This window comes from Phyllopteryx taeniolatus, chromosome 10, assembly GCF_024500385.1.
Source record: "Phyllopteryx taeniolatus isolate TA_2022b chromosome 10, UOR_Ptae_1.2, whole genome shotgun sequence".
Lineage (NCBI taxonomy): Eukaryota > Metazoa > Chordata > Actinopteri > Syngnathiformes > Syngnathidae > Phyllopteryx > Phyllopteryx taeniolatus.
Window position 1 is genome coordinate 28,966,484 of NC_084511.1, and position 142,887 is coordinate 29,109,370.

The 142,887-nt window shown below is 43.6% G+C and overlaps 7 protein-coding genes across 23 annotated transcripts in view; 4 read left to right on the forward strand and 3 right to left on the reverse strand.

The window, feature by feature from the left end:
• The window catches only part of klb (klotho beta), a 9,263-nt gene extending 7,201 nt beyond the window's left edge, over positions 1–2,062 (forward strand). For both annotated transcript variants that reach the window (XM_061788373.1, XM_061788374.1), the window contains exon 6: positions 248–2,062. In XM_061788373.1, the coding sequence (XP_061644357.1) occupies positions 248–693 (446 nt within the window). In that variant the 3' untranslated portion in view covers positions 694–2,062. The remainder of the gene's footprint in view (positions 1–247) is intronic.
• A 1,951-nt stretch (positions 2,063–4,013) lies between these two features.
• Positions 4,014–10,771, forward strand: ube2ka (ubiquitin-conjugating enzyme E2Ka (UBC1 homolog, yeast)). 3 transcript variants are annotated; one of them, XM_061787980.1, is made up of 7 exons: positions 4,014–4,363; positions 4,969–5,062; positions 7,176–7,234; positions 7,375–7,457; positions 8,979–9,078; positions 9,513–9,641; positions 9,706–10,771. In XM_061787980.1, the coding sequence occupies exons 1-7, from the start codon at positions 4,301–4,303 to the stop codon at positions 9,778–9,780; spliced, it is 603 nt and encodes a 200-aa protein (XP_061643964.1). In that variant the 5' UTR covers positions 4,014–4,300; the 3' UTR covers positions 9,781–10,771. The 3 variants fall into 3 exon arrangements, with proteins under 3 accessions (XP_061643964.1, XP_061643966.1, XP_061643965.1); XM_061787982.1 differs by lacking the exon at positions 4,969–5,062 and having other exon boundaries at positions 4,206–4,363; XM_061787981.1 differs by lacking the exons at positions 4,014–4,363; positions 4,969–5,062 and adding an exon at positions 5,086–6,901.
• A 1,128-nt stretch (positions 10,772–11,899) lies between these two features.
• LOC133485145 (neuronal acetylcholine receptor subunit alpha-9-II) lies at positions 11,900–17,240 on the forward strand. Of its 2 annotated transcripts, XM_061788531.1 has the most exons (6): positions 11,900–12,560; positions 13,034–13,179; positions 13,684–13,838; positions 14,732–14,912; positions 15,019–15,370; positions 16,117–17,240. In XM_061788531.1, exons 1-6 carry the CDS (start codon positions 12,521–12,523, stop codon positions 16,863–16,865), a joined length of 1,623 nt encoding a protein of 540 aa, XP_061644515.1. In that variant the 5' UTR covers positions 11,900–12,520; the 3' UTR covers positions 16,866–17,240. The 2 variants fall into 2 exon arrangements, with proteins under 2 accessions (XP_061644515.1, XP_061644514.1); XM_061788530.1 differs by having other exon boundaries at positions 11,900–13,179.
• A 14,647-nt stretch (positions 17,241–31,887) lies between these two features.
• LOC133484581 (amyloid beta precursor protein binding family B member 2-like) lies at positions 31,888–73,711 on the reverse strand. 8 transcript variants are annotated; one of them, XR_009790437.1, is made up of 15 exons: positions 73,472–73,711; positions 69,563–70,830; positions 68,202–68,377; positions 67,526–67,654; positions 67,201–67,286; positions 66,673–66,733; positions 65,855–66,001; positions 65,502–65,629; positions 46,439–46,553; positions 44,721–44,796; positions 41,646–41,726; positions 41,443–41,558; positions 39,889–40,074; positions 38,657–38,911; positions 31,888–32,075 (listed from the first exon to the last, which is right to left on the reverse strand). XR_009790437.1 is itself a non-coding variant. In XM_061787396.1 (14 exons), the coding sequence occupies exons 2-14, from the start codon at positions 70,797–70,799 to the stop codon at positions 38,723–38,725; spliced, it is 2,727 nt and encodes a 908-aa protein (XP_061643380.1). In that variant the 5' UTR covers positions 70,800–70,830; positions 73,472–73,711; the 3' UTR covers positions 34,756–38,722. The 8 variants fall into 8 exon arrangements, 7 of the variants coding, with proteins under 7 accessions (XP_061643380.1, XP_061643381.1, XP_061643384.1 ...); XM_061787396.1 differs by lacking the exon at positions 31,888–32,075 and having other exon boundaries at positions 34,756–38,911; XM_061787397.1 differs by lacking the exons at positions 31,888–32,075; positions 67,526–67,654 and having other exon boundaries at positions 34,756–38,911.
• Positions 73,712–75,305: 1,594 nt separating this feature from the next.
• dele1 (DAP3 binding cell death enhancer 1) lies at positions 75,306–81,512 on the reverse strand. Of its 3 annotated transcripts, none has more exons than XM_061788058.1 (12): positions 81,353–81,512; positions 80,500–80,617; positions 80,032–80,134; positions 79,602–79,746; positions 79,316–79,510; positions 78,767–78,849; positions 78,597–78,690; positions 78,295–78,437; positions 77,822–77,980; positions 77,640–77,732; positions 76,713–76,866; positions 75,306–76,638 (listed from the first exon to the last, which is right to left on the reverse strand). In XM_061788058.1, the coding sequence occupies exons 1-12, from the start codon at positions 81,381–81,383 to the stop codon at positions 76,406–76,408; spliced, it is 1,551 nt and encodes a 516-aa protein (XP_061644042.1). In that variant the 5' UTR covers positions 81,384–81,512; the 3' UTR covers positions 75,306–76,405. The 3 variants fall into 3 exon arrangements, with proteins under 3 accessions (XP_061644042.1, XP_061644040.1, XP_061644043.1); XM_061788056.1 differs by having other exon boundaries at positions 77,822–78,019; XM_061788059.1 differs by lacking the exons at positions 80,032–80,134; positions 81,353–81,512 and having other exon boundaries at positions 77,822–78,019.
• A 1,423-nt stretch (positions 81,513–82,935) lies between these two features.
• Positions 82,936–96,340, forward strand: bicc2 (bicaudal C homolog 2). 2 transcript variants are annotated; one of them, XM_061787964.1, is made up of 19 exons: positions 82,936–83,461; positions 85,670–85,716; positions 86,502–86,571; positions 86,725–86,804; positions 86,904–87,065; positions 87,152–87,205; positions 88,092–88,307; positions 88,384–88,635; positions 90,560–90,691; positions 90,852–91,041; positions 91,593–91,726; positions 91,801–92,009; positions 92,439–92,544; positions 92,941–92,980; positions 93,701–93,858; positions 94,443–94,638; positions 94,712–94,875; positions 95,639–95,738; positions 95,812–96,340. In XM_061787964.1, the coding sequence occupies exons 1-19, from the start codon at positions 83,200–83,202 to the stop codon at positions 95,940–95,942; spliced, it is 2,703 nt and encodes a 900-aa protein (XP_061643948.1). In that variant the 5' UTR covers positions 82,936–83,199; the 3' UTR covers positions 95,943–96,340. The 2 variants fall into 2 exon arrangements, 1 of the variants encoding a protein (XP_061643948.1); XR_009790510.1 differs by lacking the exon at positions 94,712–94,875 and having other exon boundaries at positions 95,812–95,850.
• Positions 96,341–100,326: 3,986 nt separating this feature from the next.
• The window catches only part of spock1 (SPARC (osteonectin), cwcv and kazal like domains proteoglycan 1), a 58,620-nt gene continuing 16,059 nt past the window's right edge, over positions 100,327–142,887 (reverse strand). For 2 of the 3 annotated variants that reach the window (XM_061787966.1, XM_061787965.1), the window contains exons 3-12: positions 130,825–130,870; positions 123,689–123,769; positions 117,916–118,030; positions 116,270–116,402; positions 112,405–112,525; positions 106,225–106,344; positions 105,679–105,900; positions 104,867–104,929; positions 103,079–103,216; positions 100,327–101,580 (exon numbers count right to left, since the gene is read on the reverse strand). In XM_061787966.1, the coding sequence (XP_061643950.1) occupies positions 101,393–101,580; positions 103,079–103,216; positions 104,867–104,929; positions 105,679–105,900; positions 106,225–106,344; positions 112,405–112,525; positions 116,270–116,402; positions 117,916–118,030; positions 123,689–123,769; positions 130,825–130,870 (1,227 nt within the window). In that variant the 3' untranslated portion in view covers positions 100,327–101,392. The remainder of the gene's footprint in view (positions 101,581–103,078; positions 103,217–104,866; positions 104,930–105,678; positions 105,901–106,224; positions 106,345–112,404; positions 112,526–116,269; positions 116,403–117,915; positions 118,031–123,688; positions 123,770–130,824; positions 130,871–142,887) is intronic. The other variant, XM_061787967.1, reaches the window with a different exon arrangement.

Below are 142,887 nucleotides of genomic sequence, written 5' to 3' on the forward strand. Positions count from 1 at the left end.
TGGCTTTATTGCTGCGTCCTCTGAAGTCCCGAGGAACCATAAAGACGATAAGAAGTGGGAGGGCAGAAAAAAAAATAAAAAATGGAGAGATGAATTAAATTAGCTTTTATACTTTGCCCTTCGTGGCCGATTGCTCGCCCATATTGCGCCATCAAACAATAGGAGAATTTCATCCAAAATGACAAACCAGATGCAGGAGTAAATTGACGATCAATAAATATTTCTGCTTCTCTTCATGTATCCCCAGCACGGCAGTTGGATGGAGTCAACCTGCGGGGTTTTTATGTGTGGAAGTTGCAGGATGATCATGCACCTCAGTATGGTCTCTTTAGCTCAACCAACCACCAATCCAAAGCAAAGGCCTCCATTGACGTCTACAGACAAATCATCACTCGGAACGGTTTCCCCAAAAACGCTACCTCGAACGAGTGTCGCTCCGCTGAGGTCCGGCCAGCGTGTTCCTTATGCGTGTGGGTGTCCAAGAACAAGGTCCTGACTTTCTTTGGCTTCTGCCTCATGCTCACATCTATCGTCTTCACCGTGCTGGTCTTCTCCACCGTCGTCACCAGGAGAAAGTACACCAAGGGGCGGAGGAGCAGAGTGAGCATCACGAGCAGGAGAAGGAGAGGAAGGGGTGCAGAAGTGCACTTGTGTCGGCCTGCTGTCAAGCTGACTCGTTGTGCCATACATTAGCGGAGGGGTTCTAAAACTGACCCCTGGGGTCCACCAGCTGTAGCTTACGGGTTGGCAAAATAATTGACGAATCGGTTAGGAACACTGTATAGTCGTCATTTTTGCGGAGAAAGGATTAAGGCGTCTTTCTAGAATAAAAGTCTTAATATTTTGTGAATATAATTGTATTTTTAAAATACACTTGGTAAATTGTTTTTCTTCCCTCATGACACACAATACGAAATATGTCTTTGTTCTTGTAATGTCTATTCTTGTCATGATTTTTTTCTCCCAAAAATATAGTTGTTGTCATAAAATTTTGACTCTTTCTTGAAAATAAGCATAAAAAAAAAATCCTATGGTATTTAGGGGTGCGTACACACAGGGGCGTCGAACAGGGACAACTGTTCCAGGGCGCTGAGCATTTGGGGGTCCCCGGCTGTGCCCTTCGACAAGTAAAAAAACAAAACAAAAACAAAAACAAAAAAAAACCTCTTTCTAGTTTTATCGGTGTGTTCAGGACAGCTGACTAGGATGAGTTTGGAGAGTGTGGGATTGAGATTATAGACCCCTTGGTACATTATGGATGCAATTGGATGGACATTGAACTGCTCAAGCCTCAGGAGATTGAGACTATAAAAGAGAGAACATATTTTGTACACTTTCTAATTTCTTCAGGCGAGTGAGGAAAGTGTTGCGCCCTATAATGTTAGAGTAATTAATATGGGACTCACACAAGGATTTGTAGACGATAAGGAAGCAGATAAGGGAAGATAAAAAATCGAAGTTTGATAAATAATCCAACATATTTAGACTGTTCATTTAACAGATAATCAATGTGACATTTGTAATTGAGTGATTTGTCTTTGAATTTTGTAGACTTTACTCTTCAACTCCTTTCCATCTATGTTGAGACATTTTTTGTTTGTTTGTTTGTTTGTTTGTTTGTTTGTTTTTTGGAGTGGAATATAATTAAATCTGTCTTGTTTATGTTTAAGGATAATTCATTACATTTCAATCAAGTAAATCTTGAAGCTCGTCTAAATTGCTGTGGGACAGAAATAAATTGGTATTGTCAGCAAATGTGACTAATTGAGACGATGTCACAAAGACATTCATACAAAGGACGAAGAGCAAAGGTCCCAAAGTTGAACCTTGGGGCACCCCATATTTGACATCGATTTTTGAGATTGGAAATGACGAATGTTGGCATATTGTTGCCTAAAATGTACTGGAAATGACTGTTGAACCATTTGAGAGCCAATCAGCTCCTGTTTATGTACATATGTATGTATACACTATATATGTATATAGAAATGTTGTTTTTTTTTGTTTTAGGGTTAGAGAGGAAAGGGTCCTGAATACTTTAACATGTTTTTATTTGTAAACTAATAAAAAAAAAAATAATAATAATAATAATGTTATTCAGTCATTATTATTTTTTTAAATAAAAACATGATTTTCCTTCAGCTTGACCATTATATGTTGCTTTGTGATGGTCTACGATATCAAATCCCTCAAAAAAAAAAAAAAAAAAAAAAATCCAATGAAGTCTGGGTGGAACGTGACAAAATGGAAAAAGTTTAAGGGGTAGGAATGCTTTTTGCAAGCCACCGTCCGGTACCTTGACATCCGAGAGCGCTTCACACACTCTGCCACAAGATGGCGTGAGCGAACTTCCCAACATCCAACCAGCATCAGCTCACGTGGTCCCCTCGCAGTGAGTAGCTGTTGTATTCAGATGCAGATGCAGAGCTGGCAGAAGTTGATGATGGCTGTTTAAGTCAGGATAGGCTTGAGAAAATGTGATTTTCACAGAAATATTTTGTAATATTTTCCCTCTATGATTACATGTCTGCTTTAAAGTTTATCCAAACTTACCTCCATAGTGCATGAAAGAGGTGATTCTTATGGGCCAGCAGGAACTGTATTTGAATAATTTATATTTGAATTTGAATTTCTACACTTAATAATTGCATTAGAAAAACGTAATTTGAATTCGAATTGCTCGATTTGAAACATTGCATTTAAAAACTGCATTTAAAATTCGAAATTGAATTTATTAGTCTGGAACTGAAGTCCAATAAACTTGAAAGTGAATGTAAGAATTATTTTATTTTTTTTTATCTGCAATGAAAATTGAAATGATATATTTTCACTTTCGGTTTGATCGTTTCAGATTCAGTTCGACAAATTCAATTTCCAAAAATTTGCTGTGACAGACATCCGGGGACTGTAAGGAATAGCAATCGATCGGCGATACACAGATCTCCTCTTCGGCCAATCAGCGCCTTTGTTTTTTTTGGTTTTTTAATCACGTGATACAGGGACTCTACGGAAAGTCAAATCTTCTAACCAGCTACAGCAGGGGTGTCAAAGTCATTTTTGCTGCGAGCCACATCGTAGTTATGGTTTCAGTAAATGTACAATTGCCTCGTGTTATTACATATACACAACAAAAATCGACGAATAACTATATTTGAAACCAGAAGCCAGTAAAAAGTTGTTAATTCAGTTTATTTTGAAACGGGGATTGGGAAGATTTTTTTTTGCAATCGACGTTATATAAAAGGGAAGACGATTTGCAATGTTGTTATTTTAGCAAGAAACATGAAGTCGACGCACCTGATTTGCTTTCGCGGGCCACATAAATTGATGTGGCGGGCCGAATGTGGCCCTCGGGCCTTGAGTTTGACACAGTATTTTAACCTTTATACCACCTCGTGGAATTCATCAGACGGCCTGAAAGAGATAAAAAGATGCTTCCTTTTCGAGCATACCAAAGACAAATTTGTTAAAGTCAAAGGTTAGAGGGCTGAATTTTGGCCACACAGTTTTGAACAAGTTCAACTTGAAATTAAACGATATGATTCAGCAACAACAACATTTCAGGAAGTAGGCAAAAATGTTTAGCGCGTTTGCAAACTTTGATTCAACACGAGATAATCAGTCTGCTTTCATGGAGGACTGCAGAAACACAGGAATATTTACTGTTGTTGAGAAGCTGAAATCAGACAATTTAGACAATTTTAGTGGAAACAATAACGTCAAAACGATGAATCGATGATCAAAATAGTCAGTAATAGTCGAGGAATTGTTGCACCTCTATAATGAGTATTTTTCTAGGATATGCATACTAGATTAGCTACAACCTTTTGTCTTTACACTGAAATGTTGATTGGCAGATGCAAATGAATTATTATGATTTTACAAATTCTTCTTATTATTATTATTAGGAGGAGAAGGAGTTGTAGTGACAGTGTGAGTATTAGTGTGATTTTCCTGAACCGACATGTACACGTCACGCAGCCGCTAGCCAATGAGAGCAGGCATTGAGGATGCCGTGCGGGTCACATGGTTCCTCTCAGCCAGACTTCATGCAGCTTGCCATTAAAATGTTTTCATTGCCTCCAACCTCGCTAGGCTTCCCCGTTTGATAATAGCACACATATAAAGACGGCCGTTTGACGAATTAAAACGCCACACGTCTCGACGGGCAGCCCGGGGCGCTCCAGGAGCACAACGTAGCGGCGGGGCGTTATTTTGGAGGCTGTGCGTTCCTGTGGCCACGACAAGCTAGCTAACGTTCGCAGGCCCCAAACCGCACTGGGAAACCGGGTGGACGACCATGGCGAACATCGCAGTTCAGAGGATAAAACGGGAATTCAAGGAGGTGCTCAAAAGCGAAGAGGTCAGTCGTCGTGTTCCCCGCAGCCCCGTTTGAATACATACATTGTTTTTTTCTTTGTATCGGCTGGTGACAATAAGAAGAAGAACGAGGCAACCGACTTGTCGCTGGCTCAGCTGTCAGCTAACCCCCCCCCCCCAGATAGCTAGCTTGAGCTAACTTAGCTTCACCAAAGTAGCAGTAGTCGTGCTTTGGAGCTCATGTGGGCAACTCGGCGACTCACGAGCTCTTCCAAGACCCCACTAAGGCCACTTCAAGTGGCTCATTGAGCCCCGGTTGTTTTTTTTTTTTTTTTTTAAATGTTGCGTGCCCGAGCTAGCGTGCAATCAACCCTATGGTGACTGCGAGCTCTGTTAGCCATCAAAGATACTTCCATAAACTACGGTGTCATTGACTCAATCGCAGTTTATTGACGTGATCAAGTCCAAATGTGATCAGGGCTCTCAGCAAGTTGGGGGTTCGCAGTTTAAATAGCTGTCGCTAGTGGTGTGGGGCGTCATTTTTGTGCTGCCTAGGCAGATTTGTGTTTTGACAGCGAGCTCAATTAACACTTTCCAGCCTGTCTGTCCCGTCTTGCTCACTGCTTCTTTGCTCCTTCATCGTTTCAGACGAGCAAAAACCAGATTAAGGTGGATCTGGTGGACGAGAACTTCACAGAACTTAAAGGGGAGATAGCAGGGCCACCAGACACACCGTATGAAGGTGAGAGGCCTCTGGAGACTTCATGGAGAACGCTTCCATTGCAGCCATTAACTTCATTCTTCAGGAGGCCTCGCTAAATATCACTTAACTTCAAAGTGGCCCTGTATAAGCAACAAAGCTGTCTGATTTTTTTTAATTTTTTTTTTTTTTATTTGACGTTTTTTTTTTACACTTCCCAGAAAGGGTCAACAACAAAGCCTTCAGCTGAGCACTTAACCGTAAAAGCCTTTTTCAACAATTTTAAGTTTGATTGATTAGTGAGCGGCTCAAAACAGTCACACTGAATTTGCACTTGTACTTTCATTTGATATTTCATTTGGGTAAATGAGACAAAGTCCGTAGGCACAGTCATATAGGCACAGTGTTTTAAGGTTCCACAGGTGTTAGTTTTCTTGTGGAAATACTTGGATTCCGTTATGTTTTCACGGTCTGAAAAAATGGTTACATTTTGACGACATGCTACCTGACAGCATATGAAGGCGACGCTGCTAACATCAGTCCTGCTTCCATTACAGCCATTAACGTCATTCTTCACGAGGCCTCGCAAATTAACACTTAACTTCATAGGGGCCCTGTATTTTTAATAAAGCCGTCTTGAGTTCTGCAATACTAAATTCATGCTAAATGACATTTCCTGGCCCTGCATACATGCAGAACCTTTTGATGTTGCGGATCCACCTTTTGATTTTTATGTCCAGCCCAACATAGTTTGACATTTAATAGCCAATCATGTGTTTCAGAATTATCAACACGGGCGCCTCACTGAAATCCACAGGTGGTTGGTCGACGCAGCAAACTAGCAGCCTTGACTCAAGCGTGAGGAAATAGATGACTAAAAATACGAGCGCGGTAGCTTGGTCTCTTGCAAAATGTGCAACTCTATTCTGAAATCTAACAAAAGAGCTGTTAATGCCCACCTGAAAAAAGCAAACGCAAGCTGACGAACAGCCTAAATCCTCACGTCAGTCAGCAAATTCACCAAACGCCCGCTTGCAACAGTGAAAAGACACCCAATCTACTTGCGCTTCTGCTTGGATGACAGAACAAAGACAAGTGTTGGTCAACCAACGCTAGTTGTTATTCGCCAACAACTAGCGTTTCGTTGAAGCCTTCATCCCACGGACCAGTGCTTCTTAACCTGGGGTTCGATGGAGTCCCTGTTTCGGCGGAGGTCGGTACACACACGTTGCGCTAGTGCGGGCGGGCGTGCGGTCTTTTAACGCTGCACTTAGCAGGACGCTGTCGACGAGCCCGTTCGCGTTGCGACGCCCGTGGCGGACGTTCGTCGTCGTGCTCGAGTTGAAATCGGAAACGGCGTGGCTGCGACGTCAAGACGGCGCATCCAATAGGAGAATGGTTGGCGGAGTTCAGAGCGCTAACGGCAACGGGCCAACATGCGGACGCCGCTAAGCAACAGCTTCCAAATATGGTCGAGCTTGCACCGGCGCGCCGTTGACCCTACCAAAGCCGAAAAACGAATTGTGGACACACTCTTTGAACTCACCGCTCTGCTACGTTGGAACAAGCCGAGTCGCAATGTAGCATAAGGGGCGTGGCCTAGTGTGTGACGTCAGTAACTTGACTAGTTAGTCTACATGAGCGTTTGGGCATAAGTGCTGGCCTACTGCAGCTCCTTGCGAGTGTTGTCATTTCGTATTTGTGTGTTTGTTTGTCCTGTTCAATAAACGGCTGAAAGTGCATTAGCGACTGTGACCTTCCATTTGTTTTTGTTTTTTGTTTTGTTCCCCTCCCTCCTCCCCCACTTGAGCGGTGGTGTATCTGAAGCTGGCTTGTTTCTCAAACTTGGCACTCAACACAAAGCAAAAAAAACTTAAACTTGTAAGTTGGGGCACTCGTAAGACAAGGTACCATTTTTATTTGCCCTTCTATAAATGATAAGAGATTCACTGAAAGTCCCAGTATTATTTGGAATGAAAATGTAATGTTAGGAACCTTCTTGGTGGAATACCTCAGCGTCATTATAAATTTGGATTGATATATCAACAGTGACGGGATAAACCCGCACCCAAAATAACTTAGCGATGCTAATAAGCACCTGACCTGCTTGTTGATGTGTTAACATGTCCTTATCTGTTATGTTTGTTTCTTTCAGGGGGTAGATATCAACTAGAAATTAAAATTCCGGAGACATATCCTTTCAATCCACCCAAGGTAGACTTTCATCGATCTTAATTCTATATCATGTAATGGTTGCCATCTTAATAGGTGTTAAATTAAAAAAAAAAAAAAAAAAAAAAAAAAAATAATAATAATAATCTGTAAGTGCAGTTTTTTTCCTTTCTCCCACTCAGGTGCGGTTTATCACAAAGATCTGGCATCCCAACATCAGTTCAGTCACAGGTGCAATATGTTTGGACATTCTCAAAGATCAGTGGTGAGTCTGTTGTCTCAATAGCGTGGCACAGTGTCGACACCAAACGCGCAAGTCTGACCAGTCGGCCGTAATCCGGACTGCAGGATGCTTTTACCGCCACTCTGCATGTTCAATCTAAAAGTAACATTCACTATGGCCGGCAATGAACTTTGTACTTGTCTACATTGCTTTTAGCGTGTTAAATAAATTAACAGCAAAAAATGTCAAAGTGGCTGCTGCTTTCTTTGATTTTTCTGCATGCGGCGGTGGAAAAGTTTGGACACCCGTTGTCTGAACAAACAAAGCCTTTGGCTGAGCGCTGTGCAATAATTGTACGAGCCTTTTTCAATAATGTAAGCACAACCACAGTAAATTTGACCTTGTACCTTTGTTTTTTTTTCCTGCCTTCCAAGTTTCATTCTGAAGCGCAAAAATAGGAAATGTAGCAGCCTTCCATTGTGTCTGATTAGCATGTCCACATAGGTCCCTCTACGACGGTGGACTGGAAGTGCAAACCAATTTAACAAATTGTGAAATGTTTTTACAAAAGCAGAAACCCTTTCACATGTCAGAAAACATTTACAAAAGCCGGAGAGTACGGTGGCCTGGTAGTGCAAAACAATATAACAAATTGTGAAACACTTTTTACATTTCAGAAAACAAATTAACAAAAACTGTCCCACATCCCAAAAACATGCACGGTAGGTTGATTGAAGACTCTAAATTGCCCGTAGGTATGAATGTGAGTGCGAATGGGTGTTTGTTTATGTGCCCTGCGATTGGTTGGCGACCAGTCCAGGGTGTACCCCGCCTTCCACCCGATGATAGCTGGGATAGGCACCAGCGCGACCCGCGTGAGGATGAAGTGGTACAGAAAATGGATGGATGGATGAAACACTTTTACATTTCAGAAAACACATTACCAAAAGCAGAAACACTTTTGCAAAAGACAAAACAAATTACAATTGGGCCAAACTTGAAAGGGAACGTCCCATATTACAGATTGACGTGTAAGATTCTAACATGCATTCTTGGAAATCCCACGGCCTTTCTCGGCAAGACACGCCCCGCTTCAACATCATTGGCTCCTGCATCGCGGGAAGGGTAGGCTACGCAGATGTAACGAGATGTCCATCGCAAATATGTATCACATTTGTAAAAATACAAAAAAAGTTTATTATGGTTAGATGTAGGACTAGGGTTGGGGTTAAGGCAGTTTAGGATGAGTTAAGGTAAGGATTATGGTTACCGTAATTCCTTGTGTATAATGTGCACCCCCAAAGTTGACCTCAAAATTCTGGAAAACCCTTCTACCTATGTAAAATGCATTTTTGCAGTCCATGATTTTGCTTCTACCCATATGATCAAAACGAAGTATTATCTGTATTTTGTTAGTTTTTTTTCAAAGAATTATTCTGAAGTTAAGCACTTTATTTGAACACGGAATACGATAAGATAGTCTTTTCATTGGGCATGGACGGTTAGTAAATGTGAGCGTCACACGTTAAGAGTGCTGTGCGTGTTTGTCTTCCTTTCTTTCAGGGCGGCGGCCATGACGCTTAGGACAGTCCTCTTGTCACTACAAGCTTTACTGGCAGCTGCAGAACCAGACGATCCACAGGATGCAGTGGTAGCCAATCAGGTTGGCCAGTATGCATGTTACCACAATATGTTGGTGCCTGTATGAATATGAAATATGTTTTTTTTCTGGGGAGGATGAAATGGAGCAAAATATTGGATTGGGCAGAATTTGGTTACAATCGTCCCATTATTTAGCATACATTTTTCCTCCGTCCTGTGGATGTTTATTTTCAATAAAAATAGAAAGCATAATTGTGTGGTATTAGTTTCAGCAGACTTTGTTTTATCGTGTGATTTAGATGATCATCCCACATTTTTGATGCAGAAATGTAAAAAATTCCCATCCTTTTTCCTCCCATTTTTTAAATTTATTATTTTTTTTTTTTTTTTTACATTAAAAAAAAAAAAAAAAAAAAACTTTGAGCACCACTTGTCTGTACGCGATAGAATATTTATATTTCACCGGTGTCATTGAAATGCTTGTTCGTTCCACAGTACAAGCAGAACCCCGAGATGTTCAAACAGACAGCGAGGCTCTGGTCTCACGTCTACGCTGGCGCTCCCGTCTCCAGTCCGGATTACACGCGCAAAATAGACGAACTCTGTGCCATGGGCTTCGAAAAAGTACGTGTCACTCGGTCGCATTTTTAACGTCGTCTGATTTTTCACTTGTGCGTTTCTCCTCCAGAATGCAGTAATAGTGGCCTTGTCGTCAAAATCCTGGGACGTGGAAACGGCGACGGAGCTATTAATCAGTAACTGAATCTCGACAACAGCTTTTACATCTTCTTCATCTCCCCCCCCCCCCCCCCACCGCCTCACACGTCTTCGTATTCTCAGCGTCTCTGCCCGCGTCGCCCCTTCTGTTTCGCAGTGGACTCTGCCCCCCCTCCCCCCCCGCCCCGCACTTCCCCCGCCCCTCTGTTGTGCCACACACTCCATTCAGTTGCCCGGCAAACACGCATCGCTGGCCCCCGTGAAGGTCATTCAACATTCCGGTCAGTGCTGCAATCACAAGTCCGACCACTTATTAAGCCCCCGCCCGCCCCGTGACCCGCCAGTCACGTCTCTGACCGCGTACAACAAACATTCATCATCTATGTAGGCATTCACTTTTAGTTTTGGAAAACCTTTTTGTAAGAAAGAGTCAAGCATTCAGACAGACTCTTTGGACAAATATAATTTTAAACTGGAGACAACTCATATACATTATCGTGTGCCACTAATGGCATTAGTGAGGGTAGCTTACAATGTGAAATAAATTCCAATTTCATTGTTTAAGCAAAGAAGGCATGACTTCTGGAAAGAATTCCTGCACAGACATGACCGGGACATATTCCTTCGTTTAGAGACCACACCAGTTCACGGCACCGTCGATGTCGTCCCGTTCATGTGACTCGGACTCAATACAAGTTTGGAACCAGGTTTAAGTAATCCCACCAAAATATATTTGCAGTGTAATTACTCTCTAAAAGCGCTCTGACATCCCTCCCCCACTGGTTCATTACTTGAATAAACCACCCGTCTTCTCACCACATAAAAAAAGACAAAGGAAAAAAAGAAAAGCATTTTATTTGGTTTTGGCCTTCTACAGGAATATATTTGGATTCTTGTTTTTAAAAACCTAGAAGAAACACAAATGCAACCTCCAAAGTAAAAGAAAATGCTCAAGTATTGCGCCACCTTGACAATGCCAACAGATATGTGTAAAGATTCATCTGTAAATAAAGATAAAGTCTGTGTAAATTAACAAATTGCCTTTTGTGTATCTTCTCTTAATTCATTTTCTTGTGCGGAATTTCCTGGCATGATTGCATCCAGTTACCATAACAACAAAGTTTACAATATAACTTCTGTAGCGCCCAATATGTGCTTTATTATGCTGATATTCGAATTAAAAAAAAAAGTAGGCCGAGGCCCTAAATCATCTGCAGAATGGAAATGTCCAATGACAAGTGACATTAACTAAAATGAAAAATGCATAAGGAGTGCTGAATGGATTAGGATTATTAGTGTGCCTCATCCAGTGAGACTGTTTGTACACTTGTCTTCCACTGCCATTGTTTTCAGGACCTTGGGTGCAAACATATTTTTAGCACATGTAGAGCAGGGTTATAATCATCTATCGCAAAATACAGATCACTTTACATACACCGAGGCTGGTAATGAACAGGGTAACAGATGGTACGCCTGCTAGCATGTTGTGCCTCGTAGATGATCGCCAACAAACCCCGGCAGTGGGCTTTATTTCAAGACACGGGGGCAGGGTGCCAAGGGTGCCGACCCGCTTATGTGCTACAAAGCAGCCCAAACGACGACCACAAGGCGAATTTGCACTTGCGAAGGTGACCCAGCTTGCAACTCTTCCCAGGAGACCAAAGCTGCTTCTCCGCCAGACACAAAGGTGCACCCGCATAATTTAAGAGTACCAATACAGGACATGAAACATTGTAATTTCCAATACGTTTTTTAAAAAGACGTACAACACTAGAGATGATCAGAATGCTCCTGATTAGTTTAATGCGAACCCATAATGGAAAATGTCATAAAGTTAATGGAAAACAGTAGGGTCAGTGTAATACCATTTGAGCAACGGGCATTCGAACACACACAAAGACAATATCACGATACTCGTTGGCATCTATTCGTTAGCCTCTCTTCTTTGTTTGTTTGACCCGACTGTATTATACTGTCCCCTGGTGGGCACACCAGAAGGAGCAGCACAATGAATTGAATTGACGCATTAAATCATGATGCACAAACTGAATTATAATTAGTTATTTTATAACACTGGTTTTATATTGTACAATAATATTGAATGCTATTCATTGAAAAACAGATTTGAGGAGATTTTTTTTTTTTTTTTTTTTCAGGAAGCCGGAACAGATTAATGGGGAAAGAACTGCAATCACAATCCGAAATGTCATGTTATCTCAACATAGGTCAGTTAGAATTTAATTTTTTTTCAGAACTAGTTATTATATCCTCTCATGTAGCTGATTAGGTTACCAACCTCATAATAAGGTAACAGGTTCTTGACCTTTGACCACTAAACCGCAATTGGCCAATCTGTGGCTGGTTTCATTGTCCTCATCGTTGCCTTACATGAATCTGCCTAGTTCCAAAAAAAAAAAAAAAAAAAGACAAACGTAACAATGACTGTACAACTTGAGCTGTACTAGGTGGTCCTAAGGTCCCCATCTTTTCAACACCGTGGTGTTGAAGATGCCCGCCAGGTGAATCAGTCACATGCGGCGAGGCGGTTCCCGGTGGGCATCTTGTTTCTCTCGGTCTACTGCTGCTGCTGAGTTACGCGATAGCCCCGGTGTCATTGTCAGCGTCGGCTGTGCGTCGTCCCCCTGCGGAGCGCCGGGCCAGCGCCGGTCCCACTCGAGGTCCTGGGGCGGACCGACCAGTGTTGGGACGTCTTCGTGTGAGGAGTCATGTAGTCCGCGGGTTCCTTTTTGTTTACATATTTTTCTTCTCCATCCCGCCTGGTCAAGATGATCCAAATAGTCTGCCTGGGCATGCTCCTACCTTCCGGTGAGTCCTATTGAAAGACATTTATCAAAAAGACCTCCCATAGCTTTGATAATGTGAAATGAGCCACTAAAAATATACATCATCTGGAAAATACACATTTACATTTCTTTTTTTATGTGGGGAGTAAAAGTAGTATTATTTAGCCATCCGCTAAATAATACTCAAGTAAGATACAGATAATTCTACTTTTGTTACTTGCTGCTGGGAAAAACTACTAATCACACTTGACAAGAATGTTCTCAATGTTCTGCCATTACAAAGATGATAATGCTCCATTTTGACTGACTTTGTTAATTTAATTGCTATCTGAATATTAATATCCCCTCCAAATGATAGATTATAGATTACCCGCCAGCAGGACGCAATGCACTGCAACCTACAGCAACTCGTAGCACAATCGAAGCGAGAGTTGTGGTTTGGCTGTTCTGCCCACAACTCGAACGTGAAATACGATGATGTCTTTGTGCCCGCAGTGGTCCACTCGGCCCAGGGTCACTATGCCCACAAGCTCCTCAACGATTTGATGGAGAACTATACCAGCGCCCTGCGGCCCGTGGAGGACACAGACCGAGCGCTTAACCTCACTTTACAGATCACGCTCTCGCAGATCAAAGACATGGTGAGTCCCCCGCCTCAGCAACCCCAAAAACAGAAGAAAATGGTGCTCGACGGTATTCAATGATAAAATACAACGAGCGGAAGCTCACTTGTGTTAATGTGATATTCATGTTGCGATGATTGAAGTGTAAGAAACGTAACCCTCAGGTCGAGTTCGATTTTACCGGCCTTGTCGAGTCAAGACTGAAACTCATTGTACCCAATTTGTTTGATTAAATCCAGCGAATAACGAGTCATTAAAAAAAAAAAAAAGAGTTTTCGAGGTTTTCAATTGGCCAATAGTAGACCCAGCTACTTCGCTGGATCGGGTTCGCGTTCAGGTCCGCCGCTGTGTCAGTCTGCACTGAACAAGAGTTTGTTTGTTGTCGTTTTGTGCGTGTGAGCGCCCTCGGATTGAAAACAGTAAAGTGGTACTATAAATATAAATATAAATATAAATACACACACGTCAAGAAAGACTGACAGCAGAAGTGCTTAAAAGCTTTTGCGTTGGGCGTGGTGGCAGGACGAGAGGAACCAGGTGTTGATCGCCTACCTGTGGATAAGGCAGAGGTGGCACGACGCTTACCTGAAGTGGAATAAAGAGGACTACGACGGACTGGAGGTCATCCACATCCCCAGCAACCTTGTGTGGAGACCCGACCTCGTCCTCTATAACAAGTATGTTCCGTCCTTCCTGTCGTATACCTATTTTATCGGGATTTTCAGTATAAGTATGTACGAATACTCACTAACATATACACATTCTTCGGCATTCACGGATGCACCTATTTGTTGTTGTGTTTTTTTTTACCCATCCAACATTATTCGCAGAAACCCCCACCTAACCACGGGATTGTTTCCCCGATCCCCCGCTGCGTCGGATTTTTTAAATTGAATTAATGTATTTTTTTAACCTGATCCCTCGCTTAGTCGCACTTTTTTCATAGCAATTATAATGGCCGTCAATTATTGGCAGATGTTTTTTCTAATCGCAGTCGCTCCTGGTCTCTATCCCCCACGAATAGGGGGTTCCACGCTACATTGTATTCTGTCGATTAGTCGACTATACTCGACTAGTTGATGGGTAGATTTTACTTCTCCGTATCAATGTTTTAACGCTTGAAGTCGACTAATCGCTAACCACGTTTTTTTTGTTTTTTTTTAATGTATTCTGATTTTGCTTTAAGGTATCAAAATTTGGGGAAAAAAATAAAATCATGAAATATGATATATGAATATATATACATCAGGTTCACTTTTTTTTTTTTTTTTTTAAATTAAACTACTGAAATAAATGAAGTATTCCATGATATTCTCATTTATTGAGATGGACCTAAAACAACAATAAAATGAATCTCAATGTCAACTAAATGGGGAAAAAAAAAAGAATGATGTCATGAAATTTACCGCCAGTTGCGCTTCAAGCATTCATGTCTGGAACCAAATGAAATGGAAACAGTAAGTTTTCCAGAATTTCCCAGAAGAAGCAGAAGAAGAAGAGGAGGCGAGGATGGGGGGGGGGGGACTCGATGTTCTCCAGCTGTTGCGCTGCTCTTTCTTTGCCGCCGCAGGGCCGACGACGCCTTGTCGGGGCCCATGGACACCAACGTGAAGCTGCGCTACAACGGAGAGATCACCTGGGACGCTCCCGCCATCACCAAGAGCTCCTGCGTGGTGGACGTCTCTTACTTCCCCTTCGACAGCCAGGAATGTAACCTGACCTTCGGATCCTGGACCTACAATGGAAACCAGGTGTGGGGCATTCTGAGGGGCGCCAGGGCTCGTTCATTGTTTTTGTTGCGGCGTTTAATACGCTGACAAAACGACGAAAACGTCGGCCGGTCGCGTGTCATTGCAGGTGGACATCTTCATGGGCATGGACAGCGGCGACCTGTCCGACTTTGTCGAAAACGTGGAGTGGGAGTGCCACGGCATGCCGGCCACCAAGAACGTCATCATGTACGGCTGTTGCTCCGACCCGTACCCCGACATCACCTACACCGTGCTGCTGCAGCGCCGCTCGTCCTTCTACATCTTCAACCTCCTCCTCCCGTGCTTCCTCATCTCCTTCTTGGCTCCTCTCGGGTTCTACCTGCCCGCAGACTCCGGGGAGAAGGTCTCCCTGGGGGTGACGGTGCTGCTGGCTCTCACCGTGTTCCAGCTCATGGTGGCTGAGAGTATGCCCCCCTCGGAGAGCGTGCCTCTTATAGGTGGGACGTGTCTCACGCCGGATTTTGCTTTTGCACGCTTTCGGCCGTCATCTTAATATTAATCAATACATTCATTCATGCTGATTGGGTGAGAGAATTCATGATTCTACATCCTCAGCGAGAAGTATGCAGTGTCTAGATCGATAGATAGATAGATAGATAGATAGATGCTCTGATTTATATGGAGACACACTTTTGATCTCTTAAGGTATATTACATTAGCCAATAGAAAGCAGTGTCAAATGATTTCTTTTTATTTGAAATTGGTCACCAGTCAGTCACAGGGCGCACGTAGACACGGGCGACCGTTCGCTTTCACGTTCGCGCCGTCACCGAGTGGGAAGTGAACCCACGCTGCCCGCACCCAAGTCAGGCGAGTGGACCGCTACGCCATCAACCTACCCGGTTCCCAAAAAAATCTCGCTCTTTCCATCCCTCCAGCCATCCCTCGTTCAAATCTATGGATCGTTCTCGTCGACATCTCGAGACCAACAGACAGACAAGATGGCGAGCTAGCTTTCGGCACATACCGTATATCAATTAGCGAGATACTTTATCGCAATAGCTACATAGATAGATTGGGATGATAGAGACGTAGATTTGAGTGATAAATAGATAGATTGGAATTATAGATATATAGATCGGAATGATGGATTATCGCTACTGAGACAAAAATCTTTCACTTGAGGAATATCACCATGCCATGTAAAATCCTGTGTGTGTGTGTGTGTGTGTGTGTTACTCAGGCAAGTACTATATCGCCACCATGACCATGGTGACGGCGTCCACAGCTCTCACCATCTTCATCATGAATATCCACTTCTGCGGTCCCGAGGCCAAACCCGTTCCGCGCTGGGCAAAAGTGCTCATCATCGACTACATGTCCAAGATCTTCTGCGTGTACGAGGTGGGCGAGAACTGCGCCTCCTCCTCGTCCGCTAATTCGGCTCAGGACGATATCGGTCGCCGGTACTTCGCCTCCCAGATCGGAGCCAACGGCCAAGCGGGAGGTCACAGCGGTCCAGATAAGCGACGGGGGCAAAAGGCCGCAACGCCGCAACAACATCCCAGAGTGAAAACTCAGCAGCACATCACCAGGGCCGAGAGGAGCCTCTTCTCCAGCTTTCCGCTCGGGAAATACAAAGAATCGGACGGGAAAGTTCCGGCAGGGGACTGCTGGAAAGACGACCGCGAGGTTCCGTTTTGCCCCGGAGACAGAAATCCACCCTGCTGCCCCGAAGACAAAAAAACACCAGCCCGAAGCCCCGCGCTAACGTTAGGGCCCTGTGCGTTGTGTCGTCATGGCAACGGCGGGGACCCGAAGATGGCGCGCAACGTCGAGTACATCGCAAACTGTTTCCGAGAGCAGAGGGCCACGTGCGCCAAGGGGGCCGAGTGGAAGAAGATTGCCAAAGTGATGGACAGGTTCTTCATGTGGATCTTCTTCACCATGGTCTTCCTCATGAGCATCCTGGTCATCGGGAAGGCCCCGTGACCGTGCTTTTAGAGCGCTCCTGACGTCTTCCGGCGTCAAGAAGTACAGCACGGTCTTTCACCGATTGCGGATTTGCTTTCATATTCATATCACGCCTGACATGACGCTCCTCAACTTACTTCAACGGAGTTCTTTGGCACCAAGATGCTACAAAATGGCACTAAAGCAACAATTTTGTGTACTTTTGGGCCTGAGTACAGAAAGTATGGTTTAGTAAAGACTTTTTTTTTTTTTTTTTAACATGTAATGGAAAATAGGTTCCATCCCCGACCTCTCCCGCCCAAAAACACTGACCGGCGAATATGCCAGCGTTCGCCGTACTGTTACTATAACTTTGCTGAAACAATCTTCCTAATGTTGACATTTCCTCCCACTTTTGTCACCTGTTTAAAAATAAAGCACAACCTTTTGTTCTAATCTTAAGGGTGTATTTTAATTCTTTGATTGATCTTGAACTAAAAGCGCAACACGAAACCTTTCCTGAACGGCACTCAAACGTCCCCCGGCGATCGCCGCATGTCGAAAGCGCCGCCGCGCTCCTTCCCGATCGCAGCTCGCATTTACGGCCCTTGAATACGCATAAGACGATGTGCTGTCCACCTGCAGATGCCCAGTCCTCTCAAAATGTCTTTTCAAAATCACCTAGTGAATTGTTAATGAGCAAGCTTTGTTTGCCGCACAGGAGAATGTAAGGTAATACACAGCATCAATTATGGAACAGTCTGACGTCCCCCCCCCAACCCCCCTTCCAAAGTCGCGCGCGTGTTAAAACAATACAGCACAATGTTGGGTAGTTCACATTGGGGAGCCATGCTTGAACGTTGACCTGCAACAAATTCAACAAAGGAGACGAGTCCATATGCCGCCTTTCAAACTCGGCGGGCGACCGTGACCTCCGTGACCTCCGTGACTGAGAAATGACACGGGCATAAAGAAAAAAAAAAACAAGCAAGCAAAATATTCTACATTCATACTGTGACAGAGAGGTAAAAAGCACTTCTGCTAGGATAACGATATTTACACCTTTTTATTTTTGAAATGTATTTATTTATTTTAGCAATGTGTTGTGTGCTCAATATTTATGGAGGATTTCATTTGACATTACCAGCAGCCAGAATGATTACGGGTGAGGAAAACAATTGATTTCAACCGATTTCCAGATGAGCAGCTGGCTCCTCCCAAAAATGGCGTCCTAGCAGAGGATGGTTTCGATCCACCGACCTCTGGGTTATGGGCCCAGCACGCTTCCGCTGCGCCACTCTGCTGGCTGCTAGGCCTTTACATTTCTCACTCACATACTTACATTTCTGTAATCTTCGCTTACAATTACTATTACTATACAGTTTATAAGTACTATAAACTGTATGGTAATATTAATAACTATGAACGTGCCCAGCGCACTTCTTTAGGTCCTTTTTCTTTCTTTTTTTTTAACCAGGAGAGGGCGCTATAATGTCGTGTGCAGTGTCATACTGCTGGCGGTTCCTCTAAAGCTGTTCGAAGCTTCCTCTGGTAACAGTGACGCGTCAGAATGCGCCACACTCGCTCGACTTCTTCTTTCTTAGCCGAGCATGTTTTAAAAAAACAAAAAACACACACTAAAACCTTAAATCACAGAAATGCTCAAAGTGCTTACCATACTAGTAGCATGCAGATATCAACTAGTGGAGAGTTTTGGCTCACAAGTAGCATGTAGCTACTAGTGTGCCAAAGTTGTCTAACTCGTCTGCAGACGTGTACAGTATCGGAAAGCAGTAGCAAGAAAAAACATGACTTGCGCCTCACTCATTCTACTCGTGTGCTGGATTGTCTTACTAGTGAGTAAGAGTTTACTAGTGCATGAACATCTGTTCTGTTATCTTGTGCCATTTTAGGAATTTGTCTCTGGTAGTCTCCCAATTTTCCCCCCCCCGTGTTTTAACGTTCTTGGTCAATAAAGATGTTTCTGATTGTGGTTCTTGGTGCCGAGGAACTACTATGTCGACGTGAGTTGAGGAGCTTCATTTAGTAGTGCTTTGCCACCATCTTGTGGCATCTAGAGGGAAATATAAACCTTTTTTTTTTTTTTTTTTGTCGAAGAATGACGTATTTTTCACTATTTGCCGTTGGGCTCGGTCCCGATCCCCCACGAATAGCAAGTGTTTCACTGTAGTGTGAATCCATGAACGTCGTAGATGGAGGGGTCACGCGGGTACTGGGACGCCGTCGCATGATTTGGCCCCATTTTGCTATCCGTCCGCTGCTCGTGCGGCCCGTGTGTAAACATCCGTTAGTTTTGCTCAAATTGTCATACATGATAAATAATAACATTGAGTTATTGCAAGACATTTTTTGCAACCAAACCCCTTTTTACAATTACTTATAGTTGTGCAAATTATTATTCCTTACTTCTGATTTCAAAACTAGTTAGCTATCAATGTGTTGTATATATATATATATACATATAATATGAGTGAACATTTATATGGTTTCAGTCACAACGGCCCTCTGAGGGAAACCGTAAGTGCGACAAAAATGAGTTTGACACCCCCGATTGGAGAATGTATTCTCTTTGCAACGCAAATCCCCACATTTGATTTGGAGGATAAATATATTTGTATGTGTGTGGTGCACTGTTCTTCTTGTTCTGCTCATGTAACGTGAATGGGAATGGAAAGTGTTCAACTGCGGTCAGTCATACATATACATACATACATATGGAACATATTTAAAAATGTCCTTCTTTGGTAAAGATGCTACAAACTTTGACCCATGTCTGCTAAAATGGAATTTTGACTTACCGGTGTGTTTTAAATCTGGGGGAAAAAAAACAAACTTTGCCTTTGTCATTAACATTGATGATGAATAATCTTCCATTTATTGATGTCAGGCACTTGCCTCAAAATCCTTATGAGGAGTACCACATACAGTGGCTGAAATAAGTATTTAACACGTCACCATTTTTCTCATTAACTATATTTATTTTAAATATATTTCCAAAGGTGCTATTGACCTGAACATTTCACCAGATGTTGGGAACAACCCAAGTAATCCATACATACAAAGAAAGTAGACCAAATAAGCTCAGAAATTAAGTTATGTATAATAATGTGAAATGACACAGGGAAAAAGTATTGAACACGCCAACTGGTTTTTATTTAATACTTTGTACAAAAGCCTTTGTTTGCAATGATGGCTTCGAGACGCCTCCTGTATGGAGAAAATAGTCGCATGCATTGCTCTGGTGTGATTTTGGCCCATTCCTCCACACAAACAGTCCTCAAATCTTGAAGGTTCCGTGGGCTTCTTTGATGGACTTTGAGTTTCAGTTCTTTCCATACATTTTCGATTCTAACAGCTTTATTTATTCATCTTTGAAAGCAATTGAGAGTTTCCTTGGCAGTATGTTTTGGATCATTATCCTGCTGAAATGTCCACCTGGTTTCATTTTCATCCTCCTCGTCGATGGCAGCAGTTTTTTGTCAAGAATGTCTCAGTACATTTGGCCATTCATCCTCCCTTCAGTAATGTGAAGGTTACCAGTACCATTTGCTGAAAAGCAGCCCCACCCCATCATGTTCCCACCTCCGAACTTCACTGTTGGTATGGTGTTTTTAGGGTGATGTGCAGTGCCGTTTCTCCTCCAAACAGTTCCGGCATCCAAACAGTTCCGTTTTGCTCCCATCCGACCAGACTATATTCTCCCAGTATTTAACTTGTCCAAATGTTGTTTGGAAACGGCAGAGTACGTTTTCCTGGTGACAACAGTAGTTGCAAACTCCAGGTCTTGTTGAAGCTCTCCACAGGTGGTCCTTGGCTCTTGGACAACTCTTCCGATTATTCTTTTGCACTCACTCCTCTGTCAGAAATCTTGCGAGGAGCACTCGCTTGAGGCGAGTTTATGGTGGTGCGATTGGCTTTCCACTTCCGTATTATGGCTGTGTCATTTCACATTATTACACACAACTTCATTTCTGGTCTTATTTGGTGTACTTTCTTTGTACGTATGGATTACTTGTTCCCAACATCTGATGAAAATTTCATGTCAATAGCACCTTTGCAAATATATTGAGTGAGACAAATGGTGACGTGTTAAATACTTCTTCCTTTCTTCAAATGGTAACCTCTACCACGACTTTTTGCTTAGTGAACTGCGATATTCAATTTCAGAATTTTAATTCTGCCGATGTTGTCAACGGGGCCGTGTTATGTTTCGCAGACGCCCACTGCAAATAAATAAAATAAATGAAGCAGATGTAGAATCGGATAAAGTCGAATTAAGCTGCAAATAAGCGTTGAATTAGAGGAAGTGAGCCCTGGTCTAATTGAATTGTCTTTTCTAATTCAATTAGAAGCATTTCAAGAATTTGTCTCCAGTAGCCTTTATCGCCTCTTCCTTTTTTTATTTTCTTTGTAGACATTCAATTTACGGCACATTACGCATATATTGGCGCAGGAGTCTTTGTGCAATTCTTTCACTCTGAATGTCCCCTTGCATGCACGCCTGCGTGCGTGCGATCCGCTGCAAAAGTACGTGTGGCGCGCAGCAACAAAGTATTCATCGGCGTGGGAGTTGAATTTCCCCTTGAGGAAATTCATTACAAAGTCATAGAAATCCATAAAAAAAAATGCCGCAAGACAATAATGTGATTCTGTTTTTTTTCAGTCTTGAAAGGAAACAGCCAAGATTTATTTGGTGTTAAAAACAAGACTTGCACATTTAAAAAAAACAACACTTTTGACAATTAAGATCAACCTTATGGGGTATTGTGACAAACAGGAGTATTAAGTGTTACTATAACTATTCAAATTCTTCCAGATGCTGAATATCCACTCGTATATTTGACAACTGCGATGAAGTGGAAAAACATTACAGACCTCAAGCTTTTTATTTGTAATCATTTTGGGCAGAATTTTAGCATATTCAGTAGGCCAAAAACAGCCGTAAACCGTAAAACCACCCGAGACATTATTGTTCGTTATTGATATGGCAAACTGGATTCTTGTCATAAGAGATAATCATGATTACTTTCAATTCAAATCAAGGTGCATTGTGATGCATGCACAGGTAGAAGATGCCTAATTATTCATTTTGAATCCAGTACGTTATCACGCAGTGATTTTGGAAGTGTGCCGCACGCGCGGCTCCTGGGCCGCGGCCTCCTTCCGGCCTTTACGTGAAAGAATCACTTCATGAAATGCTTCAATTGTGCATCATGTTTAAGTGGCAAAGAACGGCACGAGCATTTATTGTAGTGCACGAGGACGGACTGGATTTAAAGTCGGTGCTTTTGTTTTAACGGCGGCTCTGTCGTCTCTCACCCGATCGTAAGTGAGCGCAACTCAAGTCAGTCCGATTTTTTTTCCAAGCCGCACTTTTGCGGAACGCGCCTCATTTGACATTCTCACCCGCAAAGCGCTGAACCGACGGCGGCTTTACACGACGCTCTCCAATATTCATGTCCTGCTGTTCACGCTGCACACGCTTCTTTGTTCTCATCGCCGGTTTCCAATCACTAACAGACCGTTAGTGGTCCGAATATCGGTATAACAGCGGTACCCAGTGGGGATCGCTATCGGCTCGATACTAGCGTGAAAATATCGACGCGGTAGATTCGGTTTCGCTCGTGTATGCACTGCTTCGGTTTCATAGAACGGGCGACGCCGGGCTCGCCGTTTCTGGCTCAGCGCGGAGCAGGTTCACTTTGACATTGTGTTCATTTTTTTTCTTTCTTCAAGGTGTTAGTACACGGCGTCTGCGTTTTGAAAAGTCCCAGCACGCACGCGAACGTCCGGCTGTTCGGAGCCATCGAAAAGCGTGTGCTGCCGTTTGAACAAAGACTTACAGTACGCCCCCCGGAGGACATTGTCATGATGTTACTTTTTACACTTCCCATAAAAGATGTCTTGCTTCTTCTGTTCTGAAAGCCTGGATAGTAATAAAAAAAAAAAAACAAATAAAAAAAAAAACAGATGTGTAGCGAGCCGGAAAAAGAGCAACATAGACAAGATGCGTTGGATGATAGAGTTTCGATGATGGTCTAGTTAAGACACAAACACAGCGCACTGCAGTAAATGGCTCATTCCAGAATTGCAGGTAAATAAATCAGTGAACCGCTGACCTGCCAAAATGTTCTTTTGGTTGAAATGACAAAAGCTCAAACCTTCCAACGAGTGGAAACTGTCCGAATACTTTTGCCCATATTGTGTATATCGAGCTCAGACACAATGAGACACGCTTTAGAACTCGCTCCCAGCTTCTTTTACACTGTCGGCGTCTATAAAGCAGCGGCGGAAGCGGACCGGCGGGCAAAAGTGGCGCACATCAGGAGTGTGGGAAAGGAAGAATAACAGCGATAAAAGATGGAGTTGGGGTTGTGAAAGGGCCTCGGGCGTTCTTGATCGCAATGGAGGGAGAAAATGAACCCTCAATCCGAAGAAGAGTTGAAAGAGCCTGTAGGGGCAACGCGGGCAATGGAATCATTTGGGGGATTTGAAATGATTTCATTTTTCACTTTCATGGGATACTGTTGTCCAGCGACGGAAGGATTTGGAATGTTCTCATAGCCAAAGATTTGAAACTTGGTAAAGGCCAAGTGGTGCCAGGGGGCAGAAAAAAAGTATTGTACTGTCGTTTTATTGCTCATTGGCAAAAATGATGTGAAGTCGTTGACTTGGTTCTGTCCCAACGACCTCCAATGAACATCAAGCCACTTGATGATAAATATATGAAATGAATTCATTATGACCTCTTAGCCAAGTGGTAAGGCTGCACTAGAATACTAGCAGCTACTAGTACAGAGCTCACACGTTAAATGTATTGAACTTATTTCCACACTCAAAATATTGATACGGAAAGGTACGGCCTTGCTAACGCTTGTGATCACTTGCGGCGACGCACAGCGGCTGGAAATGAAATTTGCCTCGTTAACGTTAACGCGAAGTGTGTCTCAATATTGCACAGGCATATGTTCTTTGTCCTCTGCAAAAATGGACTAATATTACTGCAGCTTACTGAGTCACAGTCGTCGTGAAACTCTTCTTCGTTGATGTCTGCGTGACTGTATAATACTGCCCTCTGGTGGCCAAGCTGCGCACACCAGAAGGAGCTGCAATGATTTATTTATGGTGCACAGACTGTTCAATTCTTGACATTCTACTTAACTATATTATTAGCATATTTTTTGATGCAGACAGTATGTTACGCGTCTAGTCACAGAACAAATTCAACTAGTATCTCGAGGCACCACTGCGGAAAATTGCACCGTGATTGTGTCGCCATTCTGTCAATATTGTGGGAAGAATAATGTACCAGATGTCATGAATTTTGAGTACAAGCTTAATAAATGTTGTTGTTGTTGTTGTTGTTCAAGGGTGAGCTTAATATTCAGGACAACCACCAATTTTGTATGAGTGGGTGTGACTTTTGACGATTTTGGGGCTATAATAACATCATTCCAATCGTGTTCCCATTTCTTGGGAAATACATTCACAGAAGTCGCTGTTACTATGCCAAGTTGAACTTTCCGGCATGTGACTCTTAATGAGATCAGAATTCCCGAGACAATGATTTCAATGTATTTTTTTAATCCTCCAGCCAGACGATCAGATGAGCCTTTTTTGCCGTCATGCTTGATGACTTCCTGGACAGGAAGTTCTCCTCACAGGACCACACGAGGGATGAATCCATACAGGAAGTCAGAGATGTGGAGAACTACCTCGTCGGGTAAGGAAAGAAGAAGGTGAGCTGGGACTTTACGTCAGCGTTTACACACACACACACACGCGCGCGCTCGCACGCTGAGGAGGTGACGACTTGTGCAGTCTAGCCTCCTTTCGCCACTGCATGCAGACTTTGAGTTTGGTGGTGCCTCTTTATGTTTAATGGCCCGGGTGCTCAGCTGACACCCAATTAAGTTGTGTGTGTGTGTGTGTGTGTGTGTGTGTGTTGTTGTGTTACAATGTATAAAGGTGTCTTGTGGACGGCGCTGATTCACTCAGGTGTAAATCGTGCCACTGAGGACAGATTCAATCAGCAACTACCCTCCGCCAGCTCTGAGATCGGAAAGGTCACACCTGGGATATGTGCCAAAATGTGTGTGTGCGTGCGTGCGTGCGTGTGTGTGTGTGTCATAATATTTTTGACAGCACATAAGAGACATTTAAAGTCCTTTGAAAAGGCCACATAGCATTTTTTATTATCCTATGTATGGGTCAATTCAGATTTGAAGACACAATTTAGGCACCAACATTTTTAAAATACGTGTCCAGCTTTGAAGAAAGAACATATACCGTTAGGGCTGCACAATTATGGCTAAAATGATAATCACGATGATTTTTGATCAATATTGTAGTCATGATTACTAATCACGATTATTCCTCATGTTAGTAAAAAAACAAAACAAAAAAAACATCTGTACTTTAATTGCACTACCTTTCAACAAACAATATGTTAACCATTTCAGTGCAAAATTCAACTTCAAATAAGAACACGTGATCGCTCATAGAAAATAAAATGTGCCCAAGAATGACAGAGTGCCACCAAGAAGTGCGACACAGTGGACGCAAACACAGTTTATGCATCAACGGCGAGAACATTAGGCCGCAAGCACCTACTTATCGCGTGAAAATCCCCCGTCAATGTAGCGAATTGCCAAGGACGGGTGCGCTTGCATTGTTCCGCTTGAGCAAAGGACAGACGTGGCCCCAAACTGCAAAGATCTCATCAGTTGCCATTTCCCTCTCTTGAGGGACTTTTCTCTCACTGCGGTCATTTCAACCTCGAGTCGAAAAGAGACAAAGTCACGCCGGCGGCCACGCTCACAAATGTGACAAATGGTTTGGAAATAAGTGGCTGCTGACAATTGAGCACTAATATATATATATATATAAAACTCAAATTGCAAATTGACGCCCCGCTGACTTTTCATAGTTTCCGTGACAGTGACAATAAAGTTCTGTTCCAATTCTAGTCTATCCTAAAATAAACACACATCTCTGCCTTCCGCTAGCTTCATGCTAACACGCGGTTCAACACACCGTAGACATGCTAACAAATAGCATCGAGACTTGCGGGTTTACTTATAACCCTTTCAGCAACGGATACTTGAACACAAGCAGTGGAGCAACACACGTAGATAGACAATGTAAGTTCATTATCCACTGGGACAAGTGACTAATATTACAGGAGTTCAATGAGTCACTCGCTCGTTTGTGTCTTCGAGCGCGGGCCTCTCTCGGGTGAATTCAGTCGGGCAGTTGGAGGGGCAGCCCTTCTGCCAGTTTGTGTTGGTATTCCCCGCTCGGATGAAAGCGAAGCTGCTACACAACCCCAAACTCGTCACACACGCACGCACGCGCGCGCACACGCACACACAAGAGGATCCCAGCAGCCTGGCGTCAGTGTCCTCTGATATTTATGGCTTCTGTCTCAAAGTAATTTCAAGGTGGCATGCAATCCCTCATGCCCACCAAGATGAACTTGCCCGGAAAACTACTGTAGTATTTCACATCATATCAAGCTTCAATTTGAGACTTAAAAAAAAAAAACGCGTGTGCGTCACGACAATGCAATAGTTTTACAGGCAACTTTGATCAATGACTCAATTGCACAAGCCAATTAATCACAGTGATAGATAATTCCCGATTATCTTTTCTGTACTCCGACTGTAGCTTTCTTTTGAAATGTCCGTGTGTGTGTGTGTGTGTGTGTTTTCTATTTTTTTTCTAATCATGTGATCTGCAGTGTAACTGGGTCATCCCAGAGTTAGAGGGAATTTTTTTTTTTGTCCCCCCCCCCCCCCCCCCCACATGAAATTTCAAATAAGCCATACATAAACTACAGAAACGTGTCATTTAAATTATAGTTGTCCTGAGGAAAAGAAAAAATATGCAATTGCATCTGAAGTAAAAGTTATGCATAAATATGATTTAAGCCTCAGATGCATGCGGTCACTACATTGGACAGCTACTTCTGGGAATCTACACATTTTCATTTTCAGTGTTCAAACACTTTGTTTTGCGACAGACATTTAAAATTATGCTCCGAGTTTCTCTCAACATACGCGCAACCCTGTTCCTAAAACTTTACTAGCCAGCTAGAGGAAGAGAAAAAAAGTGAGCCACATTACTCAGCAGAAATGACGTCATGTACTTTTGAGCACAAACGCTAACGTTAGCGCTGATTTGCAACCCATTTACTGTAGACAGTACAAAACCGAACAAAAATCCAATATTCAGATAATTATTTCCTTGCAAATTCATTCGTTCATTGTAAACCGTGAATGTCTCGATAGCGATTATTTATTCATTTTTCCTGGTCAATCTGTAGGCTATTTATTCTCAGCAAGTAAAAAATAAAATCAAATTGTTTACCTAACTCATTTTCCATCATTACTGTGACATTCTTGGACGCTGATTAGCGTCATTATGCATTTAAGGTTATATTCAAAGTAAGCAATGATGAACTCATGGACGTCAAAGTCATATGCACACTTTATACCTGAAAATAATGTCAACAATATAAATACCGTGGACCCCCGCATACTTGTAATTTGACCTCTGAGGAGACATCTATTTTCAGATTTTTTGTTTACATTTTTCTTTTCTTTTTTTTTTCTTCTTTTGGTGGGAACCACCCCTGGAAATGCTTATTGCCCGCGTATACCTGCTTATTTAAGAATGTTTGGGGATTTGAATTATTCTTATTATTTTTCACAATGCAATTATCCGCTGATTTTCGCTAGTTGCGGTCCGGCCCGGTCCTTGTCCGCAATTCAATTTGCAGACAAATCACTTTCGAGTGCGCAGGTGTGCTCTATATAATCACCCTCAACCGGGAAGGAAAACAAAAAAGAAGTAATTTGTGTGTTTGTTACGTTCACGCGCCGGCTCGCTGCAGGACTCGGTGGCCCAGAGCAAAGCTGGAAGCTCTGATAGCACAGCGGAGGCAAGATATTGATCGTGCATTAAAGTGTGAGTGTTGCAAACCGCTTGTTATCATGCTGAGACACACACACACACACACACACACACACTGACACAAAAGCACCACACACTTGACTCCGCGTGGAGCCTCTCTCACCTCTCTGACTCAGTGCCTTATTATCTAATCTCATACTAATAGAGCAAGCATATGCTGTCCCTTAATTAGAAATGCTAATGTTGGTCAGCATGCGTGTTCCAATTCCACGTTGCGCAATCTAAGAAGTGTAGCCCCCCCCCCCCCCCCCAACCCCACATAAAATGCATCTCCGTGTGACACCGTAAGGAAGTTATTGATTTGTCGCTTCTTGCGCTTTTGTCGTCTCAGAACGCTCGTTCGGCTTGCGCACAGCAAAGGAAGTCGAAGGAGGGCAAGAATCGGATTTAAAATGATGTGAGGCTCCGAATTGGGACAAATGAAGCCATTACTATCGATCAACTGTCAATCAAATACTACTACTACTACCTGAAAAATGGATGCTACGACATGTACATACTACGTGTTTAAAGCGGTAAAATATATTCGCTTAAAGCCTCCCGTGGTTGGAATATATCCCACCAGGTCGGCGTATTCACGCCGTGACAACGAGGCGCTCTAAAGCAGCCACGCCACCGCCAAGCCCCTGTCCACACGTCAGATTTTCTTTTTTCTCTTTCGCCTTTCCCGCCTTGACAAGTGTGCGCTTGCGGCTGACAACGAGGCGCTCTAAAGCAGCCACGGCAGCGGACTATCCGAAGGGAAGACGCATTTTAAGCGTTGATGCGAAGGAAGATGCTCAAGTTCTTATATTGTGAGGGAGGCGGGACTTTCTCCAGCCTCCAGGATGTCGTGATGAACGCTCACAGAGAACGCCATCCGGCTTCGGTAAAATAGCAGCGCTGGCAATGCTACGCTAGCATTAGCGCTGTAAACGAGCAGGCGACAGTCACGGCTGCTCCATTGGTTGCGTGACTTAAAATATGTTATGTTATGTTACTATGACACCAAATGTTATCGGTTTGAAGTTGTATTTTTTGGAATGCAGGCCAATGAAATAAACTTACCTGTTGAGCGGAAATGTTGCAAAGTCTGTGTCGTTCCTGAATCCGCTCAGCTGGCTGAGGTCCCTTCGCTCCGGATTCTCTTTGCTAGTTGATGCTCAGTTGTTAGCAAATGATTGATAGTCATATTATTATTATTCTTTTTATTATCCGTAGGTGGAAATTGCCATGGTTCAGCAAAGCTCCTGAAACCCAAGGTAACAGTATCAGCGCGAGGCCACAGGGGTACGCTTGCTATGAGTGTATCGGTTAATGCTCGAGAAATGATCGACACCTCATCAAGTCACGTCTCGAATTGGTTGTTTTCCCCTTGGGCGCTGTGGTTTCTTGCAAATCAAATTAAGATGAGAGCAAATAAATTAGAGGCACAAAATTGGGCCAGAGAGAGTTCTCGTTATTTTGTTGTTTTTGTTCCCCCGTTTCACTCATATAGTACTGTCCAGTCATACAAAGAGTTTTAACAAATATGATAAAAAGTGATTTCAAAAAGAAATGAATCCATCACACAATCTATGCATTGTAATGAATGCACTCAAGCTCACGTCCATCAATCGGGCTAGCGTGCGCACATTTTCAATACGTTTGTTTTTCGTTCCCAAAGTTTCGGCAGTGGTTTATTCCACCTGCTCGTCGCACCCCGAGGAGAATGCGGAGGCGGTGCGCCGAGCCATCGAGCAGGCCAAAGCGATGTCGCAGCAGGACTGGCGGCGAGGAAAAACCCCAGCTGAGGTCAGTCTGAGTTCGCGAGCGCAATTTCCCGCACGGGTCGCCGTCTCTCTGCGTCAGTTTGTTTGCTCTGCTGTCAGCCCGCTGAGGCCTTTGCCTCCCTCCGAGCGGGACTTCTGTCAAAATCTCACAACACCTCCGGCATCGACTGAAAAGTGCAACTTGGTGTTTTTGAAATGCTGCCGCGAGGGCAGAATACAGATTTCCAGTCAGATTCACTTTTTCGAAAATAGGATTAAAGTGTATGTATGTGTCTATATGTGTATATGTGCTCTTTGTCCTTACTAGCAATGTTGTTGTTTTTTCCACTACTACCTTCCGCTTTGCATGACATTTCTGCACATTAGTTGGACAACTTTGGTTACTAGCAGGACTACAGGTTACTCGTGAAACTAAACTGCGCTCTACTAGTACTACTAGCGCAAGATGATAACGAGTAGAATTCTATCATGTAACTATTGTAACACACATTTGTCAACTTGTGCACATTTTTGCTTGAGTAGTAACGTAGTTGACCTCCTCGTATGCCGAAGATCTCCTACTTGTGGGCACGAGTGCGCCCTAGTCGTTCTAAAACAATACTAGGAAGGAACAGTCATTCTACTAGTGTGTAAAAATAGCATACTAGCACATGGACTTTAACCTGGAAATCAAGAATATTGAATAAATGCTCATATGGCTTTTTATAGCTCAGTTGTTATTCACGATTTGTCATTTTATCAGGTTTTCAAAAATGTTTTTGCAGCGTGTTTTTTTTTCCTCTTCAAACAGAGCACAGATAACAGGCCCCAAAGTCAGGTTTGAAGAGCGGGCCAAGCTGGAATCGAACTAGGGACCTTCTTGCTGTGTGGCAACCTAAGAGGTGAGCCATGCTTTGCGTACTCAATTTGGTCGAAATGATTCAAGCTTGACGTCATTTGCTGCTCATGCAATAAACCGCTTGACTGCAAGTGAAACTCTTTCTTAATCCATGACGCAGATCAAATAAAAATGAAAATAAATCACTGCATTTTACTACTACCGTAACTTCCGCCATAGAGTAGGAACGGCATAGTATGAATTTTGATCAAAGATTTGATTTTTAAGGGATAAGAAATGCGCTGTACTGAAAAGGTCAAGCAACAGGAGCCGAGGATCTTAAGAAATGATTTTGTTTAACAAAATCGTTTGAATGAATTTAATTAACCCTCACATACTGCCCGGGTCAAATTTCACATTTGACAGCAATAAAAATACCTTAAGTGTCATTCTTTCCTCAAGTGACCCAATATGCACCCAAGAAATTCAAATCTTAGAAAATGTCATTTGTTTAGTCCAGATGCTGCAAAGTTTGTGTACACTGAGGCTGTTTGACTACTCAAATGGATTTTACATTCACCACTTTTGTGTTAAATCAAGGGAAATGGTGGTAAGGGTGGGAATTTGACAAATGTGCAACTGTACATGCCATAAATGCGTGTTCAGTGATACCTCAACCGTCACGTGCTTTTTGAGATACAAGCCGATTTGTTGAGTTTTTTTTTTTTTGCAAGCAAAAATTTTAAATACGAGCATAGGGGTGGCTGCAAACTCAACTCACTTCACAGCAAGCAGCAGTTTGGCAGCTGGCGAAGGATTCCTCAAAAAAGAGGCGAATTGCATGCTTCGAGCAACTTTCCTGTCAAACTAAACATAAAACACAAAGATTTGCTGTGTATTTGAAACAAGCGTATCACTTAATATGGAAGTCCGCTAGCTTAATGCTAACGGCAATGCAAAATGCCATAGACGGGCTAACGGAACAAGCATCAATCACGGTTAGTTGATGGATATTTGAACACAAACAGTGCAGCAACACATGTCAACAGACAATATAACAAGACTCACAGGGGTAATTCTTCATCCTTTGCGGAAAACAACAAATATTACTTGAGCTTACTGAATCAGTTGCGAGCCTTTTGTTCGCATATGTCCGTATTGTACTGCCCCCCGGTGGCCAAGGTGGGCACACCAGGAGAAGCACGACGTGGAGCTGTAACGGATCAATAGCATTTCCATTCATTTCAAAGGGGAAAGATGATTTGAGAGTTCAACAGGGAGCTCGAAAGAGTCCCGAGAGCTGTGAAGCTGAGGTTTTATGTCTGTGTTTCCACCACATTTGCAAACATCGAACAAGAACCTCCCGTCCCTCGCACTCGCTGTGTGAATCTGTTTTGGTGTGGAAACGTCTCGGTCATGATTAAAGTTAGATTCAGCTGTCCAGTTTAATCAGAGAGGAAGCGTGCGATGTATGAAGGTGGATGGGGAGAGAAAAAAAAAAAAAAAAAAAAAAAAAAAAAAAAATGGATCAGAGGCTGAAGCAGGGCATTGATTGTCTCTGCTTTGTTTTTGGTTTGTTTGTTGTTTTGTATGCGAGGATGAGAGCAGATCATGAGAGCAGTGGGAGTGAGAGAGGCTGAGGCACGTCTTTGAGTTGCAAGTTGGAGACTTTTATGAGGGATGCTGTAAAAAAAAAAAAAACATGCTACGATCAGTGTCTGATGAAGCTTTTACTCATTTAGTTTATAGATATTCTCGTTAGCTCATAAAGTCACTCTCAAGCATCTTGTTTAAGACAGGCCGTTTCATCCCGTGTCTAAATATGCTAATTAAGGTAAAATTTTTTTGGTTATACATAATATAAAAAATATGTCTGTTTACCTTAATCCTAACAAAAAAATGCAAAAATGCCACAGATGGGCTAACGAACAGCATGCGTGTGACCCCGTTATAACCCTTTAAGCAACAAATATTTGAAAAGAAATGTTGGAGCAACACATGTACAATTAATACTGCGTCTGAGGAGGAGGAGTGTCTCCCAGTATATCTGCATGCTGCCCCCTTGTGGCCAAGGCGCGCATACCAGCAGGAGCAGCACAATGTCAATTGCACCACCGAGCCTCATCAAATGTGTGTGATCCGGTCCACTTCCGAATCCGCGACGTGACACGCATTTGGGACTTAATCCTTCTCATGAGCAAATGTTCCCAATCCAGACCCTCCTCAGTAAGTCGCTTTGCGCTCACTGGCTGCCACTGTTGTGCAATCTCCTCCTGGGCCGTCCATCGTGTTTTATTCCGCCGCAGGTAGGAATGAAAAGATAATCAAATCGTTGTAGTGGTGCCTCGCCCCCAACCCCCCCCTCCCTTCGCAACCTGCAATAAACTCAGCTAATCAAAAGTTATTGTGGCCGTCTGAAAAGTCCCATAAAAATAGCAATTATGTAAGTGTTTGACTGTTGTCTGGCTTAGGTGGGCTGTCATGGATGCGGCCATTTATGTTCTTTATGGGCGTTCCACGCAGAAACAATAAAGACAACGAAATTTTCTTGGGACTGTGGAACAAATCAGACCCCCAAAGGTGTCTCTTAAAAGGTTACATAATGAGATTTTTTAACTGTTTTCGTCAGAATTTGGAGGGTAACATTCCACATTTTACATTTGGGGGTGAGCTTCGGCTGTGTTGGGCGAAGTGAGCGATTTACCGAGGCTGGTGGATGGAGATGGAGGGAAGAGAAATTTATGGGGGTGGGGGGGAAAAGTACGACGAGGGAGAGTGTCTGTTGAATAATTCAATGTCCCCTGTCTGAATGAGTTAGCATCAGTGAAGTTAAGGGCACCAAACACCGGTAGTACCTCTAAACCCGCTTTACCTGTGCGCCCAAGGCTGTTTCTTCACACGCAAACATATGCAAATAAGCACATGCATCGCACAAGAATTTACCCGCCATTGCCCACATCTTGCACGGGCGCTTCATTACATGTTTGCGTGTAAGCTCGAGCACTTCCAAACCAAAAAAAAAGCAGCAAGTCTCTGCGGTGCATGTGGTGAATTATTCAAGTGTTGAGGGCTGCCGATGGGATTGCAGGTGAGTCTGCAGACGGCAGCAAGGACAAGGCGACACCTTTGCGGGGGGGGGGCTCTTTTGAAAAGGCATCTTTTGTGTGACATTTACATACTGTTTATGACTCTTAAAGCTAATTGAAACATTTTAAGTGCTACAATTTGACCTCGTGTGGCGGGACGAGGACGGTCGGTTGTGATTTGGGATAGGCAATTCGATTTTGGACAAACCAGCACTTTTGAAATAAATAAACTCGGTATATCTGTGTGCAATTCCCCAGGTGGCATTGTTGGGTAATTTTCTCAACTCTCCTCCATTTGACCATATTTGGCTTTGTCGGCAGGATTTACTTTGAGAGCAGAGGAATTGCACACAGACCTGTACGCCTACAGGTGAAGGGGCTTATTGGGAACAGGTGGGTGCCATGATTGGGTATAAAAGGAGCCACCCTGAATTGCTCAATTTTGCTCAGGATTTCATCATCTACGGTCCATAATATCATCAAAAGGTTCAGAGAATCAGGAGAAATCACTGCATGTAAGCGGCGAGGCCGAAAAACCAACATTGAATGCCCGTGACCTTCGATCCCTCACGCGGCACTGCATCAAAAACCGACATCAATGCGTAAAGGATATCGCCGCACGAGCTCAGGAACACTTCAGAAAAAAACAATGTCAGAAAATACAGTTCGGCACTACATCCGTAAGTGCAACTTGAAACTCTACTATGCAAAGCAAAAGCCATTGATCAACAATGCCCAGAAACGCCGCCGGCTTCTCTGGGCCCGAGCTCATCTAAGATGGACCGATGCAAAGTAGAAAAGTGTTCTGTGGTCCGACGAGTCTACATTTCAAATTGTTTGGGGAAATTGACGCCGTCGTGTCCTCCGGGCCAAAGAGGAAAAGAACCATCCGGACTGTTATGGACGCAAAGTTCAAAAGCCAGCATCTGTGATGGTATGGGGCTGTGTTAGTGCCAATGACATGGGTAACTTACACATCTGTGAAGGCACCATTAATGCTGAAAGGTACATACAGGTTTTGGAGAAACATATGCTGCCATCCAAGCAACATCTTTTTCATGGACTCCCCTGCTTATTTCAGCGAGACAATGCCAAACCGTAGTAAAAGAGTGCGGGTACTAGACTGGCCTGCCTGTAGTCCAGACCTGTCTCCCATTGAAAACGCGTGGCGCATTATGACGCGTGAAATATGACAACGGAGACCCCGGACTGTTGAACAGCTGAAGCTGTACATTGAGCGAGAATGGGAAATAATTCCACCTACAAAGCTTCAACAATTCGTGTCCTCAGTTCCCAAACGTTTATTGAATGTTGTTAAAAGAAAAGATGATGTAACACAGTGATAAACATGACCCTGTCCCAGCTTTTTTGGAACCTGTTACAGACATAAAATTCTAAGTTCATGATTATTTGCTAAAAACAATCCAGTTGATCAGTTTGAACATGAAATATCTTGTCTTTGTAGTGGATTCAATTCAATATAGGTTGAACATGATTTGCAAATCATTGTATTCTGTTTTTATTTATGTTAACACAACGTCCTTGGAATTGGGGTTGAACAATGGTTGTGAATTTCCGGACTCTGGACCATTTTTGTGTCAACCTCACATACTTTTTTCCCCCAACGGTTTTAGCTGTCTTTATGCAAATGTGATGAAACGTCCCATTAAATTGTCGCTTTTGGCTCTTTGGCCTATCGAAAGCCATGAAAATGCCATTTTTAATTTGTCATTTGGGTAACAAGGGTTTGAATCTGAATTCTCGACTCATCAAATATTTCAGTGTTAAATGTTTTACACACGAATCAATTGCACGTTAATTTTTTTGAACGAGAGCAATTTCACGTGTAGTCTTACTTTTCGAAAGCTGCGTTTAATGGGTTACTGCACTCCAATGGAGCAAATGAATGACACAATTTAGATTTTAGGAAGTGGCGATACCCTCTTCTGACTGTGGAGAAGAATTACATTTCATTTAAGAAGTGGAAGCTCCCTCTGCTGGTTATAGAAATACTGCAATATCGTGTAATAATATACTGTACCTGCAGGACAAAAACGGTGGTACACTACCGCGACTACTATCTATAGGTAGGGATATAACATAAAAATGGATATTGCACACTAATGACAAGAACTGATTTTAGTTCAAAACTTTATGCAGTAAAATTAGGTAATAATAATAAACATATCTAGTTCTACGAAATAGCACCTTTCAACAATGAATAGAACAATGCACCCGAAGCCAAACAATTTTGTAAAAACAGATAAAAATTGCGTGCAATCCCAGTGTGCTACACGAGATGTCCGTTAAGTGAAAATCAAATGATTATTATTATTTATTATTTTTGTCCCCAATATCTGAAGCAATCTGGCCTTTACTTAGAGGTTCCGCAGTATATAAAGGTTAGGTTATAGGAACAGGGAATTTCATTGTACAGTAACAGAAACATATTCTCAAAAGATATTCAATCTAAAGGTTTGGATTGAATGCAAAGGCTGCTGAATTTCTTGCCCGCACTGCACATCCCTGTACCACTCACTTTCTCAAATCTTATTTTAATCTACATCCAAGTTCTATGTATTTGTATTTTATTTTATGAAAGTACAGAGTACATATGACACTTGGTATGATTCTCATCCATTTGCGTGGCACGTTTGTACATTTCGAGTCCCTTTGCAACCGTGGGCTCAAAGTCATGTCAGTGGCAAATGTCAAAACAACGATAAAGCACATATTCAAGAGGCTGCATCTCCTTTCTTTCTTTTGTGAAAGTTTTTTTTTTTTTTTTTTTTAATTAATTGTCACAACAGATAACATTTACATTGTGTCGATGTGCCATGACTCAACCTGGAATGATTGCCAGCATTATCCGCCTCCCTGCAGTGTTGGTTTTGTGAAAAACTTTGGACTGCATTCAGAGCTTGTGAGTGGCGTGCAGGTGCTGGCGCGCTGGCCCTTTAAAAGCTGTGACGTCACACTTTACACTGCTGGGCAGGGAAAGCTGTTTGAACATTTATTTGATTTCCTTGACATCCAGCTTGAGGTCTATGCACTAGTGCGCTCCTTCTCCTTACTAGTAAGATGATTCAGCGCACTAGTAAAATGACTAGGGCATACTAGTAGAACAACTTTCTTTTTTTTCCACGACTGTATGACATTTCAGCAAACTAGTAGGACAACTTTGGCATACTAGAGCGACAACTACACTTTACTAGTGAGGTAAAACGCTGCACTAGTTGACATCTGCATGTTACTAGTAACGTGCTTATCCTACTAGCATTCTAAAGAGAGGAGAAAATGCTTTCTAGTACATGGATCTCAAACTGGACAGCAAATAAATGTCACACAGCTTATGAACAAAGAGCACATAGCTCTTTGTCTTCACGAGAAACAATTATTGGACTAGTAGAATGACTAGTGTGCACTAGTAGAATAAATGTCCTTGTCATGTATTGTTGTTTTCCCACTACTGTATGAAGCTTTGCACACTAGTAAGACTACCTGGGTATACTGGTAGGACAACTCCGTTACTAGTGAGGCAAAACTACTAGTGGTCATATTTGTGATAGTAAATGTTTAAACGGCTTTCCATTGCAATGTGCATTTACTAGCGTCTTTATTACATTTGAAGTGGTCGATGACAGACAGAGGAACCAAGCAGAGTGTTTGACTTCCGACCAAATCCAGTGGTACCTTGAGATACGATCATTTTTTATTTTTTTTTGGAGATATAGTGGCAGTGAACGCCTCTCAACTCACTTCACGACAAGCCGCAGTTTGGCAGATAGTAAACAGTTCTTCAAGTTGTTTAATGCCACTCCCAGCTGAAGTTTAACGTCAAACTAAACATGAAACGTACGCGTTGTGTATTCAAAACAACCACACGGTTTCGCCGTCAGTCCGCTTAGCTTAATGCGAACAAACAATGCAAAATGCCATAGCCGGGCTAATGGATAGCATCTATGTGGTGGTGTTAAAATGCTTTAAGCAACGGACATTTGTAGACAGAAAATATAACAATACTCACAGGCATATATTCTTTATCCTCTTATACATACAGAGCTTACTTGGTCACTTACAGTAGTTGTGAAACTCTTCTTCGTTGGTGTCTGCACGACTGTATTGAACAGGTAGCCAAGGCTCGCACACCAGAAGGTGCAGCACAATGTCCACTGACTTGAAGCAAAAAAAAATGTGGCAAAAACTATTTAATCTGTAACATTCTACTTAATTCTGTCATTACTGTATGTTTTTATAAAGTACAATATTATAGAGTGTTATTATCCTTACTAAAAAAAAATATTTTGGGGGGCGGGTGGGGCAATGGTATTTCGATTCATTCTTATCTCAAGGCACCACTATGAATGTAATGATCAGACCTCCTGAGGACATAGTGACTGCTAGCCATGTCACATTCTTTAATATCAATTTATAATATGGAGCAGATTTTGTGTGTGTGTGTGTGTGTGTGTAATTAATATAAAACGACATAAAAATGTTGAGTGTCCGGGCGACATGATGATCATGACTGACGAGGAGTTCCTTTTCTTGTGCCTACGTTGATCCGTTTACTTGTGCTGGGAGCGTCGACTCGATGTGTTTTCAGCACTTGTGAATCTCATCCACGTGAAAGATTTGAAGGTAGCATGCACAATCCAAAACTTGCTCTTCCCCACATGTTTTGTGCCTGAAATATACTCTTCCTACACACATTCCATTGCATTTACTTGATTATTACAATCACTTCACACAATCATCTGCGATGGGGATTATTATTATTATTATTATTATTATTATTTATTTTATTTTTTTAAATAAATGCTTTTCCAACCTTCCCCTCCCTCATTACTGCGTGGAGCCATTTAAATGGCATTTAGTGGGCAGCGGCAGGTTGCTGGAAGACGATCAGTCCGTCTGATTTCGAACATGAAGATCGCGAGGTTGAGCTGACTCCGCCTTTCAGTCGAGTGCTGATCGAGTGCGAACATTAAAGTGATCCCGTGAACCGTTCCGGAGCAGCATCGAGACTGTAACGCACGCCCCCCGCCCCCCTAGAAAGCCAAATACGTGATCCTTCCTCTTCATTAAAAACATCTGGCACACTTGACTATCATCCTCATTATTTTATATTGTTGTCCAGAGTGGCGTTTGCTAACATATATGTACACGATTGGTTACCATGGCAGCAGAGATGTGAGTTGTTTGGGTGGGCGGCGGTTTGGGTGCTGTGCCGACCGGCGAGGGTCATTGCTGGGGGAGTTCCGATGGCTGTTTCTTGGCTTTCAGAGTGTCTATGAGAGACTGAACGCCGCGCTTGACGCTAGTGCTCACGCGGCGGCTCACCGAGTCGGCGGCGGCGGCGACGGCGGGCGAGGACGAGCAGCCGGCGCGTTGCGAGGGCGGCCGCGCCACCAGACACTTCTGGTACCGCAACTGAAAGTCAAGAAGATTATAGGATACTAATCAGGCAAAAGTGTGCACTAGTCGACATCTGCATGCTACTAGATGCTAAGTAGCATCATGTTATCATATCGCTAGTAGTACCAGCGGCGCACTAGCTTCAACTAGTGCAAAGATTTGTCTGACTAGTAACATGTAGTTGTCTTATTAGTGTGCCAAAGTTGTCCTACTACAGCACCGGTGTCAAACATAAGGCCGGGGGCCAGATCGGGCCCGCCACATCATTTTGCTCGGCCCGCTACAAAACATGTACTTCATGTTTCTTGCTAAAATCTGTACCTACACTGAACATTGGCTTCATTTTAGTAACACTGAGATTTTGCAAGCCCCTTACCAAACCCCTTTTTTAATAATATCTTCATAAATCTGTTGAATCATGTCATCAGTCATGTAGAAACTACAGTGTTGTCCAGAAATGTCGTTACAGCAATAGAAGGCAGTGGTGGGGAAAAAAAACATGACTAGGAAGACACAGTCATTCAACTCGTTCTACTAGTATCCCAAAGTTGTCCTTCTAGTGAGGAGCAACGGCATATTTGTACACTGACCTGAAGTTGGATATCAAGGATATTGAATAAATGCTTAAAGCCTTGTAAGACAATTTAGCGCACTAGTAGAATGATTGCCTTACTACTAACTTTTCTTCTACTGCCTTTCACTACTGTATGACATTTCTGCACAGTAGTAGGACAACTTTGACATACTAGTAGGACAACCACGTTACTCGTGAGGAAAAAAAATGTGCAGTCGTCGATGTTAACGAGGACAATTGTATAATGTCACTAGTAATACGTAGTTTTTGGCATGCAGGATCACTGTTGCTGTCCTAATATTACTTATGCAACTATTTCAAGCATTATCTATCTGTGTTGTTAATTGATTTTTTTTTTTTGGGGGGGGGGGGGGGGGGGGGTTATTATGTGACGTCAAAGAGGTGAACGTGATCTTACCACGCATGCTGCCTGCACGGCTTCCGACACACAGCCGGCGTTGGGGTCGCACCAGAACACGTGGCACTGGAAGTGCTGGTTTCCGGTGTCCATGATGAAGGCGAACGTGTGGACGTCCTGACCGACTCCCATGAAGGACAGGAAACGCACGCGGCACTCCACCAACGCTTCTTCTTCCTCCTCCTCCTGCACACGAGAGTCCGACTGAGCGCCTTTACACAGGAGATGCCCTACATATTACTGATTCGTGATCTGTTTAATACAGCGAAATAAACTGAATTTCATTGATTTAAAGTTTAGATTTATTCATCATCGCCAGTTGATGTGCGTCCACTAATAACATGGCTGCCAAAAAAGAGGAACTTGCTGACAAGAGCACAGTCACAGTTGGAGTCTCGTTGCGATTAAGAAACAGAAAAGAGGATATTTATATTGTTTACCTCGTGACAAGACACAAACATCAAGGAGACAATTGATTTGAAACCATAACCCTATTTTGAAATCCAACTTTGAAACCTTAACCCTACTTTAAAACCCTAACCTTGCTTTGCAAATCCATTTTGAAATTTGAAACCCTAACCATGTTTTGAAACCTGAATTAGAAACCCTAACCCTATGTTAAAACACTAACCTTGCTTTGAAACCCTAATTAGAAACCCTATTTTTAAACCCTACTTTGAAACCCTAATCCGTATTTTGAAACCCTAACCTTGTTTTAAAACCCTACTTTGAAACCCTAACCCTGTTTTGAATCCCTAATTAGAAACCCTAACAGAAAACACTACTTTGAAACCCTAACCATGTTTTGAAACCCTAATTTGAAACCCTAACCCTGTTTTGAAACCTTAATTAGAAACTCTAACCCGATGTTGAAACACTAACCTTGTTTTGAAACCCTAATTACAAACGCTAACTCGATTTTAAAGCCTTACTTTGAAACCCTAATCCTTTTTTGAAACCCTAACCCTGTTTTAAAACCCTCCTTTGAAACCCTAACCCTGTTTTGAAACCTGACTTTGAAACACTAACCCTGTTTTGAAACCCTAATTAGAAGTGCCGCTTCTGTCTCTTGATTTTTTCCCCCCCCTAAATTCCTGAGCAGCAACCCACTCGTCAAAGTTGTCGAAATCACCAAACAAACTCAGTGATTAAATCACTCATTGTTGTTTTAAATGTGTAAACTTCTGTCCTTTGCGTTACTCATCAGAACATCCGACTGCCGGCTAAGGGTGCTGCGCATTCATTTGGAACAATGGAATGATTTTTTTTGGGGGGACAGGAACTATTTCAGACATTACACTGACGGATTTTTTTGGGAGCCAATCAAAATTGAGTTTTCACCAAAAGCATGGTACAATACTATGTGCTCTCACGCTAACATTGTAGCTGCACTTTCAAGTGCCTTAAAAAAAAAATAATGAACCAAATTAAAAAAAAAAAAAAAAAAAAAAAAAACACACAGCTCAATCTATAACTTTTTGTTTTGGAAAATAGAGCTGTTGTAACAGTGTGGCAGCCAATATATTCATATATATCTAACAATGAAAAACATGCCTTTTCTTTGATAACAGCCAGGGTGGTGTCAGCAATGCTCAGGACGACAGGTGTCCAGTCGTCCTTGCCTGTGGACGACACCAGGCTGTCAATGGCTCCATTAATGATGTCCATACCTGGAGAGAGACAATACACACAAGGGAGGAATTTCTTGCACGCCACAACGGGCACTGTTTGGCTTTTCAGAGCTAACTCATTTGTACCTATGGGCCGAGTCACTGACGTCATCCCCAGATAGAACACGTGGAACTTCTGCACCAGCTCAGTCTTTGGCATTGGAAATTCTGCACAGTGAGGGGAGGCGGGGGCGGCATAAACCACACATTTTTCGTCCTCAAATAATCACATCTAGCAGAGCTCTCAAGGCAAAACATAATTGGCTCAAACTCCACTTGCGAATATTTGCATATTTTTGGGTGCTGCTGGCACGATTCGGGCTGGAGGTTTTTTTGGCTGCAAGTCCTGCTGGGCTTGTTTACACGAAAGCTTGCAGGCAGAACAGATTGCGCAAAGATGCCGGATGACCTGCATCAGCATCTACATCAGCAAGGGTGTTGGGGGGGGAAAAAAAAAAGAAGTTCAAACTCCATCCACAGGACTACAGATACTGCACCGTATCACACTCAGAGAGTTTTCTATTCTTTTCATGCAGTTACACGCGAGGGCCAAAATATTAGAAATAGTTCTCCCTGAAATATTTTTTTTTACACAGTCAAATTGAAGCAAACCCGTTCGTATATTGCTCGTTCTTCATAATGAGCCTGGGCCCATTTCGCACCATCGGCATCTTAATTAAGGAGTTTCAGCCAGTAATAATTCATCACAAGCTCGTTTCCGTGACGGCTGTGGAAGGACTACGGGCCAATCGATCTGGGATAATGGCTTTTACCTAAATTCACCTCATCAAAGTGCACAGAGAGTTCCACACATCATTCCCAGCTGCACCTTCAGGAAAACATTACTTCTAAGGATGGAGAGGGGTTTTTTTTTTACACTTGAAAGCACACAGAGGACAGAAAAAGGATAGAGCAAGGACATATTGCTGATATCAGCAGCATTCCCACTTCAGCTACATTGGGAGAGGCCAAGAGGAGGAATGGACAAGCATCCGTCCCTCAATTTTCCAATTGGTAAATAACCAATTGCCTTTGGAATGCCCAATCTTTATCAGCAAAATCGAAATGCCGCCCATGTCTTGGTGTGACGTCAGTGGCAGAAGTGGAGACCACATTCCCTGCATGGCCGCCGTGGGGGGGGGGGGAATGCACCATACTAGAAAGTGGCAGTATTAATTAGTATCGGAGCTGTTGGGTGGAATCCCTTCACCTCCAAAATGACAACTTTTCAGGACATTTAAAAAAAAAAAAAACGACAGCTAGCTTGTCTTTTCAAACACCGCTTTGTTGAAGTTGGAATTATAGTACACCTTATATTGCTGTCATGTATCATTGCTTTGCATCTCACATGAACAACAGCTATCACCCCAGTGTTATGTTCAATCGCTAATATACTATGATGAAAAAAAATGGCTAATTTACTAGTGTGTCGTCGATTAAAATGCTGCAAACGTGGCGGGCACACCTCACGCATGAACCCAAGCAATCATATACGTGGCTTAATGTCCCAAAACTGCCACCGATCATCACCAAAATTTACATCGATGTCTCAACTCATGGCAGCTTCAAACTCTTATTTACCGTATATTGCATACTAACTCTAGTTCATATTATTATAAATAGTTTTTGAGACATTGAAGGACGTAACGGTTTTGGCCGGCAGATGCCTTCGCCATCAGACGTTATGACAGCCTGCAAGCCAAAGTCTGCATCTGTCACTCACAAAAACGCCTTTGTCATCCATAGGAACTCTTTTGAAACATCTTAGAGGCCTTTGTGATGCAATCAATGCATAATTGAGCCGACCAAACACATTTATTTTTTCTATGCGGGAATGAATCTGCGAGAATTAACCAAAAAAATGTCACCGCAAACGACCTGGACGAGCTGAACATGCCACAGGCGGTTGAGAAAGACGCCGAGAGGCGATTTCGGCTAGCCGGAACACAGCCAAAGCCACCGACAAGAGTTAGCGTTTGAAGTATGCCGAAAGTCACAAACCACGGTGAGCTGAAAACATTCTCTTCCAATCAACATTCCAAAAAGTCCACCAATAAAAAAACAAATGACACAAAGTGGCGCTCTTGCCGACTTCACTCTGCCATCTTTGGGGAAAAAATACAAAAAGATTAAGAAAGTTTAAGTCACCGTCACATGCACAATTCTTTCACGTACCACTAGAGGGAGCCCACTTTTTCAATCCCCAATCTACATTATTTCCTGAATAAGAAAATCTTTTCAAAATCCACAGAGATGAGATGTTGATCAGAGTCCTGAACCAGAACTTGTGACGTTAACCTCTCATGACTTCAATGAACAAGAACGTTGCTACACCGGCAAATGTTTTGATCCCGGCGTTGGGATGGAGAGCACTTCACCTCAAACAAGCAGTCATTGCTTTTGAATGAGCCTGACTGTGACTGTGACTAAGTCACTGAAAACGTCCAGCGGCCAAAAATGGACCAAAAAACTTTTATCATCAAAACAACCCGGCTGAAACACGATGTTGTGATGAAATCGGCCGTTAGCCTCAAGTCACTAGCGTCGGCTAGTCCGATCGCTAGTCGTCCCGGCGGCAAGCGGGACCACGGAATGGCGGCGAGGAACAAGGTTAGCGACACAAAGTGACTCTTCATGGCCAGATTATTATGTCCGATAATATAAACAGGGCAATAACTGTGTGCTGGCAAGAACTTTATTCATCATAAAACACAACAAACACAACGTTTATGACGAAGTTGTAAGACAACACGTAGCGACTCCTGACACTTTATGGCACTGTGTCGTTACTGTCGTAACATTTGTCGGAATACGACCGCCGTGTGTAAATCACCAAAAATGTCTTTGCGTTGAAAACGGTCAGTGGTGGTAAAAACTTTGGGGACTGCTGCCTTTAGAAAATAAAACATTTTATTTCCTGCCTCAAGCTCCCAGGCCACACAGATTATCAATGTGTAATACGAGATATATACTCTATTTATATATCAATCGCGATACAGTTGTACTTTGGGATGTGGAGGAATGCCAAATGTGAGACAAGAAACCACAGCGGGGAATAGAGCACACGGCCGACAAATTTGAAAAATCCAATTTTCTCTCATGGGAAAGCTACAAAATAACACAAATGTGTGTGTGTGTGTGTGTGTGTGTGCGTGTGTGTACCTTGTAGGGGCACATCAGAGCCAGTCTGGGAGGAGCTGCCAGCTGCAGCCTTGGCACTTTTCCTTTCAGCCATAATCTAGACAATAGAGAGGGGGAGGGGGAGGGAGGGGGGGGGGGGGGGGTGGGGGGCAAAAAACAAAACAAAAACAGAATTATAGGTGAGAGGAGCAAAACAAAACAGGAGTAACGCACACAATGAGAGGGAGAAGAAAAAGAGACAAGAGGGCTGAGGCCAAGGAGATGGGTTTATGCTGACTCTTCTCGCGCATACATAAGATACATATTTGTGCTCCTCAAAACGATTGAAGAAAATGAGCACACGGTGCTACCTTGCCTTAAGAGTTTAAATTCGTTCCATGACCACGCTGGCAACTCAAAACGCTCCTATTGCAAATCAACTTTCCCCGTTGAAATGAACGGAATCCGTGCCACTCCCCCATATAACACCAATTCAAATGTTTTTGAATGAGAAACATAACACCACTTGAGTATTGCACTTTATAGAAACGTGCAGTAACAATACATAACAATCTATGTAATAGAATGTAAAATCTTGAACTCTTTGTGCACACAATTCTCTTTGTTTGGTTTAGTTTTCCAGTCACCGTACTTCCTTGTGTAAACATGACTTTTCCTTGCACATAATTAGACATTGCCACTTCGGGGTCTTTATTTGAATATGCAATCACGTGACCAATGGATTCAATGATGTCTGCAGAAGATCATCTTAATTATTGAGCCTTTAATACGTTTGTAGTATTCGGATGCTAATTTCAGCTGAAGTTATTATGGCGGCGCCATATTCCATCCCTCACTGCACATTTGTCGAATTCTGAATTGAACTGTGGCGAAAGATGCAATCGGTTTCCCTCGTCCCACTTGGCTGCCCTCCTGCTGCAGCGGCGCACTCTTTTCAAGCCCAACAACGAGCGCGTTGCGTGCCCGCCGTCGCTGCGCTCACTTTGCATGCGAGACACTTTCAATTAATTGCAGGTGTCATTAATCAAAGTGTGTGTGGTGGGTCTGCGTCTTACCTCACGGGGGGGGGGGAATAAAAATGAAAATACGCACACACAAGCAAGACACACAGCGGTGAGAGTGGCTGAGTTGGTCTCCCACAGCGAAGAAAGCAGTGTGAAGTCAAAAAGTCATACCCCCCCAAAAAAAAATATCGACGTTATTTTCCTGAAACTGCAACATCACTGCAATGACCCCCACATTCCATACATATTTCTGACACCAGGGATAGGAATTGCTAAATAATTTGCCGTGACACAATGTCATTGCAATATCCTGCCAGCGATAACATTATACCAAAAATATTTTGTAAAAATGATTGAGGACAATTTTGCATGGCTGAATCTGAAAATGACATCTGTTTGTCTTGTTCAGGTCAAGTTTTTATGCTTACTAACTTTCTATTTATTTTCTGACTAAATTTATTGCATTTTTGTAACATTATCTGTAGATTTTTGTTCATATTTCTCATCTGTGATAGGTTTTTAATAAATCGACTGATACAAACTTCACTTACTGTAACTTGAAAAGTAAGTAACCTTCCGACTCTTCGTGTATTTCATTTCTTACAAGGAAGGACTTATGAGAGCGCACCCAAAACTTGGTATAAAGCGAACAAAAAAATTAAATAGAATAAAATAAAACTTGTGGCTGTACTTCAAAAAATTGATATGATAATGATATTTGGATTCAGCACACACCTTGGAGCAGATTTCGTGAAGACTTGTGGCGATGGCTGCGGCGGGCGTATCACATCGGAACACGTGACACTTGAGCGCCCGCGTGTTCTTGTCCCTTGCCACGTAGGCAAAGTCCCTGCGGACAGACCAAACACCCAAATTAGCGCGCTTCAACGCGCCGCATCATCGCCGGGGCATCATCGCGGCCGGGATATCCAAAAAAATGGCAGCTGGCCATATTTGAGACACTTCGAGATGGAGATGTGGGCAACGTGAATGAAGTACGTTAATGACCTTGACGAGGATTATCCTTGATGGTGCATGTCAATCATTGACCAGTGAGTGACCTCATGACCCATTAATAATAGTACTCAGTCTAGATCAGAGGTTCTCAAACGTCAGAAAATACTTTTCTATCCAAGTGCCACCACAATAACCAACATCAAAATACAGTAGCGTAGTAGGCCCAAGTATTCAGCAAAAATTAGACAGTTTTTATGTCATTAATAATAATCATAAAATAATCATTTACAAAAATAATAATTTATAAAAATACAGTAGCATAGTACGCCCAAGTATTCATCAAAAATTAGACAGTTTTTATGTCATTAATAATAATCATAAAATAATCATTTACAAAAATACAGTAGCGTAGTAGGCCCAAGTATTCAGCAAAAATTAGACAGTTTTTATGTCATTAATAATAATCATAAAATAATCATTTACAAAAATAATAATTTATAAAAATACAGTAGCATAGTAGGCCCAAGTATTCATCAAAAATTAGACAGTTTTTATGTCGTTAATAATAATCATAAAATAATCGTTTACAAAAATACAGTAGCGTAGTAGGCCCAAGTATTCATCAAAAATTAGACAGTTTTTATGTCGTTAATAATAATCATAAAATAATCATTTACATTATTAACAACAATTGTTAACAAATGCCATTAAATTGTGTTGTACAGTTTTTTTTCTCCACCTAAATGTTTTAAAACAATTATTAAATAATACATGCGAATATATTATACTTAAAAGTTAAATACAACTGAACTGTACTTAATAAAATGTGCTGCGGATGAGAAGTGAAAAATACTGACCGTAAGTACTTTTACAAGGTTAAAAAAAAGTTTAAGCCTCTAAAAAGTATGCACTGTTTGAACATTAATACTCCAAAAACTGAATTTGTTCAGTCTGTTTGCAAACCAAAACTAATGTTCCTATTAAAATGAATGGAAATGCAATTAATTCGTTCCAGCTGCAGAACCGCGTTGCCAAAGCGTCGTCGGCCCAAGTGTTCAACAAAAACCCGGCAGAGGTTTTATACCTAAAAAGTATATTTAATATTATTGTAAACCACAAAAATGCACTTTGAACAATAATACTGTGCTTAAATATAAAAAAAGATATTTATTATTGTATTATTCATTATTCTTTAAGTATGTATTGTACATAAAAGTAAAAAATTGTACCAAAATAAATGCTGGAAAACAAACGATTAAATGCAAATGTGTTGTACTTAAAAGTTAAATACAACTGAACTGCACTTAACTAATGCGTTGTACTGAATTTAAAAAAATATAGATTTTAAAAAATATATATCCACTGTATCATTATGCACAGTTTGAACATTTCCTTCAGTGATTCCGTCACGTATGAGAATCACTGTTCTAAATCATTCTGAACCGACCAACAGTAACTGAAAAGCTGGCCAATGACAGTGCAGTATGTAATGGTCGGAGCCAAAGAGAAACGCAAGCAAAAATTAAGAGGAAGAATGCTTACTAGGGTAATGAAATCCTTTTTTTTCCCCAAAAGAGAATATTGTCAGTGGAAAAAAGGACATCGTAAAAGGGCCTTTTATGTCAGAAACTCATTTAGTAGCCTGCGTGCGGTTCAATTGATCTTCTTTATGGTGAGCACTTGATGACGAGAATCAAGTCAACATTAGGACAGAGCGTGCACAAAGGGAAGGAATAAATATCAAACACAATGTGGCTTGAGAGGAGAGATTTGGGGATGTGTTTTTTTTTTTTTAAAGGAATGACCTTTTTGCATTAATGGATTTCCCCCCCCCCCCCCCCAGTATATGTTCCATCTCATTTGAACAGCATTACGGTGAGTGTGTTGCTTCTCCCTCTAGCCTGCAGGTATTATTTCTTGCAGAGCTGCTTCGGGACATTAATACATATCGAGACGAAGCGCTTCACCTGGAGAACATTTAGCGTGGTGCCAATATGTGGCTTAATGGCCAATTTATATTCCACATTTTCTTACACGTTTTCGTCTTGGATTTGCTCAGCCTACCTCTTCCATACCAATATCTATTCCCGGCACTGGTAAAATCCTCACTTTTTAAATCTATTTATCCCATCACAACATCCATCAAGACTTTCATAGAGTTTCATTCTTTTATTGCCTCCCCTCCACTTGTTATATACCAGGTCAACGATTTAACGATTTAAAAGACAGCAAACTTTTTTTTTCTTTTTTTTTTTACAGGGTATTATTCCTGCAGTTGGCATCATGAGTTTTCGACTTGTATGTGTTTTGTTCTAATTACCTCATAAAACGGCTGCTCTGTCATTTGCAAGATGCTGCTGCAGTTCTCTTCACTTACCATGGTACACCTAAAGAGTGAATTATTTAAACTCAGTTATTGTGAGTAAGTAACACTTTGCCCTTTCATGATTTGGGTTTTAAAATGGAGAATTTCCAAGTAGGGCAGTCCAAAGCCCAATTCATAAGAAGTGTTTCAGCTAAGAACTCATCAGAAGCATCAAATATTTTCACTGGAGATTCTTCATCTGCCTTCAGTCACCCAAAAAAAGCTGCTGTGTGGCTTGTGCCCCTAACGATGGCGATACCACCCGGTGGCTGTAAATGTTTTTGGAAAGCCAACAAATTGAAGGTGCGGTGGAATTGGATAACCCCCACCCCACACCCCGCAATTCGCCACACATGAATTTCCCAATTTGCAAGTTAGTTTTTTTGTTTGTTTTCCAACCTACCCTCCTACTAGCGGTAGGTTGGTAGTGCTTTGGCACCATTTTGTGCCATCTTGGTGCCAAGGAACTATGTTGATATAAGGCGTGGAGATTCCAAAGCCTTGGCTCGTGTAAAACAAGTGCTTTGGTGGCCTCTTGTGACATCTCTAGCCAAATATAATACTTTCTGGCGGTGGTGTAAAGTACTTGCGGATTTTCGGTAATCTCAGCAAAGCTCGGTTTCCTTCGCGAATATACTGTATATACGTACTTAGTCATGGCGGCATTGGGAAAAAAAAAAGTGAGGCGAAAGGGTAGAGAGTGACAGCGCAATGATGAGGGTAGGAGATGACACATCATCTACATTTTGGGGTGCGGGGGTACAATAAAACCACACCCAAAAAAAAAGTGAGAGTCGCCACAAAGCAACAAAAAAGGTGTGAGGATGCATTTCCATCCAAGACTGAAACACAAGAAAATAAGACGTACAGTTTGTCAACTGGGTGTCACCGGATGCATTCCCAAATCACCAACCGCACAAGAGGAGAGAATATGGAACACTCACAGCCAGCATTCATCACAACAGGTTCTTCGTGTTTATGAGTCCATTACCCGGGCTTAATTGCGCTCGTGCATGCCAGGTCGATAACAATGCTGGCCTGCGGCCAGACGGGAAAGTGCGATGTGGCGTGCGGGGCGGGGGGGGGGGGGGGGGGGGCGTGGATGCAGCCGCTGGGCTCGCTTGGGGAGCGTTTGAGCAGCGTGCCAACGAGGAACATGAGACACTTTTCCTCTTCCACTACCAATGGTGCGTTGATGACTTGACGATTGCCAGACTGACAGACTTTCTATTGTTGTTGCCGCACTCTTGAAAAGAGTTGCCGTAACGCGTCGTCAGCTCATGGGAGCGGTATCGCTATCCGTGCATCCCTTTGCGTACTCCTACAAGTGATCTGATACTGCACGCAACGACGCCACATCGCCAGCCTGGCATACGGTTTACCTTCCGGCAGTGTTGGGGAGATGACTTTGGGAATGGAGTCGGTTACAACTGCAAGTTACCTTGTTGAAAATGTCATAATATATGTAACTATTTCAAATACTTTCTCAAAGTCATATCCAGTCCAATCCAACTTTATTTGTTAAGCACTTCAAAAGCACGCAATAAATGCATAACACATACTAGGGAGCGGTTCGAATAAAATAAAATAGAATAGAATACAAAAGTGGGAAGGAAAAAAAACTCATTAAAAATTATACCAAATTAAATGTGGTTACATTTTGATTACTTTTCTCCATTTTGAATGAATTGAGTGAACAGGATCCTTGGATGTTTCTTCTAAAAATGTGGATTAAAGCCACAGAAACTTTTTCACAATCTCAGACAAACTAACGAATTGCGGTGGTCACGTTTGGAAAAGTAGGTCGCGTTTGAGACTACGGCAGACTGGCACATGATCAGAGAGGGCCAATCACAAGCGTCGCAATTGTGTACATTTCCAAAAGCAACTGGAATTTAATTATACCATTACAATTGCATAATTTTAATAACTCATTTGCAGTCGTTCGCGTGTCGTGCAGAGGAAAGCGTGTAGTACGTTGTACGGCGACCCCAAGCGGATCTTTGCGAGTTTTCCACGCTGATCCGAGATTTTCGACAAAAAACGGAGAAGCACAAACACACTTGAAAAACGACACGGAATGTTATAGTTACCTTTCTCTGGTTCCCGGGAAGCACAGCGGGATGATGATGATGAGATGTCAGGATTGAGGAAGAACAGAAGCCACGAGTCAAAAGGGAAGAATGAAAATCGAGCAGGAAATAAGCAAAAAAGGGAAGAAGAAAAAAGGGGACAGGGAAGGGGAGACAAAGAGAAAGGGGCCACGTTAGTACGTTCATTTAAAAATCGGCAACATGCGTACGATTGTGTGGATGTGTGCGAACATTGCGCATCGTCAAGCCCATTGTTGTTGGTTTGCATTGTCACATGCACATGAGAGAAACTGTCAGGCTCATCGTTCCTTTTGGAGGCCGCGTCACATCGCTCACTTTCACTGCCGTCCTGTTGTCTCCCCCCCCCCAAAAAAAAGAAGCCTCTTTCTTCCACAAACAAATGGATTGAGCAATACGATACAATCGTAGCTTGATATACAAGTTTAATTTGTTCCGTGACCAAGCTCGTAACGAAAGTCACTTGTAAATTAAATCCATTTTGCCCATGGAAATGAATTGAAATGCCATTCATCCCTTTCAGTCCCACAAAAAGCGCCACTATTTTTCGTTACATTGCTTTTAATGACGGAAAATAGCACTGTATTGCAAATATCAATATAAGAACACAATAAAAGACAGACAAGCATTTTCAGTGTAAGAATGTAATAAGTGTTGCTGCTTGCTCTCCTAGCAGCTGCTGGTTGCCATCTCACGCGCGTGTTCGCACGCACATTTTGCTCTTTAATTACCTCGTCTTGGCTGCAGTCAGCAGAATCACAGAAGTCATCTCGGCAGAAGCCGCCAAGACAGGACGAAATGGACCGATGCCATGTCCTGAACTTGTTGACTTGAGTTCGTCAATTGCATGTTAATTCAATGCATGGGCAATTATATAATACGGTTGGGGTGACAATGAGGGTTCCCGCTTTCCACACTGAAGATATTAAATGGGGGGGGGGGGGGGGGACTAGAAGTGTAACTGCTTCATGCTCTACCCACATGCAAAGTCTGTCAACAAACACGTTTTCTTTTAATAAATTGAACCTCGCCGCATGATGCGATGCAATTTGATGCTCTTTAGAGCTCCCATTTCTGGATCTCATTAGATTATCAAGGTGTGTTTAATCTTGTAGTCAGTCAGCGTGCATATTATTTGCCGGTGTAATATACCGTTTAATGGTCTAAATGAGATCGAATCGAGGATGTTTGCGGTGAGAGCTGCGTTCCCAACTCACGTGGGAAGATATTGCTTATGAGGTTCGAAGCAGAACAAGACACTGATCGGCTACTAGGTGACAAAAGGTTTTGGATTTTCGATCAGGAGTCAATGAATGGCAGCGCTACAGGTATGGTCAGGAGCCTGTGCCGAAAGGTGAGGTGTGAGAGAACGACACGCGGTGGAGGGTTAGATTAAGAAAGACAGTAAAACACCTTGGAAAGGCGAAAATAGTGAAGCAAGATTCAAATCTGTTGCTCACCGACCCCAAAAGGTTTGCAAATTGGTTCTCAGCGTGGGACGATCCCTGCTGCGACTAGCGAAAATGCACCAGTCATTGACGCTCACCCAAAATGCTTTGTAATTGCTTACAGGTGCCACAAGATGGCGGCAAAGCAATTTGTTTTTCTTTACTATAAGACAAGGCTGCGTTGCGACTAAATGAAGCTCCTCCCCTAAGCACAACATAGTTCCTTGGCACTAAAATGCTACAAAATGGTGCCAAAGTAATATTTTTATATTCGACATGGTTTTGGCCTGAGCACAGATCCATCGGATAATGGAGGATAGGTCCTCCAAATATCCCAAAATTTGCAAATGTTGACCCGTGGATATGCTATTTGTGTGGGATTCTGATCTGACGTGCCACAAGATGGTGGCAAATCACTACTTTTTGCCAAACAAAGCTCCTTAACTCACTTCAACATAGCCATAATCATTGCAACCGTGATGCCGCGAGAAGGCAGCGAAGCGCTAATTTTGTCCAAATGAAGCTCCTCAACTCGACATCCAGCGGTGCCTTGACATACGAGAAAACCAGACTTTTTTTTTTTTTTTGATACGAGCCAATTGTTTGCTTTGACTTGAGAGCAAAAATTGTAAATACAATTAAGCGCTGTTTGGTGGCAGCGAACTCCACTCAATTCATTTCATAACAAGCCGCAGTTCGGCAGATAGTGAAGAACTCTTCATAAAAAAACAAACGTCGCTTCAAGCCGTTTATTTCCACTCCCAGTCGACGTTGACTGTCCAACTCAACATAAAACAAAGAGAATTACACGTTGTGGATTTAAAACAACCACATAGCTTTGCTTTAGATAAGCCTGTTTAGCTTCATACCAACCAGCAATGCAAAATGCCATTGACAGGCTAACGGAGAGCATCGGTGTCTCCATAACCCGCTAAGCACGGGCTATTTGAACACATACGGAGGAGCAACACATGCAGACAGACAATAGAACAATCTTCACAGGCATATATTCTTTATCCTCAGCGAAGAACATCTAATATTACCACGGCGTACTGCAGTTTTGACCTGCTTTGTCTTTTCGTATGTCTGTAATATACTGCCCCCAAGTGGCCAAGGTTCAAGGTTCACCCCCCCCCCCCCCCCCCCCAAAAAAAAAAGTGAGCTACAGCTGGACTGCCATGGGTGCACCACGGAAATATGGAAATATGGAAATATGCTCATCTTATTGATCCAGATGAAAATGATGATGAATCTCCAACAGGTGACAGTGTTGTGACATTGGCTCTTGCCCAGAGTCGATGTGGATCAGATTTCATTTTCTGGTCGTCAGTCAGCTTCATGTTTCATCAGAGGAAAGCCTTTTTTTTTTTTTTTCTTCATCATTTTAACTAGTATTTAAAACAAGTATACAGTATTCTGTGCAGATTTTGCCCCAATAATTATCTTATATTAAACTGCTTTGCTGTGTGAGACAATGTATTTCACATTAATAGTCCATTCTGAAATGCAGATTGACATTTGGGACAAAATCAATAAATTCATCAAGTGTTGAAGAGTGACAGCTGCTATAGCCGCAAAGGGGAAGGACCAGGCATCCCATTACCTTTGCCTCTATGGAACCATGACCAGGTTTAAACTGTGTTTCTAAAGAGCCAATTAATGTACCTTCTGCTGATGTGCCGTAACGCGTAAAGGGTTCTCTCACATTTTCCCCATTTTAATTTTAAAAAATCATGTGAATATACAACTTTAAGAAAGAATTGAACTAAATGCAGCGCCCGAGTGCCGATAAAGGCACATAACAAAAGTACCAGTAATTGCAGTTCACTCAAATGGAATGTAAAACAAGGTGATTAAAAAAAAAAAAAAAAAAATGGAGGTGATAAAACTGCAAAGATGAGGCATAAAGTGAACACTTAATTTATTGAGAAAAAGGGACTCTGTGCTGAAGCGCAAATGATTTTAATTTGCCTAAGCAACATTGCCAATACTTGTGGTTATCTGCATCTCAAGGCAAATTCTTTCATTTAGCACATTCCATAGCCAGAGGCAACCAAAAGTGCTTTGCATAACCTGACAAAAATGATGACAGGAAACAGGAAGGGCAAATGCACACATGCACAGAAACTACGCGCAGTACGTCAAAATGACGTCGGCCATAAGCGCAGGCTAAAAATCCAGAAAAAAATATTTTTGGAAGTAAATGTGACATGGCAGGAGTTGCAGCTCTTATCAGAATCAAGTAAGTAGTATGATATTCTAAGATTCGTTCTTATCAAAGTCTGAAAATTACGATTTACTGATCGCTTTCCCACGCCCAGTCGAATTTCACATAGAGCTTTCGGAGCAAAATACGCTGCCATCCAAGCAACGTCTTTTTCAGGGACATCCCTGCTTATTTTAGCAAGACGATGCAAAGCCACATTCTGTAAGTTGTTACAAAAGCACGGCTCGGTAATACAAGACTGTGAGTACGAGACTGGCCTGCCACCAGTCCAGACTTGTTTCCCATTGAAAATGTGTGCAGGTGCATTGTGAAGCGCAAAATACCACGAGAGACCCCAGACTGTTGAGCAACTCAAGTTGTACATCAAGCAAGAATGGGAAAGAATTCCACCGACAAAGCTTAAACAATTAGTGTCCTCAGTTTCCAAATGCTTATTGAGTGTTGTTAAAAGGAAAGGCGATGTAACACAGTGGTAAACATGGCACTGTCCCAGAATCTCTGCTACGTGTTGCAGGCTTCAAATTCTAAGTAAGTGAACCTTTGCAAAAAAAAAACAAAACAATGAATTTCATCAATTTAAATATTAAATATAACTGAAGCCCACACCAAAGGTTAATTTTAAGGTTTAATTGTCTATATAGCAGAAGATGGCGACAACGCACTACGCAAAGCTCCTCAACTCACTTCGACATAGTTCTTTGGCACCAAGATGCTACAAAATGGCACCCAAGCAATACTTATGTTATAAAGTGCTTTGACCTGTGCACAAAAAAAGAATAACAGAGGATAGGTCCTACACCAAAAACCCTCTCACACTTACAAAACCCTCTCATGTACACCATTTACAGCATGTCTCCCATGCAGTTTTTTTGATGTGTAACATGTTTTTGGTTTGTTTTCTTGTGAGAGTTATTTTTTTGGGGGGGGTGGGGGTGAGAGGTAAATGCTATTTTTAGCCTAAAAAAAATAGGCGAATAGGCGAATCAGTGAGTAGCAAACCGTGAATATACTGGGCAACCCTGTACAGATATTTTTAGTATTAGTGTTTTAGTACTGACTGATTTTCACTTTTACTGTTTGGGGCGTGACTAATACTAGAAATAAACAGTTTTTGAAGGCTTAGTGAATCGCTGTGAGGTTGTTGTTTTATTTTTGGTCTTCAGGCACACATCCACACACATTCTATGACCTGATTCCAGGCATTTGGCAAAGCAAGGAAGGGAAAAGGGCTAAATAAAAAGTGCGTGAGCGTGGGGGGGGGGGGGGGGGGGGGGGTAGAAGGGAGGGCTAACAAGCCAGGAGGCACACGACACCCACATGTCAACACTCGTCTGATTTCGTTGCATATTTTACAGCATCGGCGTGAGGGAGAGATGGAGCGGGAGGGGAATGGGGGGGGGGAAGAAGAGAGGGACTGTGGGTGGGCGTGAAAGAGGGAGTAAGATGATGTCCCGCTGTTCACGCTGCTCTTGATCGTTTTACATCACAGCACTTCGGAAAGCACGTGCGGGATGGACGCGCGCCTGTGTGTGTGCGTGTACACAGAACTTCATTGAAATGTCACCTCAGTAAAGTGCCCCTATTCATGTGCATTCATGTGTGCGCGTGTGTTTGTGACTGATGGAGAGAGTGAAAAAGAGTGTGGGAGAGATCAGGGATTTGAGCAGGAGCGATTCCAAAGCTCACTCACGGTGCAGTTTGAATCACACAGAGTGTCCTAATTAGCTGCATGCGCAATAATGCAAGATTCATGCACAGCATACGCTCACGTGCACTTGATCTCATAGTGCATATCTGAAATGTTGCCTCACGAAGAATATGAATCAGAGCAAAATAGCAAACATGGCCTCATTCATGAGCTGTACTGTGGTGGCTATACTGATATTGTTTGGGAACTGACTTTTTTATTTTATTATTCTTTTTTTTTTTTTTTTTTACACACAGCATGCCAAAAAGAATATGGCTCTAACTTTGGCGCCATCTGGTGGCACCTTGAAATAATTGTAAGTGAGTTGAGGCGCTTCATTCGGACAAAAGTCCTTTGGCACAAACTTTGGGGACATTGAAGCATGAAATTGTCGAGCACAAAGTGTTTAATTCTTTAAATTCTACTTAATTATGCTATTGCGGTATGTTTCTGATACTCGTGATGTTTCTGTAAAGAAACATTTTCAAATGTGAAGTCCTTCGTTTGGCTTAAGACGATTTAATTGCAACAACATAAAGAAAACATTTACTAATTTGAGTTAATTGAACTTTTACGTGGCTTACCGTAATTTCTTGTGTATAATGCGCACCCCCAAAGTTGACCTCAAAACTCTGGAAAACCCTTCTACCTATGTGTAATGCATTTTTTAGAATGCACGATTTTGCTTCTGCGACACGCTGGACGACTGGTTAGCGCGTCTGCCTCACAGTTCTGAGGACCCGGGTTCAATCCCCGGCCCCGCCTGTGTGGAGTTTGCATGTTCTCCCCGTGCCTGCGTGGGTTTTCTCCGGGCACTCCGGTTTCCTCCCACATCCCAAAAACATGCACGGTGGGTTAAATTGCCCATAGGTGTGAATGTGAGTGCGAATGGTTGTTTGTTTGTATGCGCCCTGCGATTGGCTAGCAACCAGTTCAGGGTGTACCCCGCCTCCTCCCCGATGATAGCTGGGATAGGCTCCAGCACGCTCGCGGCCCACGTGAGGAGAAGCGGCTCAGAAAATGGATGGATGGATTTTGCTTCTACCCATATGATCAAAACATTAAGTATTATCTGTATTTTGTTAGTTTTTTTCAAATAATTATTCTGAAGTTAAGCACTTTATTTGAACACGTGATGCGTTTTTTATTTACTTGTTCTTGTTTTGAAATGAACAGCCTTACTTTTATTTAGTTATTTATTTAGATCTATAGTAAAATTAGAAAATGCACAGTTGTGCTCATGTTTGATTACCCAGGCAGAATTTGTAAGATGGGTACAATTCTTGCAAAACATGAAGGACCAGGCGAAACACATTTAATTTTATTTTAAAGGAATTAATTCAACGGTCAAGCATTTCAGAAAAGCATTATCATTAAACGAAAACATAACCATAAAGAAATTCATGATGGTTGTTGTTCAGTCAGTCATATTTAAAAAAAACAATATTTCACAAATTTTGCTAGGGTATGTGAACTTATGAGCACAACTGTACAGTCACACATTCATATATTCATATTGGAATGAAAGTTGTAGGCTACACTTTTTTTATAACCACTCGGTGGCGGTGGCATTTTGGAATGAAAGTGTACAGCTTTTTTTTATAACCACTAGATGACGACATACATTTATAAAAAGTGAAAGTTTTTTCCATTTGCGCCTATACCTTTGTATAATGCGCACTATTGACTTTTGACAATTTTTTTTTGGGGGGGGGGAGAATTTGCATTATACACGAGAAATTACGGTAAATGATACAATAGCAGTTTATGACCCTCATGCAGCGAGCGGTGTAGAACTGCCCTTTGAAGAAAATCTAATATTTTGGTTCGCTGGGTTCTCTTCCGGCCCTTTGTATCTACCTTGCTTCGGTTTTTTTTAGCCATTGTAGCTGTGTTAATAAAATTGTAATGCAACTTCTCAAGGGTACGGATTTTTGTCTGATTTTGTAATTTCCACCTGCAGCTCTTGAAATACTTAGCTCAATAACATATCATTTACATCAAATTGTACATTTTGGCTCAATTGTTAGCCATTTTTGGGTAATTTAAACCTGGATTGACTCATACAATTTGGGTAAAATGTGTCAATTCTAGACTTTTCTGTCAGATAACATCATTTATCAATTTTTGGACATTGGAGCAATTTCATGACACATTCCAAAAGAACTGTTCAATGGTATACTAGACTTGAATTGATCAAATTAATTACATAATTTGGATTTAAGAGGTTCCTTCTGCTGGCTGAAAAAAAAGGTGGTAGTGAGAATTAAAATTTAAAAAAAAAGATTGAACCTACACTGAGCACACCGTGCAGTGTGTATGCGAAGAACGGACTTGGTACATGAGGCGAATATGTGATTTAGTTGTTGACAGAAAGCTACTATTATGAAACATCGTTGAGCGGCAGTTCGTATGTGAACCCCCGCGCTGACGCAGACTCTGGAGCCGGCCCAGCAGGGGAACTTCATTTCACTTCGCCGGGGCCACAAAGATGCTCCACAGCTGCCCGGCGTGAGTGATCCCATCAGAACGGGTCAGCACGGAATGTGTTTGCACCCCTGGTAAACTGCTGGCCAAACTGTACTGCACCTTTGAGCCTCCGGGATGCAGAAGCCCCCTCCTCAACAGGCCATCACTGATACCGGACTTGAATACAGAGGGGAAAAAATGGCCAAAACCCCATAGCACATTTTGTTTCGGGCCAAACGGGGCAGCTGTGGCCAACCGGGAACATAGTTTATACGTGGCCTGAAAGCGAGACAGCAGGCAAACATTCCGGTGTGTACACAGATGTGTGACCGGCACCTCCATTCATTGCCGCCCTACCCAGTCAAGAGCAGCGAGGATTTTATCGGCTGAAGATTTATTGGCTGGAGGAGGAGTCAGGGAGAAGATCTATAGGGGGAGCACAATGAATAATCAGTCAGGAAGACATGGCTTACAACCAGGTAAGCTAACCCATGCTAATGTGGGCGATAAAGTGGCAGCAGCGATACCGAAGGAGGAGGGGATGTCTTAGTTTCATCACAGTGGGCGTCTCCGGCCATAACGACCCTTCAAGGACTCAGGCTTTGTGGGAGGCTGAGTGGACATGTCCCACGAGAAAGTAATGTGTGGACAAGTGGCTGTGATGGATTGCAGAGGATGGAAGGATGGGGGAGTGATGAGGGGGGTTGGGACCTGAGAGGGTGGGGAGGGCGGGCGGCTATCAATCACCGTGGCGTCTATCCAATGTGTCTGGGTGATCAGGGTTCTGTCCCAGTGGGCCGTCAGATGAGTCTTGCATATTAATTTGGGCAAAAGGGGCCGTGACATCGGCAAATAAGAAAGGGGAAGAAACGCTGCCAAAAGCTCAAGTACGCAAACCCGTTGCACTGACATAAACCAAGGTGATGTCGAGAGTGTGTTGAGCATTAAAATATGAATGATGCTCAAGAGCTGCTTGTTTCTGTTCTTCTACTTTATGCAAGGAAAAAAAAAAAAAAAAAAAAAAAAAAAAAAAAGGTAAGCTAGACAGAATCACGACCTATGATGAATATGAATGAAAAGTGCATGTTTGTAGTCGAATGCACACTGGAAGGCAACACGATGACAGTCTAATGAAATCTAATGAAATCCAAGACAAGCGCTGCAGCAATATTAGTTGTGATTTGCAGAGTGTAAAAAAATACATGCCCGTGAATATTCTTATATTCTTGGTCTATGTGTGATGCTGCAGCATTTGTGTTCAAATCTCCATTGCTTAAAGGCTCAAAGACATTCACATTGCTCAATGTGCAGTTCACATCACAGTCGATAGGGTCAGGCTTCGAAGATAGCTTTGTCTTGGGCCAGGGTAGTGCAATGCTGCGCAATCCACAGATAGCAGGTCAGGAAATGTCCAGATTTCACTGTTGTTTTAATCAATGATTCACAGAGAGCAGAAATGGGGAAGCTCACACCTTGCTGACCTTGTAGCAGACGTTGAGTTTGAAAGTAAAATTCAACTGGGAGTGGCAATAAACAGCTTGAAGCCTCTTTTGTGAAGAATTCTGAAAATCTGCCAAACTGTTGCTTCTTTCCAAGTGAGTTCACAACCACTGTTCAGCACTTGCATCTGAAATGTTTGAGCCAAAAATCTCGTCACTAGTGCCTCAAGGCACCGTCGTGTTGCAAAACACCTCTCCGTACAATGCAGTGCAGTTCGACACCGCACTACAAACAGTTAAATTAAGACAATGCCCGCCCTACAGTCATCAGTCTTTGGAGTCTCTTTTTCGTCTTCACTTTTCTCCATCCATCACAAATGCTTGTCAATTCAACACACCATATATCTTGCACAAACCAGCATGTACGGAACTTCATCTATAATGCACATCTCCAACGGCAGAAGAATGTTCACCACCCGGTCCTCGCAGCGCAGCCACGTTAATCCTGTTTTCTGCACTCACTCTCCAATCCCTATTTTGCCCACTTCATCCCCCTCTCTTCTTTGCATCTTATCGTACCCCCCCTCCAAACACCTGCTCGGCAGTAGAAGCAGCAGCCTCGCACCTGACTGATAGTCGGGGAGCGAGCGACCTCGCTGTGCGTGAAGTCAAACCACAAAAGCAAAGAGGCGGGCGGACAAATAAGAGGGGTGCTAATGACAGAGTGATTAACAATGAAGGAGAGGTAAGATACTCACACAGGCAGACATGCTGGCCATGTCACAAACGAGTTCCTCGCCTCATTAACTCCTCTGCCTCGCTGACATTGCGATCCAGCTGCCGTGTCGCTCGTCCCTCAACGCTGATGCTTTCCCCGCGTCTCTCCGCTTCCCCTGGCGCTCCTCTTCCCAGTACTATGACCGCACCGCCGTCGGAAGACTGGCTCAACGTGAGGAGGGAGGCATCCCCCGGCTCGGAGTCAGCACCTGCTACCCCCCCCTCGAGTTGCAGATATCTTTCCCTTTTGCCTGCCTTACAGAAAGCGGCAAATAGGGGAAGGCTTGCACAACGGCGGGAGAAGCAGGAGGAGGAAGAGGCTGAGCTCAGCAGCCAATGACACGAGAGCGAGGCAGAAAGAGGGCTGCAGACAAAGAGTGGCAAGACCAAGCCCAAAATATGGGATGGAGAAAGTACGTGGAAAATAGACACACGCATGCGCACGCACACACCCTCGTACTTGCTGAGTGCTACCCGATATAGCGACATGACTTCATCGAGGGAGCAGCGAGCCCCGCCGGCCCCCCTTACGATGGGGGGGCTCATTCATTTGGAATCAAGCGAGCCACATCGTCACAACATTGGCGGGAACGCTCCTCGCATGGCAAGAAGAAAGAAAAGCGCTTATCCATATGTATGAAAGGTTAAATCATCTCATCCAGTACATTCTGTTCTGGTCAAATGTCACCTGTTTTGACATTGGACAGCAATGAAAAATTACACTTTTTTTTTCCCGCCCTTCTAAATGGACCTAAAATACACCCAAATTGAAAGATTTCAAAATGTCATTGATTGTCATTGGTCACCGGCTCTTCCGGCTCCTGCCCTCAGGTAGGCGCTACCGATCAGTGCAACCTAGAACAGTTTCTTCCCTCTTGCCATCGACTTCTTAAACAGCTAACCTACAATTCCATTGCAGCATGCTGCCAATGTTTTTTTTTTTGTCTTGAGTTTGTTGTCACATTTCTGTCGGGCCAATTATACATTACTCGTGCACGCCGCACTATTTGCACATCTGTTGTTGACCAATACTGGCCACTCATGCCAGAGTAGCATCTGCCCCACTTGCACACTGACTGAAGCGTATCTGCAACATTTGCACAATCGACAGTGTCCCAGATGATCGCGCTACTCGTCACTTTAAACTCGCATACACTCCTTGAAGTCTCGGCGCCCTAAATGAGTGCATTTTTTAAATTTTATTTTATGGGAGAGTCATCAACGTGTGTGTTTTGATGAGTTGTGTTTTGATGAGTTGGGGGCGTTTGAAAGAGTCTGGAACTGTTTGTGTTTGTGTGAGGATCATGGGGAAAGAGTAAAACAACATGAGAAAGATTATACATATTAAACATAAGGAACAGGAGTCCCACCGAGGTCGGCAGCAGCGAAAACACGTAGTTAAAATGCAGCAAATACGAACACACGTTCTCATTTCTCCGAAACAGCAATTAAGGATTAATCATCCATTTATTTACGTCAGACAGGCTATCAATACATTTTGAAAAGATCTGTAATTTATGACTTGAGGATATTGTTGGTCAAAAGTCAATGTGTGCATGGAAATCCAGAGCACAAGGGTGGAGGGCCTTCATTTGTCGTTACGCCTGGAAGTATGTTTTCCAGTATATATTTTTTTTCTTTCGTGATCATCAACTACACGCTGCTTTATATATTTTGCGCACACCGCACGCAGAGAAGCCGATCACTCATCACGGAAGCAAGCAAGGAGAGATGTCAGTCACAGCGAAGGCGAGCGGACGTCGTAAATGCCGTCGTCGCAAAGAGAACGTCACGCTTGATCGGACACACCCGGAAGCAAACGTCCATCATCGGGCTCACGTCTGCGCCGTTAATCCGAGCAACAGAAAACCGAAACCAAAATAAACAACCGTCTACAATAGCCCAACGGATTTGAAGTCAAAGAGTAGGCTGATTTACAAATAACGGTAGCGCATCATGCTAGCCTTACACCATGTCCAAAGGGTCACCATGTCCCTTTCATGTATTGCTCTCCACTGAATTATTGATCTGGTCCCACGGTCATCATTTTAACCATGTCTGAATTTCCAACACGTCTATATTTGAATGGATCGTTGGGTCTCCCTTTTTAAGCGGTTTACGGGTTCTTCGCAGCTGACATTTCACACATTCCAATTATGGTGGCAGAGAAGAAGGCTACAAATCATTTTCCTGTTTCCTCAATCACTCTGCCTCGGTCAAATGCCAAGTAAAGATTTGTTTACTCATGGCACTCGATTCACGGTGAATTGGTTTATATAGTCAATTCAGGGAATCGGCCGCAGATGCTCTGCCGCTTCAGCCTCAAAGCGACCAAGGCCGACTTCAAAGTCACCTCCTCCTGCTCCTCGCAACGTGAAACTCGGAAGACATTAGCCCAAATGCATTGGCACAAAAAGAAAAGAGTCAACAGTCAAGGGCACACTTTGGACATCGGCTCGGAAGCACATTCAAGAAAGAAAAACGAATTCTTCAAAAGCAGCATTTCTTTGAGCATTCCGCAACCGCTTTTGAAACACAACCTTTGACTGTAGCGCCCTCTACTGACAACTTTATGAAACAAAACACACAACATACTCAATTCCCTGAATAAGGGCAAAAAAACCAAAAACAATGTCCTACTTGAATTGATTGCAGGTTGTGAGGATAAAGATTAAAAAATAAAAAATAAACTATCATGCAAATCTTAACAAGCTAAAGGGAAGGAAAATAAGAAAAGTGGAATCTGGGGGGGAGAAGGAGAGATTGGGATGAAAAGGAGAGCGGAACAGCCCCCACCCCCACTCCACCCGCTTCCTACTCCGACTACACACTTTTTTTTTTTTTTTTGAATCCATGACTACTGCTGAGAGACACCGTGAAAGTTTCTCCATCCTCTGAGACATGCGAGGGAGGAGGAGGGGCACTCTTTCTCTCGGAATCCACAAGAGACACAGGTAGCGAGATTGGCACACAGTCGAGCGAAAGAAAGGAGAAGAAAGTCGCAGAGAGGGGAAGACGAGGGAGAGGCGGGACCGAGACAAGGATGGCGACACACATGTACACCGATGCTATTTTAAACTCCATTTGATTACACGTGTGGGAACACAAGACATCGCTCTCCTCCTCGCTACTCCACATGCAAGCGAACCTCACGAAGTTTCTTAGCGCTTAGCGGTTGAGGTGAAACGCTAACAACCACAAAATGAGGCGCAACTGCACAACAGGAGCTGTATCACATAATCTGTCTTTGCAAATTTGGTCGCGGGCGCGCTGGAGTCTATCCCAGCTACCTTCGGGCGAGAGGCGGGGTGCACCCTGAACTGGTCGCCAGTCAATCGCAAAGCACATAGAAACAAAACATTCACACTCACACCAATAAGCAATTTGGAGTCTTCAATCAACCTGCCATGGATGTTTTTGGGATGCGGGAGGAAACCGGCGTGCCCGGAGAAAAGCCACGCAGGCACGGGGAGAACATGCCAACTCCACACAGGCGAGGCCGGGATTTGAACCCGAGTCCTCAAAACTGTGTGGCAAACGTGCTAACCGGTCGTGCAGCGTGCTGCCAAGTTCCTCGCAAAAAAAAAAAAAAAAAAAAAACATTCCCACAGATGTGGACATCTACAGGAGGTGGAGACAGTGTTGTTGTTGTTTTGTTTTTTTTAAACGCAAAGTTTATATCAAGGCGTCCGCAAGTTTTGGGACGCTAATGATACATTATTCATGTCATTGAAACAGATAAACAAGCTAAAAAAGAAAAGTTCTGAGCGCCGATCGATATTTGTGGTTCGGCACTCGCCTATTTGCTGATTTATTTGGGGGGGGGGGGGGGGGGAACCGCTCCTCACCTTTGCCGCCATCTTGCGACATCTCTAGCCAATTACAAACCTTTTCGGGTGGCCGTCACATACTCAGTCCCCGCCAATATTTTAGTATCATATTTTAACGCTCATATACTGAATCTTATTACATTGTGCATAAATACGGTATACTATACAGCCTGAATCAGTAATGTGTACTTGGTATTGCTTCGATAGTGGATAGAAATCCATCCTTGCAAAGCTCACAGCACAACGTTTAAGACCAGAGGATTGATGGTCATTTCCACGCACAAAAACTGATGAGAATTACGCCGTTGCACGCAAATGTGCACTGAAAATAAAGCAATAATAAGCGATGTAATGAGCGTTCCATTTCCTGCAGGATGTTTGCGTTCGAGCGGCTGCTTGTATCTCATCAATTGGCGCTAACAGCTACCAAAGAGCCAAGCTTGCTCTCAAAAACATCTCGACAAGATATTTCAAAGTCTTTCCGATACCTGTCGTGGTCACGGCCGACTCCCCACACACGGATGCTGCTGATTGGCTGAGAGTGGAGGAGGCTTTGATCATCTGGGTCGACCAGATTCAGCGTGCGTTCTCGAAGCACCAGCAGCATCCCTTTCCCCTTCGAGAGCACAAACACAACATGAGCGTCCCACGGGAGGCGGAGTGCCGCGGCTCTTGCCGGAAAAGCGCTCAGCAGAGGTGGCAAAAGTACAAAAAAAAAAAAAAAAAAAAAAAGCACTGATTTAACTCTGGAACAAAGCTTGATAGTACGGTATCAAAGTATTTGTACTTTGTTACTTCCCACCACCGGCGCTCATTTTAGTTCGCGGTAAAAGGAACTGACCTCTCCCCAGACGCCAGCTGAGTCTCGGATGTCCTTCCTGCAGTAGGACAGTTGCCTGATGCAGTGGTGGACGGCCACGCTGCTCCTCCCCTCGCACAGGTCCTGTTCCGACATCTCCACCCAGCCCAACGATCGCACCGGAAACGACTAAGAAACGACACACCTTGCTTTATTTGTGGCATTGATTCTTTGTATTTAATTTTTTTTTTTTTGTGGGTAAACCACTATTTTATAACATTTCCCTTCGCTCTCAGTCTTAGCATTCACATGATTTAGGTCTTTGTTAAATGTCAGGGGGGGGAATTGTTTTTTTTTATAATTATAGTCATTACTATTACATATTTTGTATATGAGCGATCGACTGCTGCCTACTTAATAAATGCAAAATTGGCACTGAAATGCGTGTTTTGAATTTCCGAACTACATACTTTACGTACTTTGGAACTTAAATTGAACAAAGAGCGCTCAACAACACGTTGGCGCCGACCGCTTACATCATGGATTGAAAGTCAGTCTTAGAGATCAATTCTCTTTTATTTTCCTCTGGCTCTATACTTCACATTTATAATTAATTACCTCCTTCCATTCATAGTGCACAAATCATGCCACAAAATAAAACAAAAATAAAATCTTCCACAAGGGGGCAACACAAAACAACGGAAACATTTCCTAAGGGCTTTGGCACATGCACTGAGAAGGGACCGGAAGAAAAAAAGAACTTCATCCATACAGTCTTCAGTCTTCTATTAAAATGTAATTGTGAAACAATATCAAGCGTATTTAAGGATTCTTATGACAGCAAACAGATTCGGTCCTACCATCGCTTCTGGATCTGCGGAGGTATTGTCGAGGTCCACGGTTTCCAGCGGGGCTGCAGGGCTGCGGACAAGTGACACATTCAAGATTGAGTGCAGTGCTTCTCAAACCTTTTCCACCCAAACAAAATTCAATAAAATAAAACTTCTGCTCTTCGAGTGCGACCGTCGAGACCAACGTTAAAATACAGCAGCGTAGGAGGCCTTCGTGTTCATCGAACATGAGACAGAGGTTTTATTCCCATGATGAATATTGAAGATTTTTGTGAGAACATTGTAACATGAGGCACAATTTCAACATTACCACGATGCTTAAATATGGGAATTAAAACAAAATGTGTACTTCATGATTCCATCGAAATGTGCATCACATACAGTAAGTTGAATACAAATTCAAAACAAAGGATTCTAAAAGATGAACTGCAACTGAACAGAACTTCTTTCGCTGACTTTGAGAATCACTGACGTGAGTTGCATTTGATACTAAAATGAGGCGTTGTTATCGACGAAGAATTATTGAGAAACTTTTACTTGAGTTTGAGCGAAGCATAGCGGAGGGTGGCCCCTTCAAATGCCTTCAGACTGGGGTCAGGATAGATCGGATAGTCCTTCAGCTCCTGGACACGCGCACACACACACACACACACACACACACACACAAAGTGGTCAATGAATTCATAGCTTCATCATTTGTGATTGGACGGTGGTTCGAAACTGGATTTGTCAGCATTTGCAATCAAAATGACTTTTGCTATTTGTTCGATGTGCACTCGGATAGACACTCAAGCAAAGCAAAGTGAATTTCCCCTCTGCTCCCTCCAGCTGTTTTCCTAATATGTGAATATGAAAGGCTTACATTGAGCGTGCAGGTGGCGCTGTTGAGATTCGGCGCAGGAGGGGTGACATCATTGGAGGGGCTGGGGGAGAGCGAGTTTGGGGAGGGGACGGGCTCCACGGAGCTGTCTGAGATGAGACTGCTGGGGCGCTGTGGCACACAAGGGGAGAGGTGCCCCCCTTTCTTGCATCAAAGATCATATCCCAAAAAGTCAAGCCCAAAGTCACAACAGCTGCATGCGTGTTACGCTATTCCTGTTTCTTGAAGCTGTCGACTCGTTACTCGTATTCGCTAGTTACTTTTTGATAGACACGCCAAATGTAATGAGGTATATCACTTTGATAAAGTCATTGAACTCGTGACGCTCATAGGACAATTTTTAACAGGGTAATTTGTAATCACCACTGGCTATAATCTTCAGCGATGAATATTTCAACACAGGCGATGCAACGACACGTCGACAGACAATATGGTAATGCTCGTTGGCATGTATTCTTTATCCTCTGTGAAAAACAATGACATTTCCAGCAGTACCCCGAGCCCGTTGCGAAACTCTTCTTCCTGTGCATCTCAATGTCTGTATTATACCGCCACCCGGTGGGGGGGCTGGAACGGATTATGGCATTTCCCATTTATTTCAATGGCAAAAGCTGATTTGAGACGCGAGTGTTTTCGAACCGCGAGCATGTTGTCTCACCTCGTCGGGTGGCTTTAGCGAGTCGCGCGTCTCCTGTTGCGGTTTGTTTTCCGTCTGGCCGCAGGCAACGGGTCGGTGGTACTGAGTGGTGCCGGTGGGGACGTGCCAGAAATACACCTCGGACGAGTCTGAGATCTGCCGCCAGCCTGGGGGCAGGTCCCCCTCGCACCAAACATCTGCCAATGGAACGATACGGGTACAAACGCAGGATATAGATTGGGTGCGTGTCATACATAAATCTCGTGTGCGTTTGTGTGTGTGTGTGTGTGTGCGTGTGTGTCTGCACAGGACGGAGGACGGGGATTGTTAAAGCTTCTGTTGCCATAGCGACTCTTTCCTCATCCCTAAAGCGGTGGCCCTAAGGCAATGGCCTCTGTCCATTTTGTTCCAGCTTTCCGATCGCGCTCGGCTTCATATTTTCAGATTTGTTTCCTGCTTTTGCAGCCGTAATAATTGCAGTCTCCTGTTTTGCCACACTCTTGGCTTCGCAGTCTTTCATTTGATGCGACATAAGGCGGCGCACTGTGGCCTCGAGGTTCCTGCAGTTCTGCCTAAGGTGCGGCTTTGAGTGCATTTCCAGAAAGATCCGTTGGTGTGCGACGGCAGGAAGGAGGAGTAGAACGAGAGAGAAGGCGGACGAAATCGCGGAACGATTCAAGGCCGAGATGTTCGAAAGCAGGGGTGCCCAAAACTACAGCCCCGGGGGCCATTTGTGGCCCGCTGTCCATCTGTTATCGGTCCGCGTCATGTACTAAAAATGCCATTTGAAACATTATCATTCATTCATTATCACCTAAAACAATGTCTCTTCTTCTCCGCTCAACTGGGACAACTCTGCTTCATATCCTCACAAAGCGCTAACAAGTTTGTTTTCCCTGAATCAAGTTTGCGTAAAGGAAGAAGATGGAATAGTCCAGGGGTCACGACCTTTTCGGAACCTCTTGGGTACCGGTTTATGCGAAGGGCTACCAGTTTGATAGCCACTTCTGAAATCACATATTAGCTCTGATTACATTTAATTATATCTTCGTATTGCTATATATTACTATCAACAATTAAATATGATCATTTATGCGAAGATACCGATCACGTTTATGATTGTTCACAATAATTAGGAAACTGCTAAATAGCCCGTGGGCACCACGTTGGTGACCCCTGGAATAGTCCATTGTATGAGAAGGGGGCACTCGAAACAATGGTGGTTGATTATGCATTTTTACGTTTTTCTTCTTCTTCAAAATACCTATAATAAATAATTGTTTGATGGACCGGCTTCAGATTTTCAAAGTATGTCAAATTTGCCCTTTGCATCTTTCAATTTTCCCGTATGCGGCCAAAAACCAAACACAACGTTATCCAACCTGCTTCCTGTGGACTCTGAGGAGAAGGCGACTCGTGGGACAGAGTGGTCCAGCTGGAGTCTTCGTCCTCCGACGGAGTGTCAGGGGTCAAATCCATTCTTAAACTCACTTTAGGGAGCCCGCGCTCGGGTCGGGGATCGAGCACGGCGGGGGGTTCCCGGTTCCTTGTAGGGGTGTTCCTCTCACTGGCCCTAGGCTGCTTCGGGGAGGATGGCGGGTACTGTTGCAGGAACTGGTTCTCGTTGTTGGGGTGCAGTTCCACCTTGATCACTCTGGGCTGGGAGCTCCGAGGAGGCTTTGCGGGACTTCTGGGACTCCCCTGAACCTGGACGCAGTGCTCCTCTCTGATGTGGGCTGTAGCCTGGAGCTTTTCCGGGACCCACTCTGGGCTGTCGGAGGACGAAGAAGAGGACGAGCGAAGCGGGGCTTCCACCACGACGGGCAACAGAGGCGGCCTTGCCGTTGGTAGTCGGTCTTCCTCCTCTTCCTCTTCTTTCACCACTGGCACGGCCTCTCTCTCTTGGTCTTCCTGGCAGGAGCGTTTGCCGCTGGGCTTCTCTTCCTTCTGGCTCTCCCTCTCCTTGACCGGGCTGGCCTGCTCTTTCTCCGGGAAAGACAGCTGCATCTTCTCTTCCTTGTTCTCCTTGTTTCCCCAGCTCAGGTCCCAGCCCTTGTCGTGGTACTCCAAGAAGCTTTTTGTCCGTCTTCGGAACGGGGGCGGCTGGGAGTTGTCGTTCTCCGACTCGGGCCAGTTAGAGTTGTCCGCGGGGTCGTTGTGGATTTTGCCCTCGGTGTTGGCTCTGCTCAGCTCCAGCTGCTGACTCTCAGCACGTCTCTGCATATTGGCTCCATTCTTGGCCAGTTTCGGGTTGGTCGCATTAGAGAGTGACGAGGGGGAGGAAGAGGAGTAGAGGGCAGAACTGGATGAGGACTTCGTGGGAAGGCCCCTGCCCCGGCTCGCAGTCTGATTCTTGGATGACAAGTTGTCACTTATGCCCGTCACGCTGCGCACGCTGGTCATTGTGCGTCTCTGACGGCTCTTGGGCAAGGTGGCCGAACCCGCGCCCTCCGTGCCGACCGACTCCTTGATGGCGTCGCGCCCGAGCAGCTGGTTGTAAGAGGAGCGCAGGCTGAGCGAGGTGGGGGGTGCGGCCGAGGGGCCGCTGCGGCTGGCCACGCCCACATTGGAGGGGGAGGAGCCGGAGCGGGAGAGGGGAGGGGTTTGTACCGACATCATGGCTGACGGGAAAAACGCTTCACCGAATGGCCTGTTGGAAAAGGACACACAGAGGCGACTAAATAGTCGTACAGAACACCAGAAACATCAGAAATTGCCTATGAATGCTGAACTGAAATGAAAATGAGCTGACCCTGTCAAGCGAATTGGAAATCTTAGCAAATATGGCCGACACTATATGTGATTCTGAATGCTATTCTGATTCTGAAAGGAAAGTCGCCAGATTGCGGAATTCTCAGGTGCCGAAGCGCGAGTATGCGGGCATCCGCTGTATTTACGGGAAACCGCGGTGTTGTAGAGCCACTGACTCCAGCTCATGACGTTACTCGTTAGGCCACGCCCCTTTCAGGCACACATCAACACACAAATACTACAGTACGTGTGTGTGAGAGCCGATTGGCCTTAATTACACAAACCAGGTTCTTTGTTATTTCAAGGGGAAATATTGATTTGCTATATGACTAAATTAAGTCACAAGAATTCAACTTAAGTCAAGGCGCCACCGCACACCTAATGTCGTGTCTGTCGACCGCATCATGCCCGTGGAAAGCTGACAATATTCACGCAACGCTTATGTGAAAATATCATTTCAGACATTTTAGAAGCATGGAAAACACGCACGTAGCAGATTTGAAAGCCAGACAAGATCGTGGGAATCGGAGCTGAGAATCCCCGAACTGTGCACTTTGTCCATGCGGGGCCCTCCTCTCATCCGGGTGTCCGGTCACGGGTGCAGACCGCAACACTCCATTTGCGCTGACACACGACAGGTACCCGCACCGAAGCATCCGCTCGGGTCAGCGCTTCAGCTTGTCTTTCATCCGTCCTCCGTCGCTCCCGTGACAACAAACGCGTCACGACACTGCTAACCTCGGCCGGCCCATATCAATGACAAAACCCACGGCGTCGACAATCCCCCCGCGTAGGGCCCCTTGGTGGCTAGCTGGGGGCATCAACGCAATGACGCGTCGGGATTCAGGAATCCCCCTAATGGTGCCCCCCACTAGCGGGCTTGATTGTCACACACGTTCCTTTTCTTCTTTTTTTTTTTTCTTAAACTTGGTCTGCTATATAAATGATGTCATAAAAGATATCGTTGCTCGGCCATCGTCCTGTCTTCCCCCCCCTCCTGGTTCTAGCCCTGAAAGGCTGCCATTTTGACATTGTCTGTTCACCATATGCGGTTCATATTCGCCGCACCCGTCTGCTGTCTTTCCGCGAAAACAATGCGTGCCTTAATGAAGTCCAACGAAGTGGAGTGGAGAGGCGAGGACGATAGTTCCGAGAGGGAGGAAGTGAAGAGCATGACAAGGCAGTTTGCTGGACGGCGGGCAGTCGATAGCTCAGCCGCTGGCCCCCAGAGAGAGAGAAACAGAGGTCACTCGTGCTGGATGACCCCCCCCCACGCCGGCCTCCCCCACCAGAGAGAAACAGAGGTCACTCGACCAGGACGAAAGCAACAAGTACCGGCAGAAAAAGCACCATTTGGCTGCTCCTTTTTGGCTCGTGCCGCAAATGCAACATTGTGCCGATGTCTCACGTCGCCAAAGCCGACGTGAACTTCAGGTGACTTCAGATGACACAAAACAGCGGCGCAAAATACAGAAACGTGATGTTGACGCGCAAGCTACAGTTGTCAAGAGACTAAATGTAACTTTAGACGGAGTCAATGGGATTCCTAAATCTTGCCCCGCCCTCTTGATGACTTGCACGTCAATAATAACATCAAATTAGTTTTATTCTGGTATGCTTTTGTTGCTATGTCGGCCATGTGCTCGTTAAGACTAATGATCAACAATAGCAGTTCCGCTCAAAGTTGTGTCATATGCGCAACCTTTTTGACTCAAACCTTTTTAGCCAACCAGAGGAAGAGAACAAAAAAAAGTGAGTGACATGACTCAGCAGAAATGACTTTGTCAAGTTAATTGCTTCGACAATGGCTAGACCAAGAGTCGTCTCTTGTATTTGTCATATTTTTCAGTTTTCAGTCCATACATGTAATTGAATCGGATTTATTCAGTAATATGTTTTTGGTTTTCAGCAAAATATCTGATACGACGAATGAAAATATCTCATAAAAAGTATACCATAGATGTTTGAGCTGAACAAATCACAGTATATGGGTTAGGGTTATCAGTGTTTTTGTTGTGTGTTTTTTGCCGCCTTCTTGAAAACGTGAAGAGAAATATAAAACAAATGTTGATGTCCTCCAATTGTGGAATGCGCCATATGTTTATCTGAAGGTCAGCCAGACAATTTTCTTCCAAGACGAAGAGCTTCGAGAGCAAAGAGGGACCATCAGTCCTCCTTGCTGGCCTATGCGGATGGACATTTGAACGTCTTTGGGGTAACAGCGGAGTCAGAATGTTGTAAATGCAACAGATGACGGTCCGAGCAGTGGACAAAAGCAACTTGAGAAAGAAAGTCAGTGATGTCATGGGTGGAGCGTTTTGCATCCCTTCTTCGCCTCGCGCCGCCTTAAGTGATTCCTCCGCGAAACCAACTCGACTCGTCAATAGAAGAAGAGGAAGGGGTCGGGGGAGGTGGGGGAAGCACGGGAGCTAAATCTGGGGAGATCTTCCAATTGAAAGACAGCGAGGACGCACTGTCGTCGACAGTCAAATCTTCCGACATCCGGTGCGTCCATCGACCCGCGTGCCACATTGACTCACCTCTTAGCTCAGCTTCAACCGTGGAGGTGGGCGGTGGGTGGGGGGGACCTTCGGCGTCATCCACTCCCGCGGCGCGACACGAGTGAAGAGCCGGTCCGCCCCGGCGTGCATCCGATCGCAGCGGCTGCCAGATCGCGGATCCCCGCTCGGCTGGGCGGCCAAGGTTGCGCAGCGTTCTGTCTGCGCCACGACGTGACGTGCGGGAGAGAGGGCGAGCGGCGCTGTGGAGCTCCTCGGCCCCGCAAGGAGGGGCGGGGGGGGGGGGGGGGGCAGCCAATCATAGCCGACGAAGGAGGAGGAAGAGGAAGAGGAAGAGGAGAGGAAAGGGGGTGGGGGGCGGGGGGCAGCCGCCATTAAACAACCGGCAAGCCAGGTAATGAAATCTCACGTCATCCGAGGCTTACGTCACAACCGGAAGAGTTCTCGATGGATCTGCTTCCATTTTCCGGTAAAAGGCGAGTCAAGACTTCCGCCCACAAAATTAGGGACACCTGCACGTTCACGGTCACCGGTCGGCAACCTGCGGCTCCAGGGCTGCAGGTGGCTCTTTCATCCTTCTGCTGTGGCTCATCTGTGACTTTGGAAAATAACGAGCATTGCAATTGAAATTTCGTCTTTCGTTTTATCGTGGCGCTCTTGTAACATTCAAACTAAACGTTTGTGTGTGTGTGTGTGTGTGGCTCAGGATGTGTATGGGCAAACCATGGATAAAGCCAAGAAAAGTTTCTGAAGAAAACAGCACGTTGAATTCTGCGTGCATTACTACATTAAAAATAAAAACAAGCATCACAGATGACAGTTTGTTTGTGAAAATAAAGGCGACGCCTCACTGCCCTTATGTGTGTTTGGGAACAACAATCCCATGAACCAGCAAAAATAAACATTTTATTGCAAATATTTTACCTTGTTAAGTGAAGTTTTTTTTTTTTTTTATTCAACTTGACAGCTGACTGCATGCTCCACACATGACAGAACACAGAAGCAATTTGTGTTGTCTGATCATTGAGTTGATAACACACCAGTTTTCTTTATACATGCAGGTAAAAAAAAAAAAACAATAAACAAAAGGATATATATATATATATAATATATATATATATATCTTGTGTCTCCAAATTTGTTGCGTCATTGTCGTTAATGCTTCGCGGTTGATGTTACTCGAGTGGGTTGCTGCAGTACAGTTCGAAAACGAAGAATATTACTTAAATTGCTCAAATTGTCCAAAAAGGGATCAATTAGGGAATCTGATACAAAAAAAAAATTTAAAAAAATGCACAAAAATTCCAACTGCAGAGTATAGAATAGAGTAGAATCAAGTGATTAAAAAGGGACATTTACACATGGCAAAATAAAATTAAAACATATATATTTGTACACCTTACAAATGAAAGTGCAGAAGCTTATGAAATGAAGCACACCTTTCACATATTTTGAAACAATTTGTTGAAAACTTGAGTAAACAACTAAATACTTAATATGTTTGAGTCAGTATGATGTTTGATAGTTCAATTACACAAGTGGAATACTTCAATATACTAAAATACTTTCAATATTCACATGGAAATCATACAGTATGAACAATGGGAATTTTTTTAAATTTTTTTAATTTCAGATATTAAAAGTGGGCGTAATTTAAAATTCGTCAATTCCTGTGTTCATTCAGTCCACAATTTAGCGCCTTTAACTGAAATATCGTACAATTTTAGTGTTGTTCTAACATGCGTTCTTGGAATTAGTTGAGTTGTGTGAGAATTGCAATTTCTAATTTGCGGAATATTCTCGGGGATTTCATTATTAGGGATGTTCTGAAAGAGATGTTCAACAAGGAGTAAACTCATTTTACCCAAAATCTGGAGTCCAATCGTTCCATTTTTATTCAAATGACTTACTTGTTACAAGGAATTAAAAAAATAAATACATGAAAAAAGGAAGCCACGTGGACACAACTGGCCAGTGTTGAATACCAATTCAGCTAAGTGCACCTTTGGACTCTTCCACTACACGTGCAGTATGCTTAACATGTAGCAATGTGGCACTTAGCTATATCTGCATCTTCCTACCAAGCAGACAGATACGATTGTTTGATTTAGATCGTTTTATTGCACATACGCACACGGTATGGATTTGTCTCATGCTTACCTTTTTCAAAAAACGAGTACGTTTCTCCATATGTAATGTGTCGTCAACCACATTGTTGCTTTTAAATTGCCCGTGAATGCGACACAATTTAAAGAGAAACAGGCCATCACTTTCACACTGGTGAGAAAAACATTTCAAAAAACATCGGACATCTCCCCGCCAAAGATCGTCTCATTCCGTGGGAAGCGCGGCCACTGACGAGCTGTTTTGCCACCAGGCAGTTGGTATGCGGGGTCGGCCTTTCACCTGCAGCCGCACCTGGCAAAACAGCAACAGGCCACGGGGGGGGGGGGCACGCACGCCACAGACGCAAATACAGTTACTTCTCACTTCAAACATGAGAACTGAAGAAAACCTTTGGATTAAAACTGAAACATCTTCGACGAACGAGAAGAGTCCAGCGGCCTCCTTTCAACCTTTGTGGATTACCGTGAGCGGGGTGACTCAGAATCTACACAGACACCATTCACTTTCATCGGACAATATATGAATACCAGATGACTGTTTCGTTGTTTTGTGAGCGAAGAGCTATGTGAATTCCGCTCCTAAGGAAATAACAAAACTCCAGACGTGGCCAGAAGAACTAAAGTTGCAGACGGGTAGAACATGTCCAGTAAATTTCCAAAGGAAGTTAAATGTTCCACATTGGAATGTGGGGTTAAATAAAGGTTTTGATTAAATGATCAAATTCCCATGGAAAGTTTGCAACTTTGAAAACTTCCCAGAATTTTGCAGACCTTACAGTAACATATCCCAACAGGCAACACAGCTGTTTGTGCAGTTCTGGCACTGCAGTTATCCAACCCCTACCATCCACTGGCAGGATTTTCCCTCCAAGCTTTGGGGGTGAAGGTACCGGGGGGTGGAGGTGATCCCCGGGGCCGTGTCCATGCTCCCGGTGCTCCAGGAGTGAGGCAGGAAGGGAAGGGCGACGTCAGCGCGCACACGGTCGGCCAGAGAGGACAGCGGCCGCCGGAGGTCCCGGTCGGACACGGAGAAACACGGCGAAGAACGGATGGAGCGCAAGACTGAAAGAAATGCACGGAAGTCAGTCGCTTCCTCTCGCGACAATTGGGGGGGGGGGGGGGGCGCGCTGGCTCACCGTCTGTCTCGCCGGGAGGCGTCAGCAAGAGCCGAGCCTGCTCGTTGCCCGCCCGAGCGGCTCGCTTGTACAGTCCGAGCGCCGCACTCGGGTTCTGCCGGACCCCGAAGCCGCTCTCGTAGCACTGACCCAACAGCAGCAGAGCGGTAGCATCCTAAACACACGCAAGCGATCAAACACTGGCTTCATACAAAAGCACTGTCGTCGGCAATTTAGGTTAGTTATACGTTTATATGACTGTACAAAATTAACGTACTTTTTGTATTAACACAATGATTTTTTGGACCGACAAGGCACCAACAAGCAGAAGTTTGGCAGCTAGTGAACGACCCCCCCCCCTCAAATAAAAAAATAGTAATTGGTGTCAAGGAAATGTATTGAAGTGACAGCTCTTGACTGTGTTAAGATCTTTTTATGTCGGGCAGGAGCTACGTTTAGCCTGGGTTGTTAGTAGAAGTTGCTGAGAGTCTTCACCGAACGTTTTTGGTCTGCTCAGTGACCATTAGAATGGTCAACCTAAAACCACAAAGGTCTCATTATTGCTTGATAATTGGTATTTTTCGGGCCGCGAAGACGACATATACACCAGCATCCTCGCACACTCGGTGGATTTTCGCTAGATATCAAATGTGAAATGATTCATTTTTAAGGATACTGCTGTAAGATGAGTTTGGAATGATAGAAAAGTGTCTTGGGATCATACTTTGTGGTATATATAAAGTATATATATATATTTTTTTGGGGGGGGGGGGGGGGGTGCCACTTACTTGCACCTGAAAATAGAGATGCTCTGCATAAAATGGTTACGATTCCTAAAAAGAAAATTAAACATCGATTGTTTTATTTCCAAACAATGCTGCTATAAAGGCCCCAAATCATTCCAACATTGTCATTTTCCGGACTGGAAATATCAGGAGGGGCGCTCACGCTGCTCTCTGCTGCCACCTGCAGGTAGTGCACAGACTTGCTGCCGTCCCTCACCGGCTCTCGGGAGTACACAGACGCGAGGCATACTTGAGCCTGGAGAGGAAGGATGTAGGTCACAATAAGGAGTCCTTGCTGGAATTATGACAAAATGAAAAGGAAGATGATGTGTTGAGGATGGTCACCTTTGTGAGACCAGCTGCAGCAGCCTTCTCCAGCAGGCCGATGGCCGTCTTCAGCTTTTCTTCACTTTGGTGCCCTCTGCTGGTCAAGAGAAGTTTTGCCCATCGGTACTGAGACTGCTGGTGACCTGCCACTGCTGCCCGCCAATAGTAATGGGACGCCTTGATGGAATAAAAAGAGAACGAGGAGAATGGGACAACCTCCCCCCCAAAAATACAAAATTTACTATATAAAAGAATCAACATATTTTGGCTGAGGAGTACAAATGACTAACCCTAACTGCAGTAATGAGTCATTTTATGGAGAGGATAAAGAATATACGCCTGCGAGTATTGTTATATTGTCTGTCGACATGTTGCTGCACCGTTTGTGTATATAATCTGCCTTTTACCTAAAGTCAGCTGCGATAGACTCCAGCACACCCACAGCTCGAATGAGGCCAAGCGCGAAAGAAAACGGACAGGCTGCTCCTCACCTTCTCCCGATCCTTGCCGACGCCTCTGCCCTTCTCGTAACAGACGCCGACGTTAAACAGAGCCTTGCCGTAGCCCCGCTGAGCTGCGGCCAGGAAACACGAGAAAGCTTCCTCGTCGTTGCCGCTTTCGGCTCTTTGGAGGCCTGCGGCGACAAGTGAGACGGGGAGCTAGGCGACAGCAACACGTGCAACAAAGCACACTGCCAAAAGCTACCGAGGGAAGAATGTTCTGTTCAAATCTAAATATATTGGCTGTGAAAGAAAACATGCTCAGCGAGTCACTATTAGTAGTGATATAATACCGATAATGTTTAGGATGACTGGGACGCTGCTGTCTGACACTTCTTCCAAGTTCTGTGCTGCTTCTGCCAGTCTCGCCTTGCCTGCCAACATACACTGAAAGCAAAACAATCACATTTAGTCGCACACATACAAAAAAAAAATATTCATTGAATGAGATCGCTCAATGAACCTTGTCACCAGCATGGTCTGTTTCAGCGCCCTCTTTCTCAAAAACATACTCTTGTGGGCCGCACGCGGATATAGATGCATCACCTGTGGATGAGAGAAGAGGGGGAGGGAAAAAAAAAGAAAAAAGGAGGACAGAATAATTGTCACCTCTAATTATTCACAATTGTGTGATTAAAGTTGAATATTTCTCCTTCGCATATTCTCAACTCACAATTTGGTTTTGGAAGCTATCCTCCATCACTTGCTGGAAAAACTCTTTTGCTTGTTTTTGTGCTCAGGCCAAAGCTCTGTCTGCCATAATTTCTCAAGTATATTGTGCATGGATCATACCATACATGCATAAGGGGAAATGTTTTTTTTTCATATTATATAAATGTAGACTGGTAGCAAGAAGTTGTGGAAAAGATGCACTTTCATTCCAATATATGTGATGTCTAACGTTACAAAGCCCCCCCCCCAAAAAAAGCAATATTCTTTCAGTAGAGAGCGCAAACTTTTTGAGCGAATAACAGAGGATAGGTTTAAGTACTTTATGGAGTACTGGATGCACCTTGCAAAGACGAATCCTGGCCCAGCGCCGCCTGGTAGTCTGAGACGGATGTGTTGGGAGTCAGGGGGTTGCGCTCACTCCTGCTTGAGGCGGCCTCACTCCCACCACTGCTGCTGCTGCTGCTGCTACTACTCAAGGACTGATTGTGCAGACACAACACGCTCTTTCCTCTAAGGACCATATCATTGCTTGACACTGAGGAGCGACAACAGCAACCCAAAAAAAAGACAAGTGTCAGGAGGTTTGCAGAAGGGGAATGGTCATTTTAAAAAGTTGCGGCGCTCACAGATATCCAGCAGGAGGCGGTAGCCGCACTCGTGCAAAGCCGGCGGCGGCGTCTGGACTCCCGAGGTCGGACCGGACTCGGTGCACGAAGAGAAAGTGGCGTGAATTCGCCGGCAGATCTGCATGAACAGCACTGCTGTCGCACCCTTTGGTCATTTTCATTAGTGAAGACGGATTATTAGACATGCTACAAATGACTAATTCATACAAATATAAAACAGATAAAAGCTGATTACTAAATTTCAGGCTCATTCAAATTTGAAAGTGCCAAGTGATAAGAAGGCGTTAATCAAACTTCACTGGGACGCCTAATTGACCAAAGTATCTTTTGCATGCTAAACTAGGTGGGCCATATTGATAAACACAATAAGAATAGGTGACATGATTGACTGCGACGTCAGCGGGAGGTTGCCATCTGCAGTCCGACGTACCCATCCCACGGCATCCAGGGCTGTGTAGCGAGGCAGCGAGGCGGAAGAGAATTTAAAGGCCCTCTGTTTCTTCCTCCTCTCGCCATCCTCCTCCTTATGGGAGCTGACACGCGTCACAAAACAAAACATTACAGCATGTGCACTTTTTGGAACAGAAAACGCTCAGAATATTAGGAACACCTTTCACTGTGATGACATTCTACACAATTGCAAAGACATTGCTATAACAAGGTGAAATGCGCAAAGAGGAGAACTATCATTAGAAATGCCACCGATAATAACGCTAAAAAGATTTGGATGAAACATAATATGAACATATTATGTGCGAATGCTCTTCGGTGTATTTATAACTCTCACGCAACCTTACTCAAATCGAGCGTGGTTATCTGTATTCTTTTAAATCGGAGTGCTGGCGATATGGCCCAGAAGCAAAAAAAGTGAAAGCGTTTCTCGTGAGCGTGAATCTACCTGCTGTCCGAGGAGTTTCTGGAGGTGGAGAGGACAGTGGAGGTGTTGAGGACCTCATCTTCCACATGGTGATTCTGGGGAAGACGCAGCGAGGTGCTGGTGTGGTATCGGTGGAGCACTGCAAAGACAAAACAAACAAAACAAAAACAAAAACAGAAAGAAACAATCACGAGCACAGCCAATGATGTTTGCATGACTGAACCATTTGGGAGGATCTGGGAGCTTTCATAGGAAAGAGCATGTAATGATGTTTCTCGTGTACATTGCATTTTCCTGCACCTCAGCACCACGAAATGAACATTCATTCTAAACACATAAATAGTCGTTTGTGGAGCGACTTTGAATGAGAGTTCCAACAGTTGCCATGATTCATGATTCATTATTGTGTTCCTGTGCAAGATGATTTGAACTTACACTTGAATAGATCCAAATTAAGCGAACGGTGAATTAGTTAATCGACAAGGTTGGGCTGAATGCATTCAAATGAAGCATTTTCAGTTTTTCTAAGACAGAGACGGACGGTTTACAAAACCGTACATGGTGGCGTATCTGACATAAGATTACGAGCGGTTATAAAATACAATGAAATTGATACAATGAAATTTAAGCATTTTTAATGACGAGACACTTTCGACAAAAAAATGACGTCGAACAAATGCAGAATTATGCTCAAGGATATCATGCACGACGGGAAGAATACAAACGCTAAACTCTATATTTATTATCGGATGACAAAAATATGCCAAAAAGACTTTAGAAGACACTTAAGGAGCTTGTAGTGAGCAAAATCATCTCAATAGCATCGGCGTCACTCGGGAAGTTCCCTCGGTGCCGTTCACGTTGGACAAGTTACCTCTCCACGCGAGTCCTTTCACTCGCCACATGCTTTGCTTTGTCTTGTCTTGTTTTGGTCACGGGAGCTTCCGCCGGCGACGACTTGTCATGTTGCGACGACTTGTCATGTTGCGACTCCAAGCCAGAAGATGAAAACAAACGGCTAAGAAACAAAATGGCGTGCGCGACCCGGAAGTGCTTGACATGACGCAATCGAGGTCGCCGGCGTGGTACAACAGCGCCACCCCGCGGTGAAGAAAAAAAATGCCTATCTCATCTAAAAATCCAAATCTATCTATCTATCTATCTATCTATCTATCTATCTATCTATCTATCTATCTATCTATCTATCTATCTATCTATCTATCTATCTATCTATCTATCTATCTATCTATCATTTTTAAAGGTCGCCTCTTGGCTCAGGACAGCATTCCGTTCGATTTAAGTGCCCAAGGGTCAAAGAAGCGACGCAAAGTGAGCGGAATGTAACACACACACACGCACATTTGCAGACAGACGGAGCTGAGCTGACCGTGTCTGTCGTTCAGGGTAAACTTTGAATAGCCGGCTTCTTGACTGGTTGCCATGGTGAGACACCGTCATCGAGTCTTTCACCTAACCCGCTTCTTGAGCCCCCCCCCCCAAAAAAAAAATCCTTGCCGCTGTGGTGACAAATTAAGATTCCCGATACACCAAACTTATTTGATGAGCTAGAAAGTAGTTCTTTCACCTTTAGCATAAACTATAAGTAGTTTGTGAGTATTGATAACTTCTAAGTCACCTCCACTTGCCACGGAAGTCGATAACTCGCCGGCCTCTATTCATCGTAATCATCAGTGTTCTGAAATATGGCATGAAGTGAAGGCCTTTTCGCACTGCCACTACGCAGGGCACAGAGCGCCAACGGAAGGCCGCATCGACAAGGTGGGCGCTTGGCGTCTCGCCGCCGCTCCCGAATTGAACATTTTTTCAACCGGAGACCCTGTGACGTCTTGTAGGGGCATCCAATAGGATTTACCTTTGGGAACAATGCCTCAGCGACCCACCAGTTGACAAGACACTCGGGAACTGTTTCCAATTGGAAAAAAAAACACAACAACAAAACAACAACAAAGTGTTTATGTGTCTCCTTTCAAATTCATCGGCCGATATTGAAGTCGCCTCACTGGGCTTCTTTGAGACGTCCGAAATTAATCAAGCGTAACATTCGAGCGCTAAAACAAATGTTTATGTTCGTGAAAGTAAGGAAATAATGGTGGCCTCTTATTTAAGAAATGAGAATTTGCAAATTCTTCTACATGCTGGCGAACTAACCATTAAAGAAATCTTAAAAATGATTTTGGTAACATGGGTGGAGGGCCGATACATGTTTTGTGCATTCTGCATTATGCGCAGTAAGAAGTGAGATGAAAATCCACTGCAGCTTCATACATTCCAGTCGGTGCGAAGGGAGAATCGGCAGCTGTGGCAGAACCCCTCGGGATCAGGAAGCCGTGATTATTTTCTTAACTGGGAGCCCTGTGGTGCGGACGCTTTCAATGTGTGCGTGTTTGTGCGAGATGCGCGCACACACTCGGGATTGGATCACAGTCGAGGACTCGTGGAACACCGACATCGAGATTACCGAGGATTTATTCGATTGCCGTGCTGCGTGTTTGGAGCCCCTCGGCGAGAGAAGATGTGACCTGTGATTACGCATCCCAGTCAGTGCATTGTTGGGCCTCCCGCCGCTCGGAGAGAGAGAGAGGTTCAATTTGGGGGTGGGGGACTCGAGAGGGGTGTCACTAGCTTCCCCCTTTTTCTTTCGTCCAGTTCCTCCCGTCTCCTTGGTCACGCACACGCACAGACGAGGGCTTCAGTCCTGCTATGGCCAACAGCACCAGCCCCGAGGGGAGCTCCCCCGCCCGGGGCGCCGTCGCGCCGCCGGAGCCCGACCCGGAAACTAGCGTAGAACCCGACTCGGATGCCAAGCCTGAGCCCGGCGAGGCCCGCTGTGACAGAGAGGATGAGGAAGAGGAGGAAGAAACGGCGACGGGGCAGCAGAACGCCGGAGGTCAGAGTGTGGATCCGGAGTGGGTGGAGGACAGGTTCAGGATCAACAGGAAGAAGTTGGAGACCATGTTGTACGGTGAGCCAACATGCGCGGCGCACTTGAGCATTTGTGTCCACGTACGTCACTTTTTTAGCTGAGGTGAAGCAGATGTCTTGAAATGTGATTTGTAACGTCGTCTCTGGAAATATAGTAACGCACGAGTGGGGCCTTGAGCAGGGGGCTGTTCTAGGATCAGAGGTTTAGGGGTGCTGAGCGCCTGCATTTCACTGTTTGCTACATTTTAGTAGTATTCAGGAGCACCTGGGCACTAATATTATCACATGTACGTCAAACAAAAACGAACGTCTCTCATTCCAGTTGAAACAGCGAGCAGTCGTGCCGTTTCTGACCACCTGAGCAATTTCCGAGCCAGAAAACAAAAATGTCAGCTAACTCCTACGTAGCAACATGCAGTGAAAATGAGGACTGGTAATGAGGTGCTGGGATTCGTGCCTTTATATATATATATATATATATATATATATATATATATATATATATATATATATATATATATATATATATATATATATATATATATATATATATATATATATATATATATATATATATATATATATATATGTATGTACTGTATGTAGGTTGCTCCACGACCTGCAATTGTGCAAAAAAAAAATCGATATATTAATCTGTTGAAAGTGTATTACAATCGAACAAGGCCTGCCTGATGGTTAATAGAAGGGGATTTATTTGTATTTGTATTGTGGGCAGCCAAGCTAAATCACGGCCTCCAGCTCGTTGCCGCCATCCAAGTAGTAAAGCAATGTTTAATGACATCCCAAAGCTTGATGCCGTCGCAAGTCTTATTGCTATTATCAAGCCTGTCTGGCACGAGGAGGTGACTGCCGCCGTTAGTTATCTCAGCCAGCCTGGCAGCTTTATGACGAATGCGTCCGATGTCACTGTGGCGACTCGCCGTGTCGCCGCTGCACATATCCGCGCCGGCGGGAAATAACGAAGTACAAATAAGTCGATTTTCCCGGTGTATGGACTTCCGTAGCTGTATTTGCTTTTTACTTTTACTCCCTGCATTTGAAAACAGATATCTGTACTTTGGATTTTCAGGAACTATTTTCTATGAAGTTATCAAAATGGGTATTGTATATAAATGACAGAATGATTTTTTTTTCATTTTACGCTAGCAGTACAATTCAGTCTGTAGTTTTGAATGTTTTACTTGAGAGCTGGAGTCGAATCAGCAGATTTGTATCTGTACTTCTACTTAAGTACAGATTGTAATGTTTCTTTGTTGGCACAGTTTTGAACGGATTCTGCTGTGATATCACTTTCTGGCGTTTGAGCAGCCTCAATTAGGCTGTAAATATTCTATCTCGTCAGATCGTACTCTCTTTGACTGCGAGGAGCCTGAGTGGGCATTTTCCGAGCCAATTCTCCTCAGTTCACGAGCTGTGGTCTAATTTTTGGGCTCAACTTTGCATCACTCAATGCCGTTGACGTCACTAGCCGTTTCTTGGCTAATTTGTGGCCGCCCCCTGTCTATGGCGCCTTCTCTCGCCGCCCTTTGCTATTCTCTCCTCATTCCTCAGCTCGAGCCAGTGTTACCCATAGCGATGAGGGGGTGGGGGGTGGGGGGCGGTAGGCTGTCCGAGCGCTGCCCTGCAACCCTGTAAATGTCACCGTGGAGCCATGGCCTTTACAAATTGTTTATGTTCCAAGCAATTTCTCGTTCCTTTTGTACCAGTTGCTAAGCTAACGTCAACGTTTGAAAGCTGTCGGCCTTGTTTAATGCTGATCACACAAACGCTTGGAGTTGGGAGTCTGGCAAAGTTCATTCGAAATGACACAAAAAAGGAGAAACATTTCTTTCAAGATTCTCCAAAGCGCTGTCAAAAGTTTCTTTCAATTTTCAGATAACACGGAAATGCAGTTTCTGTTTTTGATGCATAACTTTATTGAGTTCACTGATGGTGTAGTGGGTCATTCGCCTGACTTCCATGCATGCAGCCTGGGTTCAGTTCCTACTTAATGAACGCGAGTGTGATTGGTTGTCTGGAATATGTGCCCTGTGATTGGCTCGTGAGTCCCAACCATTCCGGGGCGTCGTCTTTCATTATACAACTGGAATCGCTGCACATACAAAAATTATATTTAAAAAAATAATACATTTCCTTACAATGGTATATTGCGGTGGACGCCGGTGATTCAGTGATTTTAAGCTTTATTTCATTTGATTTGTGTTTGTTTCAACTGTGTTTGTTTCAGCTCCAAAGAATGGAGATGCTATGACAGGCGAGGAGTTTTTTGAGACAGTAAGTCAAACAATCGTTTTTACAGTATTAAAAAGACAACACAACTGAAAGATTTCTGCTGATGACACTGAAGTCGGTGCATAAAGTTTATTAAGTGCTTATGGGTGACACAAAGGCGGCTTTATATTTAGCGCATTTCATACACAAGGTGCTTCACGTGATTAAAGCATTTAAAACAAAAGAGCAAAAGGTATTTAAAAAAAAAAAGTACATGACATAAAAGGCAGCTTGCTTAAATTACTAAAAGAACGAACATTGCAAGAAAAATATTTTTAAAAGATGGCTTTAAAATTCTCAATCATAACCATGAGAGAGAGAAAAAGGAGATTTGATCCTGGAGTGAAACAAATTCCCGCTGGGGGCTGACTTGACTTCTTTTGTTCCATTTGTGTGCAGCATAACACCGAAATGCTGCCTCACCATGTTTGCTTTGGACTCGGTGCTCCACTATCGGATCTGAGTCTGCAGATCTCAGCGCCCTCCTGGGTTTTAAAAGCCATTAGCATTTCTTTCATGCCATTCAGTGATTTATAGAGCGGGTGGCAGAACCAGTCTGTTCTACAGCTGACTGGGAGCCAGTGTAAAGACTCGAATGGGAGCAATATGCTCTGATCTATATAATACCTATGAATGATTACGGTCTTTGAAATGCAAATGGAGCCTTTGTATTCTTAGAATGTGTACGTGCCGCATACGTTGCCGTGGCAGAATAAATTTGCCCGGTGTCTTCGTCCCTCTTCACAGCTCTCTCTCACTCTCCTCCATTGTTTTTTGGGCCTTCACAGGTGATGAAAGAAACTAACACTCAGGTGAAATGGCCTTCCAAGTTGAAGATCGGTGCCAAGTCAAAGAAAGGTGGCACATTCCTGGAGTCACTCAGTCACGCACGATAATTAGCTCCTTTTTTTTTTTTTTTTGGTCACCCATTGCTTTTGGTGTCCGTATATTTGCAGTGATACCTACAGCGGATTGCGCAATCTTTGAGCTATTACTTCTCACTTCTTCCAGATCCGCATGTAAAGGTGGAAGGCAAGAAAGAAAATGTTTCGGAAGCTAAAAAGAAGATTCTCGAAGTTCTAGAAACCAGGGTGAGGCTTCAGCATCACTTCAAACTACCACCATAATATAATTACTTACACTCCAGTTTCAATGTGGAATCAAGTCTTGATTGCGTTGAAATACCGCAGGTAAACAAGGTGACGCTGAAAATGGACGTGGCCTACACGGAGCACTCCCACGTGATCGGCAAAGGCGGCGGAAACATCAAGAAGGTGATGGAAGTCACGTCCTGTCATATCCATTTCCCAGACTCCAACCGCCACAATGTTGCCGGAGAGAAAAGCAACCAGGTGAGATTACGCGACCGATTTAGGGGGAATATCCTTGATGAAAGGAAACAACTACAAAACATTGTCTTCCTTGTTACTCTCGCCAGGTGTCGATTGCCGGACCCATCGAGGGAGTGGAGGAGGCCAGGAGGAGGATAAGAGTGAGTGGCCTATCCCGTGGCGGCTCGCGCGTTCCGATTTCAAAGCGTCTCACTGATACAATCGTTTTCTGAAGGCCCCGCGCAGATTTTTTTTTACTGGTAACCTTTTATTGCTCATTGACTGTGTTTATTTTTATTTTTAATTTTTTTTATGTCCTTATGTCTCTGATCTCAAGGCACTTTACACATTGGGCAGGTCGAGAACCTCACTCCTCATGTATAATATACTGTATGTATATAATCAATCCCACTGAAGCCCACATAAGCGGGCACTTAGCGAGGGCGAGGAAAAACTCCCTCTCAGGAAGAAACCTCAGACAGAACCCAGATCCCGGGCTCTGCGGGGGCCGACGGTGGAATTTGGAAAAACATGTCATGTTTGAGACGACGGCAGAATGGTACACGACCGGAGAGAGCCGCTTACAAGTGTCGGCTGTTGAAGGAGGAAGTGACATGCGGAAACAAAATGAAGTGTGACTAAAATTGTCATGATGGAAATTTGCACATTTTCTCTCAGTAATGCAATTACAGTTACTTAACTTTCGTAATTCAATTATGTAATCTGGTTACATGTAATTGGTTACTACCTGACAATGCTAATATTGTACTAGGGCATTTCCCCTTATGTTTTAGCATTAGACTAGTGGACTTAAAGGCAAAGATTTGCGGTTGTTCTAGTGGCATTAAACAGCTTTAAGACTTTTTTTCTTTTTTTTTGAGGAAGAATTCTCCACGAGTAACTGCTGCCAAATTTTCACTTGCATGTCAAAGCAAAATATTGGTCGAAAACTTGTATCTCAAGGCACCACTGAATTTGTCAAAAGGGTTCATGCGTCTTGTCATCCCTTTCTTCTCCGTCCATTTGTCTTTTGATTTCACCCGCTAGGATCTGCAGCCGCTGACTTTGACGTTCGACCTGCCGGTCAGCTTGGCCCCTCAGGCCCTGCCAGACGCCGGCTCGCCTCTCATCCAACAGGTGGTGCAGACGTTTGGGGTCAGCGTGAGCTTCAGAGCGCTGCCGCCGCAGCCTCAGGCGCAGCCCGCCTTCTTCGGGAGCTGCTGCACCGTGTGGGGGCTGCAGGGCAACGCCTCGGCGGTCAAGGTCAGACCGACGCGCTAGCGTCAGCTGGCGCGCGAGCCGTAACCACGACAACGTGTTCCCACGTATTACCCGGCAGAAGGCGACCTGCGTCCTGATGGAGCTGCTCCTGGGTTCGGAGGTGACAGGGAGCGTGGTGAGCAGCCAGCTGGATGTCACCTCGCAGCAGCATCTCTTCTTGTTGGGGCAGAACGGAGCTCACTTCCTGAGCGTGATGCACCACACGCAGACCCAGATCATCCTACCCGACCTCAGCGCACCCCAAAACCTCCCCTCACTGGTCATCCAGGGAAGCCCCGACGGAGTGTGCCTGGCCCGGCAGCAGGTCATGGTAAGTTTTCTGTGGCTTTCTGGAAAAAAGTCACTGTTTTTGCATTCAGGCCAAAGCACTGTCTAACAGAATAGTACAGTTTTGCTGCCATCTTGTGGCATCTAGTGACAAGGTTAAAGTGAGGCCGTTCCTTGTATAATAGTAAAAAGTGAAATGCCGCCATCTTGTGCCATCTACAGGCAATCACCGTAATTTCTCGTGTACAATGCGCACCCATGATACGCACCCCCGAAGTGGACCTCAAAATTCTGGAAAACCCTTCTACCGATGTAAAATGCATTTTTACAATTCATGATTTTGCTTCTACACATATGATCAAAACAGGTATTCTCTGTATTTTGTAATTTAAAAAAAACAAAACTATTCTGAAGTTAAGCACTTCATTTGAACACGTTATACTTTCTTTTTATTTACTTGCTCTTCTTTTGAAATTCACAGCCCTACTCTTATTTAGTAAATGAGAAAACACACAATTGTGCTCATATGTTTGATTACCTGGGGAGACTTTGTAAGATGGGTACAATTCTTTAAAGCAAACATGAAGGATGTTAATCATGGGATTCAAATTAAACTGTCAAACATTTCAGAAAAGCATTATCATCAAACAAAACATAACCATAAAGAAATGAATGATGGTTGTTGTTCAGTCATCAGTCGTATTCAAAAAAACAACAACAATATTTCGCAAATTCTGCCAAGGTATGTAAACTTATGAGCACAACTGTACATATTATGCAGTCATACGTACCACTGTCATATTGGAATGAAAGCATAGGCTACACCTTTTTCACAACCTCTAGGTGGTGCTGGCATATTAAAATGAAAGTGTACACCTTTCTCATAACCTCTAGGTGGCGGTGGAATATTGAAATGAACGTGTACCGCTTTTTCATAACCTCTAGATGGCGGCATACATTTATACAATGGACAGGTTTTTTTCCCGTTTTCTTCCCCCCCTATACCTATGTATAATGCGCACCAGTGATTTTTGACTTATTTTTTGGGGGAAAAAATGCGCATTATACACGAGAAATTATGGGACAAAACATTTTGAGTGAGCGTCGATTACTGGCAAATCTTTGCTCTTCACTCCTATAAAGAGTCATTAACCCGAAAGTCACATTCACTGTATTCTTTGGCCAAAGTTTTTGCCTCCTGCAGATGCTTGAGAGTGTGACAAAGGGTGACACGAGCATACACAAAAGCCAGAAAAAGCACAGAGTGACAGAGGTGAAGACCTGAATAGCAGAATAGTGGCGAGATCAAGTACAGACATTTTGCCAGTTGGCACTGAGTCATGACTGCCACGGTCGCTTTCCTTTGTCACGCCTCATAGTTACATCATTTAGTCCTCAGCAAATTACACTCACTTGCTTCAACAACTACAGTGTAATTAGGTCGAATACAAAAACCTTTGCAAAAATTCTAAAAACTATGATACTCACGTTGTACCACTTTACGATAAGGGTTAGCCTACCCTGATAAAGGTTTCACAAATCGACAAGAAGGACATCATAAGCGCTTTATGAATATTATGAAAAGTCATACATCGCCCCGAAACATTTTCAACAATAAATGTCGACTCATGTCTCTGTGTCACACTCTCTAGTTGTCTACTCCGACCTTGCGCCGCCTACGAGCTGCTACCGATCACAATCGCCCAAAGTGTAGGACGCAAACGTTCAAACTGAGAGGCTCAGCATTTACATCCCACAAAGGGCAAAGGAGAAGTGTTCATTGTATTATAATTATAATGATATATCAAACGTATGCATAGCAACACTTTAATGCACTGCACTATTGTTATAATGTGGGTGTATTGTAATTTGTACAGCGCTGTGTCTGATGATGAGTCTGACCAATTTTTCACCAAGTTTGCATGATTTTAGTTTTGTTTTGTGTGTGTGTGTGTGTGCACATATAGGACTGTCTGCCGGTGTGCTTGATGTTTGACATGCGGGAAGAGGCGGAGGCAGATCCCTGCGCGCTGGCTCAGATGATGCAAAACCTTGGCGTCTTCGTTAGCGTCAAGCCCAAAGTGAAACAGACCAACAAGGTTAGCACAGTCTTTGCATCTCCCACAATCATCAACAAAAATGCTGTTTTTGCTTTCCTTTGATTCCACTTAGGTACGTGCGTTATTTTATAAAAAAAATTTAAAAAATTGAATATTGCAGGATTGATTTAAATCTCTGACGGTTGTGTATTCATTGCAGTCAGTGGTGGTGAAAGGTCTGGAGAGGAATATCCAGTGTCTTTACGAAGCGCGTCGTCGGTTGCTGGGCTTGGATTCCTGTGACGCCACCAAGGCAACCAAGGTGACCCCTGACCCCATTCTGGCGGGCAATGAGTTGACCAGCTATTGGCTCAACATGCTGCTGCAGCAGCTGCGGCTCTCTGAACACGGTGAGCTCGCGCACGTCGGAAGGCGTGTCGGAAGACAATTTCCAAGACGTTTCCGAAATGCTTCCATTTTGGCAACATCTTGTTTTCAAATCTCGGGCTCACTCAGGAACGTTCGTATTTGAAACTATTCTATGATAATGATCAAGTATTTTAAACGCGCACCATTCGCCAAAAGAATAAGAGAAAACAATATATATCTTAGTTGAAAATCTAGTTTTTCATTCTGATTCCATTTGAGGTCAAATTCAAAACCTTTCACTGTCCGTTACTTCCCGGAAAGTCCTCATTTTCTCCGGCGAACTTCAAAAGTCTCTCCGTCGCAATTCTATTACATTATTGCCGGCAAAGAAAGTCGTCCTCGATCCGTCGCATTCCGAATGAATTTTGAATGGGGCAGTGCCCTTTCCGCAGACACTGTTGTACTGTAGCTGGCACAGTGAGCGTAAACTAGAGCCACTTTGTCACCTCCGGTAGAGGCGAGAGAAATGATTTTCGGCCGCCGTTCTGCATTCATCGCCCGTCAAGTGACTGTGTTCCCTCATGATAAACAGGCCCCGTACCCGCTCCTGTTCCAGAGCTTCTAAGTGGGCCGAAGGCTCGTCCGTCACCTCCGCCCGGGCTGCCCGCCCCCAATGACGAAGGGAGGGCGGGACTGAAGGGAACAGACAGCCGTCCGCTGGAGAAGGTGTCGAATAACTTTCAGTGCCAGAAGAAAATCACACATACGCATACGAAAAATGTACTTCTTATTGACTGTAGATCCTAGAAAATGACGACCAGTCTGGCCAATCGGATGATGACAATTCTAAGGATAGGGTGATAATGACATCACTGGAGGACGCGATGAACTTCCCCAGCGGGCCCAGAGTGACGCCGACGGGTCGGAGGGGGAGTCTGCAGGGTCCGGAGACGAGCAAAGTTTTCAACCAGGCCAGACGGCACTCCACAGGGCAGGCGTTTACGAGCCGGTGAGTGTCGAGACGACGCAGTCAAAAACCTGCATCTCTGCAATCGTTGGCTTGTTGACATTTAATGTAACCATCCATACATTGCTTGACCTCATCAGGGTCGCAGGTCAGCCGGAGCCCAGTTGACTTACACCCTGGATGGTCTTACAGGGCGTATATTAAAAAAACAACAACACACATTCATTTATTTGGGGGAATCTGGGAGGGATCCTGAGTACCTGGAATAAATTCTCTCCACGCCGATTTGCCTTTTTTTAAAAAACGATGTTGAAAACGTTTTACAGAAAGGCGGCATCCCATAATTGCCGGCGTAGCAATTTTCCTCGACATAGTACGTGATTCTCTTGTGTTGTACGCGTGGGGCCTGTTTGAATTGTTCTACGCCGCCACCCGAGTGAAGGTTTGCGCGTTATCTCCCGAATGCACAAGGATGCCGAATGCAGAAACGGAACGAGGGCGGATGGAGCGCAGGAACAGCCTGAGGAGAGACGCGACGCTGCCGCGGGATGTTCGCGCAGAACTCTCTGAATCCGAGGTACAAAAACAACATGCGTCTTTATTTTCACTCTTATCGCGAACGTGACAGCTGTGCAAATTTACACTTGAGCACACACATTGCATCCGACCTATATTAAGGAACACTGAAAAAATAGACACACGGAAGACGTGGTTAACAATTGGCTGTTTTAACTACGCTGCTTTCGGACTGATTTTTGGGTGATCTGCTGAGATCTTAATGGTCCTATTTCCACACTCCAGCTTTACACAAAAGTAGGAACGGGCTTGCCATCGTACTCCTTCCAGGAATTGCCGTCGAACTATTGGTACATGTTGTAAATGAAGTGCAACCTGCCTGCACTCAGAGGGGCAGGAAATGGGATTTCGTTGCATGCATTATTTACCCGTTTTATTTCTTGTTGGTGCTCTGTAGGTTTATGACTACGAGAAGAAGAAATTGCTGGCGACCAGAGGTTAGTGCCTCTAAATGTTTCATTCGTTCTTCTTGTCTCATCCTGCGGGCTTCTGTTGCAAAAGCAAATATCGGCGGCGTCAAGAGCCAAGCCGACGTTATATTCGTCGATCGGCGCCCGCTGTGTACCGCGGATCCGCTGTAAGGCAAACCTCTTCACCAAATTATGAATCAGTCATGTAGACATGTTCGGAGAGTTATACGCATCCGACGGAAAAAGGGGAAAAAAAAGTCTTCCCGAAATAGCTGAAGCTACTATAGTGTAGCTGAAAAATAGAAACAGCTATATATATATATATATATATATATATATATGTATATGTACACTCCACAAAATTTCCAAAACAAAATTTTATTTTACTTCACAAATTTTCCCCTAACCATTTCGTTTCACTTGACTGCAAAATAAAAGAAAGATTCCTGGTTGTGAATGTACCTTTCGCTGACAATGTCAATGAAATGATTCTCATTCTGGCAAAGTATTAGTATTAGTATTATTACTATTAATTTATATGAATACTTTTACATCCAATTCCCAAGTACATTTAATATCAATTACTTGGTTATTTAAGTATAGTCGATACTTTTACTCAAGTATACTACACTACTGGTTCTCTAACTTAAGTTTTTACACCTAATATTAGCTAAAAAAAAAAAAAAAACGAACTGTACTTAGGCGGCGACACTGCACATGACTTATTCCTGTGACGTCTCCGTTCAGCGATGCAGAGAAAGCCGGTGGTGACTGAAGTCCGCACTCCCACAGACACTTGGAGCGGTCTCGGCTTCTCCAAGTCCATGCCGGCGGAGGCCGTGAAGGAGCTACGGAACGTCAGCCGTCGCAGTTACAAGCCCTACTTAAGCTCAAGCAGCAGCCAGGTACAAATCGGCAAAGGAGCAAGCTCGACACAGGCGGCTTTCGCGCATTTTTCGACAAATGATGCGGATGACTCTTTTTGAAGCTCCCTCGAGACATTTCCTGTTGCGGTGTCTCTCAAACAATTTGCTACCTCACCGTGTGGTGACAAAATGACTATTTGGATGCTCGGATGCTGCTTTGGTCACATCGTCCTGCTTAACTGAGCGCTTCCACCTCGTTAAAAAAAAAAAAACCTCAAACGGAAGTATTCGCTGACTCGTTGCTGTTGCTGTTACCCGGGCTCCCTCTAGTGGTACGTCTAAGAATCGCTGAATTAATTGTTCAAACTGCGCGTAATGTTAGCTTCCATCAAAATGTTGTGTTTTTTTTGTCGGAATGATCCAAACGCGAGGCCGCCGAGATGTCGCCGACGGCAAAGCTGCTTTCGATACTTGAATTGAGAAGATGAGCCATCCAATCAGAGCAAAGCTTATGAGTCTCAACCGCCTGGCATACAAGAACAAGTCGAAGAGCTCGAAAAGCTCTCGTAGAAGTGTGCTTCCAAACTTTGTAAAAATCTCAGCTCGCTCCTGTCTCCTCGCAGTCGTGGGCCAACCAGAGCGGGACGGCGTCGAATGGGAGCAATTCGGACAACTGGAGGGACAGACGCGGATCCCAGCCCGCCTCATCGCCTTCCTCCTCCTCCTCTTCCTCGCCGTCCTCCCCACCGCCGACGTCCTTCTCGTCCTCCTCCCACTTCCCCACGTTTGCGGCTAACAGAAACAGAAGTGACAAACCCCGTAAGTCCTCGTCACTAGTTTCGATTGTGACTTTTCTTTAGTCGTACGACAAAGACGGGTCGTATGTTTCTAGCGGAGGGCTTCCCGGGTCGCAACTACTTTGACGACGTGTGCTCATCAAGGAGGGCGTCGACCTGCAGTCAGCGTAGCCCCTCCCCCCAGATGATGGACGAGCTGCCAGAGCTCCTCAGCCAACTGGGCTTGATGAAGTACATTGACGTGTTGGAGCAACAAGAGGTAGAGAAAGAACAAAAAAAGATGAATTGACCACTTCATTGTGGTCATCCGGTGAACGCGTTTACATTTTTAAACTGATAACGGGAAAAATCTCACCTCAAACCTCCAAACGAAAGTATCACAAAAAGTGATTTTGTGTGTTGGTCGTGGAGGAGCATTGAATTGCTCGGCATGATGAAAAAGCAACATTCTTTGTCATAAATAAATGGAAAGCGCATTGAGTTGCCTTGTGCATGAAATCAATTTGCTTTGCTTTAAACAATTTTAAAGGCGATGTTGCAAGACCATTGAAACGCTTTCGTAGGAATCCCTGAAATGCTAACCAATATTATGGCCACGTTATTTTTCAAGTTATTGAACAGATTGAAAGAAACTCAAAACAAACAAAACAACCACCGCGAGACGACAAACCCAGGGAGCTAAATAGAAACACATTGACGAGACAACGAGGCACACCTGGACAAGACACGGCGATTGGGTGACACGAGGTAGAGGGGCTGACGAGAACAGGTGCAGACGAAAACCAAACGAGCGCGGCAAGGCAAGAACACGAGGAACTTGACAAAAGACGAAACTCAAAACCACAAAAAGAGTTCTTGAAATCCTTTGTCACATGGTACAGAAATATGCCGTCGTAATATACGGAAATGCGCATTTCAGCCGCGCACGAGAGCGTTTCGGTGCTGACGGCCCAAAACTGAAATCCTCTCACACGTCGTACATATTCCGATAAATTCCCACCGATTTCTGGGTGTTCTTTCAGATTGACTACCAGACTTTCCTCACTCTGTCTGATGACGATCTGAAGGAAGTGGGCGTGTCCACGTTTGGAGCCAGACGCAAGATGCTGTTGGCTATCTCCGGTAATCTCAACGTCATCAATTCGTCATCATGTTCATCAAAAAACAACAACAACATCGTCATCTTCCTGTCCAGACCTGAACAAGAGCAAGAGGAGGCCTTCGGACACGTCCAGTGTGAAGTCCGGTTACCTGGAAGGCGGCGCCAGCGGTAGACTGCCTCGCATTGCGGCCATGGAAGTCGCTGCCCTGAGCAACCGCTGGTGAAAGACACTGCTAACCCACTGCCATCTTCTCAACTGTGGAACTGAAGCTCCAACAGACATATCAGCTTCCTTCATGAAGAAACAAAGAAAAAGCGGGCAAATTCCAAAGCTTTTGATACAAAGTCAAGACAAGGAGGTCTTCTCTTCCAAACTTCTCTTTTTATACGAAAAAGTCAAACATGACACAGAAGTTCATGATAGCTTTCATGTGAGTTTATGTGCCTTTCTTTCAGCAAAACAATACTTTTCACGCTATCTCTGTATTAACCCTCACTTTCATGCACATGTACATTGATATTTACCACAAAAAAAAGTTGCCACTGTACTGTGACAGTAAATGTTTATATTAAAGTGGATCACTGGCACGAAAGTTGAAAACCAGCCAGTTCCACCAGAGGGCGCTAGTGTCGCTGTCTCTTAAAACGTTTGCGTTGCATGAAGAAGTTTTATGCGAAATTATAATAGAATAAGAGCTTCGCGCGCACACACACACACACACAAAGAAAAGATAAGCCTAAAGTACAATAGCAGGTGTGGAGCTTCTTTTAATTTGGTTCCCTCATTAGACACTTTCAGTTGAATTCATCACCACTGCAACAGCCCACGAGTCATTTCCTCCTCAATTCATTTACGGAGGGGCGCCTCCACAATTTGATGCCGTCATGGGAGAGCTGGCTCGCTGGCAGAGCGTTAAATGGAAACAGTGTGAGCACTTTACAAATATGCAGATCGAGAACGGAGGGGTCGGTTAGCACTCGGATGCCAATGACGCCCGGAAACCGGCGCGGCAGGGTTCGCGTGCTCCTGGAGCACGAAAGAGTGCGCGAGTGGAGGTGGTGGGCCGTGACAGATTAGCGGGAGATCATCCCCACTCATTAGCGCGTCTGCGCCAATTATATAGGGAGGCTTCAGAGTGGCGAACCCTCAACGCGGTCTGCGGGCCACCGCGGCGCTGACGGCTTTGTATTCTGCCAGGTAGCCAATTGCCAAAGGCCACCACCGGGGAGGTGGCCTTTGATTAGCCGGCTAGCACGGGCGCCGAGCGGAAGAAACCGTAGCACGGTTGCACAAAGGCTTCTGCATGTGCAGTCGTGCCTCGAGATGCAAGTTTAAGTTGTTCCGTGACCACGCTCGGGACTCAAAACACTAGTATCTCAAATCATCTTTCCCCATTGAAATGGAAATGCCAATAATCCCTTCGAGACTGCCTAAAAAACAAAAACACATTTTCAGTTTTTAACCCTAACCCTAGGGAAAAATACCATTTTTTAAAATATTGTACTTTATAAAAAACATTCCATATTCAGATCATTTGAGAGAATGTAAAGAAACAGTTGAAGCCGCATTTTTTTCCCCTTCAATTCAATGGACATTGTGCTGCTCCTGGTGTGCGCGCCTTGGCCACCAGGGGGCACACATTCCAAAAAGTTCAACTTTGGTCTTGTCAGTCCATAGAATATTCCCCCAACAGTCTTGGGCTTCATGTTTCGTATTTGTTTTTGTGCTTTTATGTTCTTTTGAGTCAGCAGTGGTTTTGGCCTTGGAACTCAGTCGCGGATGCCATTTTTGCCCAGTCTCTTCTTTATTGCCGAGTCACGAACACTGACCTTAACAGAGGCAAGGGACGCCCGCAGTTCTTTCGATGTTGTCCTGGCTTCCTTTGTGAGTCCTCACTGTGCTCTTGCCGTCATCTTTGTAGGCCGGCCGCTCCTGTACTTGCAGTTACAGTGAACATCCGCATATGCGCGGTTCAGCAGTCGCGAATAACAACCCCACTCTAAAAAAACATGTTCATGCGAAGCATGCAAATGAGTTTGAAGCGATCCTATATCACGTCAAATTCCGATTTGATGCATTGTTTTCTCATAATCGTGATGTATTCAGGATTGACATTATTAAAGTGAATCGTAAACGTGTCCTACATAAAATACTGACAGATGCCACTTCTAAGCGGCATGACAACAAAACGACACGATGACGACCGTGGATAAAATGAATTCTGACATTTTGGTGGCGAGGCGGAAAGCTGCTTGAGGGACATCTCCAGTCATTAGTCAGTATGATGCTCCGTGGCATGACAACAAAGGAATATGAATGCAATTCGCGCAGTGATTGGCCTGCAGTTCTCCTACGCATCATTTTTAGACGCAGCAGGCAGTAGTTTAAAGCAGATTTTAAAAAAAACAAAAAAAAAAACAGAGAAACGTGACCAGCAGGCAAACAGCGGAAATACAAACCTAGCAATTAAATCGGGACCACAGTGGGATTTGTATAATTTCAAAGAGGGCCAAAGGATGAAATTGAATCAAATGGGAAATGGATGGATGGATAAATTGGTTTTTATCACGTGTACGCAAAGTAAACGTAAAGAATCGAAATGGCCATATCGCGTCCGTCATTGTTTTTGTATGGAGCCCTTGGTAGAAATAGTTTGGACATCCCTGCGGTCGACCTTGAAAAATGCAGCGGTGCCTTGAGATAAGAGTGACCCGGCGTACAAGTTTGTTGATAGTGAACAAATCATCAAAAAAGAAGCTTCAGACTGTTTCATCAGAATCAACTAAAACGCCGGAGCGCCACATGGAGGCAAATCATATAACAAAATTCAGAGGCGTATATTCTTTATCGCCTACAAAGAATGACGAATATTACTCACTGATTCACATACAATAGTAGTCGAAGAAAAAATGACTACTCTTCTTCGTTTGTGTCTGCATGACTGTATTATACTGCCTCCTGGTGTTCGAGGCAGGCACAGCACAAGCAGCAGCACAATGAGTTGAATTGAAGCATTTAATCATGACGCGCACACTCTTTCATTCTTTGTATTCTCTTTAATTATGTTATTACTCTGTTTTTACAAAGTCAGATATAAAGTGATATTTTTCATTATTTAAAAAAAATAATAATGGGGGGGTGGGGGAGGTTAATGGCATGTGGGATTAGGGATTAATGGCATTTCTATTTCATTGGGTGTTTTGAGTTACAAACATGGTCGCGGACGAATTACACTCTTATCTCAAGGCACGACTGTATATTGTAATAAAAACAATGTGTGAAATCGAAATATACAATAAATATGAACTAACATTAGCTGGAAGCTTCCAATCAATTCCGGAATTTCTTTGAGTAGTAGTAGCAGCATTGCTAGGCAAAGTGTTGAGGGGGCACAGGTGGGTACTGCCCATCCCCAGAAGCACCACTGCCACTGTGGGAGCCCTTTTGGAAAAAACTAAAAGTCACAAGTAAAAGGGGCGAAACAGGGGAAAAGAAGTGAATGGGAGAGCGGAGGGACATAATGAGCACATAATAGTGGAAAGTGACCGCCCGGTGTGTGATGTACACTTCCTTTTGTAGCTGAAATTACACGTTGGCAGGAACAATAGACCAATCCCATCTCCCGGAATCACTTTTAGATGTCAAATTCACTTTTTTTTTTTTTTTTTTTTTTTTTTTTAGTCTGGCTTCCGCTTGTGGAATGGGGATTTTTCAAAACACTGGCATCAGCTGTCGCATTTAGCTCTCCTTTGCAATTCTCCTCCCAAAGCCTATAAAATGCATTCTAGGTTAATTATAACCTCATTCAGTGCTTGGTTTTAGTGAGAGGACAAGAGAGTAGTACACTAATCTCTTCGCACGATGTGTGTGGTTGACGGAGCACCAGTTGCATGAGGTAGCAACAGGCTGTTCATGTGCGTATAGAGCGGACCCCGCTATTCACGGCGGATAGGACCGCCAATAGCGAAGATCTGGTGATAATTGACGCCCATTATCATTGGTTTGTTTTGATAAAGTACAATATTATAGAGTGGCATTTTTCTCACTGAAGCACATGATGGAAAAATAAATGTTTGTTATTACTTTTGGGAAGGCTGGCATAGATAATGGGAAAAGATGATTTGAAGTTTTCCGCGGAACGAATTCCACTTGTAATTGCGAGGCACCGCTGTATTCTCAAATTGCTTGTCCTGTCTCTCGTCTACAACAGAGTTAAAGTCCCTGTTAAGCTGCAAAAATGAATGGATCAACAACAACAAAAAAAAAGCGTAAAGTATCTGAAATCAAGCTTCATAATGGTCAAGAATTGAGACGTTCTTTCTTTCAGCTCGCAGACGCTGTGGGCGTGTCGCTGAATGCTCTGAAAACAGCCCCAGGAAGTTTCAGCTGTCAATCAAATACGTGTCTTCTCTCATGGCTCCTAAGCCCGGAGAGGAGAACTCCCAGCGACGCACATTGCACACGCTCTCACAGGCCGCAGAGAGGCAGCCAATTTAACCTCGTTTGCCTCTGTTGAAATTCAGCGGGGCAACGCGCCGCTGTGACCGCCAGAGGGTGAAACATAATTGGCCAAAGATGAATTTTACACACAAACACAGACAGACCGGTAAGGTTCAAAAGACACCCAAAGTGCAACTTTACTTAAATTGTCAAATTAACAAAGAAAAGGTTCACTTGGTTGACATGGCGTCGGGAGGCAGAACAAAGCCTCTACGTCGCGCCCACGACTTCGTAGCTCCTCCCAGCTCAGGGGCAGCACCTTCTTTAGTGTCCGTGCACCGTCTCTCGAGTCCTAGCTCACCCATCGGTGATATAACAAATCGCTGTCAGGACACTCGTGCTTGCATCCACTTCTATCGCTGTGCAATGCAACCTCCTACCTCCTGAGATTGGGAGAATAACCGAAAAGACACTAAACAGCATCAACACAGCAACATAGTATTGTAGCAGCCAAATCAGCGTCACGTTCTGTTTTGAGATGCATAGAGCTTGACCCGAGCCAGGTAAATCTCTCTTTTACAGGAACACGATGAGAAACATGCAACAACAACGACGACACATCATTAAATCTCATTGCTACCTGGTCTTTCTGGACATTCAAGATCAACAGTTAAATAATTTATTTTTCTTCCATGAAATAACAGAGAGAGAGAGAGAGAGAGAGAGAGAGAGAGGGAGAGAGAGAGACATCTTGGAATGCGTGGATTTGCAAGGAACATTGTTGAACACGGACAGAATGAAAGAATAATGTAGTAATCTACAATGTGGACTACTCTGTTCATATTTACATCCAATACATTTACTTTTGTATTTGGGGCAATCGGACCGGGCTAAGAGAGAGGCCACTGAGATAAAATAGAAATGTTAGTCCATGTTTGAAGATGTTAATAATTGCACATTGCAGGTGGAAGGAGAAAATAAGGGGGCTCGAGCTTGAGCCTTGGGATTGCTGAAACGTAAAACGGCTTTCCGTTTCCTCTCCGTGTGAAGAGAAGAAAGCATGAGGTCCACCGGCGAGAGGGATACAGATGAGGGACGGCGTTTACAGGAGCAAGTTCGATTAAAAGATGGACTGCTGTCACGGCCACTGGAAGAGACGCTGGAATGGCTTCAAATCTGTGCTGGACTTTTCCCGGTTGGCCGATGACAGCGTGAGAACCGAAGGGGGCGGAGTTACCAAATGTAGCCCATCTCATCATCCTTGTCGTCTTCCTCGTCGTCGTCATCTTCGGCGATTTCCCGGGGGTGGATCCGGCCCCGTCTCTTCTTCTGCCGAGCCTGTGAGGCTTCCTCCTCTCGGTCGTCGAGGAGGATGACCGCTCCGCCGCTGCCGAAATCTCCCGATGTCTCCTCGTCCTCATCTGAAACAAAGTGGGCAAACAATAACTGACTGTCGCTCGTACATATCGGCAGTGCTCCACCAGATGGTGCTGTTTCACCCACCTACATTACATTTAATGCAGAGCAGTGATTTATTAGAAACACCCCCCAAAAAATAAGATTCTGCTTGCTAGGGGTACTAATGTAAGATTCAGACTTCAGAACTGTTTCTTCTTTCTGTAGCTTTGGTCTGTCCTGGACACACCCCCAGCAGGCCCGCCTCTTAAAGGCACGGGCTTGTAACCCTAAAGCCGAACGTTTGAAAGTCAATGATGACAGGTTTTGTGTTATTGTGTGCAAGAGAAATGGAATGAAGTATAACATCCCTGAAATTACTTGTTTGCTATTTAAGAAGTAAGTTTCAGTCACCTCTGAGGACTGTCAACATATTGGAACACGCAAAACAGGACGCCACCGAAAGAGTTAAGTCGACCTGCTAGCGCCAGCCGAGCTGCGCCCGTTACATAACATTGTCGTCGACACGCATTTTAATGTTGAACACGTTTTTGTTTCGACATTAAATCCTGCGCACCTCCAGTGTGAACGGGACTCATTTAGTTTACACTTCCAGAAATTATTTTTATTTTTTATTTTTATTTTTATACAAGCTGGGTGTACAGTTAGTGCACTGCTGCTTTGTGGCAATTACTGCGTTTAAATCAACTTGGGTTTTTGCCACTGAGCTGAAAGCAACTGCACTGCACCATAAGTTATGTGAAGTAACGGTAAGAAATCACACACTGAAATGTTATACTAACTTTTTAATAATATTTTATAAATTAGCGGTGTGATGCACATTATTGGATTTGCCTTTCATCTCTATATATTTGATTTATAGGCTCCAGCAATATTAAAACAAAATGAAGAATGTAATATCAAGTTAACTTTTTTTTCTACTTGATAATACTTCATAATGTTCAAATATTCTTTTTTTAAATTATTTTGTGGGGACCAATATTTGTTTAGGGGGGCCTGAATATCGTTTTTTGGGGGGGGGGGCTAGGCCAATAAAACGTCACCATAAGCACATACTACCAAATATTTTTCACATTTTCCGTAAAGCAGGTGTCAAGCCAGATGTTTGTTGTTCTTATTCATATTTACTGGACTGAAATGTTGACATTTGCACTTCGCTGACAAGTGTGGCAAAATTCTCCTGCTCGACTTGCACGGCGTGGACGTTTTATCAAAGCCGCGGTCCGTGAGCAGAATATCAGAAGCGGACACAATCTGACATACGCGTGACCCCGCGGATCTGTTTAACATTTTCACTTTCCGAAACAATTGCTGACGCTCGACAATACAAGTGAAACGTCGGGGGCCATTTTTGAATCCTCTTATCAGAAACAGCACCGAGTGAGAGGAAAAGAAGAAGAAACTGCTTACTGTGAGAGACAGATTGGTAGGACACAACAACCAACGGCCTCATTAATCTAAAGTGTGTGCGCGCTTGCGCGCGCGTGTGTGTCGTAGTCGTACCGCAGTTTGGGTTGCCTTGCTTCCTGGAGCCGGCGATCTCGTTGCCATACTTGTCCACACACCAACACTGTCCAGTGCTGCCGTGACACTGGGTTGATTTAAAGTAGCCCTCTTCAGTACAGCGAGGAATATAGGACCCTGCGGGTGGACCACAGAACGTTACGGGGCGGATTCAGGGACGCACAAGAAGAAGGCCGCTTGGGGAAAGGGAGTCGAAAGAAAGACAGCCGCTGATAGATGTCAAAGCTCTTTTTAGTCACGGAGGGAGATAGCTGAGCAATTACTGCCGAGAGGCTTGCGGGACGGCAGGCACACATCCTGCTAAAAGGCAGGCGGGTCAGGTTCCATAACGCACACGCTGCACATAAGCACAAGCACACCAAACAAACAGTAGGCCAGACTCATTTTTCCAAATTGTGTTGTTAGCGACGTGTGCAGCTGGGACAGATGGCACAAAATGAAACCTGTTCTCAGGAGAATTTCGGAGGAAACTCAACAAAATTGGAAGCGCGATACTGTATTTGCAGTCTGACGGGACTGGTTTTCATGCCATGCCGGTGTCACGGCATTGACATTTGCTTGCCCGACAGTGACAAACTCCTCAAAAATGAAAGATCACACATCCGCATGAGAGACGCTATACCGTGGAACCTCTAAGGTCGAACACCAATTGTTTGCAAAGATGCTAAGTAGCGGCTGCTAAATTGCGTGTACAAGCTGTTATTGGGCACGTCGCGCGTGATTTACTAAGACGGCGATCTTTTACTAAATCTTAAAAAGCGAGCACTAAATTGTGTGTTTACGTGACCAGACTGCACGCTCTACTATCAACAGGTGAAGACAGGCCGAGACCGTTGTATTTAAAAGTTGTATTTTTCGCGCTTTAGGTTTTCACCATTGAACATTTGGGAGAGGCCTTCAGGCGCAACGTGAAGTGATGGAAATAGAAGTGTTAGTATATGACAGACAAAAATGCAGTCACAGAAAAGTAAGCTGTCGCTCTGATCATTTTGGTGAAGCCAGAAACTGCATAAAAGCACATTTTGTTTGCTTTACCTCGTACCGAGTACCCATCCTACGTGACACTGCTTTTAAAACTTGGGACAGCACACCCATGAAAAACCGCTCTGGGAGAGGCCGGCCCCATGACCCAGACGTAAGGAAATGCAGAGTTAAAAGGAATTTTCTCATTGTTAACATAACATGACTCCTTCTTGTGACTGGCTCCGAGTCAGCCCCCGAGATTATTCAGAAGCTACAAAAATACATACATCGTGACCATTTTTACTTCTGGCATTTCAAAAATGTTCACACGAGCAGAAAAGATGTGATTGTCCTTGTCGCCGCTCATTTTGCCCGCGCCTCCTCGCCACGGTTACGCACAGCGGTGCCGGTCGCAGCCGCTGCCGCTCAGACGCGCGATCGCGATTCGTTTCAGGTTTGCCAAATTTATCCCCGGTATTTGCACGTCGTCCTTCGCACCCAGTTAGTAGCTCAGCTTCCGCATCCGTTTGCGCGAACAATGGCGCTCTTATGGCTCTTTTATTCAGAGAAATAGACACAATATTTTCGAAAAGAAAGTATATAAAGTCAGATTTGCAACCGCATCAAGGCCATGGCGTTACCATGTCACACTTAAACACGAGTGGAATTCGAGTGAGATCGGTTAAGGTTGCGTCGCAGTGTTTTCCGACGACTTCCATCAGTGCCTTGCCGTCTTTGGTGTCATGTGAGTGTAGAATGCAACACAGTGTCCAGTGAGCACCGACAGCTGTCAATCAAACTGACCTATGAGGCTCTTCCTTCGACTGGGATTCTGCATCCTGCTCTTCTCAGCTTGGCAAGGCAATCCTACACGCAGAGAAGATGCAAAATAGCTCCAGTTCAACGTCCGGCCGTCTACAATCACCACATCAAGTCCTCATTGTTGTCAGCATGATTTCATTATTTAGTGGGACAGACAGATTGAATGCTTGTGCCCATCGCAGATGTGCGGAGTGCATTTGGTGTCATTTTAGTTTGACGTAAACATCTGTCTCGTCCAAAAAAAAACAAAAACAAAAAAAAGTGCGACTTCAAGTGTGAGCAAATAGTGTTATTTTTAGCCATTTAACTCCAAAGATCTCTAATGAAGAGAAAGTTGACACTTGAATTGATTGTAGCAGTGTCTCTTTTTTTGTTGTTGCTGCTATTGTTTAAAAAAAAAAAAAAAAAAGAGCGTTGGACAGCTTACGCGGCCAATATCAATATGATGACACCATTTGCAAGGAAGGCAAATGGCTTTGCTCCTACTGCATGCCGCTCGTGCCTCCGACATAGGAAAGAGAAGTTTGCCAAATATTTTTTTTGCTGGTTGTGCGATAACGGTCCCTGGGCAAAATCACAAGAGATGTAAAGTGAAATGCAGAGTGAGCATTGTATTAGTTGAATCGTATGATCGTTGTGTGAGAATTGACTCGTGTACGACGACTTGAAACTGCTGTAAATGTTTTTTTTACATTTTTTAAAAAAAATATATATATATATATATATATATGACCTTTTATTACTTGCAATTCTCCTACCAAAAGGTATTGAATCGCAAGGCTCCGTTCGCTCACCCTCCGGCTTCTGGAAGCAGTAGCACCACTCATTGTTGGACAGCTTGCCGTCCTTGAAGGAGTCGCAGGAGTTGAAGAGCGGCTTCATGCACAGCTCGTACTTGTCCACGTAGATGGCGCTCAGCTCGGACTCGCCGAGCAGCAGGTCGAAGTTCACGTCCAGTTTGTTGAACATCCATCCCAGAGAGTCTTTGCAGATGGGCAAGATGCTCGTGTCAAAGTCTTGGGGGGAAAAAAAAAAAAAAAAAAACAAAAAAAAAAAAAGGCAGGACTCAAGTGGACGTTTGAGTGTCGTGCACCAGATATTTGTATTTTTGCTCTTTGAGCAGCAAGCGAGAGTGTGTAATTGTGTGTGTTAAGACGTGTTGACACGACAGACAAAATGTTGACAACTGCAGAGAAGAGCGCGAGGTCACTGTCAACATCACGAGCATCTCTCATGAGCATCAAAAAGTGAAAACGGGCCACACACACACACACACAAACACTCACGCTCACGCACACGCACGCACGCGCTCGCACACTCCAGAGGCCTGATGTACTCACGTCCGGCGGCTGACTCAGAGCTGTCAGCGGGTTTCAGGTCTCTGTTGGCATCCAGATGGAGAACTCCAAACCAGTCCTTGAGTCTGGCAGCCAAACTGTGGAGCTGTGTGTCCGTGCACACTACACAAACACACACACACACACACGCCGCACAGATGAATACGACGGCTACTTTACAAATTACGCACAATATATCGTTAGAGCATCGTCATTGAAAATGAAAATGTGCAAAGTGACGGAAAATGGACTAAATGAAAATAGACAAACGGTGTTCGGCATGTGCTGACTATACAGTATATTTGGGCATTAAAAAGAATGATTTGACCTTGAAATCTCTAACCTGCTTCACGCTACAGTGCATTTAAACAGGTAGACATTATACAAATGACTCAGTATACTTTTGTGCCCTACTGAGCATAATTTGTTTTTTTTTGTTTTTGTTTTTTTTACTAAAGCTATTAAAAATTAACTGTCCAAACAATAAAGAGGGGGGGGGGGAAACTGAAATGTTGTGCAGTCCAATGAGCAGTAAGAACACATGCTGATTTTTTTTTTTTCCTGGTCACACGCGGGGTCTCTCACGTTTTGAAAAATCCGAGAAGATTTTCTCAATCGTAATGTGTCCGAGACTCGAGTGCGTCCCAACTTGACGTCGTGTGTGCTTTGTGTCTTTGTGTGTGTGTGTGAGAGCGTTTCAAGGAAGTCCTTCAGTTCTCAACGTTTGAGTTCAGTTCAAAGAAACGACCCGCTGTCACCTCCGAAATCCAACTTCGCTTTTCTTAACTCCGACCACGTGGAATGCGCCTTGCTAACTTTTTTCTCGATTCTCAGGCGTTCTTTTCTTCTTCATTGTCTTTCGTTCCTTCGGTCAAACAGCGCACGTATTTCCTATTCCCTCGTTCATTTCCCATCCTTTCCCTCCGACCGCAGTCTTTTGCATTTCCCCGAGCTTCGTCGCACTTCGAGGACCACTTTGATATTCCTTTCTGCTCTGTTTTTTTTTGCTCACCTAAATTGCTTGGAGTGCTCCATTTCCCATCTCCCCCCCCCCCTTTTACGCATCCCCTTCTAAACTCCAAAGATAAGTGCTCCCGTGTGCCGCTTTGATATCCACTCACACCGTCGTCCTCTTCACACTTTTTCATCTTTTGATTTGACTGCCTGCGACCGCTCCAGCTCGCCATCCCGTGCCATCTTCGGTCTCTTGCACTTTGTACTGCAGCGCAAGTGTCGCTGGGCTCTTGTTTTCTCCTTCTCTTGCTATGATCTTCATTGCTTCTGACAGACGAGACAATGTCGCCTGTTCTACAAGCGGGGGGGGGGGGGGGGGGGGGCAAAAAACGAAATTCTGGAAACAAATATATTGACTTGCGCGTTGGTTCTCTTGAGCCCAGTGCTCACAAAGCTTGTGGCAGAACTTTACCGTGAGATCCAGTGATTTCTTATGTGGCATATTCGAGCAGTCTTTGAGCCTCTGGGCCGGTTTAGTCAATCTTGTGAATCACGAGGTTTGCTCTACGTCACGGTTTCCCAAAGCTTTTCAGCCAAGACGGATGTGACATTTTGCTCCTCCTCGGCAACCAAACCTACAAAATGATATCGTGTAACCTTGAGAATTGCAGACTCCGTCATTGTGATCACTTGATTATGAGCATTCGAAAATGGGGTGTACTCCTTGGCGACAACCAGAAGGGCCACCGAGAATTCAGTTTGTGGCCCGAAGATGAACATCTCGACATCAGCTAATGCTAACGTCCACGCGGACCTCGGCTTCGGGACAACTTCCACCAAGGAATCCATTTTCATATCTGCTCAATACTACACTAGCAGGAAAACGGGAGTTCCCAACAGCCAGAAAGATTCTCCAATCCCTCAGTCACAACCTTAAAACATATTTCAAAGATGTATGACTCTTATTCATTCATTCATTCATTTTGTATTTTATTTTTTTGGGGGGGAGGTATGTTCCAAGTTGCAGAAGCAGCCAAATGAATAAAGAATACAACAGATGCCAATTTATCATAAGAGACATGAGCCAATAGAATGTGTGTACCAGCCAAACATTTTGGGCAAGGCTGAACTACAGAAATCACATTTGTGTTTTTCTTGATCCCGAAGGTGTTTGATGCGGTTCAGGTCAGGCCTCTCGCATTCTTTCTTGCCAAACTCACCCAAGCAGGCCTCTACGGCCTTTGCTTTGTGCACTGGCGCACAGTCCAAAAAAAAAGTCCTAGCAATTCAGAAGGAACTAATTGTACTAGTTCCACCTCTTATGGATGAATCAGGTTCGTAGAAAGGTGTATTTCCGTCTGCTTGAGGAGAAAATGTCTCTAAATTGCGCCGGTAGTGAAAGGGTAGTGTTGACCCTGAGACACTCGGAAAGACAATCAGATGACGCCACACTTTTCAACAAGTTATAAGGAGCTCAGAGCAAGAGGGGTCACTTTCATTAAAAAGAGACAACGCCATGTTGGATTTAGTTTGCCCTTTATCACCAACGCGATCCATCCCACAGACGGCGAGGCCAGCCAGCGCAGGTGACGATCGCTTTGGCGCTGCTCCTTCGGAGAAATTCAACAACGTCCTCCTCGCGGTGACATAATGCCAAGCCTCAACATTTATCAGTACAATTGAAACACGCGCACTCACGGTCGGACGTAGTGCGAACAGACTAATAGGCGCCTCGTTTGTGGGGATGATAAATCAAACGGGAGTCGGGTTGTTTTCAAAGAGATATATCTTTTTTTTTTCAAAGACAGCAAGTAAGATGCGAGCGGAAGAAGGGAAAACTTTCTCTCAGCCTCTACGTTTGCAGAAGGATTTAACGTGGAATTACCCAGAGAGATTTAATGTTAAGTCTCTTTTGACACGCTTTAATTATTAGTGCAATTCAATGATTGCAATAGTCCCTCTCACTGTGAATAATAGCTCATTTATTCCATTCATCTTGTTTCTTTAAGCATTACAATCTTTCAAGAGTACTGTAAAAAAAAATTCAATAAAAAGAATACAATATATATCTATATCTATATATATATATATATATAATTAAATGATGCGAAATGAGAACGCCTGGCTAAGTAGGCGAGCAGACACAAGAGGCATCCTTAATGTAGGCCTAAAATATGGCAAGTACTGTATTTATTATGAAGAATTATTTTTGTTTTCAATTGAATGAACCACATTAAATCAACAGAGTGAGGAAACGAGCAACAATGTGTTTGGATTTATTGAGACGAGCTGAAAGGAAAAAGCCGGGCGCATCTCAATTACAGTGCGTCTCCATTAAACCAAGCGGACATTGAGCGTATATTTCTACGTGTCAAATGTGGAGTTTTGATTCCCCGTTGAAAGCCGGGCGACGACTCGGTGGCATATATTCCAGGCTACATTTTTTTGCGGCCCGACCATACCGGGAAGTGTAAACGTAGGCTGGACGTACGATGGCATTTGAGTGGCAGGTGAAAGCCTAGCTGGGCGTGGTTTCAGTGCACACGCCCAAGTTTGACTTTTCATGATTTTGGAACATCATTTTATATACTTAAAATATGACAGGGTTGTCAAATTTAAAAGACGTATTTTTTTTACCTTACAAGGACTTTAACAGACAATGCTCCTGATTTTATGACTCTTGGAAAATAATAACTAATGTTTCACCTTCTCGATGTTGAAAGATCATTTCTGGTTTGTAAAATCTAACGTGAGGAGAATCAACATCCTTTTTGTCCTACAAAATCTCAAAGATTCAGGTTATCGGACGCCCCTTCGACCGTGAGCGCACGCACGTCATGTGTAGAGTGCCTCGTTGTTGGCAGCGAGTGTGCGCACGTTACGGAGAGGAAAGCGAAAGAGTGAGTAGGGGGGGGGGGGGGGGGGGGGAAAGTCTGACATGGAGCCGGTTTTTGCGATGGCAGTGGCGTTTTAGAGGCGGAAGTGAGGCCTTGACCTGGTTGGTGGTTTACTGTCGAATTCGGATATATTTTCACAGCTCAAACACGGCTGTGTTTGAGCTGTGAAAATCACCTTACAGGATCAGACAATTTGCAATTGACTTTTTTCAACGGTCACATTCTGTTTTCAACAAAGAAAATGCAACTTTTAGCGATCGGGGGGAGTGAGTGCGCATGTGGCTATTTCAGGGAAACTTGTCTGGGCAGAGCCGCACGGAAACCGCTGGTCCCGTTGTGACAGAATATGGTGGCGCGTCGTCAGCCAATGAGGAGCTCATTAATGTCTGCTGGCGATTTCATTACAGGCCGCCTCCCTCGTTAACGTAATAGCTTCCGCTTACAACACCGCTATTAATATTGCCTTAGGTTTGTCGATCCAGCAACCGCAATATCAAAAACAATGCACATGTTCACGTTACTTGTCCACTGCCTCTGAATTTCTCAATATAAAATGTGCAAATAGCTTTGGAACAAAAACAAAACAAAGAACATTTACAGGTCTAGTGTGACTGCACAGCTTGGTTTGTGCGATCACATCTCTACGATTATCGATACACTTATCATTGCAACACACCGTGGCCCGCGCACAAATACACGATTACACACACCCCGAGTGCCAACTCCATCTGTTTACCATTCTGAGCGGCTGATCTGACGCGAGATCCTATCAGGTCGGGAGACAACACACACACACACACACACACGCGACATTTATACTGCCAGAGTCAGCCGGAAAAGACAAATGGGACATCGGAATGGGAGACATTCGAGAGGACTGCTTTGGAAAAGCAAACTTACTGTGAGAGGCAAAGGAAGAGACCCAGGCAAGCGAATAGATTGCGTTCGTTCGCAGAGCAGACACGCGCTGCGCGAGGTGTATACACTTTTCTATGCTAAAGGAAATCTAACTCATCCATTCCAGACACCCAAAACCAGTCACAAAAATACATTTTATAGAGAATAACTTAAGTTTAAATGACAGAAGAAAAAAGGCGAATTCAATATAAATGACTAATTACACAGATAAATGAACTTTTCTTCATGTTTACTTTCTTTGAACACACTTGAAGGCATATGAAAGACAGAAAGAGGGCAGAGGCAGGAGGAGGAGAAGTTATTGTTTGGAAGTGGAATTTTCCATTTCTGTACTTGGCTACGAGTTTTTTTTTTTTTTTTTTTTTTTTTTTTAATCAAAGAGCCGGAAGCACAAAAACGTCTTGAAATGCTTCCAATGAGCGCGTGGGGTGGAGCCCGACTCAAGAAAACACTCAATAAGGTTGAGAGTCCAGGAAACGAGTTGCCGCGTCTGACGGACAGCTGGATGCGTTTGCTACCGACCGTTTCCGACTGTGCCAAAAACGGGCGCGTGTACGAAAATTGGTAAAAAAAAAATAAAAATCTGATGAAAACTAGGGCATATGAAAAAACTGAGGTTTCCACTGTATATGTAGTGATAATTATGATATATTTCTTTTGTAGCGTTTCTCGTGGCTTTGGTTCTTTAGTCTTGTTTGTCTCATCAGATTTCAGCCTCTGATCTGCCCAAGGCCTCCAGAATCAGTGGTGCTGGCTGATTTAACGTAACTTATGAGCAATGGGAAAATGTTCTTGAGACAATCAGATGAGCTGCGTGTGGATTAAAGTCTGTCAGTAGTCTGCCGCCACTGACAGACGGTCGAATGACGGATATACGGACGTGGAGAATAAGAATCCTCCTCATCGTCATCCCACTACGCCCACCTAGGGAAGGGAGGAATTTCTCGAACGACAACAATCCATCTTTTTTTTTTTTTTTTTAGTGATGCAGCACTTTAGATTGCATTTCTCCTTCACAATCTCTCCATCTATCAGACAAAATCCTATTTTGGTGACAAACAACGAGACACTCCATCACTGCTCACTGTAGTTGTCAGAGAAATGGGGAAGGGGGTGGGAGGGGGTTATAAATAAGGGGAGAAAAACATATTTTGAGAAACATAGGGAGGGAGGAATAACCACAAAGGATGTTTTTTTTTTTTTTTTGTGTGTGTGTGTGTGTGTGTGTGTGTGTGTGTGTGTGGAGGAAAAGACTGACGGAGCAGCTTGAGCTCCAAAATTGCTGAAAGTACAGATGAACTCACAAGTGAATTCAAGTAGAGCCTCGATTCTACCCATCCGTGAATCCGACCGTGTCGTCAATATCAGAAGGGGAGCTGGCGTGACGAGTAAACAAAATATGGAGTGCCCTCACCAGTCTTGTCGCTTTTCAATGGTGTTTTGCCGAGAAGTTGCCCAGGCAAGCACGGGCATTGTCCATCACATTTCACTGAGATGATCTTTCCCGTGAGGCAGCTCTGGAACTCCAGCTTACACTGGAAAAAGAGGAAAAGAAAAATCTATTCATTGGGAACACAGTAAGAAAAAACAACAACACATGTTTCTCTTTATCACGAATATTAAACATATTTCACACAAAAACACATTTTCTTGGTAACATTATTTCTTTTTCAGTAAACAGGCAAACCAGCCTCATGTCTGCCGTTTTTGATTTTTGATTTTTTTTGCTGACACAAAAGCCGCGTATGACGTCGCCTCAAAAAGAGAATCAAACTTAGTTGAAGCTGATGAAGAAGGAGAAAATTTGCCGTTCGAGGAGTCCTCATTCATCTCGTGGCAGAAGCGCCCGTTAAGAAGCCGCCCAGGAACTCCATTAGGCGACTCGACTCGGGACGTTGTGAGTCGGTGGGGAGAATTCTTCGAAGATCTACTCTCATCGAAGATCTACTCTCATCTCTAAGCCACTTCTCTTTTCCATTTAATTGTTCTGTTCAATTAAACGCCGACGACGTCATTATTTATAGCTCAAAAGCCTCGTCTTGACTCATTCAAAAATGCTTACGACATAACTTGAATATTTTTTCACACCTGGCGACCTGAACACAGATTACTACTTAACCCAACAGAAAACTTGTGCAAGGCTCTTTGGTCTTGGACAAAGACGTTATTCTACTTTAAATTCTTTGCTTTTTTAACATACAATGATGGTAGAGATCTCCAGCAAGTTGATAATTACACATTTTTTGCGTGTTTGAATTGACTCAAGACAAACATCGAGAGCACATATTGAATATGTTTTTTCGGTTTAGGTGTTGAGTTTCATTCTAGGCGAAAAAAAAAACCCCAAAAACATACGCCCGCTTAGTCTGCCTATTAGCGACTATGCTGATATTGTTTCTCAGACTGCATCAAAAACTGGTCTCCAGCCCCACAATGCGGCACATAACAGACACTGGTGGATTTATTTGAGGTTGTTCTTTTTTTTTTTTGGCACACTGTTGGATATTATATGACACACTCGGAGGGCCTCCTTGAGACAAACGACGGCAATTTCACTGCTTTCAGTTTACTTTGAAATGTATTGATTTGTATTTTCCCTACTGTTTGAAACAATATCGTCTGCCATGCCCATCCGATTACACACTGCAAAGTTCAGACCAGTCTCTTTTGTTTCTAAAGAAATCGCCAAGTAAGCCTTTAAGATATTGTTTTCCTGCTGACTGGAAAATTCATGTTGTCCTCACTCCATATCTTTAAAAATACCTTGTTTAATGACTTAAAACCTGATTGTCAATGTTTGCTACATTATTTGATTACGTTGCTGTTTTTAATTGATGATCTCAGACTTTTTTTTTTTTTTCTGGTGTGTGTTGAGATTGAGGTTGTCAATGGTTGTTTCTTGTCAAATGTTTTTTTTTTTTGAATTATCCATCCATCCATCTGCAGCGCTTCTCCTCACGCAGGTCGCAGGCGTGCCGGCGGCTATCCCGGCTATCTTCGGGCGTACACCCTGAACTGGTCGCCAGCCCATCGCATGGCGCATAGAAACAATTCGCACTCGTGGCGTTGTTTTATTATCTATTTTGGATTGCTGTGTCAGTTGTATCTTCTGTGTGGGACCCGCTCGCAAACGAGATGTTAACCCAGAGTCAAGTGCGACTTAAAACCAGGAGACAATGGTACCGCTGCCTCTTGCATGACACTTTTTAGTTAATATGACTGTTTTCTTATGATTATCTTGGTGTATCTTTATATCTGTGCCTTGTTGTTGTATATTGCGTGTCTTGTTTGTCTAAGACTGGACTTCAAGTCTGTAAATTCAGTTGATTGACTGATTGATTTTACTCTCCTCAAAGCGTTTTTATGCAGCGGTACTGTTAAAATGACTATTCATAATTGCACTAATCGGCAATATTTGGGACATTTGCTGAATAAAAAAAAAAAAAAAAAAACACAACTCTCTGTACTGCTGTCAACATATTGAATTAGCTGTCTGGAGAGGGAGACAGTAAGCGAGGAAGTCCGGGAAATGGACGGATGACCTTCCCCAGTCACAGTCTGCACACGCAGACGCTCCGTGAATCTTGATACTTGTCACTCTCGAGGGGTTAATGTGGTGTTAATGAAACTGTGTTTTAGCACCTGAGTCAGGAGTGACGGACTTCACTTAAGCGACTGAGGCTTCTCAGGAGATCTGAGCACTGCCGTCTTAATATGATGCGGAGCGTGAGTGTGTGTGTGTGTGTGTGTGTGGCTCTAATGAGAGGGGCGTGCAATGTAAGAATGTAGCCTGGATTAGACTGTGACAAAGCATCTCGCTCAGTCCGCCTGCTAACCGACTGAACCGTTTGAGGTGAATTGCTGCAGAGAGCACAGGAATTCCGTAGTCCTCCTCCTCGTTTCTCCTTCGACACTTCAGTCCCTCGGCACTGGCCGGTGGAGTAGGTCATTGGCAAGGAGGCTGAAAACGTCCTACAATCAGCAGGACAACACGTGGGGTTTGGTTTAGTTTCGATTCTTAAGTCCTGTAAACCCATTAAGCAAAATGCTGCTACCACATTCGCGACCTACATGCTTGAACTGAAAAACAAGCACAGCACTGTGCAATTGCTTCGGTCTCCTGGGATTTGTTGCTTTAGCAAAAAAATACCACTACCATGAATAATAATTCAAGGTATTTTTATTACAGTGCAGTCAGAACACACAAAAACAGAATAAAAGAGAAGAAGAAGAAAAAAAGGAGCACTGTAATTGACCGCGGCTCAGCCGCTGGTGAGGCCGCTTAAGGCGCGTGTTTTTTTTTTTTTTAGGGCGTGATTCAGCCGACGCGGCGCTGGGGAAAGCGGAGGACCGGATAGGAAAATCGAAATGGAACAGAACCGCCGCATTAACTGCGGCTTGATCGCTGGTGAGGCCGCTTAAAGCGCCTCGTTCTCGGCCCTGATCGGACTCGCAAAAGTGACGGAAGAGCGAGGAGGGGAAAAAAAACATTCTTCGTTAGAGCTGGCCGTCATCGGCACGGGCGAGGCTGCGCCTGACTTTTCTAAGTGTATGTGGCTCACTCACTTTTTGGTGCAAAAGACTCAAGGTCCCGCCTATAGCAATGCATGTTACTATAGGCGACCAAATTGTATACAACAAGTCATAAGCATAGATGGATGTCAGCAAACCCACTCACTGCTGGAAGGCCAAAAGGCACTGGAAATACTTCATCTTTTTTCGACACAGAGATTCATTCTTCACACGCCGCTCTACCTGTTCATATCAGATCACATTTGGATTCCCCCGGGCTACCGTGCCAATGTTAGCTCGCAGCCACGCGCAATCCCGCGAAGGTGACAATAGGCTCAATAGCCAAGGGGACTGCTTGCAACGAGTTAGACGATCAGAAGGGTTCAGAAGAGCTTTTTGCAAAGGGAGGAGAGGAGGGAGCTCAAATTCCTGGCAGGGACCTTGGTGACATTTTGGCAAGAAGGAGGGAAGATTCAGAAGAGGAACAAGGAGATAGAAAGATTCGGAGGAACAACTGTGAGGAAATAAAACATATTAACCATATGGCCGGGACTATTATTTATTTACCAATTGCTCCAAAACGGATCGTTGTTATTGGAAATTACGGCCAGTTTCATTTTCCTGAGCAAAAAAAAAAATAATTCATAAAGAGAACTTGTTAGTGAAAGATGGACAAACTGGACGGTACGGCTCCTTTAAGCTGAAACATAAAGAAAGTAAGATAGGTGTTCATAATCAAAAGAAGACAAATATTCGGGCGTTTTTACCTTGGAGGAGTAGGTGTGTCCATCGGAGCCACACACTGCGTTTGAAGGGGGGGCTGAACACAGTTTGCAGTTCCCGCGAGTGCCCGCTTCCAGCCTACGCTTGTGGCCCGAGCTGCCTTTGCGGGCCTTCACGCTACGTGACAACAGAAGTCACCGACGTTCACTTAAAAGACAGCCAGGTCAATACAGTACAAGCGGTTGTAAACTTCCAATGGCAGAGGGTAGCATTTTTTTTCAACATGCCCAAACTGCTGGAAGGAGAAAACAATAATATGACTTTCAATGAAAACGCACTGGAATTTGGAGAAAACCAACACATTTTTGGGGATAGAAAAGAATTTTGCAAAAAAATTTCCTTGTGTTGCTTGTTCTGTCACGTTGGAATTGAATGTCTTATTGTATTACAAATATGTGTGCTACTACCTATCATTTACTGACTGTAAAATGATTCCCTTTTGATTTGAAGTGTTTTTCCTCACGGTAGTGTCCCCTAACCCAATATGTTCCGTCGTGATTCGTGTGCCTTTATACATACTGAAAAGTACAGTACACAGTATATTTTTACGGGAAGAAATAGTCACCCCTGAAATATCCAAATATCCCCTCGTTCATATTTATTTACAGTGGGTGCGGAAAATATTCAGACCCACCAACGTTCACCATCCAACGTGATAGAACTGGGGAGGATCTGCAAGGAGGAATGGCAGATGATCACCAAATCCAGGTGTGAAAAATCATCATTCCCCAAAAGACTCGTGGCTGCGTTAGCGCAAAAGGGTTCCCCTCTAGCCGAGGGTCCGAATACTTATGGCTGTGTGATATTCCAGTTTTTCTGTTTTTAATAAATCTGCAAAAATGTCAGCAATGATGTTTTGTTTCTGTCAATATGGGGTGCTGTGTGTACAAAAAAAAAAAAAGAACTTAAATGATTTTAGCAAATGGCTGCAATATAACAAAGAGTGAAGCATTGAATACTTCCCCTACCCACTGTGTAGTTATCAGTGGCACTCAAGTCAGCACGAATAGAATCCTCACTCGTATGCATAAAGTAACAAATTATTGAACCAGAAATGATTAAATAAGAGGCTCGTGAGAACAGTTTAAACCAGGCTCAAATTATTTTACGGTCTGTGGCTTAAGTGAGCGATGCCGTAGCAAAATACAGATTGCATTGGAATCATTTGATGCATTAAGCGGTAAATTGGATGCGTTATTAGTTCAATATGAGGGGGAAGAATCCAAACAAATTGATTTAGAAGGTAATGACTTCGAAGCTAATGAGAAATCAATTAAACCCAATGACAAAAGGCAAAAAAAAAAAAATGAGTTTCAGACGCGCTTTGGTGATCATGACTTCTTAAGATGAAACATTTTTGGGGGGAAAAAAAGTGTTCGAATCGGGATCATTGCAAGGTTGAAAGCACAAACAAATTAGAGCTGATAGTGCCTTGACTGAGTGCACAGAGGCTACAAATAAATGTATTGTTTGACAAGAATTAATTGGTTTTGCAAAGATGTTTAAGCATTTCGGTGAAGCAGAGAGGAGTAATTTTATAGCGTTACGTTTCACTGCTATTTGGGAAGTCTTGTGGAATAGGGGCTTTATTAAAACGGCCGGCATAACAAGTCCTATTGCAGTTGCTTACCTGTGAGTTGGCTGCTTGCGATTGGTGCAGATGGCTGTTTGGTAGTCATGGCTGACACACACCTTATGAAGGGGGCAGCGCACTTTCAGGCACGGCTCCTTGGTGGTGTCAGGACCTACGTAGACAGCGGCAATTAAGGAAATGTCCTCTTGGACTGAGATTCAACAATAAGGATTAAGACCCAAACCAAACACAGCTAAAAAAAAAAAAACTCCAAGAACAAAGCATTGGACGATAGTGAAATGTCCTTCTATGAACCCTGATCTAAACGTGTAGGAATTACTCCCATCTAGTGTTGAAGGTTTGTATTGCATCCAAACGAATAGTGCAGTCCAGACCCTCAGTTTTTCCAACACGTATTGCAACAACGGTAGCCGTCGTATTTCAAACGAACACTGTCCAACAAAACCGGATGACAGAAGTTAGCTTTAGGCTAATTTAGGCAGTGTTGAAGCTGGCAAGTTCAGTTTCAAGATGGCAGACTGTCATGGCGCTCCCCTACTGGGTCACCACTCTTTCGGGTAAATAAAGCTAATGATAACGCGTATATAAAGGCAGACGGCGATTTTGGCCAGTTAACAACTGAAAATGTTAAACAGTGTCCCTTTAAGAACGTCTGGGGGAGGCACCCTTCAAACCTGGGCTAGCTAGCAGCTAACAGCTAGCTCACGAGTGGTTCAAAACCTGTCGACGGGTGCAGAAGTCTCTTTGAGAGCTATCGATTTGATTGCAGCGATGGCCTCTTCCCAGGTTCATTCGTTTTTAAAAAAAAACATATATAATCTGTTATCGCGGCACGGTGGACGACCGGCGACCGGTTCAGGGTGTACCCCGCCTCCATAGGCTGTGGCTCAGCCCAGAGAGAAAAGCTGCACAAGTCCTTGCCATTGCCGTTACTGCTCGATTAGAATCGTATAAAAGCAAATGTCCTTGTCTTCATTAGGAGGATAATGGCTTGTATTTCAGCCCCAGCTGGCATCTGACGAGTTTCAAACGACTTTTTCAACTGATCCGGCAATGCGCCATTGTCGACGGCGACATATTACGATGCTTTTACTCGCAGTACATTTCTAACGCGAAACCACCGAATACCTGTTGTGAGTGTCAAAGGATATTTGCAACTTTCTGTATCTTGATAGTAGACGGAAGCCACACTATCGGAAGCTAATCTCTTAATACTGTATATACTGTAGCGCCGTATGTTACACCCGAGCTTGTTTCCCCCGCAATCCGTGAGGTTCAAAAACCCGCTTGCCCTCTCGTACTGCGCAGTGATTGCAGCGTGATGATTGGCCGACATTCCCTCGTTATAGGCCGCCATATCGCAGTGTCTTTCCATCACTTGCTTATTTGGAGATATCTTCACCTCCGTCTATCGGTGCTGGGGAAAAGCCATCTTATTTCACTTCACTTCAAAATGACTTGATCGCCACAGGGGAGTGACAGACGAGTGCAGCCAAGAGAGCAAGAAGAGTTAAGAGCGTGAGAAGGCAGAAATACCGGCGGGGAAACGAATCTTGGAGCCGGCTAGCGGACGACCGGAGGACAATTAAGGATTAGTCCGTGACCTCCGCTCGGAGACAAACTGGAAATCAAGAGAACGCCATACGAATGAAGGATTTGATTTTCAAGTCAAACACTCAACGCATCGTATATTAGACAATGACTCAGACAAAACGTTCCACAGAGCGCCGGAACATGCGGCGTTAATTCAAATGCGAAATGAGCTTTTAAATGTTCTTGCACCCGTTGGGGCTTTGAAGATGCGCGGTTTATGCACTTTAAAGGTACCAACGAGAGAAGACGTCAACTCATGACATTCAGTCGCCGTGACTGACAAAAGGGGCTTCGAGCCTTTCAGTGCCACTCCCGAACATCAGAAAATGACATGCTGGATATTTAAAACAAACACACAACTTAGCTTAATGCCGACACACAATGTAAAACGCTATAGACGATATAAACGGATAGCATCGATAGTTAAGGTGGTTGAACGGATCATCAACGAACACATTCTGGATACATCCAGACAAAGCACACAGTCATAAAACCATATTCAGCGTTTTTATGGCATCCGATTAATTGTGAATTTAAAAGTTAGTACACAAGGTCATATCAGCCCGAAGACACTGGAGCACATCTTTGCTCGGATTTTCATGGGAGCAGCCTTAAAAACAAGAAAAATGGTTGGCCGGCGAGAGAAAGGCCATCAATATTCAACACGGAGCACATGCACAGCATCATGAGCTCACAGCCGCGACACTTCAAACAGGACTTTGAGAATAAAATATAGTATAAGTTGTAAAATGTCACTACAATTACAACCGGCACGCAATTCCCCTGGAATTCGCAAATTCGCTCGGTGTGCTTCTGTTCCTTACGAGGCAGCAACGAGCATGTCCTTCAGGATGCCAGAACGGAGACTATTGATTAGAACGTAGCGGCCAATATACGAGGCTACATCGCTGACAAGACCTGTCAGACACTGGAGGGTGACCTCAGATGAATTGCGCCCCAAGTAGACTCGAGGTATTTTTGGACTCTGTGTGCACATTTGTCCATTTTATTTGTGTGTGTGTGCTTTTTGGTTCGGCCTGCAATCCGGTCTTGGCTCTCCTGCGCTACCGATCCACACAGCGTCACACACGCGAGTTCAAATTTCAATCAACAAGAGCTTAAACCACCGTTCCCGAAAGGGACAAATCCATGGCTGTTGTTAGAAACATGCGCGACACATTCAAGTCTTGACTCGTTAAAAAGGATTTCTTCTATTTCACCTGCGGGTTGGGGGTGCTACCGAGGGAAACAAGACAAACAGATGATGAGGAGATAAAAATTGCCTCCACTCGCCGTATTGTCAATACTCCTCGGGGTTTCGCTGTCTGGCCTGTGAGAAGCGCTGGAGCAAAGGATGACGGAGAGATGAAAACACAGAGATGGGGCCTCTGGGCTGATGCGGTGACAGAATGGCTTCACCGTGCGGAAAAGGTATTATTGAAAACACGGGAAAATCCTATCGTTGCGGATGTAAGGGAGGAACGCTGAAGAGAAACGGCCTTCTTTCGTTTGAACATCCGTGGAAAAATTACACAAGGGGGAAGACATTCTGCGAAAAGATGGGTGATTTGCATTATTCATCACCAGTACGCTACCAATATAAACGCCAACAAATATACGCAATATAGTAGAAGTGGCACCCCAAGGGGCGGGAATTTGTTGCTGGCAGCAAAGTTGTTCTTGTTGCTTTTTTTTGTTTGTTTTTTTTGTAGAGGAGCACTCAGCAAGCAAATGCAAGTCTTTGAAGGCAGCTTCAAAGTGGAATGGCGTGGAGGATCGATTTCAGGTAGAAGTTGTTTACTGTCACGGTTTACGTCAACTTAACAAAACACGTTTTGCTCAAAATGGCGTGCGCAAGCGACGGATACAATATTCATCGATTGGCTCGCTCGGACGAATGGCGAACAAGGGAAGTTGAAATTCCAAGTAGAACGTGTCACATGCTAAAATCAACATCGGCATACACACAACATGAACATGAACATGAACGCTGGACAACTCCCCATCTCTTTTTCAGTCTTTATTTCACTAGTCCTTTTCCGTATTTGTGTGCGCGCGTGTGCTTAAGTAGATAAAAGGCGTTCCGGTCTCTTTTTCTGCCGCTACTATCGACCGAGTCATCGTCGTCCGCAAAGAACAATTGCAGATTGATTATGATCAAACAAAGCTGCGAGCCACACAATATGTAATAATCTGATAACCATCCACAAGACTAAAATCAACTCACGTTTTGTATACAAGAGAGTAAATAAACACTATTTCGATTTAGATTGAATTTAGACTCAGGCGGCTTCCATTATTTACTATGTGACACATACACGCATGTGCTACAACTATCTCAATCATTTCTGATATTCGCAAAGCAGTGTCGTTATATGTGGGCTGATTAGTAATTGTGAATATCTAGAAGAAGAAGAAAAAGAAGCAATTATTCAGTCTCAGGCAGGACAATGCTGCAGATTCTTGGTACAAAGATTATGCTATGTTGACATGCAGTTTATCTCACGGTGAATTATATCAAAACACGAAATTGCTTTTTTTCCCTAATTAGTCCGTCAGCAGAATACAATTTGTACAATTAAGTTGTAATTTCAATTTGCATTTTCATTTGTTCTTCGTTCCGTTTTCCATTTGCCGAGTCTCTCGTTAGTTAAGCAGCCGTCTGGAGCCTCGTAGTAAAGTTAGTGTCGCGTACAAAGAGGTCTCGTTGGATATCACTTATAAACCTTGGCACATTGTACAAACTGTGAAAATATTGAGTACCGTGCAGTGAATGAACACAGCTTCTTATCGATTTTCTCACTACTTAAAGGCTCTTATCATTTTAGTTTGAGTATTACTTCAAGATGATTAGAAAATACTAACAAACTAAATGAAAGACTTCAGATTTAAGGGACGGAAAATAGCGTCCAGTTGGAACTCAAAATCACCAGTGAGGTAATTTGGGTATACTAAAACTTTTCAAACATTATTATTATTATTATTATTATTATTATTATTATTATTTTTAAATTTAAGAACATTTCATACTGTACTGGGTGTTTTTAGGCCACACACGAAAAAAAAAAAAAGTGCTCCAATTTAACGAACAATCTGATTCAACGGGCGACCCCTGCCCCGCTATTAGTCCGTTGGACGGCGGTTCCGTCGTATATCGTTTCTCAACTCTCAACTGATTTGTAATCTAAAGACGTGCGACATTACACCAGCTTTGTAAAGTGGAGCCACATGCACGATTCCATGATTCAGCCATACTAGCAGATATAGTGTAGCAGATCAATGTCCATCCCCTACTGGCGACGGCGACTGAGCTCACCGCATCCAAGCTCTGCAAAATCACAAACATCAAAAGTGGCAGGTGGTCCACTGGGAGGATTTACCCTAATACGCGATTGCCTTTACGCCTTAATTTCATCGGAGGCATTTAATGTTTTCCGACTGTAATGATGTTAGCGCCGAAGCTAACCCTAGAAATAGCTCCGTGTTCCTGAAGGGGATGCCTTTGATCATTCTGTGCGCATTAGCCACGCTTCTATCTGCAGCGGACGACTAACAGTGCGCTTGGTTATCGCTCTGTTCCACACTGACGGATCTGCACGCTACCTGAGACGGCGAGCGGCGAGCAATTGCGCCCAACACGGCTGCATTGCACCCACAGTTTTATGGGGACGGAAATTGCAGTCAAGGCTCGTTGTAAATAAAGTGTTCCACGCGGCTGCGGGCTTTCAATCAATGTTTTATCCCTAATTCTTTTCCAGTCCAAATAACCATGGAAATATCATGTGCAATTCCTGTGCTTTTGTATTTCTGCGGCATCTTCGCATCTTTGCACACACTCACAACCGTAGGTAAGTATTTGTATCTTTTTGCATCTCATTTTCCATTTCGATTCCTATTTCACAAGGCTCAGGACTTAAAGTGTCGGACCTTGGGTATCATATTTTGTGCCAATGTGTGTTGGTATGACAATGGCATTTCTCGACTCTTTAATTAATGAAGGTATTTAATGGTGGTTAACGGTTCTTATCGGTAATACTGCTAATATCATACAACGGTGTGCATGAATTGGCTGGTGGCAGGATGTCCATGAAATCAAATGTATGGACGAGTCATATGATATTATTCCATAAGTGTAAAATCATTACGTTAGCGCTAAAGAAAAAAAAACAAAAAAAAAAAACACCTGAAACCGATTAAAGTAGTTTCTCAAACTTACCATCCTGTACCATCTTCTTGCCAGAACCAGTGTGGGTTTTGGTCCCTGGGTGTCCATATCTTCCAGGCTTTGTCTCCCGCTCTAAAAACACATATTTAAAAAATAAAATAAAATGCAACTGAAGCCAACAGTATCGAGTCCAGAAAATAGAGTATGATGCAAGGAATGTAGATTTTCTTCACTTTTGATGTAAGGACAATGCGCTGGAAATGTATGATCAATGTCCATTGTTAAGGATAATTAAATATTGACTTTGAAGCAGGAATTTTCATGCCAACGACTCATTCATTCCTTCAATGCGGAAATGTTGGTGTTGATAGACAAACCACACGTATTCAAGAGAGCTAAGAAAAAAAAAAATCTCTTCATTGACACAAAGTCACATGAAATGTACAAAGTGTGTCCGAAAGGTTCCAGGAGTGGTGTAACAAAAGATATATTTCCAAATCGAACTTTTCCAAGCGTTATTAGGTCTTTGGTCATTGACCTCATCTTTCGAATTCATACACAGAGCATCCAGATGGTTCCAAATGGTCATAAATATGAGCAAATGTTTGCTGTAAGAAGGGTAATTAAATAACATCTGTGGCAGAAGGTGTTTCTAAGGGCAACGGAACATTGAGACAATAATCGCCGCTGGCAGGACAAAGTTGACAAAACAAGAAGGAACCTCGATTTGTTCGAAAGCTCTTTCAGTTCAAGACGCAAAATTAGAAATGTGGTTCATCAGTAGGAAGCAGAAACAGGCTGACTTAATTGGTCATTTGGAAGCTCGCAACGTGTTGTTTTTTTTTGCAGGCATTTGTGCCAACTGGAGGGCGAACAAAACCGTCGCCGTCTCCTAAAATGTTCATGTTCGAAGTTGCAAAGCGGAAGTAAAATGGGTTTGACAGGTTGTCTGCCTGATTGTTATTTTCCCATTTATTAATCAACTGACTTTGTGCTCGATTGCGTAAAAGCACAAAAAAAACAAAACAAAAAAAAACGTTGTGAATTTGAGCGTGAACGCTTGTGTGCCGGTCCGGAGAAGCGTCCGCCTTTCGCCGAAATCAGATGCTGAACAGGATAAGCTGTATAGAAAATGGATGGATGATGAGCGAAAGCAAGGTATTTGTGACATTTTCCGTGGCAGTACGTCAATTATTCAGCTTGGTTTTCCTCATTCTCTCCTTTTCCAGGCCTTTATCTCTTGAGTTCTCATCACTCCAGGATTTTCTTCAATATTTTCCCACTGTTAACTTCTTAAGCTTTTGCCACTGCCACATGCATGCCTGAGGGGCCGCCGCTAAGACGGCAGTCGATGAGGGTGCGCTGTCTGAAGTTTATTTAGCCTCATTTGCAATGATCACAGCGGGGCGCAGTGGGCTAAAACCAAACGCACACAAACACGGAGTGGGCAGTGAGTTCACACACAGACGCAGGCGTTCGTGCAGGGGGGTGCAAGCGCTAAGGATTGACTTTGCCCGCTGGGTTGAGACGTTTTGGCTTCGGCCTTTTCCGAATTAGCAACAGCCACCGTACGACTGCAAAAATGTCATCTCCAAGAATCACGGCGCTCTCTGTACAGCACGTGTAACGGATAGTTTTTGTGTACATGCAACCTAACTCCACGCTTCGCCAGCGAGATCAGAGGGTCCATTCAAATCAGAGCGTGAAACAGTGCCGAAAGAACGCCTGTCGAGCGAGCTGTAGAGCCTGTGCCCATTATGACGCCCCCAAAATGCAATATTTGCGCAAGCCTGTTCCAGCTCACACGTTGTTCTATACAGTGACACGGCTGGCTCGCTGTTTGTATATCCTCTCTCTGTCTTCTCTTATCACTTTCTCGCTTGCTAATTCTTTTAGCACCGTGCGCTGCAGCTCAAAGAAGGTGATGGCAGAACGTATTGCATTATGAAGCAGACAGCGAGTTGGAGAAGGTCGAGCGCAGCGAGAAGGGGGGGCTGATTAGAAACGGGAGCAGATAGACAGAACGTATTCAGAGAGACGCTAGGTTAATGAATCGGAGTAATAGCTGATTAAATCTAAAACAAGAATGGCGGTAAAGGAATGTGTCACATCTAATCAGGTCGACTGGTAATTTGGAAGCGGCAATGCTTTGTTTTTCCAGTCATCGGTGCCAAATTGGGCAAATTGGTGTTGAGGGGGATTTTTAGTTTTTGCTGCCAAAACGGTTACTATGGTATCCACCGACTGACTGATGTAATCTAACAGTACTTTATCATGTGGGCGGGTGCGGTGAACACGTGACAAGCGACCTTGGTCGATCTTTCTTGTGTGGCCCCTCTTCTGCCTCGTCTCCATTGTGTCCACAAGTAGCCTCTCAGTGGCAAGTTTGACTCTCATTTGCCTTTCTGCACTGGCTGCGATAATGGCTTGCTGCTATTTGCAATCCTGCCTTTGACTCCCATCCAATCACAAGCTCGCAAATCTGTTGGGCAGGCCGATATAAAAGAACCCCGAAAGCAGCGGTCTGGAATACTGATTTGGGTGTTGGTCTTGTTCACAGTACAAATGTTATCTCCTGCCAAGGACTCTTCCAAAGCTCTTGTCCGTGCGTCAGGCTCGAGGGCCTTTTCAGGGAAACTCTCCAAAGATTGCAGATGGGATGGCGCAGAAAATCAAAGGATACAATGGCTTATGAATAAGTATATCATCAATGAAGAGAAATTCCTAAACGTGTGTGTGAGGAGGTACGACTTGATCAGAAATACAGTATATAAACTATACGCTGTTCTCAAAGAGGGATAACATGGATAACGTAATCCACTCACCATCATGGCGACGGCCCACAGCAAATTTCCATTTCGGCGAGAGTGCATTCTGCTAGATTTGAAATGATAAAAGGAATGACTATCGCACAACAGATTGCTGCGGTGGGTTGCAGGCGGCGCGAGCGAAGGCGGCAACAAATGTGTTCCTGAGAGCATATGGTCACCTACACGACAATATGTCCGCTGCATAACCATATGGCTTTTTTGCGCTCATGTTTAATGCAGTACAAGATATAGGATGATGTTGTCAAGCCATTTAATAATAAGAGTATCATCGTAACCCGTACGGAGAAAACATAATCTAGAATGGCCTCCAACATTCTTTTATGTTGTGGGTCTCATTATTATTCCTAACCGTCTCCGCTGTAGATGATTATGAATCGGAATTGAAATGAACGACAACTGGAGATTAGCATTCTGTACGTGGCTGGAATGAGATAGAACACGTTGACACGCTGTGTTTATCAACGCCGTTTGGGGTATATAACGTTAAAAAAAAAGGATTTTTTTTAAAATCAGCGTTTCTGAATCTATTTTTAGGAAATTTGGACGAGCACAAGAAATGCATGACACCGTGAGCTAATATTTATCTTGGGCAATCGGTGATACAGGCTTGTGTCAAACACACACGCGCACGCCCACGCGCGCACACACACACGCCTTCTTGTAGACCGGTAGACGTCGGCATCGTAGCGTCACGTTTTACAGAGAACCAACGCGTTCACCATCGAGTACCAGAAATAGGTCACTGAGCTGTCACCATGGAAACATCAGAAAAGTTCACGTCATGGGTGTGAAGACGTGTCCAAAAGGTGGATGGGGTTAAGACGTTACACTGCGCTAAATATCATTTCCAGAACAGGAGAATGCTTCAGGGTGGCATATGACTCATAATATCAGCTCATAATTACGTTAGCTTCCAACATTTGAATGAATGAACAGGTTGAATGTGCTGTTTGGATTTCAAATTGAGTGGATAGTACAATTGCAACAGTCAAAACAAAATGGAAGTCAAGCCATTCTCCTCGTTCAACGGACAATTTATGACTATTAATGGAGCCATCATTTCTATGACTTCCCCATGTCACCCCCCAAAAATCGGAGATTTTACACACATATGATAAAAAAAATACAATAAAATAGCAAAACATTACAAAATCAAGGAAAGAGATTTCAAGAGACATTTTATTGGTACGTGTAAAAAGTTTGGCGACTTATCAAGGGACCCCGTGCTTTCAATATTCGTCTCCGTTTTCGTGATGGCTAAGCACTTCATCGTGATATTGACCCAGTTCGGCGTTCCCACCGGAGTACAGGAGGAGACCCCGCAAATCTGAACAGGATCAGCGGAAGAGAAAACCGACTTTCAAGGCAATTGGAATGCAAGAAAGTTAACAAGAATCAAGTACAATTTGATTTACCAACAGTGGACGTGACTGCTTACAATTCAGAACCACCAACGAGTCGACTGATTTCATTCATTAGATTTTATTTTATTTATTTATTTTTTTTTACCGAGAGACGCATTAATCAGCGAGCGATTCATCAAGGGGACTGGTTTTTTCCTGCAGCAACCTTGCAGCTACTGATGAGTCTCCAAGGGCGACAAGCGATTCATTAGTCAAACTCAGATCAGCGGGCGCTGACGGATTCTAGTATCCTTTAAGTTGTACTGACCTGCCGCCAAGTGTGGTGGTCACATTTGACATTCTAATTGGAATGATGTAAGTTGACCTCACACACACATAACACATACTCCCCCCCCAAAAAAAGTGAGTACAGAGTGATGAGCTGATTTGGACGCATTTCTGTGGAAAAATGGCTTCGATAATCGGTTTGAATGTACACTAAATATAAAAACTCTACACAGCCCAGTTCAAATGGCAGGTTTTAAAAAGATGTGTAGACTTTTTATCTCCAGTGTAGCTTGTGAACAGGACCCAGTAATTTCAGCTGCTGGACAACAAGAAGAAGCTAATGCCTTGATTTACTGTCTCATTTCCACACAACCTAGCAACGTTTTTTGACAAGATTGGCTTTGTTGAAGGATTCCAACATTTTCCCAAAATGGTGCCGAGGATCACAAAGACTTTGAAGCTCTCAACGGCTGTGAGCTGGCGGGGAAAATTGTCCCACACCAGCTGGGTGAAAATGAACTTCATGAGAAGGAATGCAGGCCCAGAATTGCACCAACTGTTCCCAAATTGTCAGATTGATTTCCTTTATTCAGTTGCTGTCTAATAGTTCTCCTGTCCGTGACTCTCCGGAGGACTGTTTGCATGCGAGTTACTGCACGGCGGAATTGTGAGCGTGCCAGTAGCAGAGGCGTCATACAGGTTCTCGCTCTGCAGCAAGGGAGCCATTGTGGTGCTGCAGCAGAATGGAACAATTCAAACATGATTGAGGAACATTTCTTCGTGCCTCCGCACGCTGGTATCGAATTTTGCGTCATCGTCTCAACAAAAAGCTGCTTTGTTTTTGCAATACATAAAGTGAAGATGTCGACAACACATTTAAAATAGAACATTATATGTATATCATCACGATTCGTCCTGATATGAGTCCGGAAATGTGGATTTGCTGAGCGCTTCTCCACACCCGTGCAAATTCCAAATCGAGTCGGCGCTGAATCGTGTGCTAGCACGATTGCTAGCACACGATTCAGCGCTAGCAAATATATGATAGAAAAAAAAAAAAAAAAAAAAGCAAATAATGGCCCATATTGCAAGGCACCACTGTACAATAAAGATTGATGTAAAAAAAAAAAAAAAAAAAAAAAAGCAAATAATGGCCCATATTGCAAGGCACCACTGTACAATAAAGATTGATGTAAAAAAAAAAAAAAAAAAAAAAAAAAAAGTTCAAAGTGTGTAAATCTTAAGTATCGGGTTAAGCTAATACAGTGGAAAGCCTATGGTAACACTAGTTGTGGCTAATGCTAGTAGTGACCGACTACAATTTGGAAGCTATTAATTGACAGGGCATCTATATATAAAATCATAAAATTGAATTGTAATGATGGAACATAACATTTCCAACATACTGTGTTATTTTGGTATCGCCCGTCAATGGTACAAAGAGTTCTGGAAGTCTTGGAATGCGATGAAGCTTTTAGTCCCTGGTTACAAAAACGAAATGAGGTTTATTTTGGTCTTTTGTTTCTCTGAGAATCAGATTGAATTGTACAATTTACACTGATGTAAGCGTCATCTTACGAGGCACATTATCGGAAATAAGCTGGCCAGATAAACGCTTCCCTTGGTGTGTTGAATGTCGTGTGTGGGTGTGTCACAGATAATGAGCGAGTGTTTGGAATAAGTGTGTTTAGTCAAGAGTTATCACACACACTTGGGTGTGATTGATACAGCAAACTTGACTGTGTCGCAATTGCAGTTCCACATAACTGAATCCGCTTTTGCTGCAGGCACGCACAAGCACACACGCAAGCACACTTTGGGCATTAGTTTACTCGAAGCTGGAAGTCTCAGATGAACACGACCTGTGCGTTCCTTAGCGCACTCGCATCCGAGACATACCCGATTTTTATCCACATACCAAAGAGGCCCGGCTCGGATATGAGAGAAAAAAAAAAAAAAAAAAAAAAAAATAAAATCGGGATTGTACTGTTCTCCTTGACATGAAAAAAAAAAAAAAAAAAAAAATCAGGTTCATGTCACATATGGATGAAGAAATTGCAATTGACCTGCAGTGTGAACATAGGCTAACAAAGACTTGGTTTTGTTTACAGTATAACAAACAAACAAACAAGCAAACAAATGATTTCCTGATGATAGCGGTGTACTAACATTGGGGACAATAACATTATGCTACAGGTGAACCATGGTTTCCATGGCAATGACAGATACTTTGGTCCATATTACAACCAGATGTTTCAAGATGTTTGAATAGCGGTGCCAACCTGAAATCATGTCCTTTGGATTCCAGCGCTAAAGTCATCACAGGTAGTTTAACCACTAGGTAACATAGAGTACACAACAATAAACGCTAGCACAAAAGAAGTTTTGTAAATATTTCTTTACCATGTGTTGTAGATTGGTGGGGTACAGATCATAAATGAAAGGCTCATATTTATTTTCGTATGACGTGTGTTAAATGCCATACAAAATGTAAACGTCAATCTTGTCATACAGTGTAAGTTGTGTCAATGTTTTGTGTTAAGCCGCGTTATATCCCTGTGTAAAATGTCTTTTTTTTTTTTTTTTTAAATCGGAGAATGTATGAATTGAAAATCCAAAATGGTCCGAGGTGCGTACAGTGTATTGAAAAGCTGCTATGGATGTACAGTATGTTGGATCATAAAAGCTTCAATTATCAACTTATCGGTTTATCGGAAAGACTCACCTTGGTCTAGGGACCTGGCGGGAGCCCAGCTTTTGAAGTAGTCATCCTGAACGGAAACACAAGAGGGAGAAATCGTCTCACAACTCAGTGTTGAATGTTGAAAATGTGGTTAGAATTGGACAAAGCGGCAAACAGCACAGACTTCAAAATTCCGATTCCGTTGCATTCCGACAAATGGACTTGATTGGAAACTTACGACATACGATAACTGAAGTCACGGTAGCGCTTTAGGACACGCACGTGGGGTATTATACAACCCCAGTGATGCTCAGTGCGTCTAAGATTACAGAGTGCCTTGCTGTTGTAAAACAATGAAAATATAAACTATATATATTTAAAAATGTCCATAGTATTCAGGGGCTAGGGGAGAGAAGAAATGTTTCATCCAAATTACAATAACCCAGAAACCTTTATGTTTGATGACAGGAAGAGAGCAAAAGGTCTTTTTTGTAGACTATATATTTGTAATATTTCTGCCCCGAAAGTAGTCTGAAGTTGTTTTAGCAGCCGATGCACGCTCGCATGATGGCGTCTGCATCGAAAGTAGACGCTAAATCAGAGGTGCGTGTCAAGTCGGCGTTGGTGACACAAAGCGCATCAGACAGAAATAAGCTGGCGGATTTTGATCTTGGTCTCCACGTGAGCGGAGGAGAGGAAAACACGAGGAGGTGGAAATAAGCAAAAGTGGAAATGAGATGAAGCCTCATTTGAGGCTGCCGGCTTCACCGCTAACCTCGTTTCGCTTTTCTTTGTCTTGAATCCATCGCTCATGATTACAAATGAATTGTTCATGCTTGTCATGTCAGAAGTCCCAAAAAATGTATTTGATGACATTTTAAACTGAGATACTCAACTTCATTTGGATAAAGATGGGGAATTTATCAAAATGCATTCAAGCCTTGATTGCGATTCTTTATTTATTTAGTCCTTGCTACCACATGATAACAATAAAGCTGGATTATATAGTATAAGAAGATAATCGCAAGAAAATAATCAATATTTTGGGGGTTTTGTTCAATTGCTGGAGCAAATATATATATATTTTTTTTAAAAACAATGTTTTTATAAGCGTGCCTAAGTATGACTTCTGTGCTCCACAAATTCCACAACTTTTGGGATGAGGGACCCCAAATGAGCCGGGCTTTAACACCTTTCCTGATGTTGTCCGACCTCGTTAATGCATTTGATGAGTCAATCTCCTCAGGTCCCAAAAATATTATCATCCATGAAATGTTCCCTCCATGAAGGTATAACATGAGAAATACGTGTCTGACGATCCTTCAGAAATGCTAAATGTTGTCGATTTCACTTTGTGGCCGAAGCGGAATCTGCTCTTTGGTTCCTTTGTAGTTCCCAGCAAAGCAAGACTTAATGCGACACCATCGCCGGCGTTCCTGTCGTATTGTGCCGCAGCGATAAAAAGACGCGTCATCCACCCGAGCGTGCGTCTGTTGCGTCGTGTCCCTCCGCCTCCGCCAATGATTACGATATCCCTCCTGTTGTGCATTTCAAGAAGCGCACACTGAATATTGCACCTTGAGGTACAACCTTAGTCTCCTGCCTCCATCTGGTTTCTACCTCAGGTTGTGTTTGTGTTTGCAGTTTAAGGTCTGCAGTCCTCTTTTTGTTTTAATACTTCATTCAAAAAAAACAAAAAAAAAAAACGACCCTTCAAGCAGCAAGTTTTTCCCTCACGTTTTTGACACTGAAGGGTGAAAGCGGCAGTTGGCTACTCATGTGGACTGGACGTGTGGCGACAATGGGTAAATGCCAGTATGTTCAGGGTAATAGCTTTCAGTAACATTATGAGAAGAGAAAAAAAAAAAAAAAATACGAACGAGTTCATTTTCAAATTGGTGAACTGAATTTTGGGGCGAGTTGGCGGAGAGCGCGAACTTTTCCCAACACTGTATATAGATTACACACAACAACGGAGCGAGCGACTTACCTCCGCTTCCTTCAAATGATTGCCGAGGAACAGATGGGAGAGAGAGAGAAAAAAGGAAAAACAAAAAAAGAAAGGTCAGTGATAATGGCAGAGTGTGTGACGTCTATCTGACAGAAAACAAAACCCCGGCGACTCATTCCGAACGTTACTCATTCTGGACAAGAGATTCATTGAACGTGAATCGGAAGGCGATGAATAGCAAGAGGACTCATACGTGGACGCACTCGCGCTCACAGCCTTATTTTTTTTTTTACGTGGCGTGCAAATTGTACAGGATTTTAGTGAGGATTCTTTGCGTAGACTTGGCCAGGTATCCCGGTATCCACTCGATTAGGCTTCTCAGTTATTTGAGCGCGAGGTTGAATATGTTTTGTTCATTCGACTGGTAGCTGGATGAAAAATGAACTGCATTAACGATCCCTGATCAGGTATGGAACAAACATCCTTCTTTTCTGTCTTCTGCTTTCTTTGACACAACTAAACTGAAACCCATCATCTGATCATGTGGAATGGATTGTTTTGTTATTGATTTCGATATAATGAAGTCAGCGGGCATCATCAGGAAATAAGGCTCCCGATGTTGTTTTGTTTTGCCTTTCCGCTATTGTTGCTAGAATGTTTCTACTGCAGCGGTTGCATTTTCTCTCATCAATATTCAGTGTCGAGGATGGCCTGTCCGTTCCCATGACCCCTATTAATATTTCCATGTGCCATCCCAAAAAAAACCCGCGCTGTGACACGACCTCAATGCCAAACCTTGCAAGTGAATACGAGGAGATCAAACTAGCGTGTTATTAAAGTCGACTTTGATAGGAATCTTGCTCACGTTCATTTGAACTTTCAGTTCATCTGTGGGATGATTTTGGTCAAAACATAAATGGGAGTTATTCACGCATCCCTGTGTTTCAATTCCAATTTGTATTTAAAATGCAATGCAGCCCGCGGTGTCTGAAATTAGGGCTCCTTCATTCGAAAACCTTGCGACGTTGATTTCATTTAGCGGTGCCTCTGCATGGTTAAGTCCAAACCCCTTCGTGACACAGTTTGCACTTTCATTGAGATGCAAAAAAAAGTACGTGAGCACATTCTGTAATATGTTTCGTGAAGCCCAAATGTCCCGAACGCACAAATTCACACACCAGGATTTGCCAAATCAGCGAGTATTCAGATCAAATGACAAGTGCTCATGATAGGATTCACGTCTCAGGCAGGACAGTTCGACGAATTAACTCAATAAAACTCCCAATTATAAAGGAGAAAAATAAGACAAATAAGTCATGTAACCAGAGAAACCTGCCTCTGCAAGTCCCCAAGTGCATATACAGCAGTAGGTCGGTGTGGCTGATGAGCAGCTGCCTTTTATGCAATGGACCTTTTCTTTTTGCCATGTTTTACATAAATAAGTTCGAGCAATAATATACCTCATCAACAATGCCCTCGAACTTTGACTTCACAGTGTCCGTCCATGCTTGCTTGCAAATATCTGCTTGAGATATTTGTCATTCAATGCAAATAGAGAGGCAAGCTTTGCCTGCAACATATAAAGTTCCCGCAGTTCATGTTAGAATATTCCCTTGGCTGGAGAGTCCTTAATCCCCTTCCTCTCGCTGGCGCGCATCTGCTCGAGGGACCCGAACAAACACGAGCTGGGATACGGTCTTCGTTCAGCGGAGCTGACGGATTCATTTACAGTAGCAAGGCAGAATCGTGCGCAAGTTTGACGTTTGGCCCTGCCTCAACAAACAAAGCAGCACAAAGTAGAAGCCATGATGATGCGGTTCCGTCTTAAAAACTCATTCCTCAATAGTCTGAAGTGCGATTGAAACAGCTCAGTCGACTTCATCCCAAAAAAAAAAAAATAAACCCAGACGGTTCTTTGATTGAATGGTTCTAAAGCAAGATGCACCGCCCCCCCCCCCACCCCCCACTCCACCCCCCCAGCGTCAAGAACCGCTCTTCAACCAGCAACACCGAATTGTTGACCAAGAAGGTTCAAACACTGCGCGACCACTACTTTGTGAGTACCACCTCCCATCGTGCGGCCTCCTGACGGAAGACTCGACAACACACGGTGATTACAGCCGGCACATCTGCAGAGCCATCAGCTTTTCTGGTGACACTTCACGCCCCCCGTCTCCCCCCCCCCCCCCCCCCCCATCCCGCACACGCACGCACTCTCACTTCGACCTCCTCGTCAGGATGAAGGTGCTGAGCCTTCAAGCCCATTTCGCAACAAACAGCTTCATAAATCACGCTGTCAGGTTGCTGAACTCTCTCCACTACTTCCCTGCTCTTCCGCCTGTCCCTGGACTGTAACACATCCGCTTGAAAAAAAAAAAATATATATATATATATATATATATATATATATATATATACAGGGTGAAAAAACAAACCAAAAAAACAAAAATACGGTGTGAGAATAATGATATTTCAATTCTCCGTATGCCTAGTACATATTGTGAACTGGCAATGAAAAGCGTTGAATCTTGAGCTTAATTCTAAAAGTAAGCTACACCTTCAAAATCCCACAAAAAAATAAAACAGTGTTGGTTTGAAACAATGTAAGACATGAAATCCGGCGCTTTTCAAATCCTGTCACATGCGACAGACCATTACAAGACGAATACAAACTTTTGTTCGAGGTGACAGGACTCAAACGTGTTTATGAGATCATGCCACACGTAATCATAATCTTTAATAAGGAGTCTTTACTGTGGAAACTCGTTAATTGTCACATTCTTTGCCGATGACTTTTCCAGCCGTGACTTTGAAGGCATTATTATAGCCGCTACCCCCAACTCAGCATTTATTTTATTATTATTATTATTATTTTTAAACCTGTCCTGTTCAGCTGCATGGCCTTGCAGAATGGTGGCTCTGTGTGCCTTTTGTGCTGGAACAATTTTGCTGTGCAACGGTTTGAAATAGTCCCTCTGCTTATTTTTTATATTTTGTAATTATTCTGATGATCATTGAAAAATGCAGCCGGACAGAAAAGGGTTTTATGCGACAGAGTGGACAACGGGAAACAAGATTGAGACTGTCTCGATATTTGAGCACAAGTAATATTACAGCTCGCAAAAGAGCTCACGCTAGACTGCCATAGACGTTTCTATTTGTCAGCTGGAATCCAACCGTTGACTGCCACGAACAAATTTCTCCGACAAGTACACTGGGTAGGTGTCGAAGTGGGTTTCTCCAATGTGTCTGCAAAATTCAGGTTTACAAACAACTGTAACGACTAACAGAAACAAATGCAGGGAAGCAGGGAGGAAAGGCGGGAACGCAGTCGTCTCGAAAATGTATTGATTCACAAGAACAAACAAAAAAAAGGCAAACGAGGATCATGGAAAATCCAAACGCTAAATGAACAAAGTCCCAGAAAATCAACAATCAAAGTAATGAAGTCTCATCGACAGAGATGCATGACAACTGCTACAATGTCAATAAACAGACAGACTGAAAGAAACAAGGGAACGCAATACAAAGCAACTGAGGAAACAACGAGGCACACCTGGACAAGACGCGAGCGGCTGGAGGGAGCTGATTGGTAGGCACGAGGAACAGGGTTAGCGAGAACTGGTGGAAACGAAAACCTCGCGAGCAACACAAGAAATGAACGTGGCACACAGGGGAACGAGACAGAACACGAAACAAAGTGAAACATAATACAGAAAAAAACAAACAGACATAACATACGATGTTTTGGCAGGTTGGCTGATTATAATGTCGCACGACGCAATATTCGGTGGGTCTTGAAAGAGCAGTAAAAATCCTCTAAAATGGCTGGCAATACCGCTTTGAAAACAACTGGCAGTGAAGGAGTTCATGGATGACTAAGCACTATAAATACCAAAATAAGTTCAAAGTTCATTTTCCTTAATGTGTTCCCTTCAAGAGAATGCAGAGGAAAAACAGAATACAAACTTGATTTCGAACGTACGAGGTCATTCTCGATTCAGAAGCGCTTTTTACATCGCCGGATCCAGCCAGGATTTATCCGCCTTTTTTGTGAGTGCATAATGGGAAGAAATAAATCACACTGCCAATATTACGGCAACAGACTGAGCCGTGACAGAACTGGCATGACGTGTGTGGAAATGGTGAATGCCGGCAGGGTGGGTCAGGGCCGTCGAGTTTCACGCTGAACACAAAGTCAGCTGGCGTCACACATCGAGGTCTGATTACAGGACGCCGGCGCACTGGAAAATGCAAAAGTGGGCTTTTCGCCTGAGGCAGAAGCAGTTGCCACAATTCCGAGGTCAGTCTGCCAGTGTTGGCAATTAAAAACAAAAAGGAACAAAAACACCAGATGAACCTGTCAAGACTAAAGACCTGTTGCCTGGGAAAACAAAAAAATGCTTTAGTTAGTGGACCAAAAACCATCGGAGTGTGACGAGTGTCCTTGATTTTCATATCCGCGAGGTGAGATCCTTCAGCAAGTAACCGCTTGTGTCGCCCGTAGCGCAGAAGATGATGAATGGACTTCGAGCGCCTGCTTTGTGCCGACATTATCTGCAGTGTGTCAAACACTGGGAAAAATATCATTCAATTGACATCAAAAACAATCACAGAGAAAACGGCGAAATCAGCTGATTTTGGGATCTTTCATTTTCACTTTCAAATTGTCCCCAGGAACTAAGATATAAATTAGACACGCAGTGTCCTATTACGTGGATGCTTAGCCGATAAAGAGATGTGACAGTAATTGGATCCATATGTTCGCACCGGTGAGCACAGAAAATGTTCTACAATGGGCTCCGAGTAGAACTTGGATAAGTAAAGAACAAAAGGAGGGCAAAAGACGTTAAACCTCAGCAAAAGACCTCATTTGTATTCAAACGGGGATTGTCCTAGTGCGCTGCAATGCGAGCGGAAGCGTAGCACATGTATAAAGCATATAGAAATTCGGGAAGGGATTACGCAACTGCTGTTGTTTCCTATTGAATCAAGGTAATAACTCAAACAAAAGTGACAAGCGCTTGGAAATGTATTCGTCTGTCAAATTCTGATTTCTTTCAGATATGTAAATTAAAAAAATGTTTCATATTATGTACTATTTTTTTTTCTTCCCCCTTTTTCATATGATGGAGTGCTTCATTCATTGTAGCGTCCCCAAAGTGAACATCGTTCTTTTTTTTCTATAACTTTCAATTATAGATGAATTGTACAGTTTTACATTTCACAAGATAATCAAAATAATCAAACATTTTAGAGTATAAAAATAATGCATTTGTGTGGCGACGATATCCAACATTATGGACTGTTCTCGTAGCTTGATTTTTTTTTTGGATTATTTTTTTTTTGTAGCATAAACAGAGGTTGTCGTGAACTGTTGTGTTTTCCCAAATAATGGAAATATGGTAGCACCAGAGAGCAGTACAGAATGTGCAATGACATCTGCTTGAGAAAATGGGATAGAAATGCTTATCGGGGGTTTGGATCCGCTATATTTCATGGGAGGTTTCCCGCAGATTTTCTTCAGGAATTGAATTGTGTTTTCTCTTTCTGTTCCAAACACCGTCGTTGACTTTCTTGCGAGTAACAACCAAGAGTACCAACTATTACGATCATTCTAATTGGAATATTGCACGTAGAAATGCATTTCTGAGTGAATGCGCGTTTGTGTTCCCCCCCCCCCCCCCCCCCCTCAAAAAGTGCAGCATACATTTTTGCGCATATCCAGCATCACGCCTTTGTACGCTCTGAAGTGTTTACGATCTTATCCAGCGGCGTCCCTCAGCTCCTGTGAGCATCCCACTGTGATCGTGCCACCATGGCTACAGGCCAAGAGTTAAGCCAATCAAACAGACTTTCTTACCCAACTGCTCCACTGGGGAAACAAGGAAAGAGCTCAGGAGGATGAAGAGATAAATATGCTTTGGTCTTCTCTGTTTAATTCTCTCAGCATTTCTGCGCATTTCTGCAGTGGCATCTGCTCTTCAATTGTCTTCTTACTTACGACACCTGATTTGGATTTCTGATCTGACATTTTCTGCGAACCGTTTTTCTTGCGTGCAAAAGTGACTGAAACGATTGTTCAAAGCAGGCTTACGGCAAGCTCGCCGCATTACACTGATATGTACCTACACGTCTTTAAAGGTTGCACCAGATTCCAATCGAACAAATGCATACAAATTATTTAAACCGAGTCCACTAGATTTTTCACAGAGACTTTCAAATGGTGGTGGTTGGTCTATAAAGAAGTAGGAGTCTGCTTTTTGTTTTCAGCATGTGGGCTTTAAAACGTAAACGCTTTGGTCAGCTATAATTGCATTTAGACTATACCGGACTATACATCCATTTTACTGGTCCATCAGTAAAAGTATTGATTTTTTTTTGTTGCAGGAACTGGTTACCGGAGAAATGTAGACGAGTCCAAAGATATAATAGCTACACACGAATTGGCCAACTCTGCAAGGACCACAACATTTTTGGGGATACGTTGTCAAATTTTCTTTTATTCATAATGCTAAACTATGTTCATCCGAACTTTTCCTTTTACAATGAGATCAAAATAAAGCTGATCTGGATCAGAGGTGACAGTGGAGGAGACCAGGGAGAAAGAGTGATTAATGGTTGATTCGAGAAATAGTTGCACCTCAACTACATTTATTGCACGTCCTTCCAAACAATTTCTCGATAGAGTAGACCAGTCGTAACTGTGAGTTACTTTGAACTGTAACGGGGTGACTATTGAATTTGCTGCAAGTAACTTTAAGCGGAAGGAAATAAGCAGGGTAAACGCATGGTCAGGCAGATGAATCACTGTCCAAATGTATAAATGCTAAATCCTTTAGCGTGCAGAGATTTTGGAAAGAAAGTACTGCACTGAATTGTTAGCACTGCTGCTCGTCAGTCTCTAAACGTTATGGACCATTAAAAGTAACTGACTATCCCGAAAAAAACAATCGCTGGGTAATGAGGGATCAAAGGTGGGAAAGTATGTCTGCATTGCTACCGCCAAACATTGTCCAAAAATGGATTCAGCAACGTAAAAACTAAATCCAGTTTTTGAATGGGAAGAATTGCTATTGGACTGCTCGCCGTTCTGATTTGATCCAAGTATCCTGCCGTTCCCTTAATCCCTATCCTTTCATTTCCCCCATTCTACAAACAAACAACTGTAGCGCTCTAACAAGTCCATAAGGGGATCGGGCGCTTCCAGCTCGGTGATCTCCACACGGATCAGTTGAGGGTTGTGATCTCTCTCCATTGATCACAGTTTCCAGAACATTCTTGATTGCGACCCCATGCTGCTGAATGTATATATACTTTTTTTTTTTTTTCTTTTCATGCTGTGTTTGAAACTGAGAGAGGATTTTTTTTTTTGGGGGGGGGGGGGGGGGGGGGAAAAAAAAAAAAAAAAAAAAAAAACAGCTACAAAAAAATAAATAGAATTTAATGAGGCCCCCAGGGAAAAGCACCCCCGATGCATTCTGTGGTGCAATGAAGCCTTGTTTTCCACTTTAGAGGTGATACAAGAATCTCAGATCATATGGAGCCCATTCTCTCTTTTGCAGTCAATTTAGCGATGATGTACAGTGCAGTCGGGAAGCATTAGGCTAGTCATATTTCTTTTGACCCAGCGCGTTGGATTTGAAAGGCCACAATGACCGTGAGGTGTGTGCTGGCTTTCAGGCTAACTTTAATAGAGGTCACGTCCACATGAGGACTTCGAGGAGTCTTCAAACCATAGCTATTAAAATGTAGCAACAACAACAGCATGCGGTATAGGTCACAGAACTCTCCAAGTACTGTTCTTTGATAGTTCTTTGGTCTCAATAGTCTTTCTGAGGTAATGCATCAATTTCAGAAACACTGTTGAGTTTGTTGTCCAAATAAAAAAACAAAACAGTACTTTATAATCCCTGAATTGTGAACATTGAAGTCACTGAAAATAGTAAGCACTATATGACTTTCGTACCGTATCGTTAACATATCGTCATACAAACAAGACTTAAAGGGAGAGTTTGCAGTTGAAAAAGACACTTTTGTCATACAGTTGATGTTAAAACTGCCCGTATGACCTGAAAAATCCTCCCTCTCTGACCCCATTTAATGCCTCTAATGTTATTTTAATTATTTTACAACTGGGCATGGTGCGACAAGAATAGCCAATCGTAGACCGTAGAGACAGGAGGCGTGACAGAAAGGTCTGTCAATCATTTGCAGACGCACACACAGCCTCACGCAAAAGGATTATAGTTTATTGGCTAGATTATATAACCCCGGTTAGCAACAAAAGTTAAAAAGAAGGAATCGGACAGCTCTCGAGACAAAATTAAGCGTAAACATATGTAACGCTGGTACGGCTGCATATTGCTGGGCTTGGAAATTACCAAAGGTACCGACGTACGAAGGAATGGCGACGTCGCCGTTCTCACCGGATCGTCAGGTAAGTTCATCACCACTCTTATATTTTGAATTGAACGTTCAGCTCTCAATTTAAAAAAAAAAGTTATTTTTATTTATTTATTTATTTATTTATTTATTTTTTAAATAAATACTAGTGACCCATTAATAATCATTCCAATTAAAATTTAGGGTCCTCGACTGTGGTTGGAAACACTGAGTGGAGAGGATGTTTTAGAAATTACCCTAAATGCTGGTACTAAAAAAAACTACTCACAAATAAAGAAAATATTCGTGTGAGAACTCCCCACTGTGCCAGAGTAAAACTCAACATCACTCATCTTCCCTTCTCTCTTTGGATCAATGAACTGAAAAGCTTTTCCTCTGGATTAAGATGTTGTGAATCCTGTGGAGAAAAACGGTCTCTCACAAACTTTCCCGTACACTATAATAATGCATACATAAGTCAGCCAGTGAGAAAAAAAAAATGGTGAGGTGCGAAACTTTTCGTCTAATTTTGAGGTTTGTTTAGGGTGATACTGACAGGAGCTTGCCTGCGAAAATCATAGTATTTCAATAAGGAGCCGAGATTGACAGTTTGTGATACAACACGAGGGTTGTGTGGGTTTTTTTGTTTTTGTTTTGTTTTGTTTTGTTTTTTGCAGAGCTACCAATTATTTCAACATGTTTAATGCACATTCTATTACAGAGAAGATGCTTATTTTAAACCAGAAGGGAGATGCAATTAAATGTGCATGGCGCAGTTGAACCACATCAAATTCTCCAACTTGTATAATTATACAGAAATAATTCAAGCATGTACTGCATACCACAATCTCAAAACTGAAAATGTAACCAAAAAAGATCAAATATTGCGTTTTACTATTGCGGTTCAATAGACGCATCTTAGATCAGGATAATCTAAGGTCAAAACATCTTACAGTTTTGAATGTGTCAACGGTAACCAAGCTAACAACCAAAAGGAATGACCTTTGTCCCCCAATATGGACCATCAACAAGGACAACACACGGACCGAGCAACGAATGAGACAGCCGAGCATCGAAGACTGAAACTTTTGGATTTCTGGGGTTTAAAAAGCAGACATCTACAAAACCTTTCACGTCAAGATCATGCTAGGAACCAGAAGATCGGAGGGTGAACCCAGCCCGTCTTACTCTTTTTGGGGATCAACAATCTGAGGCAGGAAGAGGAGGTTCCTAATACATTCGACAGGAACAAGAGTCACTCCAACAGTTGAGGGACGATACCTTTTTAGTCATCAATCCAGCCGTCAAGGGGCACACAGGACACAGAACAAATATTGATACAACTCTTGGAATGAAGACAATGTCTACGGCGAACCCGCAGTGTTGTTTGACAACAGATATTATCTGCAAGTGAAAGGGACAGCAATGGGCAAAGGTTTTGCCCCGGCATATGCAAATATATATACGTCGGACTGGAAAACGACTGCGTCTACGAAATGTAAAAAACGACCATTGAGATATTTCAGATATCTGGATGATATTTGGGAAACCTGGCCGCACACAGAAGTCACAGAGTCAACACCACATCCACAAGAGATCGAAATTTTGGACACAACCGTGCTTAAGGGAGGAGAATTCCATAGGACTGGAATGTTGGACACTAAAGTCTTCCTCAAACCCACAGATACACACATCTTACTCCATTAGGACAAACCTAACCCTAACCACCATCCTGCACATCTTCAAGGACATTGTAAAGTCACTAGCAC

Bases quoted from the DNA above. Each gene is read 5' to 3' on its own strand.
- LOC133485145 (XM_061788530.1), top strand. From the start codon at position 12,925: ATGCACTGCAACCTACAGCAACTCGTAGCACAATCGAAGCGAGAGTTG. The intron at 13,180-13,683 runs GTGAGTCCCCCG...GCGTGGTGGCAG, and splicing joins TCTCGCAGATCAAAGACATG to GACGAGAGGAACCAGGTGTT. The intron at 14,913-15,018 runs GTGTGGGGCATT...GTGTCATTGCAG, and splicing joins GGACCTACAATGGAAACCAG to GTGGACATCTTCATGGGCAT.
- ube2ka (XM_061787980.1), top strand. From the start codon at position 4,301: ATGGCGAACATCGCAGTTCAGAGGATAAAACGGGAATTCAAGGAGGTG. The intron at 7,235-7,374 runs GTAGACTTTCAT...TCTCCCACTCAG, and splicing joins ATCCTTTCAATCCACCCAAG to GTGCGGTTTATCACAAAGAT. The intron at 7,458-8,978 runs GTGAGTCTGTTG...CCTTTCTTTCAG, and splicing joins GACATTCTCAAAGATCAGTG to GGCGGCGGCCATGACGCTTA.
- LOC133484581 (XM_061787396.1), bottom strand. From the start codon at position 70,799: ATGATGTCGGTACAAACCCCTCCCCTCTCCCGCTCCGGCTCCTCCCCC. The intron at 65,630-65,854 runs GTCAGTTCCTTT...GTGCTCTCGAAG, and splicing joins CAGCTGGCGTCTGGGGAGAG to GGGAAAGGGATGCTGCTGGT. The intron at 38,912-39,888 runs GTAAGATCACGT...CTTGACTTTCAG, and splicing joins CCGTGCAGGCAGCATGCGTG to TTGCGGTACCAGAAGTGTCT.
- bicc2 (XM_061787964.1), top strand. From the start codon at position 83,200: ATGGCCAACAGCACCAGCCCCGAGGGGAGCTCCCCCGCCCGGGGCGCC. The intron at 87,206-88,091 runs GTGAGTGGCCTA...TTCACCCGCTAG, and splicing joins AGGCCAGGAGGAGGATAAGA to GATCTGCAGCCGCTGACTTT. The intron at 91,042-91,592 runs GTGAGCTCGCGC...CATGATAAACAG, and splicing joins GCTGCGGCTCTCTGAACACG to GCCCCGTACCCGCTCCTGTT.
- dele1 (XM_061788056.1), bottom strand. From the start codon at position 81,383: ATGTGGCGAGTGAAAGGACTCGCGTGGAGAG. The intron at 79,747-80,031 runs GTACGTCGGACT...AAATGACCAAAG, and splicing joins CCCTGGATGCCGTGGGATGG to GGTGCGACAGCAGTGCTGTT. The intron at 79,511-79,601 runs GTGAGCGCCGCA...GTCGCTCCTCAG, and splicing joins CCGCCTCCTGCTGGATATCT to TGTCAAGCAATGATATGGTC.